This window comes from Panthera leo, chromosome D4, assembly GCF_018350215.1.
Source record: "Panthera leo isolate Ple1 chromosome D4, P.leo_Ple1_pat1.1, whole genome shotgun sequence".
NCBI classification, from domain to species: Eukaryota; Metazoa; Chordata; class Mammalia; order Carnivora; family Felidae; genus Panthera; species Panthera leo.
In genome coordinates this window covers 74,670,735-74,814,913 of record NC_056691.1, presented here as the reverse complement: position 1 = coordinate 74,814,913, position 144,179 = coordinate 74,670,735, and the positions used below count along the sequence as shown (strand labels likewise).

The following is a 144,179-nucleotide window of genomic DNA, read 5'->3' as shown; positions in this document are numbered from 1 at the left end:
AGAAGCAAAGGTGTATATTTATCTCTTTGGTGTCTGAAGAAATTTCAGATTGGAGGCATGGAAAGGGACTGGAGCAGCTGCCATGGGAGTCAGAAGGCTTGGAGCACATGTTCATGCTATTAGCCTCAGCAATTCACTCCCCAAACCATAGACTCCCCACCTATAAATGAAAGAAACTCTTGTGTATAATGCACAACACTATTGAAACACTGTATGACAGCACTGTGTAGTCTGAAAAGCAAACACACGCATGCACACACACGCCAGAATATATGGCTGTGATCAAGGGGGGAAAGCTTTGATGAGATCACATTTGATTTCAGGACTGGCTCATGGACAAGTTTTTAAGTGAGTAAAGTTTTCCACTGTTGCGTTCCTTCTCTCCAGCGTCTCTTCTCCTTTTGGGTCTTACTCATAAAGCTTCTCAGTGCTCTCTGGCTTAGAGACCCCCACTGGGGCACATTTTCCTTCTACTTCCTATTGTTCTCCATCAAGAACTGTCAGTCCTGTGAAAGGTTTTTCTCATGTCTCCTGAGTCCTCTAGGTGATAAACTCATCTGGTAAACTAATTAAAGCTAAAGATGGCTGACGTTGTAGAAAGAAAGATAATTGAACAATTAATCTATAACATGAGTAGGGCCATGATGTGGGAGGCCAAAAGAGGCTTCCCAAAGGAAGATTTATGCTGAGTGCAAAAGGGCAGTCAAGTTATCAAAGTAGAGGAGGAGAAGGAGAAAAGGTCTGTGAGCAAGAGGAAACAGCATAGTCTGAAAAATGAAGATGGGTGTTAACTTTGGCTTATATTTCTACCTGCTAGTTCTGAACCACACTGAAGTCTGTATCTCTGATAACCTGAGATATTGCAGGATGAGGATAAGCAGGGAAATTCCTGAGGCAAGGAGCTCTCTGGCTATGCAGGGAACCTCATCTAGGAAGCATGACAAGGTGGGGGCAATGGTCCCAAGACCCGTGGCTATAGGGGGCAGGAGGAACTCACTATGACGTGGAGCTCTAGGGAAAGCTCAGGACTTGTTCAGTGACACTTTCCTGGGGGATCCAGCATTTGTCACCCCTCTACCAGAAGACTGACTGGGAAATGGCACCCCTAAAGATCACCAGCTGGATCAAGGCAATCTGGCCAGCAAAGCAGACGTTCATTTCTCCCTACAAGTCTGCGGTAATAAGATTCTAGCATTTGCTGTGTGCCAAGCAGTGTGCTATGGAGAGACTCTAGCAAAGAAGAAACTGTTTCCCCAGCAACTGCTCTCAAAGAGCTCACAGCTAGTGAAGCAACAGTCAAGTGAAGTGCCAGTAACAAAGCGGTGTGTGGAAGAAGGATGCAGGAAGCATGGACTTGGGCATTGGAGAAGACCTCCTGGAGAAGGGGCACCTGATCTGACTCCTGGAGGTTTACAGTGGCTCTACATCCCCAAGGATTGGGTGACCACAAACAGCAGCTCTCCTGACTCTCCCAGAATCTCCAACAAGCTCCTCAACTGCTCTTGGAAGATATTTTGACCACATGATAAAGAAATCACTGTTATGGGCAGAATGTGTTCCCCTCAAAGGGGAACTTTGAAGGATTCATAGGTTGAAATCCTAACCTCCAACATGATGATATCAGGAGGTGGGGATTTTGAGGGTGATTATGTCTTGAGTGTGGAGCTCTCGTGAATGAGATTAGTGCCCTTATAAAAAGAGACCCCAGATGGTTCTCTTGCCCCTTCCACCATATCAAGACACAGAGAGAAGACAGCCATCTATGAACCAGGAAATCGGCCCTCACAGATACAGAATCTGTGGCTCTCTGATATTGGACTTCCCAGGCTCCATAGCTACAAGAAATAAAAGTTTATTGTTTAAGTCATGCAGTCTATGGTCTTTTGGTCACAGCTGCCTGAACTAACTAACTGTCTATGATCCTGGGAACACCTAGGGTCGAGAGGCTTATGCAGTGCTCAACACTTGCATCAATCTTCCTGTCTCACATCCTCAAATAAAGAACAAATTATGGCCAAGAATCAAGCCATCTCCTTTTCTTTCCCTAACAACACTTGGTACATACATGCTCTATAAATATTTGTTGATCTGAAATGAATTCATTCCATTTTGGTTAATTGTTATCCTCAGCGTTTGCCAAGGAAAGTGTCATCTGCCCAGTATCTTGTAGTAGGAAGATAATCGATAAACATTGACACCAAAGAGGCGCCAGTTTAAATTCCAGCTCTGATGCTTACCCTCATGTGATTTTGAGTGAGTTACTTGACCTAAGTCGTATTTTTCTCATATTTAACATTAGGATAATATCTCCTTTGCAGTGCTGTTGGATTGAGGATTGAATGTGATAATGTACTCAGACAATACTGAGCATGGTAGGTTCTCAATATAAGTATTTCTAATAACAGCAAAAGTGGGTTGATCCTTAGTATGTACCAGGTAGTTGGCAAAAGAAATTTACATACATGATCTCATTTAATTTTCACATTGGCTCTAGAAGACTGGACCCGTTCTCACACCTATTTAATAGGAGGGAAAACTGAGTCTCAGGAACGCCAAATAATGTGCTCAGTGTCACACACTGGTCTGTGTGACACCCACCACACTCTACGCCTGATTCTTTTCCATGTCAGAGCCTGAGCACTAACCATGACCTTCAGCTGCCTCACATATGGTGTCCATCTCTTCCCTCAGTGGGGAACATCAAGATCACACAAAGTTATATGACTTATGCAAGGTCACACCACAGATCACTGGCTGCTGTGCCATGTTGAGAAATGCATTCTGGTAAAAGGACCTTCTCACCATGGTTAGGCAATAGGATCCAACATCTCCACTCCTTTTTATAGCTGGAAATGATGTGTAATTGTGGAACCCATGGAAAGGCTCAACAATGCCCAGCACCACTAATTTTTGTTGCCAGTGGCTTAGCTTTTTCATTAAGACCCACGAAGGAGGGAGAGCAATGAAATGCCAGCACCCAGCACATAAAGCCCATCCCAGGAAGGTTCAGAGGTGACAGAAAACACATTTGGGCTCTGCAATTGGCTTGAGAATAAAGTGATGAGTGGTCTGGTTCTTGTTTCACCACATTCTGTCAAAGGACCTAATTTACAGGCCATGCCCATGAGGGTATCTGGACTCTGTCAACTGCCCCCAGGATCTATGCCTGTCTAGACCAGCTGTCAGAGTTAAAGAATCTCAAGATTAAAGTTCAGCTTAGCTGTCTAGATTGATGGGATGAAGATTGATAATACAACAGTATCATCACTAAAATTTACTGAGGCTTCCCCATGTGACAGTGCCGTGGTAAAGGACTTGGCATTCATTCTCTGTTAGTAGACACAACAGTCTCAGAAAATGAATGATCAATTTCATATATGAAAACAATAAGCCTTAATAATTTGCCCAATAATCCTAACAGTAATATGAAATTTTTCTTTCGCCACTGGTTCCAACTCTGTATCTTCTCAGCAGATAATATCCATTTATTGTGTTTTAAAATCACCCTTCGTTATTTTTATAGTCTTACCCTGGCAGGGTAGGTGTTGGGTGAAAGACACAGGCAGCCACATGTTTCATTCTTTACCATAGACTGTGTCAGGCACTTATTACACATCTTCCAAATTATTCTTCACAAAACAACATGTTATCATTTTCTTTATGGTTAAGGACAGTGACACTCAATGAGGGTAGATGATTTGCCCAAAGGACATATTGTGTAAGTATGAGCACCATAGCCCCTCTGACTCTAGCTCATGCTTTTTACACTACCCAGGAGAGCAACCTAACAAGAAGACAAGAAAAGTCAAATAATATGCTAGATGAAGGGCCTGGATGATTCACCAGTTACATGATATATCCTAGAAAAATGTGGCATTCTGTTTCCACGGAGATGTCTCCGTATCAGAAAAAGAATAACAATAGGACACAAAGAAATGGTTTAAAAGGTGTAGATATTCCTGAGTCTCTAAATTGTCTTAGATGGGAGGGAAGGCTGGGCTTGTTTGAACTGAACCTTTGATTCATTGATTGCTTCATTCCATCATTCATAGTTATTGCACGCTTGCCTAAAGATGCGAGAATCTCCAGAATGCAGTGCCTGGCCCCAAGTAGGAGCTCATGCACCACCTGAGGAAAGAAAGGAGTGAGAAAAGAAGGAAAAGATGTGAGACCCTGTCCCTGTCCTCAGGAGCCCAAAGTTTAGTGTCAGTCTGGAAAGGAAACAGGCAATGCGTAGTAACCAATACAATTATTAGACGCCAGTTGTGATGAAGGCTATGAAAGAAGAAGGAAAAGATGAATGTCATGCAAGTCTCCCCAGAGAAGTGATATGACTTTCAAGCAGAGATCTAGAAAACACATTTGAGTAGAACCTAAGTCAGAAGTTGTAGGAACAAAGCTGTTCTAGACAGAAGTATGCCAAGGCCCAAGGTGCTGGGACCTCGTCAAGGGTTCATGCATCTCAGAAAGATGGCAATAGAGATTGTGGGTTCATGTGTGGGGAAGCCCAGGGCAGCATTGTTGGGGCTGGAAGAAATGGGTCAGGAGATGAGCTGAAGAGACTGACAGAGTCCAGCTTTTAATGAATGTGGAAAGAGAATATGAAAACATGGGCTTTTTGGAAAAGCAGAAAGCCATGAAGATTTTCAGCAGAAGTGAAATGCCTTTACACTTGTCTGTTACACATAGAGTGGATTGGAATCGTTGAGACTGGGGTCAGAAAGATAAGGTAAAAAACACCTGCCATAATCCAAGTTAGGACTGTTGGCAACCTAAGTTAAGGCAATTTCTGTTTCAGAAGGTTCATGGTCCAAAATGGATAATTGGAGATGTTTCAGAATATTCTGAAAACATAAGCAGAAACTCTAATGCCAGAATTAGTGGTGAATCTTCCATAATTATATACCTTTGTGGACAAACCTCTAATTTTATCAAATATAATAACTACAATAACAAAAATTCCACATACTTGCATAAATATTATAAATGACAATGTGTTCCCACTTAACCTTACACCCAGATAAGTCAGCTATTCAGTAGGTATTCAACAAATAAAGTATTTCACTGGATCCCCCAAATGGTTCTTTGAGGCAAGCCACAGAGCTATGATAAGCATATACATTTTGCAGATAGGAAAAGTGAGACTCAGAGAAGCCCATGAGTGCCTGAGGGTTCAAGGAAATTCCAGACCCAGGAGCAAAACTAAAATTCCACGTGGTCTTAGTCAGTTATTCTAGCCACCTCCACTCTGGAGCCCAAGGGCATAATTCTTGGGACAAATAGAAAGGAATCTGACTTTGTGAGCATCCTAATGACAGTTAATCTTAAAACTTATTTTTAAGACACAGTTTTAAAGGAGGATTTGAGTTCAAGGTACTCAAATACAGCTGGGAAGCAGGAGGAAAGCAAGAGAGCTTGAAACATCTAAGGAGACAAAAAGTGAAGATGATCTCTCCCCCAAGGCTCCAAATATTCAGGTCAAACTGAGTCTTAACCTGGCTTTTTGAGTGCTAAATCCATATTTGTGCACATTTATTCCTACTGACAACAAGTAAAGGTCTGGTCATTGTCCCTGTCCTTGGCTCACTCTCCCTGGCTTCTGCAGCCCCACACATGTCATGAGTCCATCCTTACCGCTGGCACCTGCTGAGCTAGTGCTGGCTGCCAACAAGAATTTCTCAGGGGTCTGGGCCCTGGGCTTCCCTGTCCTGGGAGAGCATTAGGAAAGACACAGCCTGTCCCAACAGCATTAGGAAAGACACAGATGGTAAAATTCACTTTTCTGCCTCCAAAAAAGCCACATCCTGCCAGGATCTTCTTGACTCTGGATATAAGGCTCTTCCCTCAGTCTCCCTTTCTGGGCCAGGTGGAGATGAAGTCAGCCTTTTGGCTCCTCCCCTCCAGCTCGTCTCTGGCCATTCAACTCAGACCACAGCTCTCCCACACAAAGTGAGGCTGATGACTAACCATTAGGAAAAGAAGTTTGGGGAGGTAGACCAGAAGGAACAGAAAGCACAGTTAGATACTGCCCTAGACCCCTATGGTAGACAGTATTATTGTTCATCCACCCTGTGCCTCTTGCATGGAAGATTATTCACTCTCACCCTGTTAATTTTGTGAGAGTCGTGTGACTTGCTTCTGGCCAAGGAAGCATGAACAGAGGTGACCTGTGTCACTTCCAGGAGGAAGCATGTAAGAGTCCACATATGGTTACTGTGTTCTCTGTTTACTCAGTTAACACTCTAGGTAGAGACTGCTCCCTCAGCTTGGGTCCCAGGCTGAGGTTAAAATGGAGCAAAGCCACAGCTAAGCCAAAGGCCACATAGCATGATAGAGAAATAAACTCTGTGGTTGCAGAGTGAAACTTAGGGGTCATTTGTTCCCTAAGCATAATCTAAACTATCCTGAGTTTCTCTGACTTCCTTTCTGCTCTCCTCCAACCCACTAAAGTGAGGCATGTACTTCCCCTCCGGGTTCTCTGAAACAACTCATGCCATGTGTATCTATATCCTAACATGTACCATAGCAATTGGGTTTTTATGTTGAGTAGCTATCCACCAGCCCCCAGGTTCTATGTTGTTTGATCTATATCTACACAGTTCCTAGCATATGGGCCTCACTTACTAAATGCGTATTGAAATGAACTGAATTTATTTATTCCTGAAATTCATGTTTTGTGTTATCCCTTCTTTGAGTATAACACTTTGCTCTATACTTGTATGAATGGTACCTTTATTAAGCTCCGAGGAAAGTAGGGATAATATTGCCTGACTAATTATTGGTTGACTAACTAATTGACTAATTGTTGGTTGACGAACTTACCACACATTCCTGGTGGCATTCTCACTTTCTCATCTCCTCTAAGGAAGCTGGAAAAGCAACCAAGAGTGGTCATGGAATTTGGTTCTAGACAATTAAACATAAGTGGGTATTTGCTAGGTGTTGTAGGAGAACTCTTGCTTTCTGCTAAAAGGTTTGTGTAAATAATGTCACCTATCTCCTTTCTTTTTGATTTGAAGCTGCCTGAGATGCTTGGAACTGTTACCACCAACATGAGATTGTTACACGGTGGGGAAGAAGACACTGGCTCTGACATTGTTAGGGTGAGATGTCCTGATAGGTGAAAAGAGTAAACAGAGTTGTTCTTCCCATTGTTAGTGTTTTTGTCACTGTCAACCAACCACATCCTAACTGGTAAAGGGCATATGTTGTTTATTTTTGAAACATAAACCTTTGCCACTTGCCTTCTTTGTCTAATGCTTACTGATCCTTCAAGACTCAGCTCAGTCACTATATCCCTCCTGAAGACTAGGTTGAAAATCAAAGCATAAACCCTAGATTCATTCTGCCTGGATCAGTAAAACAAGCCCATTTCTTTTTTTCTCTTTTCTTTAATTTGAGAGAAAGAGAGAGAGAGAGCAGGAGAGAGGGGCAGAGGGAGAGGATCTTAAGCATGTCCCACACTCAGTGTGGAGCCCCACATGGGACTCAATTCCACAATCATGAGATCATGACCTGAGCCAAAATCAAGAGTCAGACACTTAACCAACTGCGCCACCCAGGCACCCCAAAACAAGCCCATTTCTAAGTGAATCCTTTTGCCACATTATCAAGAGCTACTTGTATTATCCTTACCACTTCTTAGTGACAAATTGTGCTCAGATCTTTTTTTTTTAGTTTATTTATTTATTTATTTTGAGAGAGACACAGAGAGAGAGAGAGAGAGAGTGCAGGCAGGTTAGAGAGAGAGGGAGAGAGAAAGAATCCCAAGCAGACTCCACACTGTCAGCACATATTCCAGTGCCAGGCTCAATCACACGAACTGTGAGATCATGACCTGAGCTGAAACCAACAGATGGATGCTCAACCAACTGAGCCACCCAGGTTCCCCAGGTTCTGCTCAGATCTTTTTTTTTTTTTTTTTTTTTTTTTTTAATATATGAAATTTACTGTCAAATTGGTTTCCATACAACACCCAGTGCTCATCCCAAAAGGTGCCCTCCTCAATACCCATCACCCACCCTGCCCTCCCTCCCACCCCCCATCAACCCTCAGTTTGTTCTCAGTTTTTAACAGTCTCTTATGCTTTGGCTCTCTCCCACTCTAACCTCTTTTTTTTTTTTTTCCTTCCCCTCCCCCATGGGTTTCTGTTATGTTTCTCAGGATCCACATAAGAGTGAAACCATATGGTATCTGTCTTTCTCTGTATGGCTTATTTCACTTAGCATCACACTCTCCAGTTCCATCCACGTTGCTACAAAAGGCCATATTTCATTTTTTCTCATTGCCACGTAGTATTCCATTGTGTATATAAACCACAATTTCTTTATCCATTCATCAGTTGATGGACATTTAGGCTCTTTCCATAATTTGGCTATTGTTGAGAGTGCTGCTATAAACATTGGGGTACAAGTGCCCCTATGCATCAGTACTCCTGTATCCCTTGGATAAATTCCTAGCAGTGCTATTGCTGGGTCATAGGGTAGGTCTATTTTTAACTTTCTGAGGAACCTCCACACTGCTTTCCAGAGCGGCTGCACCAATTTGCATTCCCACCAACAGTGCAAGAGGGTTCCTGTTTCTCCACATCCTCTCCAGCATCTATAGTCTCCTGATTTCTTCATTTTGGCCACTCTGACTGGCGTGAGGTGGTATCTGAGCGTGGTTTTGATTTGTATTTCCCTGATAAGGAGCGACGTTGAACATCTTTTCATGTGCCTGTTGGCCATCCGGATGTCTTCTTTAGAGAAGTGTCTATTCATGTTTTCTGCCCATTTCTTCACTGGGTTATTTGTTTTTCTGGTGTGGAGTTTGATGAGCTCTTTATAGATTTTGGATACTAGCCCTTTGTCTGATGTGTCATTTACAAATATCTTTTCCCATTCCGTTGGTTGCCTTTTAGTTTTGTTGGTTGTTTCCTTTGCTGTGCAGAAGCTTTTTATCTTCATAAGGTCCCAGTAATTCACTTTTGCTTTTAATTCCCTTGCCTTTGGGGATGTGCCAAGTAAGAGATTGCTACGGCTGAGGTCAGAGAGGTCTTTTCCTGCTTTCTCCTCTAAGGTTTTGATGGTTTCCTGTCTCACATTCAGGTCCTTTATCCATTTTGAGTTTATTTTTGTGAATGGTGTGAGAAAGTGGTCTAGTTTCAACCTTCTGCATGTTGCTGTCCAGTTCTCCCAGCACCATTTGTTAAAGAGACTGTCTTTTTTCCATTGGATGTTCTTTCCTGCTTTGTCAAAGATGAGTTGACCATACGTTTGTGGGTCTAGTTCTGGGGTTTCTATTCTATTCCACTGGTCTATGTGTCTGTTTTTATGCCAATACCATGCTGTCTTGATGATGACAGCTTTGTAGTAGAGGCTAAAGTCTGGGATTGTGATGCCTCCTGCTTTGGTCTTCTTCTTCAAAATTATTTTGGCTATTCGGGGCCTTTTGTGGTTCCATATGAATTTTAGGATTGCTTGTTCTAGTTTCGAGAAGAATGCTGGTGCAATTTTGATTGGGATTGCATTGAATGTGTAGATAGCTTTGGGTAGTATCGACATTTTGACAATATTTATTCTTCCAATCCATGAGCAGGGAATATCTTTCCATTTCTTTATATCTTCTTCAATTACCTGCATAAGCTTTCTATAGTTTTCAGCATACAGATCTTTTACATCTTTGGTTAGATTTACTCCTAGGTATTTTATGCTTCTTGGTGCAATTGTGAATGGGATCAGTTTCTTTATTTGTCTTTCTGTTGCTTCATTGTTAGTGTATAAGAATGCAACTGATTTCTGTACATTGATTTTGTATCCTGCAACTTTGCTGAATTCATGCATCAGTTCTAGCAGACTTTTGGTGGAGTCTATCGGATTTTCCATGTATAATATCATGTCATCTGCAAAAAGCGAAAGCTTGACTTCATCTTTGCCAATTTTGATGCCTTTGAGTTCCTTTTGTTGTCTGATTGCTGATGCTAGAACTTCCAGCACTATATTAAACAACAGCGGTGAGAGTGGGCATCCCTGTCGTGTTCCTGATCTCAGGGAAAAAGCTCTCAGTTTTTCCCCGTTGAGGATGATGTTAGCTGTGGGCTTTTCATAAATGGCTTTTATGATCTTTAAGTATGTTCCTTCTATCCCGACTTTCTCAAGGGTTTTTATTAAGAAAGGGTGCTGGATTTTGTCAAAGGCCTTTTCTGCATCGATTGACAGGATCATATGGTTCTTCTCTTTTTTTTTGTTAGTGTGATGTATCACGTTGATCGATTTGCGAATGTTGAACCAGCCCTGCATCCCAGGAATGAATCCCACTTGATCATGGTGAATAATTCTTTTTATATGCTGTTGAATTCGATTTGCTAGTATCTTATTGAGAATTTTTGCATCCATATTCATCAGAGATATTGGCCTGTAGTTCTCTTTTTTTACTGGGTCTCTGTCTGGTTTAGGAATCAAAGTAATACTGGCTTCATAGAATGAGTCTGGAAGTTTTCCTTCCCTTTCTATTTCTTGGAATAGCTTGAGAAGGATAGGTATTATCTCTGCTTTAAACGTCTGGTAGAACTCCCCTGGGAAGCCATCTGGTCCTGGACTCTTATTTGCTGGGAGATTTTTGATAACCAATTCAATTTCTTCGCTGGTTATGGGTCTGTTGAACAGACCCATATTTCCTCCTGATTGAGTTTTGGAAGAGTGTGGGTGTTTAGGAATTTGTCCATTTCTTCCAGGTTGTCCAATTTGTTGGCATATAATTTTTCATAGTATTCCCTGAAAATTGTTTGTATCTCTGAGGGATTGGTTGTAATAATTCCATTTTCATTCATGATTTTATCTATTTGGGTCATCTCCCTTTTCTTTTTGAGAAGCCTGGCTAGAGGTTTGTCAATTTTGTTTATTTTTTCAAAAAAACAACTCTTGGTTTCGTTGATCTGCTCTACCGATTTTTTAGATTCTATATTGTTTATTTCTGCTCTGATCTTTATTATTTCTCTTCTTCTGCTGGGTGTAGGCTGCCTTTGCTGTTCTGCTTCTATTTCCTTTAGGTGTGCTGTTAGATTTTGTATTTGGGATTTTTCTTGTTTCTTGAGATAGGCCTGGATTGCAATGTATTTTCCTCTCAGGACTGGCTTCGCTGCGTCCCAAAGCGTTTGGATTGTTGTATTTTCATTTTCGTTTGTTTCCATATATTTTTTAATTTCTTCTCTAATTGCCTGGTTGACCCACTCATTCGTTAGTAGGGTGTTCTTTAACCTCCATGCTTTTGGAGGTTTTCCAGACTTTTTCCTGTGGTTGATTTCAAGCTTCATAGCATTGTGGTCTGAAAGTATGCATGGTATAATTTCAATTCTTGTAAACTTATGAAGGGCTGTTTTGTGACCCAGTATATGATCTATCTTGGAGAATGTTCCATGCGCACTCGAGAAGAAAGTATATTCTGTTGCTTTGGGATGCAGAGTTCTAAATATATCTGTCAAGTCCATCTGATCCAATGTATCATTCAGGGCCCTTGTTTCTTTATTGACTGTGTGTCTAGATGATCTATCCATTTCTGTAAGTGGGGTGTTAAAGTCCCCTGCAATGACCACATTCTTATCAATAAGGTTGCTTATGTTTATGAGTAATTGTTTTATATATCTGGGGGCTCCGGTATTCGGCACATAGACATTTATAATAGTTAGCTCTTCCTGATGGATAGACCCTGTGATTATTATATAATGCCCTTCTTCATCTCTTGTTACAGCCTTTAATTTAAAGTCTAGTTTGTCTGATATAAGTATGGCTACTCCAGCTTTCTTTTGGCTTCCAGTAGCATGATAAATAGTTCTCCATCCCCTCACTCTCAATCTAAAGGTGTCCTCAGATCTAAAATGAGTCTCTTGTAGACAGCAAATAGATGGGTCTTGTTTTTTTATCCATTCTGATACCCTATGTCTTTTGGTTGGCGCATTTAATCCATTTACATTCAGTGTTATTATAGAAAGATACGGGTTTAGAGTCATTGTGATGTCTGTATGTTTTATGCTTGTAGCGATGTCTCTGGTACTTTGTCTCACAGGATCCCCCTTAGGATCTCTTGTAGGGCTGGTTTAGTGGTGACAAATTCCTTCAGTTTTTGTTTGTTTGGGAAGACCTTTATCTCTCCTTCTATTCTAAATGACAGACTTGCTGGATAAAGGATTCTCGGCTGCATATTTTTTCTGTTTAGCACACTGTAGATATCGTGCCAAGCCTTTCTGGCCTGCCAAGTTTCAAAGGAGAGATCAGTCACGAGTCTTATAGGTCTCCCTTTATATGTGAGGGCACGTTTATCCCTTGCTGCTTTCAGAATTTTCTCTTTATCCTTGTATTTTGCCAGTTTCACTATGATATGTCGTGCAGAAGATCGATTCAAGTTACGTCTGAAGGGAGTTCTCTGTGCCTCTTGGATTTCAATGCCTTTTTCCTTCCCCAGTTCAGGGAAGTTCTCAGCTATAATTTCTTCAAGTACCCCTTCAGCACCTTTCCCTCTCTCTTCCTCCTCTGGGATACCAATTATGCATATATTATTTCTTTTTAGTGTATCACTTAGTTCTCTAATTTTCCCCTCATACTCCTGGATTTTTTTATCTCTCTTTCTTTCAGCTTCCTCTTTCTCCATAACTTTATCTTCTAGTTCGCCTATTCTCTCCTCTGCCTCTTCAAGCCGAGCTGTCGTGGTTTCCATTTTGTTTTGCATTTCGTTTAAAGCGCTTTTCAGCTCCTCGTGACTGGTCCTTAGTCCCTTGATCTCTGTGGCAAGAGATTCTCTGCTGTCCTGTATACTGTTTTCAAGCCCAGCAATTAATTTTATGACTATTATTCTAAATTCACTTTCTGTTATATTATTTAAATCCTTTTTGATCAGTTCATTAGCTGTTGTTATTTCCTGGAGATTCTTCTGAGGGGAATTCTTCCGTTTGGTCATTTTGGATAGTCCCTGGAGTGGTGAGGACCTGCAGGGCACTTCCCCTGTGCTGTGGTGTATAACTGGAGTTGGTGGGCGGGGCCGCAGTCCGACCTGATGTCTGCCCCCCAGCCCACCGCTGGGGCCACAGTCAGACTGGTGTGTGCCTTCTCTTCCCCTCTCCTAGGGGCGGGATTCACTGTGGGGTGGCGTGGCCCGTCTGGGCTACTTGCACACTGCCAGGCTTGTGTTGCTGGGGATCTGGCGTATTAGCTGGGGTGGGTAGGCAAGGTGCACGGGGGCAGGAGGGACCGGCTTAGCTGGCTTCTCCTTAGGTGATCCACTTCAGGAGGGGCCCTGTGGCAGCGGGAGGGAGTCAGATCCGCTGCCGGAGGTTCAGCTCCGCAGGAGCACAGAGTTGGGTGTTTGCGCGGAGCGAGCAAGTTCCCTGGCAGGAACTGGTTCCCTTTGGGATTTTGGCTGGGGGATGGGCGGGGGAGATGGCGCTGGCGAGCGCCTTTGTTCCCCGCCAAGCTGAGCTCTGCCGTCCGGGGGCTCAGCAGCTCTCCCTCCCTTTGTCCTCCAGCCTTCCCGCTTTCTGAGCAGAGCTGTTAACTTCTGACCTCCCAGACGCTAAGTCGCGCTTGCTGTCGGAACACAGTCCGTCCGGCCCCTCGGCTTTTGCCAGCCAGACTCGGGGGCTCTGCTTGGCCGGCGAGCCGCCCCTCCGCCCCGGCTCCCTCCCGCCAGTCCGTGGAGCGCGCACCGCCTCGCCGCCCTCCCTACCCTTTCCGTGGGCCTCTCGTCTGCGCTTGGCTCCGGAGACTCCGTTCTGCTGATCCTCTGGCGGTTTTCTGGGTTCTTTAGGCAGGTGTAGGTGGGATCTAAGTGATCAGCAGGACGCGCGGTGAGCCCAGCGTCCTCCTACGCCGCCATCTTCCGGACTCCGATCTATATTCTACTGCTCAGATCTTTGATATCTGTTAGGTTTCCCCAATGAAACCATTCTCTCTGGATTGCACATTTTAAGCTTTCCCCCAACAGAACTTTAGTGTCTTTTCTGTAAACTGCAAGGGGTTTGGCTGTAACCTGGGGCCAACCTGGGAAATGCAAAAGGCCAGCAGCAAGATCTTCTGCCTCTATCACATACTTCAGGTTGCTGGTTATGTTCAGACCCCAGAGGTGTCTGTGAGGATGGATCTTACAGAATTCCTGATATTTCCCCAAGAATCCTCTCTCCTCAGTTCTTTTTCTTGGCATGGAACTGGAACTAAATGTGCCCCCTTGTTTGGCTTCTGCAAAGGCTGTCAATTATACTGCCCTCTACCCAGCAGACCCTCCCCCCACTGCATCATCCCAGTAAACCAACACACATCTCATTGTGTCAAATGGTCTGGGACGGGACCTAGGCTCAAACCTTACCACAGTAGATATAGAACAAAGAAAGGAATGGCACATCGAGGAGAGGGTAGGAGTGTAAAGACATCTTCCAGATCCTTGTGCACAGAGATGATGGTATAACCCAGGGCTAATGGGCAATCTATGGACTAAGATAACCAGGGCTTAAATGTTGACTCCACCAAGTAATAGCTGTGACTTTGGGGAAATTAACCTCACTGTGCCTCAGTTTCTTATTTAAAAAGTGGGAATTACAGGGGGAGCCTGGGTGGCTTAATTGGTTAAGTATCTGACTTCGGCTTAGGTCATGATCTCATGGCTCATGAGTTTGAGCCCCTTGTCGGGCTCTGTGCTGACAGCTCAGAGCCTAGAGCCTGCTTCAGGTTCTATGTCTCCCTCTCTCTCTGGCTCTCTCTCTCTCTCTCTCTCTCTCTCTCTCTCTCTTCCCCCCACCAAAATAAATAAACATTAAAAAAAAGAATTATAAAAAGTGGGAATTTAACAGCATCTACCTCATAGGTTGCAGTAAGAGGATCAGTTAAATCAGCACATTCAAAATGCTTAGAACATTATCTGATGCATAGTAATTGCTCAGTAAATTCTAGTTGACATTATTAAACTATAAAAATAGAGGTAAATTGGTTGGCCTCCAGCATCAAGGCTCTGACAGGTGCTGTCAGTGTCAACCTTCTGAATATGAAAAATGTATGCAAATAGACAACCAATAAAAGGAATCAAGGAAGAAGAAAGCATAATGTCAATAAAAATTAGATCAATCAAAAGACAATTTTGAAAGCCAGATTGTTAACTCATAGGAAATGATTCTGGCAGTGGATCAAGTAACTCGATTTGGATAAATAATTAGGCTGGAAACAAAAATGACTAAAAGGAAAGGGGGTGAGCTCAGTGTCGTAGTTGAGAGCACTTCCTCATTTCACAACGTGCTTTCCCTGGGATGAGCTCAGTTTGGGATTAAGAATTCAATTCCCTCCTCAGAGATGCTGAACAGCTGCAATGCATTTTCAATTCTTGTTAAGGAAGTTGGATGCAGGAAGCTGGGGCAGGAATAGAAGGATGTGACACTGATAGAGGCCATATTCACCGGGGGCCATGAAAATGAGGTAGATACAGAGGCATCCATGATTTCCAGACAGAATTGTAAATTAGGAAACCTTCAATGTGGTAAGATGAACTCCTCCAAATATGCATTTCCTCTGTTCCAACTTGGAAATGATTAAGGTGCATCGTAATTCTGTTGGCTAGATGCATGGGTAAATGCATCTAGCTAAAGCCCAGGTCTGGGAGCCTTGTACCACCAGCTAATCTGCTAAGTAGCCTTGAGTAAATGCCTTCCCCTTTCTGGGCTTTCAGTTACCCCAACTGTAAAATGGGTGAGTTGGATCATCCAAATCATCTTCCAACTTTACATGGACGTGGTATGTGGCCATAAAAAAAAGCAATAAATAACTGACTATTGTTGCAGTTCTAAGGACCCTAATACACAACACCCTATGCCTCTGTCCAAATTCGGCACCAACTGTATAATTGAAAATAGAGTCCTATTTAAAAATCAGAATCCAAATGTCAGCTTTATTAGGTAAAAGTTTGGTTGGAGAACTTGGTGTGAAATCATGGGCTTTCTCACACTGCACCTGTAATTAGCATACGGGAACACCCAGTCATAGGCAACTCTGCTTAACCACATATCCTTCCCCAAGACTGTTTTCTTTAAAACCACATGGCAGAAAGCGCACCAGAACATAGCTCTTCTGCAGACAGGCAGAGCCAAAGAGAGAAAGGAGAAATCAGCTAACCTGAGGTCTTCACATTTAAGTGGGCATCACAATCATCTGATGGGCAGTGAGCTTGTTAACAGATGGCTGGGCCCACCCCCGGAGTTTCTGATTTAGGAGTAGTGGGGGGGAGTGCTGAGAATTTGTATTTGTAACATGTTTCCTAATGATATTGATGCTGCTTGTCCTGGGACCACATTGAGAACACTGAGCTAAGTATGCCCAGTAACTTCTCCCAAACTCATCAATATGATTCTCCCTCACTGGGAGTCAGAGGGTAGGAGAGTCTCCAGGAGCTCTAGTAGCTATTTCTACACATGCAGTGAGAGATGAGTGCTCCCCAATACTAACTATTGAGTTTTTAGTGAGATTTATTCATGTAGTACTTATTGATCTACTGAAAAAAATTAAAAAAAACTATGCTATTATAATTGTGCTTTATAATAGTAACTATAAGAATTGACAATTCATTAGAATACTGGTATAATTCCTAAGAATAATTATAATAACTTAAAAATAAAGTTAGATAATATAAAGTAAAAATAAAGTTAAATAATTTTCAGTGGGTTAGCTTCCAATGGAATATAATAATAAGCAGATGGACCAGGAAGAGAATTTCTACAATTCTTATTTTTGAAATTACAGCAGTGTTGAATTAGATATTGCCCTGGACCTTACACTTGTGTTATTGATTTAAGATTGCAATCTTTATTAAAGAAATATCAAGGGGTTGTTACTTTCTGGTATGGTGTGTGCAGGCAAAAGTCATTGTACTTAAAATTACAAAATCAAGATTTAGAATACCACGTTAGCTGTTTTCTTAATTGGGTGACCTTGGGTATGTCACATCCCCTTTCTGACCCTCTTCCTAGTCTGTAAAAATCACAGATGATAAGATCTTTAGACAACTGAAAGGTCTGCACACTCTAAACTCTGTTCAGCCTTGAGTACTTTCTATTTTTATGTGACTTCAGATGTGTAACTTCATTTGCTGCTTGTTGATTAAGAGCACTTAAAATCAAGCAACTCATCTCATTCAGTAAAGCAGGAAAAAAATTACAGATGCTTAGAGACGTAGCATGCTAATAAAATGCTAGCTGTCAAGTTAGCCTTCTTTTCAGTCTAAATTGATTTGATTAAAGAAGATAAGATTTCCTCTCACCCCTAGGTCTAGGGAAGAGCTCTTCATGCTAAATAGGCAGCTGGAAGGAGTTTAAACATTCCCCCAGCTTTGGAATTACTCTCAAAGTTGAAAAAGCTAAATTAAATCAAAATGTGTCATCATCAAACATTCAAGAGGAATAATTTTCATCATGCAATTACTTGGAGAGCATGGTTTCTCTGCCTTCTTAAAGAATGTCTACTATGAGGATTTGGAAACAGGTAAAGAGGAACAAGAAGATGAGTCTACTTTTATCTAATGAGGCTGACATTGGGTTTCTCTTGTTTAACTATGACTCTAATTTCAATACTGCCCTTGGTTCTGAATTTGGGGAGAGGGATGGAGTGTTGTTTACTGGGCCTTGTAAAACCACAGTGGTCATTTATTTGTTTTATGGCCATGTATCATGCCCATCTAAAGCTGGAAGGAAATTTGGAGTAGTTTAATTCACTCACTTTACGGGTGGGGTATCTGAAGCTGAGGAGGGGAAGGCATTGACTCACAGGTCAGTTAGCAAATTAGCTGAAGGGAGGAGCCTCCTGTCCTGGAATTAAAAAAAAAAAAGGGAGGTGCATGATGGTCACTTTTAAATCTCTTAATCAGATGAGAGTGGTTTGGCTGACGCTTAGCATTCCATGCCCACAGATAGGAGCTGGCTATTAAGTCTGGGCAGAGCATAGAGGTGTAGAAGTTGTTAGAGTCAAAGCCCAGGCATGTATGACTGTGTGGTTGCAAACAGGGTTGGAACTAAAGAAAGAAGAGTTGCCAAAGATAAAATCCATGGGAAGATGAAAATTTAAGAGAAAGAGGAGAAATGGACAGTGTGGTTCAAGTAGAAGAATGATGCAAACAGATGCCAAAAGGAGATATAAGCTTCAGGAAGGACCAATTAACATGATCCATTCAATGAAGAGGTCTAGGAAGATGAGAATCAGAAAGATGGGCACCAGGCTTAGTAACATGAAGACAGGATTGACCTCAGTGGGAGCAGACTCAGGGAAGCGAGGGTGGAGGGAGAAGACTGGTTAAAATGAATTGACAAGTGATTATAGGATGAGAAGTGATAGTGGGTACAGACTCCGCAGGAATAAGTTTAACAGAGCCTGGCACAGAGTATGTGATCAGAAACATGGGAACAGAGAAGAAAGAGGATATAGGAAAAACAGGAAAAATAAAGAGGACTATATATCCCAGGATGGGAAGAAAATGCCATGCGGGGCACAGCAGAAGGACAAGGAGGCTAAGGTTTCTATGTAACTCTTTTAGGTAAATTGATAGTTATGTATTATTCAAAGACATATCCATGAGTTAAATTACAAGCCTGAAGAGAACAAAGAGAAGGTCTCTTATCCCTCTGGACAGATTCTTTGCATCTTTGGCACATTTTCTATTCAGTCTAAATATTTATGGACACAGCTTTACTTGGACTTGTACCATCTCCTTTAAGGGATGTTAGCAACATGACAAAGAGCCAGAGAGGGAGAGAGAGAGGGAGAGAGGGAGAGAAGGAGAGAGAGAGAGAGAGAGAGAGAGAGAGAGAGAGAGAGAGAAGAATGTTAAATGTAGGATACATAGTGGATGGGGTGGGTGTGGGTGTGGGGGCCAGGGGTTCTGAGCTCTACATTTTCCAGAGACATGTTTTGATGGAATCTGACCTATGGCAGGAACATGAAGTTATCGTCATAGGATGGGTAATCAGAATGATTCATTTGCTGTTGGCTTTACCTTTCTCTGTGTTGATGTCATGGCATTGCCAGTGATGCCTACCAAGAAGGAAAAGGTTGAAAAGCCCTTCTCCATTTGACTGCCTAATCACTTACCTGTGATCTACACATCCTGTGATCTGGTCCCTTTTTGCATCTCTATCCCCATCTTCTCTAACAGTAACCTTCACTAGGTCCTCTGTCCCCACACTGGCTTTTGCCATGACTCAAATACACCAAACTGGTTCTGACACAAGACATCTGTCCTGTTTTTTCCCTCTGCCTGGGAAGAAGTAATCAAGGATAACTGAGGTACATCTTCATTAGTTCTCTGACCAAAAGACGTCTCTTGAAGGAGGCTTCCCTGGCTCCTTTTTTTTTTTTTTTTTTTTAAATAAATCCCAACCCCATATCATTGTCTAGATCTTTGCCTTGGTATTTTTTTTTCATGACTGCTACTTTGAATATTTTCTTTATTTATATGTCCCATCTCTCCCATTACATAGAAAAATATTTTGACTTTCTTAGTGCTGTATCCCCTAGTATCTTAAAGAGTACCTGACACAGAAGAGGTACCAAAAAATATTTGGTGTATGGGTGAAATAGTTAAATTGATTTAATTCATTGATCCTCCAAGAACACTCCTCTGTTTTCCCAGGCAGGGGAAGGTGCCCCTCATCTCTGCTTCTGTAACCCCTTGATGTATATTCCATGTGATTATATAATGAATTAAAATAAATGTTCTCATGTCTGGCTCTCCCACTTGTTAGTAAGTTCCTAAAGCTGACAGCTGATTTTTTCTTTCCCTCCCCAATGTTACACAGCATTTTGTTCACTGGACTAAAGGAGAAAGGTTTTATACACTACATGCTGATAACTACCAGCCAGAAAAGAAAAGTGGGACAGAAGATGGATTCTTCAGATTTAGCAATGACTTCTCTAGAAGAAGGGGAGATTGTGCTCTCATGAATTAAATTAAAAAAAAAAATCAACCAGCAAAATACATTAAGTATCCATTCAGATTGATGTTCCTGGTCAAAAGGGAACATTTTTTAGCTGAGGGACAGCCAACCTCTATTCTGGCTGTGGACTTTATGTGAGAATGAACAAGGATGATAACCTTCCTTTCAGGCCCATTCCCATCTTTATAGTGAAAAGATTAGACCATGGGGTGTCTAAAGGTGCTTTTTAACCTTGATGTTCCAGAATTCTACATACCTTGGACAGTGAATATTGCAATTGAGTAAGAAAAATATGTAGAATGCATAACCCTGCCCTCAAGAAAGGCAAACTTGGCAAATTTGGAGTCAAATACACTTGAGTTTGAACTCTGGCTCTGAAACTTACAAACCTTGTGAATTTAGGCAATATTAAAATCAGTCTAACCCTCCGTAAAATTAAAACAGTAATTCCTAGCCTACACTCAGTAGACTGTAGGCTTGCTTTGCACTTCTTCATATATCCCACAACTAGTCTTTTAAGTGGAACTGACTGAAGAACCAGAAGGGTTGTTTTGGTTTTTTGTTTTTAAAAAACACCTTCCTAGCATGTTGGGTAACTCAAATGCTGCTGCAGCTTCAGCTGACCCCTGCGTTAGAGTAGACAGCCTCCGTCACACAACTCAAGTTTTCCAAGTCCCCTTTGGGGCCTCTGAGCAGACTCCATTTGTGTACCCAGGAAGTTTTCTGAGCCATTTCTTTTGCTAGAATTCCATGGTAAACATTCTTACAGATGATTTACCGTCTGTCACAACACTCTGCAGCTCCCTTTCCAAAAGGAATTCCTACAGAATGAGGTCAATCACTTACTAATGATAACTTCCTTTTTTTTTTTTTTTTTCCGCTCTTTTTGGTCTTGCTTTTAGGATGCTGAGCAACTCCTTTGGCTACATCGATGGGTCTCTTTCAACAGCTGTGGGAGCAAAATGTTCTGGTACTGTATGACAGGAGCCTGGAGGAACTGAGGAGATGAAGCACAGGCTCTGGGTCCACTGGGGGAAATGCCAAGTGAGTAGATCCAGTAACTGTGAAGTAGAGTTAATGAGAAGTTCTTAGATATGCTGCTAGAGGATTTGGAAATGGGTAACATTTGAAGATATTTGTCTTTCCATAGACGTACTTCATTCATCAATGGTCCCATAATGTCAGGAATGATGTTACTTCTTATTATGCTTCATAAATGTTGGAGACCCTTTGAAGAATTGAGCTAAGCACACTGTGCATGGAACTCCTTACTTGGCACACTTCTAGCAGCTCCCTCTCCCAGGCATGTAGGAGGGCAGGCCAAGGGCCTTCGCGTAAACATCTCCCACTGCTCTCTTCAAGACGAGCATGAGCGTCTCAGGGAACATCAGAATGTGTGCACAGGCATATGCTCATCCTCGTGTGCTCTTGGTGCTGAGTTATGAATAAATTTAATAAATCACTTTATCTTTCATCTCATATAGTTAATGCTTATGTATGATGGGTGCAGAGGTAAGGGTTGAATAGATTGAAATGAAGATTCTTGGCCAACCTAATTTAGGAAACTTCTGTTTTTATCTCTAGCAGATAATAATTTCCCTATGACTTCTGATCAAAATGATGTTTCACAAACAGCAACAGAAGAACTCAGTTTCATTCAGTCAGTCTTCCAGTCAGTCATTCAACAGACTTTTGCAGAGCCCCAAGAGAAACATAGGCTCTGATGCTGTATTACCTGAATGTCAACCCCAGCCTCTTGAGTAAGTTACTTAATGTCTCTGAGCCTCAGTTTTGTAAATTACAAAGTGGAGATAATAACAGAACCTATCTCCTTGTCCAGAATATTGAATCAATGATGTAAAGTAGAGCTTGACATTGAATAGGATCTCAACAGGTATTAGCTATTACTTCTGAGAGTAGCAGTGGTATCCTAAGAATAGTAGTTGTAAAAACACAAAGGCAGCAGAGAACATGATGTATCGGGGGCATTAGCTTTCTCATATGGTTGGAGGAAAGTGGGTCTGCGTGAGTTTGAATGGGTTTGGATGGGTAGAAGGCAAGAGGAGATTCATAGATGAATTTCAAACATCCCTTAAGTCCGGAGGAAAGAATACTGGAGAGGAAGTAAGAGGACTAGAATTCAAGCCCAAACTCTGACAGTTACACTTCATGTGATCATGTGTAGGTCACCTCACTTTTCTTGACCTTAGTGTTCTCACATATATAATGTGGGCTGTGCACTAAATGGAGAATGAGATGAGAACAGTGGTGCCAGGAGGGAAGAGCTGTCAAAGATGGACTCACAAGGTAGGGGTGGCCAGTAGGGAATGCTCTGCAGTACTCGATTGGCTGCTATTTTAGACCATCAGCTCCCAAGAAAGGGACTCTATCTGATTTACTATTATGTCCTTCATACTCAGCACCATGTCTAACATGGAGTAAATACTTAATGAAAAATTGTCAAATGATTGCTTGAATGGACAAACAATTAATAAAGAACACAATGTTTTGGAGAAAGTCCCTTTTATTTTTATTTTTTTAGGGTTTTTTATTATTTCAGACGACCATTTCATCTCCAGATACTTCAAGTGCCTCTTTGGGGCTGGCTTTGTCCAAAACAAAATCTGTAGGGCTTTTTTCTAAGGAGTTTTCCAAAGATTCTCAGTTTCATGGAGCCAGACTGGGGACATATGTTTGGCATTTTATAGATGGAAGGGAGGAAAGGCAAATTCCGGAGTAGCACCAAGCTGAGCCCAAGTGATAAGAGAAATGGCTAGAGAAGGAACATTAAAAGAAACTTTTTGAAAATACTCATGAGTGCATAAATCATCCCATAGCAATGCTGTCCTGATTAGAAACCCAAAATAGAAAAAAAAATCATTTTCTTCTGTGCTAATATTTCATTATAACTGCCAGCTCAAAACCCCTGGGAGCCTGGAGTTTGTGGATCTTTGAGTTGGGAGCTGGAAGGACTGATCTCAGAGCATTACCTTACAGAGAGTTCTCAGGAAAAAAAAAAAAAAACCCACAGCACTGAGTGTGGGCTTCCGGAACCCTTGTGGAGACCTCTCATTCCAGCACAGGGTTTCAAGGAGGAGACGGGGCTCCCCCAGGGGGCTGGCCAACAAAAGAAACAGTTAAAGCATAAAGTCATACCAGGCATGATGCCAATCCCCAAGTAGCCCTGGGGATCACTGGCTGAGGACCAGACTGTTAGGGGTCTGCCAATTGGTCATTTATGCAGCACCCTCTGTGCCTATGACTGTACTTGGTCAACTGAGACCATAGTCCCTGCCCAATACTCAGTGGCACGGTGAGTAGAAAGAGGAGAGGCTCTGTAGATATAAAGCTGTAGATTCAAGTGTTGGTCCTACTGTTAAATATTGCTTACCCAACCTAAATCTCCAAATTCTTGTTGAAAGAAAGAAAGAAAGAAAGAAAGAAAGAAAGAAAGAAAGAAAGAAAGAAAAGGAAAGATGGAGGGAGGGAGGAAGGAAGGAAGGAGAAAGGAAAGGAAGGGGAAGGAAAGGGAAAGAGAAAGGAAAAGAAAGGAAAAGAAAAGAAGAGAGAAATGCTGTTGTAAGAACTAAATGAAATCACATATTTAAAGCATGACTCCTTGCACACAACATAACTTTGTAGAATATTAGTGCCCTTCATTACAGTCTCTCACTGTTAACATAAGGATCTTTTAGAGTGCCCCTGTTACTCAGTGCAGAGGTCCCAAATTTGTGCAAATTCATATAAATTGGCCCTACTGTTGTCCCCAAATGAATATAAATTTAATAAGCACTTAAGGTGTTGGGGATTGCTCACTGTGGTGAGGGTAATGAGGGCTATCTGTTCTTCTTGAGCACATCATGTTCACCTGGCAATGTCTCCAATGACCGTATCCCTTATTGCTTGCAAAAGCCTATAATATTTTTCAGTTTAAACTTTCAAAAGTCAGAATCCCAGTGGCCTAGAAGATAGGTTTTGGGTCAGCCAGGACTAAATGAAAACGTCAGTTCTACCAATTACCAGTTGTGTGGTTCTGGAAGTGTTATTTAATCTCAGAGTCAAATTCCTTAGCCATAAATGAAAATATTTATACCTCATGACATTTAAATATTAAATGGAATTGCATGCACAAAATTATGCAACAAAGGAGGTACTCATTTGCTTTATTCATTCATTCACTCACTCATTCATTCAACAAAGATGTATCAAGCATTTTCAATGGGCCACATGGTACTCTGGGGACTGATGATACAATTGTGAACTAAATGATGCCTTGCTCTCCTGAGGCTTACTCTAGTAAGGGAGGCAATCAATAAAAAGATAAACAAATGATTTCTCTCAGCTGGAGCGCACTGTGGAAAGAAAGCAGAAGGGTAATAGGATGAACAGTGATAAGATGGTGATGCTAGAAATAAACACTAGATCCTTTCCCCTGTTGCTCACATAGTTCTTTTCCTTTTGAATCCCAAAGTCTCCCATCCTCTGACCATGGGCCTCCAGGAAAGATAAACAAGAGGTTATAGTCTGTTGAATGGAGTCATCTGACATCCTTTAGATAAAGTTGTAGACACCAACAGAAGAGTCCGTGGTCAACAGGATGGACAATTTGGGTGTTGCTTTGGAGACCCGTGGAGACTTGTAGCTATTCTGTCTCCGGGCTTGTCATGGTTGACACTACAGAGGCAATTCTTGGGGAATGACACTTCCCCCAAAGGATTCAGTCCTCAATAATGCCATTTTTGTTGCAGCAGAACATCAGTGACCTTGTTCTGAGCCGGGTCCAAGCTGAAGGGAAAGAAAGGAACGGCCAGCTGTGAAAAGATCAATTTGTTTCCAATCCACTCTTTCTTACCGTCAGAGCGGCTGGCTCCCCACATTGGCTGGGTCTGTCAGGGACAGATGCCAAGTAGGGCACAGACTTAAGAAACACCCCCTGTTCCCACTGAAGCAGGAGCATTCAGCCTTTTGAGCAGAGTCTGTGGCATTAGCCGTCACCCATCTGTATTGCTTTGGGGAGACACAGGTGGGGGCAGCCAAGAGGGAGGCTTCAAGTCTAATTCAAAACTGTAACTATTCAAATCCTGTTCTTACCTTTGAAAATACCTAGTGTTGGTTGGATGTGAGGGAGCCAGCACTCCCATATACCATAGTTTGGAGTGTAAATTGATATAACCTCTTGAGAAGAGTAATAGGAGAAACCCATGTGACAAGATCTGTGAGAATTGAAAGCTTTGTTGCAGCCAGTCCACTTCTAGGAATTTATCCTTCAAATAAATTCTCAGAAATGCACCAAGATGAAATCACAGGGATGTTTACTGCAGCATTGTTTACACTGTCAAAAGTCTGGACTCAACTGAATGTGATGTTATAGCTAAAAAGAATGAGGCACATGGAGATTTATGTGGAAAGAGGTCCAAAAGGAGTTGTAAGGCAATACGCAATTCAGTATGTATGGTAAAATCCATTTGTTATATATGAAGTTAATCCCTCCATCAGTGTATAATCCTGTTGTACCTCTGCTTATACTTCTGTCTACTCCCACCCCAGTCCTACAATTTGATAATATTCATGTGGTGAAAGGACTCATCTAGGGCACTGTGAGTGTGCGAGATGCTGGGAATGAGTGGAAACCTTCGGTAGATGTAACAGTAATAGGCCTCGCAAGCCTCTGTTAACTCCACTCCACCTCTGGGCCAGGGTGACGTAGGACCAGTAGCCAGGTGAGTAGAGTGTTGCTTTTATGGTTTTGATTTTTCCTGAGCTCCTTCTGGATGGGCAACTAAGACCACCCAGCATTTTCAGCATCCTCATAATGGCTGACCTATTTCCTTCTCTCAGCAAATAGCCATAGAGAACGAATGTGAAAGGAACCTAAAAGCTCCCTAAAAGAAAGAACAGTTCATATTTGCACAATAAGATTTTCTCCCTTCCAGCTTGAAAATGTCCACTTTCCAGTTGCAAATATGATTAAATTCACAACAAGCACCAAACGATGAAGAAAAAATAATTCTTCCCATCCTGCCACTAATTAGCTGTGGAATTTTGATCGAGTTTCCTGCCCTCACTGGGCTTCAGCTCTCCCTGTGGTCCCTGTGCTATTCCAGGCGTGGCTTATACAGAGCACCTGTGCAACTTCTCTCCCGCTTCCACTGACAGGCGTGACCAATCAGTCATAGCATTCTCTCCTATAGATGATTCCTCTGAATCCTTCTTGATGTAGAACTCCAAGCAGGCACTAAGGATTAATCCAAGCCAGTATAGAAGATAACACTTCATGGGGTGCCTGGGTGGCTCAGTAGGTTAAAAGTCTGACTCTTGATATCAGCTCAGCTCATGATCTCACAGTTCATCAGGCTCTGCGCTGACAGCGTGGAGCCTGCTTGGGATTCTCTCTCCCTCTCTCTCTACCCCCTCCCCTGCCCTCTCTCTCTTTCAAAAATAAAAATAAATAAATAGACATTAAAAAGAAGATAATGCTTCATTGCCTTCTCCAGACTAGATGCTCTCTAAACTTTATTCCAGATTTAGCATTCTGTTTCCATAATTCAAGGATTCATTTGAATCCAAGCTCATTCATGAAGCCAGCCCAGATTGCAGAAACACAAGTTAGTTTGTCCCACTTCTGAATTATAGAATAGGATCCATATAAGTCAATATGAACTTGACTTCTGGCTGCTTTGCACTATTATCTTATTACTACCTGTACAATCATGCTGCCTCTCTGGGAAGTCTTAATTTAATTACAGAAATGATATAATTCACATCACAATGTTCAAACTCCAGTACACTGCACCCACAGAGGTACTCAAGGATTTTCTAAGGGCTCCAATTGGCAGATAGATTTAAGGGAATTTTTAGGTTCTCAACTTTGATTTGTACTCTTTCTCAAGAATCTGAAGATAAGGAGTCTCTTTTCATAAATGTCATTCACTCACTTTACAAAAGGAAGCCATACCTCTCACTCATCTTGAGTTGCCTTGGGGTATAAAAATCTCTAGGAGACCAAACAAAAGTACAATTCAAAGTTCTGTTGAATGACTGATGATCTAGTAGCAAATTATTTTTCAAGTCATATGACTTCCAATGCTTTGTTCACAAAACTAAAGGGGGACCTAATTAAAATGTCAGTTGAAAAATTATTAAAAATGCTTTTTGATGATTATTCCTATGGGATTTTTGGCATACAACCTGGTAGAAGGTTATAACACTGCTATAACAAAAGTTCTTCTTTTCTCATCTATTCATTTCTGTGAATGGGTTTCTCAGTGCTTACAACCAAAAAAAAAAAAAAAAAAAGACAAGAAAACTTGGAATGATATTCATATAATACCATCTCAGGTTAGCAATAATGAATATTCCTTAACAGATATATGATCTAATTGAAGAAAATTCATCTTATTCAGAAAGCATCTCCAATAAAACTTTGTTTCCTGTCATATTTATCAAAATCTTATTTTTTAAAATTTTTTAATTAATTATATTATTGAGAGAAAGAGTGAGAGAGAGAGATGAACAGAGGAGGGGCTGAGAGAGGGAGAGAGATAATCTTAAGCAGGCACCCACCCCACTGCCAGACACAGCCTGATGTGGGGCTCGAACTCACAAACCATGAGACATGACCTGAGTCAAAATCAGGAGTCAGATGCTTAATCAACTGAGCCACTCAGGTGCTCCTATCAAAATTTCATTAAGTGTATAGTGGAGTTGTCAACTTAGTACTTCTAATAATTGTTACAATAATTCACTCCAGAAGAAATTGTCTTGTGCTAGAAACTTACACTTACCGAACATTAAAGAAATTTTAATATCAATTTATGTACATGTTTTGTTTTAGAGGAATAGGATAACATGATCAAGGGAAGACTTTTAAATATAAGATATACCACATTATGATAAACTGTGGAGGAAATTGAATGGAAATACACATTTAAGGAGAAAAGGAAACTATGTAAGTTTTCAGCTATGAAGAAAGATCTTATTCATATATTTCTTAATGGATAAATGATATCAAATCACAACAGAACTTTGGTTTTATCAAATCTATTTAGAAGAGTTTTATTTTTAAATTATATGTATTTAACATACTTGAAATTCTGTCCTTTGCAACTATTTAAACGTACCATAAAAGCATTTGTCAACTTGAAAGGTACATGGTTTTCCAAGATTATTTTAGAGGGTAAAAAGCAAATTATTGAAAACTACTGTATTTTACCACAGTAAATTCTCTTCAACAATTATATTAAGGCAGATCAAATGGTAGGTGTTCAAAAGGACACTATTTACTGATAAACTGATCTGTATAAAAGAGGTAAAGATGACACATTTTCTAAGTATAAATGTTTCCTGCCAAGTTAGGCTGAGATTGGAGTAAATCTGGGCCTCTTTGTCGACCCCAGTCTAGTGTTCCTACCCGTGAACCTATGCTACCCTTTGTAACTGGGTGCCCTATCTTGCCTTAGGAAATGGAAAGATTTTTAAACCCTGGTTTTTTGCTGAGAGGCTAAAAAAAAAATCTCTTTGATTACAGAATATAACGCTGGTGCCTTGGAATCAATGCCTTATCTGGAGAACACAAGCAAAACAATAAATATTTTAAAATCATTTTGTAGGATGCCCTTTCCTTCTTTGGTCAATTCCAGATGTTCTCCTTTCTGGGAAGATTGTTGAACTGGGGTGAAGGCAAGTTAAGGAGATGATAGGAGGGGAAAAAATGCATGTTGTCTATCTACTGTTGCTTCAGTTTTAAGCAGGTTTATTCATCCATTGAATCATTCAGTAAGCCTTACCTAGACACTCACTCTGCACCAACTTCTGGGTTAGGATCTGGAACTTCCAAGGCTAAGAAGATTCAGAAACTCTGAAGAACTCAGAGTTTACTAAAGGAAAGATAAACTCATGGAAAATAAGTAAGATACTCTGTAGTAAGCATTATATTAGAAGAACCATGAAGACTCTAGGGATCAGAGAAGGGTGGATAGAGTGATCCTACAAAAGGTGATGATATTTGATCAAGTTTCAAGTAGGTGAAAAGTTAAGGGCAGTTCCAGCAGGAGGTACAGCACATACTTTGACATGAAAAGAAAGCTTAGCCTAGCACTGGATCTCTCAATTCCATTTTCTCCCTCAAAAAAAAAAAAAAAAAAAAAAAAAAAAGAGAGAAGGGCTCTGAATCCATGGCCTTTAGTGCATCCAGTAAATGTTTTACCCTAATAGGAGGAGGGAATGTACCAAGAAGATAGCTACTCGTTTGTTTTATCAGTGTTTATCAGGTACTTCCACCCTTACAGATGGTTCTACACACTTTTTTTGTTTTACAGTAAATTTGTCAAGCGGGAACTATGATTCTCACCTTATAATGTATACACTGAGTCACAGGTGGGCTAAGTAACTTGCCCAAGGTGACACCACAGTAAGAATTGACTGTTTGCAAACCCAGGCAGCCTGGCTTACATGCACTATGTTACTATTCTGGACTGTGAGAAGAAAGCATATCAAACCAGTGAGGAGAGCCCCTCTAGAGATGATTTTGGCCTACCTTTGGCTCCTTTGCAAGTGAGAGGTTTCTACAAATATGTGCTCACAGGCCATGTCTAGAGATGAATGGAACATGGGCAGTATGTCCTGCTGAGGCCAAGGTGACAAAGGAGTCTTATCATTGCTATTGCCTCTATTCCTGAGCTGAAACTTCCAGGTTCAAATGGTCGTCATCCTCTTCTTCTCCTAGTCTCACTTCGGTAAGCAGCATCAGCATCCACTGGGCACCCCCCTTCAGGATGCTGCTTCTCTCTATTTAATTACCCACATCTTCTCAGTCACCAAACTCTGGCAAGCTTGTCTTTAATGTCACTAAAACCTGCCACTTTACTCCATCCCCACAGCTCCAACCCTGACCCAAACCACCATCATCTCTTGCTTAAATGACTATGACAGCCCCTCAGTGGTCTCCCTGACTCCCATTTTCCTTCTTCCTAACTTCACTTCAAACTTCAACCAGGATGATATTTCTAAGGTATGAATCTATCCTTGTCACTGCCTTATTGATGTCCCAGAATGGCCTTCCATCACCTAGCTGGTGGAGAGATCAAAATCCTTCACATGGCTTTCAAGGCCTGTGTGAGAACCTGCCAACCTTGCTCTTCTCACAAGCCCACCCCCTGTGCTCCCTCTGCCACCCCACCAGCATTTCTAGAATGCAGGATGCTGTTTTTCAGCTGCACATTCTGAACGGGCAGATCCCTCTGTCTCTCTCCAACTCCCTTCCTTCTTCCCTCTCCTCTGTAACTCTAAATCATGTCTGAGACTCTGTTCAGGTGTAAACCTCTCTTGCAAGCTTCCCCCACCTCCACCCATGTAGATCTTCTGCTCACTCTGTCACGGCACTCATCACATTGGATTACAATTGTCACTTTACTTGTCTCCTCCCTGGGCTCTAAGCCTTTTCAGGGCAAGCCCTGTGGTTCATCTAAATTCCTCACTGCCCAGAGCAATGCTAAATATAGAGCAAGTGATAAATATATATGTATTAAATAAATATCCTCATATCATCTTCACCTTGTAATGGACACTATATGTTCTCAGATACTGTGTTTGCAAACCGAGTGATCAAAGAAGTTAAATGAGCTTGAACTTTGTCATTAACTCATTAGGGCCACCCCCAGCCTTCCTCTCCTGGGGATAGTAAAGATGCTTCATCATCTCCGTGAGACCATGTTCCCTTAGCAGGAGAACCAACTCATCCAGTTAATTGAAAACAGAGGCTAACAAATGCTTTCTCTACAATTTTAAAAGTCTGAGCAGACCTTCTGACTGTGGATGAGAACATAATGGATTTTTCACACCTGCTTTTCCAAAAACAGAAAAGCTCTGCAAAAGAAGAGCTCTTGTAACATTTCCTTTTTGGGGGGAAATTTTCCAATTCTGTGGGCCCTAGACTACTGAGTGGAAACCACCTCCTCACTTTTGCCTCCTTCCCAACACACACACACACACACACACACACACACACAGAAGCAAGTTTTTAAAGACTTCCTTTAATCAGGGATTGACCAAAGGAAAGGTTGTGTTTCATAAGCTCTTTCAAGGGAAAGGCACATTGGGGCTTGCCAAAGGTCAAGAAAGAAGTTCTGAAAAAGGGTAGGACACAGGGTGGCCCACGTGCCCTAGCTCTTTCCATGCGGTGACACGTAACTGTTTGGGAGGAGTTTTGAAAATCTGATCCTAAAATATATCACAACATCAGTGAGAATTCTTTGTATCATGATGAAGCACAGAACAATACACATCTTATGGTAAGTGCCTGTGGCAGAAGCCCAGGATGTAGTGCTCGGACTCCCTGGTTATGCTACTGTTGAGCTTTGCTAGTATTTGTTTTCTAATATAACACAAACCTTGGATGGATATTGCATTACTTGGGAAGGGAAAAGAAGAATCCCAAGGATATTTGTTCCTACCACTTTCAGGAACTATCATGCCATAGTGGTGGAGCATGCAGAGTGAGATGAGACCTACGTTTGTTTTTATTTTTATTTTTATTTTTATTTATTTATTTTTTGAGAGAGAGAGAGAAAGAATGTGAGCGGGGAGAGGGGCAAAAGGAGACAGAGAGAGGGAGAGAGAGAGAGAGGGAGGAAGAAAATGAATGAATGAATCTTAAGCAGACTCCATGCTGAGCATGGAGCCTGATGCAGGGCTTGATCCCACAACAGTGAGATCATGACCTGAGCTGTAATCAAGAGTCAGACGCTCAACTGACTGAGTCACCCAGGCGCTCCTATTTTTAAACACTCCAGGGCTTAACATCTAGGAACCCCATGCACTCACTCTTAATATGGAACTGATAGCATCTGCCCACAGTCAATTTGAGAAGATTCCATAAAAAAATGTGTAAAACAATTAACCCAGTGCCTGGCACACGCAGGCTCATAATAAATGTTACCTTATTCTGTAATCTCATGAGACAGACACATATGGAAACAATTATTTAAGATCCTGTTAAAGTGAGTAACCAAGGAACAAGATACAAGTAAAATATAGAGACGCGTTCTGAGCAGAATATCGAGGAATGACTTACAGAGCAGGTGGCATTTGAGCTGAGTGTTGGAAGATGAAATGGCATTTTAGATAAGATGAGAAAGCTGTCTTCCCAGAAGTCTGTGTAACTGAAGCACCTCATTTGAGTGAGCAAAGAAGACATTTCCTGGCTCAGCTAGTTACTATTGTGTCATTTGTTAACATTATCAAATCTTTTCCATGTGTTTCTGCTACCTATCCAGCAATAGATTACAAACGAGAAACTGAAACTCTAGTTCCCAGCGCATCCTCATAATTTGTCTCTTTCATGAATACCGATGGCCACAGGGTGTTAAGACACTGTAGAGTGATGATATAGTGACTCAGTCTTCTTCTCTGGAGACCAGAAACAGTTATCAGTCCTCTGGGGATGAAGGAAGGGAAGACATCATTTTATTAGAGAGTCCTTAGGAAAACCAAGAGTGGTACCCAAGGGGGCAGAGAATCAGTGCCCTCTCTGGCACACGTAATTCCTGTAAGAGGCTAGAATGTGTAGCAGAGGTTGTATGTGGACTACAGCTGCAAGGACACGTGACTAGAGGAAGTCCCTAGCCTAGTGACATGCATTTGGGTGTGTTGGTGGTGCCTAAGTCACTACGGACAAGCAGCAAATTCTCACCAGGACAAGCCATGGGCAGTTCCATTGTGTTCCATGAAACTCCGTATTCCCAAGTGGACATTTTCATTTCCAGAAGGTCAGAAAAGCTTCCTCCTCAGGTGCCCACAGTACTCATCATGATCTAGTGCAGCCATATCTCTCCCTTATGGACCCTGTATTCATCCCTCCTGAACTACTTGCTGCTGCTGAATGTTCTTCCATGCCTCCTTGCCTTTGCACATGTTATGTCTTCTACCAGAACATTATTTCCAAACTGCTTTGCTCTGAAGATGTTTTAAGACTCGGCGTAGAGACAAATCAGCTAATCCTCTGTCCAGCCTTAGATGATCCTCATCTAAGTTGTTCCTACCTCTGCCACTGGACTCATTCTGTTGGATTGTAACAACCCCATTCCTCATCTTTTCCACACTTGAGTATCAGCTCCTCAAGAGCAGGGACTGGATATTTAGGTCCCCACTGCCTAGCATTGTACATAGTATGCTCAAACGAATGTTTGTGGAATGAGTCAATGAATTAATTATAAAGTGTGCATTCCCATGGAACAAAGATAAGAGGGCCCCACTAATCCTTCTTCCGAAAGAGTTCTATTTTCATCCTATAAATTGGTCCAAACCCCAGGGGAGGATTGCTCACTACCTCGTCCCTATTGCCACCCAGGAGGGAGGTCCATACATAGAAAGAATTAGTAATCAACCGAAGGGTGAGATCTGAGGGGTGTGGCCAGATCTGTTACCTACCAAAATTTCTTCTATATCCTGGACCATCTCTTCGAAATTCAAGAACAAGTTCATTGATCCACACTGTGGCAGGGACTGTCTATCTCTTCATAAAATTTGTTTCCCTCACTTTGTCACTTAGCGGCTTTTGTCACTTAGTAGCTCTGTGCCCTTGGGTCACCCAGCTTCACTCACCCTATAACAGCTCTCAAGTGGAGATGGTAATCTACACATCACTGTTTCAGAGTTAACATGAAATAATAGTTGTTAAACACATAACCTAGTATATGGAATATTATAATCACTTAATATTAGCACCCATTTTACTCTTTCCTGTGAAATACAAACTCCTTCAAGATTTCTATAATTTATGTGTTTCTTTTTTAAAAATTACAGACAACTTAGCACCTGGTGTGATAAGCACAAGAAATACACACAGAGAAACACCCAGTCCCTGCCTTCAAAAGAGGATTCCAGCATCCTTTGCCTCTTTTCTATTTCTCACCTTTCTCCCTTTTGATAGATAGACCTGCAGACAGACCCCTCTCCTTGCTCATCTTGGGATGCCTTTGGCTTTGGAAGGTCAAAGGCCGGCCCAGAGAGCACCAGGCAACTGTGGGTCTCTCAGAGCCAAAGCTGCTGTGGATGTAATCCGATCTGACCACAGAGAATGTGACTAAGCGAAACCCCATCTGCTGTGAGGCTTCCCATGTTCCCAGAGGGACCAGAGCAGGATATGAGGCGGTGGTGACTGCGAGGTGAGGGGTCTGTGCGGAAATGGTGAGATCCCCCACGTGTACTGTGTCTCACCGCAGGCCTGTGTGGGTCTCCCCCCCAGCATGACATCATCCTGGAGCTCACTCAGGACTCCGGTCTCTTGCACACTGTTCCCTTCATGGAGGCAAGGATTTGGGATGAGTATGAGTTTGTGTGTGTGTGTGTGTGTGTGTGTGTGTGTGTGCACGCGCTTGAGAGCTAGAGGGTATAAACCAGGGTTCCTCAGTCTCAGCATTCCTGATATATTTGTACTGCCTACATCTTTGGAAGTTGGGGGGACATCTCATGCATAGCAGGATGGTCAACAGCACCCCTGGCCTCTATCCACTAGCTTCCAGTAGCGCTCCCACCCAAGTTGTGACAGTCAAAAATATCTTCAGTCAGGGGCGCCTGGGTGGCTCAGTCGGTTTGGCGTCTGACTTCGCCTCAGGTCATGATCTCATGGTTTGTGGGTTCGAGCCCTGCGTCAGGCTCTGTGCTGACAGCTCGGACCCTGGAGCCTGCTTCTGATTCTGTGTCTCCCTCTCTCTCTGCCCCTCCCCTGTTCACGCTCTGTCTCTGTCTCTCAAAAATAAATAAATGTATAAAAAAAATATCTGCAGTCATTTCCAAATGCCCCCTGGGGAGGAAAATCCCTTCCTACCCAGTTCAGAACCACTGGCACAAACCAAAGAGTGAAACAAATCAGACCCCTTTTTATTAAAGGCAGGGGAAAGAATTCAGGAGGTAACTAAACTACAGTAAGTCCCCAGCTCCTTATCTAGTTTTAGAAATGAAACAAAAGCTGCTAAGGAAGCTTTATTCAATAGTTCAGATGACATTTATTCAATAAAGAGAAAAATCTAGAAGCAATAATAACTACCGACTAACTAGCACTTTCTATGTCCTAAGCATGGTACTAAGTGCTTTATCTCACTGGCTTTTAACGACAGCCCCGAATGTCACTGTTCTTATCCCCATTTCATGAATGAAAACACTGAGGCCCAGGGAGGTGACCAGTCTTGCCCAGGAGAATGAAGCTCAAAAGTCTTAGAGCTGGGATTTGAACCCAGGTCTGCATGACTTAAAGTCCCAACTCAGAGCCATTGGGTAATTTTAGTGCATTATTTTGAAGTCTGTATGCAACATCATAAAAATTTCAAACTCTGTGATTTAAACCAGTGAGTATTTTATGAGAACTTCAACATTCAGCATCAGCCTAGACAGAAGTGGGTGGATTTGAGTGGAAGAATCAGACTTCCTATGCTCTTACTTAAACAAGACTAAACAACCCACATTTAGTTATCAGCACGAGATAGCACATAATTCACCCCTAAGTCAGTGGTACCTGTTAAAGGCACATAAAGCAAATAGTATGCTGAAGAGAAAGAGTACATTTCAATGACTGTCTTTCTAATATTCTGTCCCTGGATGCGGTGGCCCATGTACCACGAGGCTCCTCAGTGGTGATGTGGAGCTGAAAGTTTGTACTTGGCCTTGGACAGTGCTGGGATCTAATTCCAGCTCTGACAGTTACCAGCTGTGTGGATTTGGGCAAAGCACTTTACAATGGGGAGCCTGAGCTAACTCCCCAGCAAAGTAGAGATTAAAATACTCAGCTCTCGTGCCAGTTAGATGGGCACATTTCAGAGTTCGTTTGCCTTGGTAATTCTTCAAGGGCAGGATAGTGGTGATAAGCAGGGACTCTGGGGGCCACATGAACTGGATGGAGTCCTGGTCCTGCCATTTGTCAGCACAGCCTTAGACAAGTTATCTCACCTCTCTGAGTTCCTGAGCGGTTTCCTTAACTGTACAGTGGAAATAATGATAGTAACACCTCTCTGATAGGTTATGAGGATTAAGTGAGTTACCATCTGTAATGCACTCAAGTCCATAGTACAAAATAAATATTATAGAAATATGTTTTCTTTTTTAAAATATTTTTAATGTTTATTTTTGAGAGAGTGTGAGCAGGGGAGAGGCAGATAGAGAGGGAGACACAGAATCCGAAGCAGGCTCCAGGCTCCCAGCTGTCAGCACAGAGCCCGATGCAGGACTCAAACTCAGGGACCAGGAGATCGTGACCTGAGCCAAAGTCAGACGCCCAACCGAGTGAGCCACCCAGGTGCCCCTATAAATACGTTTTAAATGAGTAAAGTGAAAACTCACATCCCCTTTGTGTAAATTGCAAAGAAAGCCCGTGTCATTAATGAAGAAAAGTAGTTTATGTTATTTTTTTCTATAAATAGCAAGGCATTTTTAAATATCTTAGTATTTTCTGGAGAAATTAGTCTTGTGTACAGGATAATTAGATTATTTTTTAAAAATAGAAGTTTTAGGGGCGCCTGGGTGGCGCAGTCGGTTAAGCGTCCGACTTCAGCCAGGTCACGATCTCGCGGTCCGTGAGTTCGAGCCCCGCGTCAGGCTCTGGGCTGATGGCTCGGAGCCTGGAGCCTGTTTCCGATTCTGTGTCTCCCTCTCTCTCTGCCCCTCCCCCGTTCATGCTCTGTCTCTCTCTGTCCCAAAAATAAAATAAAAAATGTTGAAAAAAAAAAAAATTAAAAAAAAAAAAAAAAAAATAGAAGTTTTAAAAAATACCCCTCTAGACTGAACTAAGTCCAGGAAATGAGAACTCATGTAGAGCACCTCACAGCACTGGGTTCTTGTTGTATCACACTCCATCACTGTTTTGTTTGTAATTATATATTTTTTGTGTATTTATGTGTTGAATGGCCATCTTCCCCACGAATCAGAAAGTTCAATGAGAGTGGGAACTGCGCCTTTTATTCTCTGCCTGCCTAGCACCTGACTTAGTGTGTGGCACATAACAGATACTCATTTAAAATATGCCAACTACATAGAGAACGTTAATGCACTCTTTCTCCCTGCATTTTCTTGTAAGGTAATGAATCTCCTGATACTGGGAGCATTCAAGCAATGGAAAAACTTAGGTTCTCTATACCTCTGCATCCCTATCATAGCCTCTCACGGTGACTTTCACAGCAACACTTTTTTTTTTTAATTTTTTTTAACGTTTATTTATTTTTGAGACAGAGAGAGACAGAGCATGAACGGGGGAGGGGCAGAGAGAGAGGGAGACACAGAATCGGAAGCAGGCTCCAGGCTCTGAGCCATCAGCCCAGAGCCCGACGCGGGGCTCGAACTCACAGACCGCAAGATCGTGACCTGAGCTGAAGTCAGATGCTTAACTGACTGAGCCACCCAGGTGCCCCACACAGCAACACATATTACATTGTTCTGCAATTACCTGTTTCTGTGTCTGTCTTTTCCCACAGGGCTATAAACACCTGCAGTACTGGATGGGTCACCTTTTAATCCTTGTGACAAGGTCCCATTACCTGTACCCAAGGTGTGATACATGTCTGAGTCCAATAAATAAAATTTGTAAAAAGCAACATCCAACAGTCAGGAACAAAAGATAGCAGCCCTTATTTTTATTGCTACAGAAAATCGTAGGCAATCAATAATTCTGTATTCAATTGGCTGCTTTTATCAGGAAAAAAATGTGAGCCAGATTTTTCACATCCAAGCTTGTGCTTCAAAGATAATTAGATTCAACCATTCATAAAACAAATATCTATAGAGTGCTTACTATGTGCCAGCCACTGTTCAAGGTGCTGGTTAAATCTTGTTGGGTCATTCGAGACCTAGAGAATGATTTTGCCATTGGGCATTTTTCTCAGCTACCCAAAGGAAACCAGATGTTCCTACTGCATTGTTAGGGTTAGAGAGAGCAAAAGGACTTAGAAGTCTTGGAGACAAACTCTCCATTCTCTAACCTCCACACCTTTGGAGAAGGGAACACTTGATACACAAAGGAAACAGTTAATTAAGCCACAGATACTTCATAGCCAGAGGCTTTAGCCTCCAAAGCAGGTGCCTGGTCATTGGGAAGTCTGGCAGACTTACAGGTCTCATCCCTCCAACCATGATACAACTCCCCTGAAAAGCAACTTCCTTTGTTACTTCTCTTTGATTGTTCTCAATGGGAAAGAAGAAGGAAGTTGGTATTTTCTTTCTTTTTTTTTTAAACATTTATTTATTATTGAGAGACAGAGAGAGACAGAGCATGAGCATGGGAGGGGCAGAGAGAGGAGGAGACAGAATCCAAAGCAGGATCCAGGCTCTGAGCTGTCAGCACAGAGCCCGACGTGGGCTTGAACTCACAAACCACGAGATCATGACCTGAGCCGAAGTCGGATGCTTAACCGACTGAGCCACCCAGGCGCCTCAGAAGTTGGCATTTTCTATGGCTGGGCATAAGCTGGTAGCTTTATGTCTATAGTCCTGTAGTAGATACAATACTCTGCAATATTGGACCATAGGAAACATCTCATTTCCTTATTTCTCCTCATTTCTCTCAACTCTATCTTTCTGCTCTATGTCCTCACTCAAGTAACTGGTAAAATTAAAAATAATAATAATAATAAAATAAAAGTCACAAAGTATCTGGTACAATTTAATCTCAACTCTGGTGGGGAGTTGTTCCTGGTTTCTTCAGCAGTCCAAGGGTCTTACAAGTCCCAGAACATCTGGGAACCACTGCATGCCTCATGCGACTCTGGCCATGGCAGATTTTGTTCAAGCCTGCATTCCTAGAAGCGAGTGGCTCTGCTTGTTGCATATGCAGCTATGGTGCTGGGATCTCAGCAAGACCTAAGTTCACTAGTTGAACTAATATGTAAGTGCCATCTTTGTAGGTCAAATGTAGTCGAATACCAGCAGTTTCCCATAAATCATCTGTTAGATTCTGCAAACAAGATTGCAACTTGCTGAAGAGCCAAAGTACTTCCGCTTCCCTTAAAAGCATCCATTCACTACTGATTTGTGCTCATTAAACCAGGCTCCCAGAAGATCTCTCATTGGCAACACCATACTAGCTTAGACGAGCTACTGGCAAAATATACTTCAAAGTAATCACCCCTCCACTGGTCTTCTACAGTGCAGCTGTCCACTGATTCATTCTGGCTCCCACCCTCTCCTGCCCATGGGGATTATCAAGGCTTCACTATAACTTCCTTATAAAGTATGCTCAAGGAGGAAGTCTTCTATCATCTGTCTCAAACAGTGAGTCATGTATCTATACTTACTGTAGAGCACTCCCTGTGTACCATCCTTCTGCAAGTCAGGTCCAATCCTGGCCTGGGCAGGTGTTCCAAAGAATTTACAAAGCCTTTGAACTTCCCCTACAGAGGCCATTCTCTGAGACAGTGCCTGAAAGATTGGCTTGGCATCTCATTGTGGGACTCCTTCAGTCCCCAGATACGATAGCTCCATCTGATGAGGTCACTGAGTGAAATGGACACCTGAGGGAAGCAAAAGAGAGAGGACTTGCAGATTGTTCATGGGAGCAAGGGGGAAGAGCGGTGCCTGGCGAGTGTCCCCTTACCCTTCTCAGTCACCTTCTTCTATCTTTTCTTTCTAAGTCTACTTAGAAACTCTGCGTGAAGGATTTTCTAAGATATAAACTCTTCCAGTTTCTGTGAGTCTTACAGAAATCTAGACAAGTCGCTTCCTCCATGTGAAACATTGCTCCAGGAATAAGCAGAGTTGGATTTTAGCCTCAGCTGACCACAATTCACAATGTGTGGGCAAAGTAGGCCACTGCTCTGAGCCTCCTTTTCTTATCTCTCCCTTCAGCACAATGATCTCTTAGCTCTTTGGACTTGACAAAGTATGCTGTGGATGGGTTTTCAGAGTTATAGATGAGCAGCTACCCAGATAAGCCTGACACTTATTAGGGTCAGGCTGACTCTGGAATGATAAGGATGTAATGTTTAATTCCAGTTTTACCCCTGTCTCTGGGCTAAATCACTCAACACTGCAAAACTCCCGCATCAAGAGGCCACTTCAAAACTGTCAGCCTCATGGGGGAGGTTGAGCTCCCTCCAATTTCCATTTCTTTCCCTGTCTTCCAGACAGTGCCTAAAAAGTCATATTAAAAGAGGTGCAGTAAGAAGATATTTAAAAAATCCAGTGGGATAGAATTATCATTTTTAAGGTTCTGCTGTGCACAGGCAGAGACATTACCCCATTGAGCCCTTGTATTAGTTACCTGTGGCTGCTGTAACAAATCAGCACCAACATAGTGGCTTAAAAGAACAAAAATTTATTCTCCTACAGTTTTGGAGAGCAGAGTCTTTATTGGGCTAAAATCAAGTCGTCCACAGGGCTGGTTCTTTGTGGAGGCTCCAAGGGAGAATCTTGTTCCTTGCTTCTTCCAACTTCTAGTAGCAGCCAGTATTCCTTGGCATGTGACCACATCACTTCAATCTCTGCTCCCTAATCACACTGCCCTCTCCTCTCCTGCTCTCAAATCTCCTTCTGCATCCCTCTTATAAGGTCACTTGTGATTGTATCCAAGATAATCTCCTTATGGCACAAACCTTAATTTAACCACATCTGTGAAGTCCCTTTTGCCATATAAGGTAACATTTATAGGTTCTGGGGAATTAGGTCATGGCTATCTTGGGGAGCCATTAATCAGCCTACCATAGTCCTCCTGTCAACTCTATGAAGTGTGTATTCTCACCCCCATTTTACAGACAGTGACACAGATGGGGTTCACAGTAGAGAAGGAATTTGAAATGCTTCACACACGAATAAATGACAGAACTGGGATTAAACCCACATCTGTCCAGTTTCAAATGATGGGCTTCTTCTGTTATACCCCTGTACCTCCTAAAACTGATAAAATAATACCCCATATATATGGTTTCCAAAGTGGAAACCAAGGATCCCAGTATTTCACTTGGGGAGACCTTCTGTCAAACCATGTATTGGTTATATGACTTTAAACAAGCCTCTTGACCTCTCCTAACCTCAGTTCCCCAATCTATAATATAGGGGTAACCTAGATGTGAGAACAGAAGTAACATTAATGCTTTGTAATGTTATTAGCAAATATAAATGGGTATATTTCCCACCACCCCTGCTGTCAGAAAGCTGAGGCATAGGGAAGGAATAGAGGTAAGACTGCCCAGTCAGGACAAAGGCCAGCTCGTGGGTGCTCCCCAAGGAGAAGAGTGATTCCACACTTCTGTGATACTAGTCCACCAACCTCTAGGTCCTGCTAAGGGAACTTCCAGCTCTGAGGCAAGTGATACCATCCACCTGACTCCAAATAGGGGAGAATTGTACAGCACCACTGAGGAAACAGAATAATATGCAAAGACTCAGAAAGCAATGACAGAACAGGGGCCTTAATGCCCACTACAGAAGGGATAGGTAAATGTAGTTCCACTTTTCAAAAGAAGCTAACACTATTTCTCTCAGATAAACAATCTCTAAAACCAATATCAAATATCCCTTCAGGAAAATACCCAGTGAGCTTGTGTGTGTGTGTGTGTGTGTGTGCGTGTGTGTGTTGCATGAGCATAACAGGATGGAGGGGAAATCTATGTAGGCTGTTTGAGTAAATAGAGTAACCAGAGCACTCACTTTGGTCAACCTGGAAATCTCAAGGTGTATCTCAATCTCTGTATGTTCTTTCTGTTAAAGAACTGTTTATTCCTGTTTATTTTTGTTAAATACTGTTTATTTCAGTACCTTTCTAGAACATGGCTCTGAGGTGATGATAAAGAGAGAAACTAAAGGCCCAGAGTAGAATAAGTGACTTGTGTATAATAGCCAATGACCACCATTTGGAGATTATTTAGAGTGTAGCAAGATAAACATTTGACTAAGTGTATTTCCTTAAATCCTGAGAACAATTCTGAGAAGTATCAGTGACTATTGTACCTATTTTACAAATGAAAGACCTATAACACACAAGTTAAGTAATATGCCCAAGGTCCTACTTCTTTTCATAGCTAGTTAGTGGTTGAATTAGGATGGGAACCAAACGCATGCCAGATACTTTCACAATTCCAGCATTAGCACAGACGAGTATGCATTTTCCCCTCCACCCTGCTGCTAGATCACCCAGAGACACTTAACCACTTGCCTCATTAGATTTTTATTCACAGACGCCATCGTCGTCACAGTGGTCCACCTGAGTCCAAGCATGCCATCTTTGCCTTTGGGTAATTGTTAACTTAAATACATAAGGAAGCACCCCCAATAATAGGAAGTTGGGGATGGAGTTTACAGGCTGAGTTTGGATCTTTTTCTTGCTGCCATTTATTATTCCTGTGTCTGGCACAATATACCTAACATCTCTGTACCTCCTAATCCTTATCTGCAAAAGGGGAATAATGGCAGTATCTACCCAATAGGTTAATTGTAAACATCACAGAACTAAATACATGCTTAACTACTTACAAAGTGCCTACATAACGGTGACTATTTATTTATTTATTTATTTATTTATTTATTTATTTATGGCAAGCTGGGAGAATGGGAGACAGAGAGAGAGAGTATCCCAAGCAAGCTCTACACTGAGAGCAGAGCCTGATGTGGGGCCTGATCTCACAACCTCAAGATCATGACCTGAGCTGAAATCAACAGTTGTACACTTAACTGACTGAGCCACCCAGGCTCCCCTAATGGGGACTACTCAATAAATGTGAGCTACCATTTTCTATCATTGTCCACAAACAAAATCTAAGAAAAACCAAGGGGATAAAAGGAAAAGGGACAAGTTAAACTTCCTCACAAGTGTCTCACTCAGCTGTGGCAAATCAGTCAAGATATTTGATCTGCATTAACTTCAAAGCTGTGTATTCCCTCTGTGACCTGCATTAAACCCCAAGATGGTTTGACTCACTTGTATCTGTCACTGCAGCCTGAGCTCAGACCAGAAAACATACCCCAAACCACTTCCCCAGCCATCTGTAGGGAATCCACAACTCCAGACTTTCCAAAGGGCCAATGCTAATCTTTTGAATCCTCCCTCTTCCCCTTGTGCCTCCAGCTGAGAAGCTGTTTTTAGAAAGTGTTAGAAGACAAGACTGGGCCAGGTGGCTTCAACTCCTTTCTCTCCTGCTAACTCTGAAAAAATAATTTAGATAGAACCTGGGACTCATGCTTCCATAAGTACAATACAGCCATGCAAAGTGTAAGCTTTTGATGGGATTTTAGGTGGAAAAATCATTCATCATCCCCCAAATCTGCCTAAGTCATCACAGTTTCTCTTCCACTTCCTTAATCTTTAAACCAATACTAGGAGGTACTCAGGGTAGGAATTTTTATCCATCTCACTAATGAGGAATCAGAGTTTCGAAGAATGGACATGATTTCCTTGAGGTAATTCACCTTGTAAATGATCATGTTGATTAAACCCCAAACTACCAGTCTTATGCCTTTTCCATCATCTAGCCAATCAGTTAGTAAGTCATTTCATGGGAACATTAACTGACTTCCCAGTGCTTTGGGAGGGAAAGCACCATTCTTGTCCTGAAGGAGCTCTCACAGTTCCACTGGGGAGATGGATAAGTAAATCACTAATAACAATAAAGGCTCCAATCATCCAGTAAATCATTCCAAGAAAGTTGGTATGTTTTTTTGTTTGTTTATTTACCTTCAAAATCCAGCATTGATCTATGTCATTCTAAACCCCATAGTTTTCAGGAATGATATTCAAAATAATTGACAAGTGGCATGGCATAGGAACCACCCATGAATAGATGCTGGCTATAATAAGCAGAGGAAAAGGATGGTGCCTACCCTCAAAGTGTTTATGGTCTAATGGGGTAAAAGTGTTCAAGAATTAAAAATGAAAGCCTGGATGAGAATAGAAAAGGTCATGTAAATGTTCTTGGATGTACAATGAAGTATATCTTGAAAAATAATATAAGAATTTGCCATGTGGACAAAGTAGGAGGAGGGTTGTTCTAGGGACAGAGAACTGAATGTACAAAATCTCAGAGCCCTCTAAGTTATTTCTTTGATTTTTTTACTTAAAAATTTTAAGTTGCTAAGATCCTTAGGGGTTGCTCATTTGGTAACCAGGGCACTGAGAGCCAAGGAAAGGAAGGGATTTCCCCAAAGTCACACAGTAAGTTGATGTGCATCAAGGACTTGAACCCACTTAAAGCCAAAGCTCCATCCGCTCTGCTATGCTGACCAGAGAATTTACCTAGTGATTGATTATGCAGCTGATTTGCCCTATTCAGTTGAGCAGGAAAGCTCTCCTCTAGGTTACAACTCATTCAATGATGACTTTCAGCTTTTTGTCCTTTGTCATCTAAGGAAAAATCAGAAGAGATAAATAGAGTACTGAACAAAGACTTGCAGACAGCAAGTTGGGGAACCTTGATGCTAAACAAATGCATGTGATTGAATGACCAGCCCATTGTGTTGGATCAGAGCTCAGTCTTTGCTTTGGGAGAGATTTCTGGCAATTGTAGAGTCACATGGGATTTTTGGACGGGAGTTAGCACACTAGATGAATCCCAAGAAGAGGAGGAGGTTGGGAGCAATTGAGTGGCTAAGCAGGTGGGAAGCAAGTGATCCTATAGGAAGTGGGTGCCAGACTTCTCAAGGACATGGATGCTTGACTGTCTCAGCTCTAGTCCTGGCCAACATTCAATTCACTGGCTGATCTGTCTGGAAAAACAAAACAAAACAAAAAAAAGCATTACATTTAACAGACCTTCAAGGAAATGAGAATGATCTCACCTGAGGCAAACCTTTATGCTCCCTCCAAACCACAGCCTCCACCAGCAGCCCGTGAGGGAAGATTACACACAAGCAACAACAATGTCAGTCTTTGGCCAAGAACTCCATGCAGAGGTGTTTACAAGTATTCACTCCACTCTCTCACATGGAAAAAAGCACTTACAGTACCAAGAAGGGAAGACTATAAGAGATTTGATGCCAAGAGGTGTGGCCTCTACCAAACAGGAGGATGAATGGTTATTAATTCTATAAACATCCTCTGTTGTAATGTCTAGGGTGAAAAGCAGCCATGGTAGCCTTGGGCAAGTCATTTCTCCTCTGCGGACCCCCTTTCTTCATCTATGCAATGGATGTATTGGACACAACAATCTAGCTTTCCTCTCATGTTCTGTGAGTGAAAAAGAAAGAACTCAATGGTAAAGCACAGCATGTCAAACATTCAATTGTTCCTCCATTATGTAATTTATTCAATAAACATTTACTGAGTTTTTGCAATACCCAAGGCTCTGTGCTAGGCGTAGAAAAATCAGGTGTGATCCCTGTCCTCTGGAAGCCTAGAGTGTAAGAGGAAAACCTAGACATACAAATACCAAGTACAAATAATGAATATCCTAACAGAGTTCCCAAATGCTATGGTGGATGGAAGCACTTCTTATGGAAGAAATCCAGGAAGTTCCATCATGAAGTTGGATCAAAACTAGATGATAAGCCTATGTGAGGAGGTGGAGGTACGGATTCTAGGTAGAGTACAGCATTGGCCAAGGTTCAAGTATTGGAGAGCATATGCAGACCCATTTGCCTGTAATGGAGGCTGTGAAAGGTCAGGGATGGATGGAAACAATTCCTTGTCTGGGCTCCTCTTACTCAAAAGCCAAGGTGTGGCTCAAGATGCCACATAGGTTTTGGAGAAAATTCCTAAAATTTGTTTCTCTTCTAAATATGCATAAATAAAGCTAGCCATGTCTTGTCTATGTTATCAGAATATACTTCTATTATAGTAGTTTAATGCTAGTAATATTCTTGTTTGTTTGCTCCACTGGCCTATTCTTGCCTTGAGGGCCAGCCTGGTGATATTTGGCTTTGTTTTCCCTCTGATTGGCTAAGCCACCTATAGTAGACCCTGGTCAATGGCTGTGGAATAGTACGAGGGTAGGGGGGGTCAGGTTGGGGACTTTCCCAAAAGTCATATTTATTACCTAGTTTTCTGGCATGCTCTCTTATCTCAATTAAATACACACATAATTGCAAATATATGTTGATTACATATAATATGTGAATATAACCTATATGCCATATGACATGTACTCTCTACTATTCTAATGTTTTAGCCCCTAACCTGAAACATAAACCTGGTAGAATCTGGAACACCAAGAGGCACAGAAGCATTCACTACTCGTTAAAAGACACAGCCTTGTGCTACTGCAACATACTTTGGCTAAAACACAGAATTAAAAGCTTCCAAAACAACCAACATTTGAATCAGCCAAAATGTTCAAAAGTTCACATGGGCTGTTTTATGACATGACTATTTATGGGCTTTCTTGCTGTCGGGAAAAGTCACTTAAGCAGAGAATCCTAGAATGCCAGAGCCATAAGGATCATAGGGATGACCTAACCTTGTTGCACTTTTTCCAGATGGAGAAACTGAGTCCCTCAGCAATAATAACAACAAGGAATTGTATCATTCATTATTAAAAGTAGGCAGATAAATAAAGCCTTCATTATTAGTGATCAATTAAAAAAACAACAAGGGTCTCCTATTTAGCTGTACGGAACAAAGAAATCTATTTTCCATATTTAGATGGTGACTGTTGTACAAGCAGTTTTATATAAGTCAATAGGGTATAAAACATTTAAATATCATCTACAATGTTCCTGGGCAGTGATGTGTAATAGAAAGAACTACGGAGCCCAGTGTTGTCATCAAAACGCTTCCCGGGTGTGTTGCCTAAGTAGAGTTAAGTTACTTCTCCGAACCTCTGTTTCGCCGTCTGTCAAAGGGGACGACACCAGCACCTCTTGGAATATGGTGTCTGTGAGCATGTAACGAAATAATATCCATAAAGTACTTTGCAGAGCATCTAATACAGACTTCATACAGGCGGGCCCAGCGATAGCCACAGGTTACGCAAGGCCTCGTCTCCCTCCACTATCACAAAACCACTGAGTGTTGTGACAAGCTCAAGTGTGGGTGCCGTGCCCTAGCTGCCTCCCCACTGCCTCAAATGCCTGTGTGTGCCCTGCGGATACTCCGTGCATGCTAACACCAAACGAATGGATGACTCAGAGCTTGGAAAGAATCCACAGCAGGCTGGAGAGCAAAGGCACAGTTTATGTCTCAAAGATTAAGTTGTTACCTTCCCCTCCCCCGTGTGCCGGACACCTTTCCACATTGAGAAGAAACTTCAGAGACCTTTCCCCAGGAAGTGCAACGTAGAAGACAGGCCCACTCACGGGCAGTGGGGCCGGACAGTGAAGCCTCTGAACAGCTGGGCACGGCTCCCTCCCACACAAGGGAAGCCGGGCAGATCTGCGCTCCCAGCACTGCCCCACCTGCTAAGCACTAATCCCGAGTTCTCTCTCTCAGCTGGCCCAGAGAAACCCAAACGCCCCATGCTTCTGAAGGGCTTTATCTCCTCTTTCCAGGAACTGAGCTCGGCCCCTTTCCGAGGTGCCGCCCGCGGAGCAGCTGCCGCCCTGAGCCCAGGCGAGCTCTGGGTGGCGGTTTCAGCCTACCCGAGTAGCAGAGCTGGAGCCTCGGATCCTACTCCCTCTCAGTCCCTGGGCTTCTGTCTCACAATTAGAAAATCCGTTTGGGGAGCAGAGCAAAAATCACACCTAGCTAACAGCTGCTCCGGGTCGGGGGTGGGGAAGGGGAGGAGGCGAGGGAAGCTGGAATTCCTACTTTCGCCATAAATTGTATGCAAATGGGTTCTTTTCCTGGCAGGGAGCAGGGAGTGAGTGCGTCTTTCATGAGCTAACCCCGTTCCGCTGGGAGGGCTGTTCCTTTAATTCACCAACTGAAAAAGTAGGAAAGGATGTCTGGAGGCGAGGCGTCCCATTACAGAGGAAGGAGCTGCTATATAAGCCAGCCAAAGCTGGCTGCGCTGGCCACAGCCTGCCTACTGTCACACGCTCTCCCGCGCGCGCAGACACACACCGGCCTCTCCTCTGCACAAAGACTGTGCGCTGGGGGTGACAGTGGGGGCAGCGCACGTGGGAGCCCCGCTGCTCACAGCCAGGTCCTTATTCCATGGAGCTGGTTCATTTAAGGATCTAGGTCTTTCCCAACTCCGGAAAGGTAAGTGTGCTTCACCCCCATCAGCAAAGATCATTATGGTACACTGCATTCCCGGGACCAAAGATGTTGTGGATTCATAATTATAACACTTTTGCTGTATCTTCGCTGCCGGTAAAATGGGGTGTTTGTTGTGATCCGATGCGCCTCGATTGTCTTCTACTTGTGACTTCCAGTCTTGTAGATTTTTGTTGTGTGTCGGTGGGTTTTACTTCTAGGAACAGCCACACGTGGAAGGAACTTTTGGTAAAGTTTTTATCTCTGCGTTCTTCAGAGGAAAAGTAAGAATTTTCTGTTAGCTCCCTGCCTGGCTGATTTCACCTGTGAGTGTTTTTGTTTGAGAGTTAGAGAGGTGGAAGTTGAAGGTGGACATCGTTCATGGCCTCCCTGTGGGATGGGTTAAGGGAAGGTCGATAGAGGGTTGTAGAGAGAACATTAAGATTGTATTTCTAAACGGCGTTCACCTTACAGTTTACAAAAGGTTTTTGTCCATCCATCATTCCACAGCATCCTCCCTGTGGTTAGGCATGGAAAGGGATGAGGCCAGAGGGCAGAGGGAGGGGGCGACTCCTAGGGCCACATGAACAACTATGGACTTCAAGGTGGGAGCGGTAGACACCAGCTTTTATCCTGAAGGGCAGGGGGCCTCCCCGTCGTCGATACCTCCTGAGTCACTGATCCTTGGGCTGGGTATATGTGTGTTTCCAGGGTGCTTAGGGCCAGGAGTATCCTGAATCTTTCTAGGATCACCTCTCCCTCCTCACCTCTCCCTCCTCACCTGTCATCACAGAAAGCCCTGAGAAACACCTTGCCCCAGGGTTGGGAAGCTCTACCTGGAGGGTTGTGAGAAAAGCACAGGGGTTCCTCTCTTTCACCAGTGTAATAAGGGGATTAAGAGCTCAGGTTTTGAAGCCAGAGGTCCGTCACTTTGGTATCCCCACCACCCACCATCAAAGGTGTTACACCAATGACAATATGTAATCTCTATGAGCCTTAGTGTCCACTTATCAAAAATGGGAACAATAACTTCTGTTGTCATTATGAGGAGGAATGAGGCATAAAGCATTTGGGAAAGTGAGTGTTCAGTAACTGGAGGTTTGGATAATCATTGTCATTATCAGAAATAGCCATCACCTCGGAAGTTAAAAGAGGCATTTAGGCAATCTTGGATTGTTTTTCATGTGTTCCTCACTCCCTTACCCCCAACCCCCATTTTTTTAATCTCACAAGTCTGAGGGTGTCTCACTAGGCTGGCAGGTCAGAGACTTGGCTGTATTTTATAAGCAGGACATTGTTCTGGCGCAGGTCGGGGAAAGGGAGCAGCCCGAGGGCTGGAGGTAAATGTCGAGTTCTGACTCCAGATGCACAAGGTTTTGAGTTTGGGCGTTTGCAGATTCTAAAGCTGTCAGCTATAAAGTACGATGTTGCCCGGGGACTCTTTGGAAATGCTTTCCATCCAGAGTGAGAGCGGGACAGGGGAGCTCCACTTGAAGAATGAATGCCTCTTTTTCATGTTTTGTGGACCTTTCCCCCTTTTTTATGAAGGTTTCCCATATGTGCTTTAGAAATAAAACCTGCTGCCCACCCCAGCCAGCTTCCCGCCTTGCCCTTCAATATGGTAAGCCCAATTGAGGACTGGAGGAGGTTTGTTCAGTGCTAAAGAAGCCTGTGGAAAGTTTGCTGGCATTGTATGCATCTCAGCCCATTTCAGTTGATGTAATTGTGCTTTGACCATGTGTTTCAGGCAGGTGACGGCATCTGGGGGAAGAAAAGGGTGGCAATATGAATGTTCTCTGGTTTGCTCAGAACAGTGTGAATCAGATAAGGATTGAAAAGGGGGTATTATCAGCTTTACAATCTTTAAAGTATTTTTTTTCTATGCTTTGTTTGAAAAAAACCCAGCTTCCCTCTCTCATCTTCCACTGTACTGCCTGTATCCTCCTCCCAAAGAAGTTACTGATCTTCCAGCTTTCAGTGATGTTGTCATATAAAGAGGGTGATGATCTGTATCTCTCAGGGCTCTTGTGACATCCAAATGAAATAATAGATGGCAGACTCAGTATCTGACACATAGTAAGGGCTCAATAAATAGAGGGCTTTTGTTGTTGTTTTTTGGTTTTCTTGCTTATCAACTTATAAGGACTTATCTGAAATTAATGTCCTAAGACGGTGGTTTTCAAACTTTTATTTAGCCGTGGAAATATTCATTAAAGGACACTGATGGCAGAACTCCAATATGAGAGGTAAATGTGGGGCTGCTTTGGTTGAAGTGAGGGTGGAGGTTCCAAAACTCGCCCCTTTGTTCTCAGCCTCTGGTACGTTTCCACAGAACCTTGAATGACACAAAACACGGTATAAAATAATGGACCCAGGCAGTGTGCATTCAAGCTGCGATTCTGCACTTCAACAGGGTCGTTTGCCCCTTCGGGTCCTCACCTGTAACAGAAGCCAATGCAATTCCCCAAGTAGTACAGTAGATAAGAATATAAGAAGTTTAAAATGCTTAATGAAGGAGGATTCTTTTAATTAATCTTGAGGATAACAACAGCCAAAATGTATGGCGAGCCTACTCTATCCTTAAGATCCCTTGTGTACATCATCTCACTAAATATCCACAGTCTGTCTCTGAGGAATGGACTGTGCCTACTGGAAAAAGACATAGCTTGAAGGGGGGAGTGAGCAAATAATTTTTCCAGAGTCCTAGAACACAGAGTGATGGAGCTGGTTTTCAGACCCATGGTCCCCAAATCAGAAGCACATCCCACCGTGTCCCTTCTGAATACTGCTGCTTTCTTGCACTACCTTTAGAAGGAAAAAAAAAAAAAAAAAAAAAAAAAACTTCCTTTCTGACTAAATCCACCCCTCCAGCCAGACTGTGGCCACCCTTAAATACAGCAGTAGCCTGATCATATAACCAGAATGGAATTTGGAAAGGGAATTCAAGCTGACAGAATGAAAAACATGTCCCCTTTAATCCTGCCCTTTCTAATGCTCGCAATGAACCAAGTACACCTAGTCCCTCCTCCCCCTGGATTTCTATGGACAGATAGCCATGTTTTCTTACAGGAAAATAATACCTAAGCTGGTGTAAAACACAAGTCCTTCCAGACTGAAGTCATTTTAGTTTGAAAAGTAGGAAGGAGATAACAAACCTTTAGTTCACTCCAAATACCCAACCCCTTTGTGATGATAAAACACACACAGTAATTAATACTGAGGGCTAACTGTGTATCACTTATGTGAGAGGAGGGTTTGTCTATGGTTTTTCATCTAATTCTCACCCTAACACTGCAAGTTGTAAATCATTTGCTCCAGTTTTATGGACAGAGGACCAAAGCCCAAAGAAGTTAAGTGGCTGACATGAGGGTTTTCCATAAGTGAGGAGCACTGTTGGCTTTGAAGCCAAACCTTCTGACTAAAACTCTACTATTCTTTCCACTATGCTGCACTGCTTCTGGTAGGCAGGGCTGACCTCACAGAACCTTGAATGATGTCTTTCAGTGATTGGCCAGATGGTAGAGAAGCCCCCAACTGGCATTGGTGTCTATTGACTTTACAGAACAGCCCTGCCTGTATCATTTTTCATGGTGCTCAGAAAAGGTCAGCTCATGGTGGTGCACTTCTCTGCCTGGAAACAGAAAAGTTCAAATTTCAGCCGAGAGAGAGACAGACAGAGAGAGAGAGAGAGAGAGAGAGAGAGAGAGAGAATGACACTAAAAGTAGCAATCTGGTTATTCCTGTTAGTTTTCATCCCAGGAAAGTAGGCATATACTTTGCTGTGCTCTGCAAGCTGGAGCTCATGGGGAGGGCAAGGCTGTACCTGTCCCTGCACCCTCTTTGAGAGTCAGGTGAACAGAGCACCTGGTATAAAAGGGCCGACTGGTGGGCCAGAGTGCAATCAGTGTGCCCAGTCTTGGGGCAGTGAATCTCAGGATGATCAGGAAATGGTTGTAGGCTCCAAGCCACAAATTTCCCTGAAGTCTCAGAGATGAGGGTTATGGTTCAATCGCTTCTCACTTTGAGAAGATCAACGGGAATTCCCATGAATCTAAACCCCGCCAGTTCGAATACCTTCAACATGTTGGGAAACGTGAGATGAAGGCTTCCTTCCAAGGGGGACAACTCCCTCAGAATCCTGCAATCTCCAGGCAATAATTCCATCCGTGCAAAAGATAGCAGTGGCCTTGCCTACCATAAAAGGGCTGTACATACCTTATAAGTTCTTGGTAGAGGAGAAAAGTCTGTGTACCTACCTGATTCTAACCTGGGAGACCAGACTTTTATTTCAGTAATTCCCTTATGCCTAGAATTTTTTTTTCTGTTTCCTTTTGCCTTGTCTCATATTTCTGGCCTCTATTAAGCAGCAATCTAATTCAATACTATCATTGCATCCTTTGACCCTCCATCATGGAATAAAAGCAAAATGCCCACCCTGAAAGCAGATTGTGAGAGTAAAATCCCTCCCATATGCATTTCTAGTCTATTTGCACATGGAAGTGAAAAAAATGTCAAGTTGTCTCAGATTTTTGAAATTTCCAGAAATCCACAAGTTCTTAATTATACAGCCATGGTAACTCAAATAGTTTTGGTTGACCCTCTAACACCTACCCACCCCTCAACACCCTGTGTCAAGAACCAGAGAGCTTTTTGTAAGCTCTGAAAGTAGACAGCTTTGCTTCAGAACTAACTGGTTAACTCTTACCCTGGAGGAGATGAGTTGGCTGCTACTAACTTCTGCATGAATGGGTCCAGAAAGTTCTTTTAGCAGGGGTGGAGGAGGTGATTGTAATAGCTAAAATTTCCTGACAGTCATTATGCCATTTCATCATCAACCGTCCAGCAAGTGTAACTGTCCCGCATTCAAACACAGGGAACCTGAGGCTGAAAAAGTTTAAGTAGCCTCCCCAACACCACACAGATAGTAAATGTCTGAGCCAGAACTCAGACCCAGCTCCCAGTCCTGCACATGTGGCTATAACCATTAGGATATGCAAGCCATACTCAGCACCTTAATTCTATCCATCTCTTGACAACACAGAGGGCTGGACACCACAAAGCTGAGAAAAAATCAAAAGCTCATCTTTCAGACCACCATGTTCTGTTCAGCTGGGCGGCCACTGTTACTATCTTCAACTTGCTCCTTCTGGTTTCACTTCCTGTGGAAACTGTAATCAAATAATTAGCCTATAATTCCTAATGTAATGTGTTTCCTCTACTGGGCTCTAAGCTGCCTGAGGGTGAAGCCTGACTCACTCCCCGCACCCTCTGCCAGTCTGAGACCTGAAGCATGAACACTCATAAGCAAGTGCTGCCTGATGCAACCAGGCTTGCCCTGCAGGCTGCCTGAAATACCCCTCTTCTGGGTTCCCACAGAGCTCTCTGCTTCCCCCACTGACATCTGTGTATCATGTATACTTCGATAATCACCTCCCCCCACCCCACCTGCCTGCACACCCCCAAGGTCAAGATCATCGGTGAAGCAGGAACTGTGTCTTGCTGGTGCTTGTGTTCCCCAAAGCCTAGCTACCTGCTGACAGGTACCAGGCCCTTAGTAAGTTGTTCTTGAAGAAACTCTGCTGTCCCAAAGCAAATGGAACAATAGCGCAACACTGCCTTGCTTCTGAACTGAGTTCTATGGTTTATGCTGGATAAATTTTCAAGAAAGTAGGATACACATGAATTTATAAGCGTATAAAATAACTTTTCCATGCCTCACTTTTGGATGGTCCCAGAAACTGTAAATAACCTGACAGATAGGTAAACTGAGGCCTAGAAAGGTTGTCATCAACACAGAGTAGGAAGTGGTGGCACTGTTGTTCCTTCCCATGCCAACTCCCGTGACTATGCTTCTTCCACCATGCCACTTAGCACTCAGGTGTTATTCCCATTTTTCAGATAAGAAAGAGGTTAGAGACAGCAGGCTACTTTCTAGAGGGATATTTACACTTTTATTTTTTTTATTTTTTTTTAACGTTTATTTATTTTTGAGACAGAGAGAGACAGAGCATGAACAGGGGAGGGGCAGAGAGAGAGGGAGACACAGAATCAGAAGCAGGCTCCAGGCTCTGAGCCGTCAGCACAGAGCCTGACGCGGGGCTCGAATTCACGGACCGTGAGATCATGACCTGAGCCAAAGTCGGACGCTTAACCGACCAAGCCACCCAGGCGCCCCTATTTACACTTTTAAAGGGTAGTTCAGTAGAGAGGGCAATGCTTAACAAATAAGAGAATTACTAGTGATGGACTTCAGGCAAGGGGATGCTTTGAAGGATTAGGAAAACCCAACTTTTATCACCCAGGGCCCAGGGATGTGTTCAGGGGTAAAACCATACTTAGTAGATAGAAGAAAGATGGCAGAGACTCAATATTGAGTGCAAGTCAGTATATTTTTGTTCAGAACTCGAAGCCTACAAATGCAGCATAGGGAAGTCCTGGGTTGTAGCACTGCACTGGGGATCTCAGCGACACTGGACACTGTGCCACCCAGAGACTAGCAGGAACACTGCATCCAGTAGGCACCAAAATACGAAATAACAACAGTAACAATAATAGTAAAGCATGTGAGTGCATCCAGACAAAAAAGCCATGACTTTCCACTTATGGAAGAAACAGTCTGGGAGAGGCAAATACCTAGGGAGCCTCAATGCAAAGGAGGGAACCCACCTGTTGGGAAGCTCAGGGAAGAGAAACTCAGCTCATGCTGGGCATAGGCAACTTTAGTTCTACCCCCAAGGGAAGTCATCTGCTCCTTGGGAAACTTATGCCCTGGGTCCTGGGATGGTCTCACAGAGGTAGCTTGTTGCAGAGATGTCACAGTAGAGTGTTTCAACTCATAGGTAGGTTGTTAAAAAATGTTTTCCTTAGAACCCACAGAATTTTGAAGTTAAAAGGGCTCATTGGCAGCCTCTAAACCAGGGGCTTGGAGACTGGATTTAAAAGACTCCTCCAAGGTGATTTGGAGGCTCCCACAGAGAGATGGAGAGGCCAAGCAGGGGCTCCATTCAATCTTATTTTAACTTAAGCCCCTCCACTTTTACCTGTTTTGTACATGGAGCTTCCTCATGAAATGTTGTTTGGTGAAGGAGTTTTGTGGCAAAATAACAATAATAACAATAATAATAATAATAATAATAATAATAATAATGTTTTTGTAAATTGCTGGCCTAGTTAAACTCCCCTCATTTGGAAGATGGAGAAACAGATTCAAAGGAGAGAAAAGTCCTCCTAAGATCTCACGCCAGTTGGCAACAGGCTCAGGACTCAGTCCGAGGTCTTCTGACTCTTGCTCTTGGAAGCCAGGGACAATATAAAAAATGTCAGAGTTAATATATTATTTAAAAAGGAAAAATTAGCAGAGTCTTACTCTCTGAACAGCTTTAGTGCATACGGGTTGAGGCAAGAGTCCACTGTATTTGTTATCTCTCACTGCATAACAAATTGCTGTGAAACTTGGTGGTTTAAAACAACACCCATTTGTTGTCTTATAATGCCTAAGGTCAGGAATTTGAGCATACCTTAGCAGGACGTTCTACTTTCATGGTTTCTCACAAGACTCAGTCACAGTGTTGGCCAGGATTGGGGTCTCATCTTAAGGTTCAACTGAGGAATTATTAGCTTCCAAGCTCACTTACGTGGTTGTTGGCTGCATTCAGTTTCTTGAGGTCTCTTGGCCCAAGGCCACTCTCAGTTCCCTGCCACATGGAACTCTCCAGCATGCCCATTTGTTTCATCAAAGCCAACAAGAGAGAGAGAGAGCCTGCAAGCAAACAGACATCACAATCATGTGCAGCTTAATAGTGGAACTGATATGCAACACCTTGGCCATATTTTGTTTTGGTTAGAAATAAGCCACAAGGCTGTCCCACACTGAAGGGAAGGGAATTGCACAAAGATGTGAACAGCAGAGGCAGTATCATTGGGGCCCATCTTAGAGCTTCTCTGCCCCTCCAACAGTCCAACGTTACCTATTTCTGACAACTTCTTACCAACAACAAGTTCACCCAATCCACCTGCACTTCTGTTAATGAGCAATCAGGAATTATGGCAGCCACTAGAGGGGACTGGGTCTTAATTAAGCTTTCTATCCATTTATAAGGGAGAGCCAGATGTTTTGCATTAGATGTCCTAGTTCACTGTGGAGCCATAATTCATCTTGAATATCCCAGGACAGGATCTTTCAAGGCAATGACTTCAAATACATTTCATTCAGTGACAAGACATTGAAACTGAAACTGAAACTCATCCATTGTCTCCCCTCCCCAATCTATTCTTCTGTTAGCAGATGTGAGGAAGACTAAAATTTGGGACTAATTCTTTCTCCCTTTCCACTTTTTCCTTACTATGCCACCATACTCCAACTCTTGTGGACTCTATTGCCTTAACAAGTAAATCAGATCATTGCCTCCCCACCCACTCCCTCATCCTCCTACTTCAGGTCGTGCATCTCACAGATAGACCACAGCAATGATTTCCCCATTGGACCCCATCCCTCCAGACTTTCCTTTCAATGTGTCCCTCAACCTGGGTTGTAGGTCAACATTCCCAGGCTTAAAGGTTTCCAAATGGTTCTCTTCTGGCCACAGGAAAAATTCAGATCTCCAACCTGGCATTCAGTTTCTTTCATGGTCTGGTTTCCGGCCTCCAAACAGACCTTTTACTTCAGCTATAATCCATGCTTTCAACACCAACTATTTCATGCTTTTTATGCCCTGGCAAATATCACTTCCTCTTTCCTAGAATATCTTTCCCTATGTTTTTCACCTACTCCTAATCTCCTTTTAAAATTCAATTCAGGAACCACCTCTCTCCTCTGGGTCGATGAGATGTCCCTTTATTGTCATCCCCTTCCACCCCATATTTTTTTCTGTCATCACCGTTATCATGCTGGAATTGCCTGTCTGCTCATAGATCAACTCTTCCTGTCAACTCTTGAAAGGAGAATTTGTATCTGGTTCATATGAAATTGAGCACAACTGAAATAAAATTAATCTTCAACCACAGACAGGAGTCCTTGCTGTGTCCCAGATTTGGACCTCCGCTGCCTCATCTGAGTTTATTCAGAAAGCCCAGACCTTGAAGTTGTTTTCATGCCTTGCCCTCTAGGCTCTCAACTGTGCAGAGTGATGTCATAACATGTGACAGGAGGAAGCCAGCCTAGTTCTGGGACAGGAAACCGTCTCAGGACACAGACTTCAAGGAATGTCCTTGCTTTCGGAGGAGGCCTCTGGGATCAAAGCATGCCCTGCCTGGGATTTGGAAAAACCAGTACCAAGGACAGAGGAGACCTGTCTGGGGATTTGAAGCTGAGTGACAAGAGATCCAAGTATCTGGAGGTTATAACAAGGATCAGTCTACAACCGGTGGGAGTAATGAAAGGACACCAGGGAGGGATGGAGACAAAGAGCTCTGTATCTTAGGACATGAAGAAATTCATAGCCCGGTGGCCAGGGGAGGATTGGCTAATGGTTAAGAGTCTGGCATTGGCATTAGTTCTGGGTTCAAGAGCTTGATATTTTCTTGTTAACGTAATCTTGACCAAGTCTTAACTTCTCTAACCCTCGTTTTCAACCATATTAAAGGCAAAATAGTAGCACCTACTTCATAAGGTTATTGTGATGGTTAAAATACATAAGTGAGCATGAATTGCTTAACACAGCACTGGCACTTGGGCATAAATGTTTTATTGTCATTGTTACCTGTTGTCACAATTGTTGCTGGTTATGAGGCTCCATTAGACAAGCAGTTCCCCAGACTGTGGCCTGCGGCGCACTGTACTCATGAGATGCACCTGTAAAAGTGTTCTGTGGACAAAGGGGTTTAGAGGACACTTGGCACTGTGTCATGTTCTTGGGAATTCTTACTCAGTACATGGTTCTAAGGGTGGAGATATAGTAGATAAAGGAACATTCAAGATCCTTATAAGCTCTTCATAGCGTTTCCATTATAGTGGAAGGAGGTAGATGATAACAAGGAATCAAACTTAGAAGTACAATTTCAGGCAGGTATTTGCTAAGAATAATCAGAAAACACAGTAAAGGAACAGGCAATGACTGGTGGTGAGTGGGATACTCTTAAGTAGGGTGAGACATGGAGATGACATTTAAGCAGAGATCTGAATGAACTAGGGAAGTGAGCTCTGTAGATAGTGGCTAGGAGTTTAGATTTTATTCTGAGTGCGATTAGAAGAGTACATGCTCTGAGAAACCTATAGCAGTTAACCAATTCAGCTTTGTTGAACCCAATACCCCCCAAGTTACTTGACCACAAATGCCATTTTCCACAGGACATGTACCTCAAAACATCTTGGAATATAATCTGGTAAATTCTGTACTAGAGCACAAGGCTTCATAGATTTTTTTAAAGGACTATAAATTTGCTCTCACTCATCTGGACCTACAGTAAAAAGTCCAACAAACCACTTGGGCTGACACGGGCATGTCCAGAGCAAGAAAACCTAGCTCTAGAGGTAAATACTTGCAGGGTGTCACCCTAATTAGCAACTCTTTTTGGCCAAGATGATCGATGAGCACATCCAGGCTTCAGTAGACTCTGGAATCCCATCTCAGGCCAAAGGAAACTTGCCAACATCTGCCTAAAAGCTAATAAGTGTTTGCAAACAGTACACCTTGGCTTAAGCATTCTCCAAAGGGGAAGTGTACAAAACATGATGTCTCCCAGCCAGAGGCTCTGGGAGAAAGAGCCTGTCTCTCTTACAAAGAGACAGCCACCAGATTGCTACTAAAGATCTAGGAAATGGAAGGTGAAGGTGTCTGCTTGGGCTCTGATCTCTCTATTGAGCAGTGCTAATGTAAATTTCCACCTGATATGAACGGCAGGAAGTTGCTTGGTGAATCAGCCCAGCGTAGTAGTTGAGAACAAGCATTTTAGAGTCACAAATTAGGGTCCAAATGCTGACTGTCCCTCTAAACCAGTCATTGAATCTAGCTAAGTCTTGATTCATTTAACTTCCAGATATGCATAATAATACCTGTCTCACCAGGTTGTCATGATGAATGAAAAGATATATGATAACATGTATAAAAATCATCTAGCATAAGGCATGGCACAAAACAGGTATATAGCAGGCTCTCAACAAAATGTTAGTTTCCTTCCTGTCAGGTTCAATCTGTATTTGGTTTTATAATAATAGCTATCATTTTCTAACAAACTACTATCTTCCAGCAAGGGTCAGGAAACCACCAGGTGGTGGCGTATTTTTGTAAATAAAGTTTTATTGGAACACAGCTATGCTCTGGCTACTTTCTCTGCAGTAGTAGAGTCTTTGTGACGTAGAACATCTAGCTGCAAAGCCTAAAATATTTGCTATCTGGTCACTTAGAAATAAATTTACTGACTCCTGCCAGTATGCTAATTTACATATATAATTTCCAATCACCAGAGCCTACCAAGGTTTATATTATTATACTTCTACGTATAAAGGGATTGAAGCAGAAACAAAAGCTCACCTAGTAAGTCCCAATCCAAAACCATAATGCTGAAGGAAGCTTCAAAGAATGACAGAAGAGTGATTCATTTGTGTGAAATATCCTCGATTTCCCCCCTGACCACCTCTGTCTTTTATCTCTCTCAGGCTAAATTTCTTGATTTTCCTGCTGAATTAAATGCTGAATTAAATGTTGCTGTCCAGAAGGGATCCCCCTCCTCTTTTCCTTATTTGTTTATTTCTTTCAAAATGAAAGTTGTAATTCCTAAACCCTCTGGAAGACCCTCATGCCTTGACTGATTTCTTAGAAACAATAACTCTGTTTTTAGTTGTACATAGCATGAGGGCCAGTTTTCCAAAAAGGAGAGATTTGTTAAGCTCCTCTGTCTGCTACTTCTCACTTTATCTTCCTCTCACTTACTCACTTTCTCTCCAGGCCAGACTCAAAGAGAGTAGGCTGTTTCCAGGGGCTTTAAAGATTTGCCTGAGACAAAATTATTATAGAGCATTTGGCTCTGTGCCCCGCTCAAGTTCAAAACTGTACATTAAATGGCTATGTGCACTCCAGAACCCCAGACCCACCCTCCCAAAGGGCCCCATTTTAGGGATCCAACAACTCTACTTGCATCAGTGATATTGGATGTCATCTGTGATATTTATTGCATAAATATTAATTCTTTAAACTGAAAAAAAAATGAATCTTGCTTAAAAAGATAAGTTGGTGTAGCAGAAAGAGTATAGGATTTGGAATTCTACGACTGAGTTATTAATTCTGAATCAAATAATTACTGCCTGGGCAAGTTATTTCATGTTCTGAAGCCCTCAGCTTTAATAACAGTAAAATACGAACAGTGCTTCCTAACTCACAAGGTTGCCATCATAATTAACTGGCATCTGTTAAGTTCCAGGCACAGGATACATGTGAAACTATCTGTGTCACTCATGGTTTACATTGGTAGAAAGTCTCCATCCAGGAGCTTTATACTCAGAGACTGGCCATAGTTAATCATCACTCCCATCTAATGTGTAAAGAAATGGAAGGAGAGGGTCTAGATTTGTTCCAAATCTGCACTTTCCCTATTGTGTGTCATCAAACCAAATCCTGTGATGTATTTCAAACACAAAATAATCAAATAGCTTTGGAAAACACTATAAACTCTCCTCCTCTTGGAGATTTCCAATGAACACAAACACATTAAAGACTCTGGAAACCCTGAAGTAAACAAAGCTGTGTAATTTGTTTGGTTTAAAATAGCATTTGGTTTAAAATAGCATTTTCCAAACATGTTTTTCCCTTGCATTAATATTTGCCAACATGTTGTAGATTCCACTTTAGAAAATGCTGCCTATAGTTATAGAGCTAATTAAATCCAAGTCAGGGGTTCGAAATATCTCTATTTCTCAGGCTTGTGTACAGCTTCCCAGACATTATCCGGAAGTCATAAAGTTCCTTCATTGTTACTGTGGACCCTGACAACTGGGTTTTTTGGAAGTTTGCCTTTTTACTTTGGTTGTGCAAACCACACTTTTACATCAATCAAGGATGGCTGCAAAGGTGAGGGTTAGGAATGGGGTCTCTGACATGTGAGCCAGTCCATCTGAATTAAACCCCTGCTCCCCTCTGTCTACCTGTGTGAGCTTGAGCTGTTTCCGTTTCCTCATCCCTAAGCTGAAAAAATAAAGGTAGCTACCTCATAGGTCTTGGAGAGAATTCAACGAAATACCCACACAAGATACACATGAAGCAATTCTTGGCACAGATATCTTCAATCAATGTTAGCTGTTATTGAAGCATTTAAACAGCCTCGTTTGAGAAAGAGAAAGTAGACAATGAAAGTATGTTTCCTTGCATGATATCACACAAATTAATTGCTGGAGCAGTGTTAGTTTTTTCTGAGAGTCCAGTTTCTTGCTTCCAATCTTAGAAGCATAGTATCAAACTTTATTGCACTTGACTCATACAGGCTTTTACAATTGTCAGAGAATCCATCTGGCTCCCTCTGACTCAGGCCTCAAACAGCATTCCATGCATTTGAATATCAGCACATTGGCTTGGAAAAGATTGCCAAAACTACCTAGTCTTGCTATGCCAAATATTTGACACACATATCAACACTCCTTCACTTTGGTACCCATGGCATTCATTGCTAAGCCATCACAGCACTTTTTCCCCTTGAGTGCAAAGGAGGCCATGGAGTCTTTCTCAACACAGTGCTGGATAGCCATGTCAGCTCACTGAGGTTGACACGTAAACTGAAACTTAACTGCTTTCCCAAACCAATTCAACCTCTCAATCAATGCTTGAACCACCTCTACAGTATTACTGTCTATTTTTTCATCTGTCCAATGTTGTGAAGCTCCCCTATTAAGAGAAGCCACAGAGGAAGAGAGAAAAAGAGAATAGATACTAACAGTTGGATAGCATTTACAATCCTATTATTCCATTCACTGTCTCCAACAACCTTGGAAAGATCCTTATTTTACAGCTCAAGAAGCCACAATTCAGAAAAGTTATGGGACTTTGTCTAACGCTTCCCAGAAGGTAAGCAGAATTTGATCTCCTGTATTTCTGCTCATCACAATGCCTCCTTAAGAATTTTCAAAGTCTTTCAAGGCTACATCTCTGGCATTGGGTAGTAACAACAGCTTCACAGAAGTCACCATGTCACAGAGCCCTTGTCAGAAGGTCTCTTATTTAACGTTGAGGTATGAGCCAGTCTGTAAACCTTCCTAGATAAATCTCTGATCTCTTCACCTTGGCTCAAGAGCTCAAGAACCAACTTCTAGTACTTTTGAAAGAGTCAACTAGATTTCCTAAAATTCTGGATGAAAGCCAGAGGAGGTCATTGTTCCATTAGGAAATGAACTGAAATTTATGCTTGAAACAATTTTTCCAGAATTTTACAGGAACCTATATTGTTGCCACTTGGTCGGACCCACTTTTTATTTTCCTTTATGTCTAGGTAAGGAATAGGAGAGAGAAAGCAAGTGCTCTGCAGAATTTTTATTTCAAAAATTGAAACCAGACCACACCAGGGCAGTCTGTGGTCTGAATGTATCAATGGATCTAGTCATATTTCATCTGAGCTTTTCTTAGGTATACTAAACCACAAACATGAATCTCATTATTGTGTCTGGATGGAAATATTTTATGGATTAAGATTTGTGAGCTTAATTTGGTTGGTAATGAAACTTCTGTTTGGGGGATGGGAAGACAGAAGCCACAAAGCACCACCAGTGTTTTAGCCAAACAACTAAAGAAAGACACAGTATTGGGGGGTGGGGGGAGGGAGTGCTGAACATAATATTGGCTACTTGACATGGGTCTGAAATGAAATCCAAATTTAAGTTCAGCAGAAATATTGCCAAATTAGCGGTAGACCACAGGTCCCTAGAACCAAAGAGTCAGGGGCTAGGGGCACACAATCTTGCTTATTTGACGAGAGAGTGGATGTGACCTGCTCAAGGTCTCACAGCAAGAGGCTGGCAGGACTGTGCTGCGGAGCTCATCTCCTAGCCCTTTAATCCACTGTACTCCCCACCACACGGTCCCAGGAGAGCCTCAAATCTCTGGGAGCTGAAAAATAAAAGTCAGAATTCAAAAGGAGAGAGTGATCTAAATTTAACCAACAATGAATACTGCAAGAAAATTGGGAGAATGGATAATAACCCAGGATGCTTCATTCACATTGAAACCAGAATTTTACACTGAGTATATCACAGGCCTGGTCGAGTTCATCTCCTGCCAAATGTCTAGTTGAGTTGACCTTTATCATAGAGAAGGTTTATCTCAAAGCAGATAGTACTGGGCTCTCAAGAACCCTTGAGGTATTGACTGGAACCTCATGGGAAGGAGCCCACAGCGTCTTGGTCAATTTTGTAACTCCTGTGCTTAGTGTGGTATCTGGCACACAGTACATACTCACTGAATAACTGAGCAAATAAAAATGAACTAATTCTGGGAGTGCAGCTATGATGAATTCCTTGATACATCTTGTCTTAGAAGAGATCATAGGAGAACTAATTCCGTTAGGGCTATCAGGAAAACAAGAGTATTTGTTCTTTCATTAATTCCATGAATATGTCTGCTATGTGTAAGTTCAAATCAAGAAATATATTTAGCGTTATTTTATGTAAATATAAACATATTGTGCCTTCACTATGCTGTAGACACTGAGCTTGGTGTTGGGTACTAGAAGATGAATGACTCAGATATAGTTCCTGCCTTCATGGAGCTTAAAGATTACATACAATCTAAATCCTTACGGTCTGACATAAATACAAGATAGAATTGGTTTATGTTCTAAAAGAGGAAGATACACATACATAATAAAGTCACCCAAAGTCAATTTTAGAATGACACATGATGGAAATAATATCAAATTAAGAACTCAGAGAATTCAGAAAGAAAAAAAAAAACAAGAAAATTTCTAATAACAGATGATTTTTTGAGCTCTATCTTGAAGGACAAATAGATTTGTTCACTCAGAGATGGCAAAGGGGCTCTTGAGCAGCCTTCAACAGATCTGGTACCCTCTCCCATTGATAACTGAGATATGATCATGTCTCCAAAGATTTTCTCTTTTGAGCCGGGTGTTTGAAAGTAATGGAAGCAATGCTTGGGACTGGTCTTGAGCCATAACTTTTTCCCTTGGCCCTCAGCACAAAATGCTGTATAAAATCGTAGTTCAGAGCACTTACTTTGGACTCAGATGGACTTGTGTTCAAATCCTGACTCTACTTAATGAATATCTGAACTTACATAAGCCACTTAACTATTCTCTGCCTCATTTTCCTCACCTTCAAACTGAGAATAAAGATAGTGCCTCATATTATTTTTCTGAGAATTTAAAGTTGGAAATATAAAATGCTTACTGGCAAAATAAGCCATGCAGTGAATGGTAGTTGATGATATTTTTATTACTTTTGTTATCACTGTTATGATTTCAGCCTCTTCCTTATCTTCTCAATCAATATTTGGTGATTTTAATCATTTCCTCCCCCAGGAAGTCCTCTGGGAACTTCCAAGCTCAGAGTGATACTTCTTTCTTCAATTCCTTCATTCAGACCAGCACTGCCACTGAACCCTGCATTGTATTTTCTAGTTTCTGAGATTTCTGGAAACAGAGAGTAAATCCTTAGTCTGCCTCATCTCCCTAACAATCAGCACACTGTGCAGCCCATAAGCTTGAGAGTATGTGCCATGTTCCCAATCTGCAGTGACACTTAAGAATAGCACAAATATTAAATCCAGAGTACATGGATTTTAAAATCAACTGCATTTGTGAGCTTTTAGGAGGAAATTATAAGCTTTATAATTAGAACATGCTGATCTTCTTCATTGTAGTATCCTTCATGGTTAACTCAAGGCTTGGCAGATGGTAGGTATTTAACAAATATGTACTGAAAAGATGTATAGTTGGATGGATGAATGGGTGGATGGATGGAAGGAAGGATGGATTGACGGATGGATGGATGGATGGATGGATGGATGGATGGATGGATGGAAAATTGAAGAAACCTTACAGGGCCAAGAAACCTGGAAATCTCTTAACACAGGGTCTCTCCAAGATCCTATTGGTGATATTTTGCTCTGGGAACCTTTACAATGACCTTTACTAGAAGCTTTCCATATGCATCTATTTTTTTTTAATTTTTTAACATTTATTTATTATTGAGAGACAGAGAGACACAGAGTGTGAGCAGGGAAGGGGCAGAGAGAGGGGAAGACACAGAATCTGAAGTAGGCTCCAGACTCTGAGCTGTCAGCACAGAGCCCGACGTGGGGCTTGAACCCACGAACTGTGAGATCATGACCTGAGCTGAAGTCGGTTGCCCAACCAACTGAGCCACCCAGGCACCCCCATATGCATCTATTTTTGAAGGGCTCTCAGTAGCCTGGGAAAACCAATAAACCTCAATCAAATTCATTGACCAAGAGGGAGGATCTCTGGGTTTTAATATAAACTTTACCACTAATTAACTGCTGACCTTCTCTGGTGTTTCTGTTTAGTTATTCCCTTTCACGGCATGTACTACCTCTAATTATTCGCATGTGGCGGCCTGGAGTGATGTATTCATAACATTTCTGAAGTAGGGCTCTGCAGAAATGTATAGGTGTTGATCAGCAATGCCTGCCATGTGTACTAGAAGGATGTGTCGGTGCCACAGATTTGCCACCCCAGGACTCAGTGATCCTCCCAAGTTGCTTCTAAGCCTTGCTCCACTCTGATTTTGACTCTATAATCTGATGTCTGTCTGTGTCTATGGAAAATGCTGAGAACCTGAGCCAACCATTTCCCGTCAGGAGTGATGTCTTAAAAGACTAAACCACAAGCAGCCTGTTCTGGAGAAATCCCTGGCGGAGCATCACGGACAACCATCCCAGTAGCAGCACTGCCTCTTGGCCAGAGTACTGACCTCCCAGAAAAAGAGCTCCACCCTAGGCTCACAGAATTGTTTTTCTTGCTACTGAATGGGAATAGATCAGGAGGAAAACCCGAGCTATCTCCTAGGCCTCCTCACTCCCCTGAGGATTTCAGAATATCCCTGTCACTTGACAAACTGAAGTACTGACAGTGATACAATTTCAAGGAAAAAGCAATCGTGGGCAAAAGGGGGCTCCTCCACATTCCTTTACGAATCTTTCATCCTTCAGAGACTAACCTTTCACTAACTGCCTTCTCTAAACAAAGGACACAAATCACCACACAAAACAACATACATTAGTTACTGAAATCTCTCTCCTGTTAGGCATTATCCTAAGTATTTTCATAGATTATCTCATTTAGTCCCATTGTCTCCCAGATAGAGTTGAAAGAACTTTATTGTAGGGTTGGTATTCTTGTTACCATTTTACAAACAAAAAAGTTGGGGCTCAGAGAGGCAGTGTTACATATCCAAGGTCATAGTCACTAGATGGAGCCATGTGAAGTTGCCTCTGTCCAACCATTTGTGACCTACAAAAATGCGGCAATGCCTTACGGGCCAAATTGATAGCAAGTGGCAGAACCAGGGTTCAATAGTATCTGACTGATTCTAGAACAGATATTCTCAAACATAGCACAGACCCTCCTTGGATAGTTGTCAATTTTAGTGTTTATTTTCCTCTGTAACTGTTTACATGTCTGTTTCCTTTATTGAACCATGAACTCAATGAGAGCAAGAATTACTGTCATGGGTCTCTGAAACACCTCACTCTCCTTTGGAATATCTTAGCACTCATTCAGTTCATCTCTGTTGAATGCAGGAATGAGTAAGTTTTTAAATGAATTAATTCTCAGGCCTCTAGGATGATTGCTGGCTCCAGTAGCATCCGAATTGGGCACTAGGTAAGCCACCATGCTATCTGAGTGGATAAATGCTTTTCAGTGCTGGAATTCAAACACCTAGGGCTTGGAGGTGCTTTGGTTTGGCAGTCAGAGCTCTCTTAATTCTTTGAAGACAGGTTGTGCTGGCCTCACTCAACTGTAAGGATCAGATGTCCTCGGAAAAAATCCACACTTAAGGCTGTTTCCTGGCTCCTCTCTCTTCCTGACACATTCCAAGAAGGAATTTATGGATGTTGGGAAGGACAAGGGGTGAAGAATTTCTAGAACCTTTAAGAACGCCCATGTAAGCAGCTCCATGCTTAACTGACTGTGCACAATAAAATTCTCTTGCCTGTAAGCAAGAAGAAAAATTTGGTGCAAGCTGCCTCATATGTTGCCAAAATGATGTGGAAAGAGATTCATCTGCATTTCTAAACAGTAGGAATCCTCGTTGCCCCCAGCCTAGGTATTTCATGTACATGCCTAAGTCAACAAGATAGATATATTCTGTGAGCCACTAAAAATTAAGTCATAAGTAATGAATTCTGAAATGTGATTCTAGCCAGTTGGAAGTTTAATCTTTATCTAAAAATGAAATTGTTTATTCTCCAGCTGTGACCAGGAAAGAATTCAAAGATTGTTGATTCCTTCATCTAACAACGGTCTTTGTCCTGTGGTGAGGTGCCTAAAAATAACTGATAGTTTATGTCATGCTGCTTCCAAAAGGTTAGCTACCAAACAGCTCTACTTGGGGATGGGGTAGGGACAGATCTGATAAACAGACAAGAGGCACTTTAAAGCATAAAATTATTGTCCAAAACGTCCTTGGGATATGGCTCCCATGATACCAACCGTGGTTTCCCCATCTATTAAATGAAGTGTTACATCAGAGTAAAGTTCTGAATAAAAATATGTAATTCCAAGCTCTGGAAAATGATCTACACTGGCAACATCTAATACCAAAGAAGTTGAAATAAGAACTAATTTTTATATTTTAACAGTAATGAAGTCCTAATGGTTTAACACCCTCCCCCACTTAAAAGAAAAAAAAAAAAGGCTTCAGGACCATTATTTTTATCTTTTTAAATTTTGAGAGGGAGGAGGCAGGTACCATAAATATGCCAGGTATTTGGAGACCAAGGGACTGAAGACAGAAGCCTGTGTTCTACCTAGTCCCCTTAGCAGAGGACACTGAGCTATTAGACATCTATTCTTAGAGAGATGCAACACTGCTTCCTGGGCTTAGTGCCAACTCTTCACATTGACCTTTCATGTACTCCTTACTATCATTCTACCAACTCCATGTGCTTGCTCCTTTCTGCTCCCCCTAATGTTGTTGACATGCCCAGGAGAACTAACCTTCAGTATTCCATACCCTTTACCCTACCTTTGCCTCTATCAGGGAGCCACAAAGGGAAGCATCTGTTATTACTGTCATCTTTTTTTAGTTAAATGCTTCTTTCTTTATTTATTTAAAACATTTTTAGTGTTTATTTCTTTTGGGAGAGAGCGAGCAAGCAAGTAGGGGAAGAACAGAGAGAGAGGAAGAGAGAGAATCCCAAGCAGGCTCTGGGACGCCAGCACAGAGCCCAACGTGGAGCTCAATCCCGCAAACATGAAATCATGACCTGGGACAAAATCAAGAGTCAGACGCTTAACTGACTGAGCCACCCAGGCGCTCCTATTTATTTATTTTTAAAAAGAGAGAGAGAGAGAGACTGAGAGAGGGGCAGAGACAGAGGAAGTATCCCAAGCAGGCTCCAGGCTGTCAGTGCAGAGCCTGATGTGGGGCTCAATCCCAGAAACCTTGAGATCATACCCTGAGCCAAAATCAAGAGTCAGATGCTTAACCAACCCAGCCACCCAGGCACCTCTACTGTCAACTTCTTTATTCTCCTTATCAGCCATGCATCCCAACTTTTTTTGCCTTTTCTCTGTTCCCTTTCTAAACTTCCACAGGCTTCAGATTCTACCCACCTACTACAGTGATATCCATCCACTTTTCAAAGTGCCACCCATCCTTCAGATCCATCTCAGATGGCATTTCTTTCAAACTGTTTTACTTAAGACCCTCACAAAAGTGCAGCCTCCCTCCACTTTAAACATGAATAGAGTTAAGCCAGCCAATCTCTGTTGTTACCTATTATATTATTATAATCATGATGTATCTCTCTGATTCTCTCATCCTTTCTAGATGCAAAATTTTCTTTCTGATCCATTCCCTATTTGACCAGTGTTATTACTGCTTCTATTATTATTAGCCACTATATGTAAAGTACCTACTGTGTGCCAGACACTATGCTAGTGGCTTAACATACATCTAACTTCATCCCAAAACATGATGAAATAGATATATGTATAAGAATGTAGGGGATGAGGCAAGTGAGGCTCAGGAGAAAGTGAATGTCCACAGTAGCAGCTACTAAGTGGAAGAGCTAGATTCTAATGTAGGTCTATTTCCAAAGACCAGGCTCTTTCTCTCACACCCAGCTGCTTCATTGACGGAATAGTTTATATTACTGAAGTAAATGGACTGAGTCCCCTCAAAAACTTTGGGACAGAGTAGTGTAGGGTCAATAGAAGAAGAGCCATAAATTATCTTTGTTTGACAAGTTCTAGCATCTTCCAAGAAAAGGGTGAGGCAGAGTAGGACAAGATGTTAGGCATGGCCAAAATGGTCCCTAGAGTAGCTAGTCTTTGGTTTCACTTGAAGAGAAGAAACTCATAGAGAACTTGGGGCTCTAAGGGATGCAGAAAGAGGAAGAAGAAAAAACTTCCTATCCCAAGGTAGAATGGAGGGTGGGAGGGAAGGATGCTGACCTGAGGCAAGATGGATGTCCCTTCAGATTTGAGGAGGACAGTAGACATTAAGACCACATGTACCTGGATATGTGTGAACATGTAAGGTCCAAAAATGTAATGGAAATTATAATCACATATTTGCTTGTGTTTAGAAGATGCCATCTTCTCTCACTAGTCTCCTTCCTCAGGTACTACCTGACGTACTCACCCATCTTCATTAAACAGGACACGTATCAACATCATATAGTGCCTCTTTGACCTCTCTGAGCTTCAGTTTTCTCATTTGTACCATGGACTTACTATCACTAAGCACCCCTCTAAACCAATACTGCTCAGTAGAACTTCCCTGAAACAATGGAGGTGTTCTTTATCTGCACCGATGTTATGGTCACTGGCCACATGCCATTGTAAAACACTTGAAATGTGAGCATTATAACTGAGGATGGAAATTTTAATTGTATTTCATTTTAATTCATTTTATTTTTAACATCCACTGGTGACTAGTGGCTACCATATTGGACACCACAGCTCTAGACCAATGAATTCAAAATTTTCTACTTCTTCTTGAACCTTCTATCTTATGGGGAAATGTTTATGGTAGTTTTTTTTCCCCTCCAGATTAATTATGTTTTGAGAAATTAACAGGAATGGAGGGGCCTAAGGGGTCTCATAAAAAAATAGTGTGCAGGAGTTCATTTGGCTCCAAAAATTGCTTTTGATAAAGACACACAGTGAAGTTTGATCTGTGTGTACTTTTCTGCCCCCGGAATATCTGCTGAGACAGAATAAAGACCTGGGCAACATGCAACGCTTGGAAATAGCCCATTTGTCCTAAATGTGTGACTATAACAATCTATGATTGAGCCAGTGCAAAAGCTGTGTCTCTTCCTGTTGCTCTCATTTGAAAATATCGATGCTAATCAGATCCTTTAATCTTAAAAGATTGATAGACCCATACGTATATTTATACCCATATGTCCCAAAGCATATTTGTCTGGGATCTCTGAGAAATCTCCACTTCCCTGCAGAATTTTTATCCCTGTTTGAAAAAACAGATTTGTATATGCCAGGGTAGGGATTTCAAGAGTTGAGAGAAAGCAAATTCTAGGCAAATTATTCATTGAAGTCCATACTTTTCACTACAGAAGCTTCGCTTTGATGAGCTCCTGCTGCTGACAAAGATTGTGCCATCCCCACTACCTGCATTATCTCATGCACTTTTCACAACAATCCTTTGAGGAACCTGTATCACATTTTAACGACGAAGTGACTCTGGCTTCAGATAGTAGATAACACTTTGCCCAAGAAAGAGAAAGGCGAACGGTGACTCAAACCCAAGACAGTTTGTCTACAAAACCTGTGTTCTTCAACACGAGTCTACATTCCAATGCCTTGGAGCGTGCTATATTCTCAAAGAAGCCCTTTCTGTTGGAGAGTTCCAAGTAGAAAAATATTTCTCCTGTTGTGCTGAAATTTGCCTTCTTGTAACCAGCCCTCCTCCCCACCCCCAACATAAACACACATTGACTCTTGTTCTGTCACTGAGGGCACAAGGGACTAGCCAGTTCCTGCTTCCTTAGGATTTATACATGGTCATCCTGTCTTTCTCAACCCCGGCTTTTTCAACTACAAGATAAACACACACAGGTCCACACTCATTCCTCCTACAAGATCCTTTCCAGACTTTCCGTTGCCTGATCACTTCCTATAAAGATAATAATCTGCTTGTGCTTTTTAAAGAGTCTCTATAGAGTGAGTCGTTCATTCTGAAAATTTAAAAGCCCTACTCTCAGAGCATGATCCTTCATACCTAACCTAAATGTCACCAACTGGAATCTAAAGTAATTATCCCTAGGTCTATCCTCAAAGGAGACATTAACCAGCCAGTTGTCTGCAGGAGAATATTTTACATTTTTAAAGGTTATTCTTTGCTCCCTATTTTCCTCTCTGGTGTAAATATTTCCAGTTCTAGAAAATTTATCTTCATAAGGTTTATCTCCTCCCCCCTCAGCAATTTCTGCAGTTCCTCTTTCATCTAGATCCAGGTGGCTGCAGAGTTTAAGACAGGATTCAATGTGGAGGTCAAGCTTAAGTTTAAGCAAAGGGAATCTAGTGCCCTGAACTCATGCTAGGTTTTGTTCCTAGGAATGCAAGAAATAGGGGCTACTTTTTAAAGTGTGCCTACTATGGGCCTGACGCCATGCCGGGTACTTTCTGTACAGATTTCTAATCCATACTTCCCTCTGGAAAGACTCCGACTCCCATTTTACCAATAAGATCATGGTTTAGGGCGGATAAATAGGTTGGCAAAGTTACAGAGCTAGTGAGCGACACTGAACCCAGGTGTGTCTAATTCCAAAGCCTGGGTGTTTTCCTCCACACTGGAGATGTAATGGGTCTTTTCTAAAGTATAAAAAAAATCCACCTGCCCTCAGACCACCATGAGCCAGTGGGAAATACACAACCCCCAAGAATCACATTTCCTTCCTCCAAACAATGTGGTGTTGGCTGTGCCAATACACGGCTCTTACATACACGGTGAAAAATCCTCACTCAACCCATACTCTGGTCATTATTACCCTAGACTCATTGCCTCAGAGTCTCAACCCACAATTCTAATGGCCTTTTAGATGGAAATTTAAGTCATTTAGCAACACACAAAAAAAGCATTGGATAAAAGTCCAAAAGCATTTCAAGCTTGGCCCATGGCCCTTCCTCATAAAAAAAAAAAAAAAAAAAAAAAAAAAGAAGAGGCTAAGAATTGATGGGAAGGGGGTGGAAGGAAGGACTTTGTGGAAGGCAAAGAGAGTTAAAGCGATTGCAATAGAGTGTGCAATTAATGAATATTTGTCCAGTAAACAAATAAAATGGGCTATGCTGGTTTAAAAGAAAAGAACTTGCCAAGTTTCTCTTCTTCATAATAATTTTTATTCAGTGAGCTGGCCTACACCACAGATCCACAAATTCTTATTTAGGAAACTAATTTGAATAAGAAAGCATACTCAAAAGAAGTGTTTGCTTCCTTTTTTTGTTGCTGTTGTTTTTGTTTTTTGTTTGGTTTTGCCTAACCAGGGGGTAGATGCCCTAAGTAGATGTTACATGGATAGTTGGTAAAATATCAAGCATGAATATAATTAGGCTGTGGTGGGGATGTGTGGATAGGAAGTTCTTGATTAAATGCATAGCCAATGAGGTGCCTGGGTGGCTTAGTCAGTTGGGCATCTGACGCTTGATTTCAGCTCAGGTTACGATCTCACCAAAGGTGAGATCATCCTTCCTGACAGGGCAAAGCCCACTTGGGATTCTTTCTCCTTCCCTCTCTCTCTGCCCCTCCCCTGCTCACACTCTCTCCCAAAATAAATAAATAAACTTTAAAAATAAATACATAAATAAATAAATAAAGTGCATAGCCAGTGTTTTCTAGCTCCCCAGACCCCTGCTCAGTCCTACAGAATGCTTCTTAGTTCCATTTTCCCTGCCATAATCCCTCTCCAGATTTTTGCAAAGACTTTCTGTTGTCATGCAGGAGGCAATCACGTGGTATCATGTTGATGCGTCCTATCACGGGGGATAAGACCTTTCTGGAAAAAAAAGTTAGAAAACCTCCATAGGATAAGCATTCTAAATACTACATCTAATTGACATAAATAGCTAACTCTGAATGAGCGAGTAAAAGAGTAGCATGGGTGATTGAAAAATGCCAATTTGTGAAATGACTGATTAAAAGCCAAATAGCCCTCAACTATTTTCTTGAACTACATTTAGGTGTATTTCCTAATTAAAGAGGAGTATGAATGACTTCATGCCCTGTATATATTGTTCCCATATGCATCCATAGCATGTTTAGGCCAATATTATAACCACCTAAGGTTTAGCCATGTCTCCCTATCCATTCAATAATTTCTCAGGGTGCCTGGATAGCTCAACTGGTTAAGCGTCCAACTCTTGGATCTCGGCTCTGGTCATGATCTCACAGTTTGTGAGTTCGAGCCTCACATCAGGCTCTGCACTGACAGCACGGAGCCTGCTTGTGATTCTCTCTCTCCCTCTCTCTCTCTCTATCTCAAAATAAATAAACTTAAAAAATTATTTAAAAAATAATTTCTCAAAGACCTTTGACAACAACCCTTTCCTCCACTATGTTGATTAGCTGTACTGGTAAATAGTCATAAGACAGATGAATAAGACAATTTAGCAAGGTAAGAACTGCCTCACAATAGCATACTCTCCTCCAAACTCTGTTGGTACCTAATGCTTTTCACTCTCTAAGGCTCAGTTTAAATTCTATCCTTTCCAATTACCACTCTTTTGACAATTATTTTTATTTTTTTCAAATTTCATAAGCAGTTATACTCTATATCACAGTATCAGTAATTTGCTTTCCTTCTTGCTTTGTTCCTTAAGTACTAAATGTGTGATTCCATTTTATTTATAATCTATTGTTAAGGCCTCTAAGGGTAGGCAGTTGGTCTTATGTTTATTTCTACCTCTACAGAACTCTGATTATTGTAGAAAACTCAGTATGTTAATCTGCTTGGGCTATTATAACAACATACCATAGATTGTTATTTTGGCTTAACAACAAAAATTTATTTTCTTTTTTTCTTTTTTTTAATCAATGTTTATTTATTTTTGAAGGAGAGAGAGACAGAGCATGAGCAGGGGAGGAGCAGAGAGGGAAACATAGAATTTGAAGCAGGGTCCAGGCTCTAAGCTGCCAGCACAGAGCCCGATGTGGAGCTGAAACTCACAAACTGTGAGATCATGACTTGGGCTAAGTCGGATGCTTAACCAACGGAGCCACCCAGGCGCCCCCAAAAATTTATTTTCTTACATGTTCTAGAGAATAGATGTCCCAGTTCAAGGTGCTGGAAGATTCAGTTCTGGGGAAGCCTCTCTTCTTGGCTTGCAGATGGCTGCCTTCTCACTGTGTCCTCACATGACCTTTCCTCTGTGCACAAGCAGAGAGAAAGAGAGAGAGGGAGACAAGAGGGAGAGATCTGTCATCTGGTGTCTCTTCCTTTTCTTATAAGGACAAGAGCACCAGCAGAGTAGGGACCCTCCCTGATGACCTCATTTAAACTTAATTACCTCGCTAAAGCCCCATCACCAAATATAGTCTTATGGGTGGTTAGGGCTTCAATATATGAATTTGAGGGGAGATGAGGACAAGATTTAGTCTATAACACTCAGTAAGACTAGTACAAGTACTTGTAGACTGGATAAAACATCAGAGGCTGGTGGGCATTCTTTCTGAGCCATCTCTTGCCCTTGATCATGGTTTGAACAACTGGTTTAGAAACATTGTGTCAGATTCTTCACACAAAAAAACTGACTTTTTAAGCCTTTAGAAATAAATCAAGGAAAAGAGAAACAGAGGCTCAAAAGAGGTAGAGTATACTATTCCTACAGCCGCATAACTAGTAAGAAGCTAGGCTGTAATTGAAACTCACCTTGCCTTCTGGCATTCATCGTTTGAACTTCTGCCTCCCAGAGCAGAGAGAACCAGTGGATGCTGCTCAATGCAGATTGGAGGATCAAAAATAAGAGACAGGAATTACTGGACATCTACTGGGATGATGACCTTCATATCAATACAAGGACTCAGTGGGCTCCTCTAGTAAATATTGAAGGGATCCGTAAATCCATGAAATATTTCTACTTAGTATTTTTACTGATATCATTACTTTAACCCTCACTTTAGCCATTTACTGTATAGAAAGTAACATAGGACAAAGAAAAGTTACATGACTTACCCAGAGGCACAGAGCTAGAGCTGAGATCAAAACCCAGGTCTGGTCTATAATATTCCAAATTTTTGTCCTACTGTCTATTCTCAGCTGTCTCCCTATATTTCCAGAAGCTGAAAAGTGAGTGAATCATGCCTTCAAGATTGTAATATTCTTTTATTTTTTATAAAAAAAATTTAACGTTTGTTTTTGAGAGAGAGAGAGAGAGTGCAAGCAGGGAGGGGCAGAGAGAGAGAGGGAGACACAGAATCCCTCTCAGGCCCAGAGCTGTCAGCACAGAGCCCCATGTGGGGCTTGAACTCACAAACCATGAGATCACGACCTGAGCCAAAGTTGGATGTTTAAGTGACTGAGCCATCCAGACACCCCTGCAATATTCTGTTAGAGACCAGTTTGTATCAGCACTACGGTGAATACTGAAAGAATATCAGGAGAACTTCAAACACAGGAGACAGAAAATCAAAATTCACTTGGAATGATGATATTCAATAGATTCAATCAATAATGGAACTAACACACTTGTTGTTTTCCCTTATTGTAGAAGAGAATTCCTTCAAGAAGATCAGGAACAAACTGATCTGGATTCTACTCTGTGCTTCCACATCCCCACTTCTGCCTAAGAGTGAGACACCCTAAGATCCAAGAACATAGAAACACCCAGCCAAACCCACCTCCACCATGGGGGCCATGGTGATGTTGGCGGGCATCTTCTTAGCTTTGCTTACCCTCACTACTGAAGGTGGGGTCCTCAAGAAGGTCATCCGGCACAAGCGACAGAGTGGGGTGAATGTCACTCTGCCCGAGGAACACCAGCCAGTGGTGTTTAACCATGTCTACAACATCAAGCTGCCAGTAGGTTCCCAGTGCTCAGTGGATCTGGAATCCGCTAGTGGGGAGAAAGACCTGGCCCCACCACCATCAGAGCCCAGTGAAAGCTTCCAGGAGCACACAGTAGACGGGGAAAATCAGATCGTCTTCACACACCGCATCAATATCCCCCGGCGGGCCTGTGGCTGTGCCGCGGCTCCTGATGTCAAGGAGCTTCTGAGCAGACTGGAGGAGCTGGAGAATATGGTGTCTTCCCTGCGGGAGCAGTGCACCACAGGAGCAGGCTGCTGTCTCCAGCCTGCTGAAGGTACGCCCAGCGCCTCACTGTCCAGATGGGAGAAATGATGGGCGTGGCCAGATCCATCAGTTGTTTCCAAAGGGGTTCCCTGTGGAAACTAGCCTCACAAAGTGTTCATTGAAAAGAGATTTTATGGTCAAATAAATGTGGAGAATGTAACCATCTCTGTTCTGCTCTTGGAGAGTCTTGATGACAAATGTTTCTCAGAGGAGTTTCTAGGCTTCTGAGAAGTCTTGCTTGGAAAAATCTTGTTCCATTTTAATGGCTAGTCTCTAACACTTATTTGACCACAGGATCTACACACTCTCTACCTCAAAACCTGTGAGCATATTTATGAAGTTTCTGGCCCAAGATCACTCCCTGAAAGGTGCTGATATGGCCCCATCACCTCCTTGTACAGGCTTGGAAACTAAGGTCCAGAAGGAGGATGGGATTCTTCAAGGTCCTGCCACCAGTGGCTGAGGTAGGACTTGAGCCACGATATCCCACACCCTGGTGTTTTTACAAAGACACAGTTCTGTTTATGGTGGTACTAAATCTGGGAATTGGAAAATAATCTTCCAGTATAATGGCAACTCCAATGACGATCACAATATGCATTGAGCCCCTTTATGTATCAGGCACTGTAACTCATTATCTCATTGAACCCTCCCAACAACCCTCTGGAGTATGGTTTAATACTCCCATTCTACAGATCTGACAACTGAGATTCAAAAAGGGCACCAAGAGTAATAAGAGAGAGGAGCTCTGAGTGTGCCTGTGGTCTCCAGAACTCACACTCCCCCCATGATACTCTGTCTCCAGGGCATCCTCTTTGTCGGGAATTTTGCCACTCCAAATTGTGTTCATCTCTACTCCCTAGAGCTGACAGAGCACAGAGCACCGGGACTTTAAGTAGCTTCAAATCAGAGATGAACCTCTTTATTACTGCCACTCAGAAAAAATTACCAGAAAGCACTTTGATAAGGTATTTCAAGAGTAGTCCTAATTGAGGTGCCTGGGTGGCTCAATCAGTTAAGTGTCTGACTCTTGATTTTGGCTCGGGTCATGATCTCACAGTTCATGGGTTTGAGCCCTGTGTTGGGCTCTGCGCTGACAACGTGAATCCTGCTTGGGATTTTCTTTCTCTCTGCCCCTCTACCTCTCTCTCTCTCTCTCTCTCACTCAAATTAAGTAAATAAAACTTTTTATTTATTTATTTATTTATTTATTTATTTATTTATTTATTTTACAATGCATATGTATTTATTAAAATTTGGAAGGAAAGTAATATAAGGATTAAATCGTACTTCGTTATTTTAATTTCTATTTATTTGACAATTAGCAACCTTAGACATATTTCAATATGTATGTTTAACAGTTATATTTTTTTAATGAATAAAACATTTTTTTAAAAGAGTAGGCCTAATCACCGTAAATGGAGAGTACTATAGGGCAGGCTCTAGGTTTCCAAGGCAAAAAAAAAAAAAAGTTTTCTTTATACACAAATTACTTTATATTCAATACCTATCAAGTCCCTGGAAAATGCAAATGGGAGTTACACAACAGGGTTAATGCTAAAGACTGGGTTGAAATAATTATTCAGTGTGGTGCTGTCCAGTAGAAATATAACATGAGCCAGATATGTATTCTTTTAAATTTTTTTTTTTTTCAACGTTTTTTATTTATTTTTGGGACAGAGAGAGACACAGCATGAGCGGGGGAGGGGCAGAGAGAGAGGGAGACACAGAATCGGAAACAGGCTCCAGGCTCCGAGCCATCAGCCCAGAGCCTGACGCGGGGCTCGAACTCACGGACTCACGGACCGCAAGATCGTGACCTGGCTGAAGTCGGACGCTTAACCGACTGCGCCACCCAGGCGCCCCGAGCCAGATATGTATTCTTAAATCTTCAGTAGTCACACTAATGATATGAAAAAGGAACAGGTAAAAATAATTTCAATCAACTGTTTTATTTAACTCAGTGTAGCCAAATTATCCACTTTTCAGCCTGGAATCAATACAAAATTATTAATACAAAAAAAGGATATTTTATATTCCCTTCATTAAGCTTAGTCTTTGCAATCCTATATGTATTTAACTTCCTTAGCAACTCTCAATTCAGACTAGCCACAATGCAATTAATACCCACATGTGTCTAGTGGCTACCATACATGAAAACATATATTTAATTCTTACCTTTCCAACCATTTTATTAATTGCCTTGCTCCCTGCTGTAGAGCGTAAACCCACATACCAACTTGAGTCAACCCCAAAATCTCTGCAGGAGAAAATCACAATGAGAACAAGAGTAGGTTCATAATGTCCTCACTTAACCCTGATAAACCCAAGGGAAGTGGGCTCTTGGTACCACTTGACCGATGAAGAAACTGATCTTCAGAGCATCTAAGTGTCTTTCCAAATGCGGCACAGCTATTGAGCCAGAATCAGAATTCAGAGTTCAGTTCAACAAATATTTCTTGCGTGAAACAATTGTTCTCTTATGTGCTTGACCTTGGCTAGGTGCGGGAAAAATAACATGGCCCAGCATAACCTGTTCCACAAGGCAGTGGTTTGTAATCACTGGGGTCCTGGGAATACGTAAAAATTTGATAAAAACTATAGATCCTCCCCCAGGGAGGTGGGGGGAACACACACACACACAAACACACACACACACACACACACCACACACACAGATACACACATTAACACACAATCTTGCACATGAATGTACAATTTCAGAAAGTACAGGTTACGAATTCGTGCCTACTCTAATTGGATGCCAGTCCCCTCTGATTTCACACACTAAGCAACTAGTTTTTAAGCCAGTTGGAGCCAGAGGGTGCCACCCTCTTCTGGCTGAGTTTGAAGCTGGGTTTGACAGGTGGTGACCTGGAAACCAGCTGCTTACAATCAGCGGCCTGCCTCTTCTCTCTTGTAGGCCGCCTGGACACCAGGCCCTTCTGCAGTGGCCACGGGAACTTCAGCACGGAAGGATGCGGCTGTGTTTGTGAACCCGGCTGGAAAGGCCCCAACTGCTCTGAGCCTGAATGCCCAGGCAACTGTCACCTGCGGGGCCAGTGCCTTGACGGGCAGTGCGTCTGCGATGAGGGCTTCACTGGGGAGGACTGCAGCCAGCTGGCCTGTCCCAGTGACTGCAACGACCAGGGCAAGTGCGTGAGTGGAGTCTGCGTGTGTTTCGAAGGCTACACGGGGGCCGACTGCAGCCAGGAGGTGTGCCCGGTGCCGTGCAGCGAGGAGCACGGCAGGTGCGTGGACGGCCAGTGCGTGTGCCGGGACGGCTTTGCGGGCCACGACTGCAACGAGCCCCTGTGCCTCAACAACTGCTACGACCACGGCAGGTGCGTGGAAAACGAGTGTGTCTGCGACGAGGGCTTTACGGGTGAGGACTGCAGCGAGCTCATCTGCCCCAACGACTGCTTCGACCGGGGCCGCTGTGTCAACGGGACCTGCTACTGCGAGCAGGGCTTCGCGGGCGAGGACTGCGGCCAGCTCAGCTGCCCCAACGCCTGCTCGGGCCGGGGCCGGTGCGAGCAGGGCCAGTGCGTGTGCGAGCCGGGCTTCGCCGGGGCCGACTGCAGCGAGAAGAGGTGTCCCGCCGACTGTCACAACCGCGGCCGCTGCGTCGACGGGAGGTGTGAGTGTGACGACGGTTTCACAGGTGCGGACTGCAGCGAGCTCAGGTGTCCCAATGGCTGTAGCGGCCACGGCCGCTGCGTCAACGGGCAGTGCGTATGTGACGAGGGCCACACAGGGGAGGACTGCGGCCAGCTGCGGTGCCCCAACGACTGTCACAGCCGGGGCCGCTGCGTGCAGGGCAAGTGCGTGTGCGAGCAGGGCTTCCAGGGCTATGACTGCAGTGAGATGAGCTGCCCCAACGACTGCCACCGGCACGGCCGCTGCGTGAACGGCATGTGCGTCTGTGATGACGGCTACACGGGCGAAGACTGCCGCGACCTGCGGTGCCCCGGGGACTGCAGCAACCGGGGCCACTGTGTGGACGGGCGGTGCGAGTGCGAGCACGGCTTCACGGGCCCCGACTGCGCGGAGCTCGCATGCCCAGGCGACTGCCATGGCCAAGGCCGCTGCGTGAACGGGCAGTGCATTTGCCGTGAAGGCTTCATGGGCACAGCCTGCAAGGAGCGGAGGTGTCCCGGAGACTGTCACGGCCGGGGCCGCTGCGAGGACGGTCAGTGCGTCTGCCAGGAGGGCTTCCAGGGCCCGGACTGTGGGCGTCGCTCCTGCCCCAACGACTGCAGTGGCTGGGGGCAGTGCGTGGAGGGCCACTGCATCTGCAGCCAGGGCCATGCCGGGGAGGACTGCTCGGAGGGTGAGTCCGTACTGAACCAGCGCAGCCTTGGCTGTGAGGGAGCCTGTGGTGGGTGCGCTTTGGAGAGCCACCTGTGTGCACGCGCACACACGCGCACACACGCACACCTTTACAGAGGCCCTGGTTATTCACCTGTCACGGGGCTATCTATTTGAAGGCTCAGAAGCTCAGGGAGGTCATAGAATTGTCCCAAGGACACCTAGCTCATACACGGTAGAGCTGTTTGGTTTACCTGACTCGTCTACCCCAAGTTTAACGCCCAGTGCCCATGGTGAGGTAGACAAAATGATTTTAACAGCCTCTTTGCTAAATATGAGCCTTCTCTCTTACTCCCCACTGACACCAAACCAGAAATAAACTAAAGCCCTCTATTTGGATGGAAGCAAAGACTCAGCTCAATTGAATGGACAGTGAGATTACATTAAACAAACTGTTTTAACTGCACACTCAGCTAGAGAGTGAGTGCTAATCACTTATGAGGCAGGCCCATCTCTTAAATCATTTTTTTTTTTCATAATAGTCTTTAATCCCAAGGATTATGAGCTCCTTAAAGGAACACTATCCTGACAGCACAAGGCACAGTATACAGTAAGTGCTCAATAAACAGTGAGTGAAAATACAACCAAGAATGATAATGCTCATGTTCAGTGAGGGGGGGGGGGGTCTTTGTACCCCTCTCACGCACCCATACCGTACGTGTTGTAATAGAGAATTTCTGCTCTGATTAAAGGTATTATTGATAGGAATAAATAAATGTGTTTAATGTGCCCAAGGCAGGGAAGCCTGGTTGAAAAGAACAGCAGGCTGGCAAGGAGGAGGTGTAAGCCTCAAATGTGATGAGATACACAAAGCTGGGCCAGTTCTTCTGCCTCACTCACATCTAGAAAATGGAAGAATTGGACCAAATGAGTCCCAGATAGCCTTCCAGCACTAACAGCGTGTGACCTCAAGTTCAGAGCCGGGAGCTAAGCTCAGGCTGCACGTTCCCAGGCAGATGGCCTGAATCTGAACTAATATCCAGAGAACAGAGAATTCAGAGGGGCCGGGTCCCAAAGAAACCAGAAGGCCATGTTGCAGGCCCAGAACTTTAGCCTGAAGGCCACCAAAGGTTTTAAGGTTGGATCACAGCAGGGGGTCCTTGATGACCTTTTTCATTTTAGAAAACGGAAGCTGGATTTTAGGCCTCTGTGACTGGCCATGGAAGGGACAAGTCAAGGGAAACAAACCTAGAGAGAATTCACAGAGCACCTTACTGACAAAACCCGACCCAAGCTGTCCTTTCTTATTCCTGCCAGTGTCCCCTCCCAAAGACCTCGTTGTGACAGAAGTGACAGAAGAGACCGTGAACCTGGCTTGGGACAATGAGATGCGGGTCACCGAGTACCTCGTCGTGTACACACCCACCCACGAGGATGGCCTGGAAATGCAGTTCCGCGTGCCCGGGGACCAGACATCCGCCACCATCCGGGAGTTGGAGCCTGGTGTGGAGTACTTTATCCGCGTGTTCGCCATCCTGGAAAACAAGAAGAGCATTCCCGTCAGTGCCAGGGTGGCCACTTGTGAGTGAGCAGAACCCACCCCCAACCCCCTGACAGCCTCTACCGCCCTCTGTTTTCCCAGTGCATAACCACCACCCCCATGAGTCCCTGCTCCGCCTTTGCCCCAATAGCTGTATAGCTGTCCTGTCACAATTACACCAATTAAGACCTTGGGATCCAGCTAAACCCATTGAATCTTTTTTTTTTTAAAGAAACCCCTCATATACTAATTCACTTGACTCATAATAACTCTATAAGATAGGGGCAAGTATTAACCCATTTTACAAACGAGGAGACTGAGACTGAATGGTTAAGCATCTCATCCCAAATCATAAATGGTGAGGATTTAAACCCTGGAAGTCTGGTTGCAGGTTGATACTCTTAACCATTCTGTTCTACTACAGCCTTTCTATGGAGCTCACCGTCCCTATATGTTTTCACAAAGTGGAAACTTTACAGAGTTCAAGTTATTCCTTTAAGAATCCAATATCAGTATAATTACCTTCATACCTTAAAAGCAAGTTGTGTCTAGAAATTGATCTTTTTCTTTGCTTAGCAATAATAACATTGGCTGCCACGTATTAAATGTGGGCCATGTGCCAGGAGGCATGCCCAGCAGTCTACGTGATGCAGTATATCACTCAGTCCTCACTTAGTTCCCCAAAAGAAACAGGCATACTTACCTCCCCCTCCTGAGTGGAGAAGCTAAGGCTCTTGGTACAACTTGCTTACGCACACAAAGCTGGTAATGGTGGAGCTTAGATTTGAGTCCATTCTGTCTGATTCCAAACCCTTCTACGTAACAGGTTTAACCATACAAAATTGCCAGTGTTTAATCATATGGTGGGTCCCGATGTTAATTTTCACACTGCCTCATCAGTAGACAGTATCCCTGAAGCAGTCAGAAATACACTCCAGCCCTAACGGAGTGAGGCATCCACCAGTGGGGTTTAGGGGAATCACTGCTCTGTCACTCTCCACACACACATGCAGAATCCTTCTCTCTGGTCTTCCTGACAGACTTGCCTGCACCTGAAGGCCTCAAGTTCAAGTCCATCAAGGAGACATCTGTGGAGGTGGAGTGGGATCCTCTGGACATCGCTTTTGAGACGTGGGAGATCATCTTCCGGAATATGGTAAGGCACCCAGAGGGGTGGGCATATGTGACCTCAGGGATCTGAAAGATGGTCCGAGGGCTCTACACACTTTTATATCAACTTTATTTCCTTAGCTGCTGGTGGGGGTCAGGGCTGTGCTTAGCCCCTGCATGTTTGCATATATATTTTCAGTTATTTTAAGAAGTCAGTAAACATAGCTCTTAGGGCTGTGAGCTCAGGTAGATGCTAAGCCATCTTTAGGTTCCCTTTGTGCCTCATGGTCTGGCAAATCTCTACTCGGAGGCAAAGAAGAGAAGAAATGACCTCTGTCTCCAAATGTCCCCAGGCATATCTGAGATTGAGTATCCCTTCTCTCTGGGCCTAAAAGCACGTATGAGGCAGGAAAGTGGGTTCCTGAGTCCAAGCCCAGGCTCTGCTACTAACTAACTGCATGACTATGGGACAGCCACCCAACTTCTGTGATGCTGGCTTCCCGGTCTATCAAAGGAAGGATTGAGTTTGTGGCTCTAGAACTGCTTTGGCTCTCACATTCTGTCACTTGACTTGAGTGTCAGAGGAGTGAGCAGATTGGTTTACAAGAGGGAGAAGCAAACTTGAGAAATGTCCTTATCATGTCTGTGTCCTCAGCACCTGCCAAGGTGATCTGATGCCTAGTGAGTGCTTAGTGAAGGAAGGGATTCAGAGGAGTAAATCACATGAAAGAAGAGGCTGGCACCTTCTTTAGTTCTTTTTTTTTTTTTAATGTGTATTTATTTTTGAAAGAGAGAAACAGAGTGCAAGCAGGGGAGAGGCAGAGATAGAGGGAGTCACAGAATCCAAAGCAGGCTCCAGGCTCTGAGCTCTGAGCTGAGCTGTCAGCCCAGAGCCCAACACGGGGCTTGAACACATGAACTGTGAGATCATGACCTGAGCCGAAGTCAGCTGCTTAACCGACTGAGCCACCCAGGCATCCCCTTCCTTTAGTTCTTACCAAGGTGTTCCTATCTTTCAGAATAAAGAAGATGAGGGAGAGATCACCAAAAGCTTGAGGAGACCAGAGACCACATACAGGCAAACTGGCCTAGCTCCTGGGCAAGAGTATGAGATCTCTCTGCACATCGTGAAAAATAATACCCGGGGCCCAGGCCTGAAGAGGGTGACCACTACCCGTGAGTATCACCTTTAATAGCACTGACACCGTGGCAAAGCTGATTGTACCCCATAGCGCCTCTGGTTGATAACATTTCCCCTTACACAACATCTGCATGAGCTAGATTTTGCTCTATAAAAAACAAACCCCAAACTTAGTGGTTTAAAACAATGGTTCTGCACGGGGATGATTTGGGGTTGGTCTCAGCTGAGCAATTCTGTCCTTGAGCGGGCTCGCTTACACATCTGTGCGGGCTGGGGGCTGCTTGGCCTTCGGTGGTCTTAACCAGGATGGTGCCTTTCTGCTTCACCTGGTGTCTCAGCCTCAGTCTGCCAGCCTGGGCCTGCTCCCCCGGCAGCTGGACTGGCCGAAAAGTGGCACCATATCACTCTGTCACGGCAAATCTCAAGGCCAGTCCAGATTTCAGGGGTGAGGAAATAGATGCGTTTCTTGATGAGAGGAGGCTCACAGTGACATTTCAAAGGGGGCACAGGTACAAGATAGGTAAGACCATACCACATCACCTAATCTATATACCAGTCTTGTGAGAGAGGTAGGGCAAATATTATTGTTATTAGTAGAAACTGAGGCTTAGGGAATCTAAATCAATTTAACAAACACCACATGGTTAACAATATCAGGGGCAGAGCTGTAAGCAGGGTCTAGTTTTGTAACTTCAATCCCCTTACCACTAGCACTGACTAGCCTCTGGTTTATGTAGAATGCTGACCCCTTGTCTCCAATAGGAACATAAATTAAATGTCACTCAGTAATAAACATGTCAGAGCTTCTTGGGGATAGAATAGAATTTGGCACTAGTAGATCCTTTGGTGAGGGGAAAATCAATCTGAATTTGGAGCTGTTTTACCGAGAAGCAAATTTGTTAAACATCAATAAATAAACAAATAAAATGATGTTGCATTGCCAGTTGAGAAAATCTTTTTATCTTCAAGATACCATATGTGCCAACTGTTTCAGGAATTGATTCTTTTTGGCAAGAGATTGTTGGAAAAGTTAAATCTGTTGACTAATGACAAGAAAGAACATCTTGCATTTAAATATTTGCACATTCTGCCTAGCTCTGAGCCAACTCCTAGACTGTCTCCTCTGTAAGCAAGTGTTTTCCATCATGCTGACACCATCCCTCTGTGGTAGGTAGAAAGCAGGTATCAACAGGAAAAAAATCATTAGATCACCACCAAGGCATAGAAGAAATCGAGCAAATGCTTACTTGCTTTTGTAGGGAAACTACAAAAAAATTTTTCTTTTGTCTGTCCCTTTCTTTTCAATTTAATTCTGGGGATCGGCTGCTTTATTCTTCTAAGCAGGGCAAACATCCCAATGCCTGAAGTTCCTTAATCACATAAATATCAACACTGAGAGGCAGACGTGTATTGCTAATACCCGAACTTTATCCAGGCTTAAAGGACCTTAAAGTTTGGGTGACAAAGCATTTTTGGCTCCTTCCCTCTGGTATCTGTATAAGGCTGTAGGACAACCATTTCTGGCATCTGGATGCTTTTGAGAGGCGTTCACATTTAAAGGAGAAAGAGCACGGGCTTTGGACCCACACACACCCGAGTGTGAATTCCAGCTCCACGGCTTACTGTCACCTTGTGCAAGTCTGCTTCTTTAATGACTCTACCATCGGGAAAATGGGTTTACAGTGTCCTTACGGGGTTGTCATGAGAGTGAGGACATACATGATAGGCACTGTGCTTGGCATTGTAGTAAGAGCTAGTGTCCTCTGTTCAAGGGTCCCAGATTTGGGGGGTGATCGGTGAGCTTGACTTGATCCAGCCTTCTTATGAAAGGGCTGCTAAGGACCGTAGCAGGTGTGGTGTGGGTGCTTGCTGGCACCTGTAAGCACACGGGACAGGCAGCTTCACGGTGGAATTGCAGCTTCATTTTCATTGTGCGTTCTATGGGTTCATCGTCTGTAAGCTGAGACTGATGGATCAACACTTTGAATTCAAACAATGGACCGTGTAGGTTTCTCACAATCAGCTATGACTTATTCCTCCTTCTCATTCCTATATAAAACTAAAGTTCCTTTCATTTGATATTGTTTCCTCAACCAATGCTGAAAACACAAACTTAGCTATTTTTAAATTGAAGAAATAAACACTAACTAAATGCCCTAATATCTTAATTTTAGGCATTTACCGAATGCTTGGTCTGTCTTAACGTGTGCATTAAAATTGTTTATATCGTGAGAAAAAAAAAAAAAGAATGAAGACATAAATGACAAAGTCTGCTGCTATGCTGGGTACTAAAAGGGTTCAAGGACCCACTCTCTAAATGAATGAATTTAGGCCCTATCTAAATTGAATAACACAGTTTGAATAAACCGTAGAGAAATGTGGTACACAACAGTGAAAAAAGTGCATTAAGGCACTCGTATTTTTAATCGTGGCAAGAGCACTTAGAATGCGGTCTACCTTCTCCATGAGTTGTGAAGTGTACGATGCTGTGTTGTCACCTGTAGGCACTGTGTTGTCCAGCACATCTCTAGGACTTATCCATCTTATGTAACTAAAACTTTATACGCGTTGGGAAGGGTAAATGTGTTTACCTGATTACAACAGGGTCAAACAGGGCCCTCGTTAGGAAGGGACATATCAGTGAGGTTTTGAAGGCTGAATGGGAGATTTTTTTGGAGGGGGTAGGGCAATCTCAGGAAGAAGATACAAAGGAAAAGCAAGGGCAGAGGCCAGGAGGTAAGAAATAGCATGTCACACCTGCTGTCACCACACAACAACACAACACACACAGCACAACACGATAACACCAGAGTGGGTGGGGTGGGAGGAGAGCTGAGACAAAGGCACAAAGATGGTGAGGCTTGGGATGGCTGTGACTTTCTGTGTGGAGTGTTTCATCACAACTGACTCTCCATACCTGGCCAAGCTAGGGGTGGCCTCACTTTTTGGCTCCATAATTCTAATGGAGAAGTCATCAACCATCCAGGCAGTTTTGCCTAATTAAAAAGCCAGAGAAACTAAATCAATGTTTGTCTGTTTGTTTGTTTTCTAATGAAATAGGCCCTAAGCATGTTTCTTCAACTTAAGAGAACCGTACTGATAATAACAACAGGGCTACGACCATTTATCATGTAACTGCCATGCTCCAGGCTCTGTGCTAGATGCTTTGTGAGCATTATCTCCTTTAATGTGCGAAAAAAAAAAAACCCAATAAATCCTTCAAGGTAGTGGCATCATCCCTATTTATAGCATGTCAAATAAGAAATTGAGACTAGAAAGACAAAAAAGGTCAGATGGTCAGTATACACCTACCTATTCAGGAGTGGATCTGGATGGCTGCAAGCCCCTCTCTGCTCAGCCCCTAGCCCTGGCCCCAGTCTCTGAAACCACTCCGTTGTCTGCCTGTAACAGGCTTGGATGCCCCCGGCCAGATAGAGGTGAAAGATGTCACAGACACCACTGCTCTGATCACTTGGTTCAAGCCCTTGGCCGAAATTGACGGCATCGAGCTCTCCTACGGAATCAAAGACGTGCCCGGCGACCGCACCACCATTGATCTCACACATGATGAGAACCAGTATTCCATCGGGAACCTGAAGCCGGACACCGAGTATGAGGTATCCCTCATCTCCCGCAGGGGCGACATGTCCAGCAACCCTGCCAAAGAGACCTTCACAACAGGTAACGGGCCCTCACCTGTAAACAGCCAGGAAGGGATTGTGACTCCTCTCTCACTCCATGCTAGGGTGCCTTCCAGGCTCCTTTTACAGTAGGACAATGGAAAGGGAAACTTCATTCCTTTAAGTGTTTATTCTAAAATATTGTAGAGAGTAATATATATTTTTTAATGTTTTTTTTTTTGAGAGAGCGAGAGAGACAGAGCACAAGTGGGGGAAGGGCAGAGAGAGAGGGAGACACAGAATCTAAAGCAGGCTCCAGGCTCTGAGCTGTCAGCACAGAGCCCAACATGGGACTTGAACTCACAGACTGCGAGATCATGACCTGAGCTGAAGTCAGACACTTAACTGACTGAGCCACCCAGGTGCCCCTAGAGAGTAGTATTTGAAAGAAAAAAAAAAAACTATACCCAAATAACCTTCCAAAAATAAAAATAAAAAGCATACATAGGGGCGCCTGGGTGGCTCAGTCGGTTAAGCGTCCAACTTCGGCTCAGGTCATGATCTCATGGCCCGTGAGTTCGAGCCCCGTGTCGGACTCTGTGCTGACAGCTCAGAGCCTGGAGCCTGCTTCAGATTCTGTGTCTCCCTCTCTCTCTGACCCTCCCCCATTCATGCTCTGTCTCTCTCTGTCTCAAAAATAAATAAACATTAAAAATAAAATTTAAAAAATAAAAATAAAAATAAAAAATAAATTAAAAAATAAAATAAAATAAAAAGAAAAGCATACACAGAAGGTGCTGCTGGTCTGACAGTCTCAGACAAAAGCTGATTAAAATAAAATTGAAATAAATATTTTCATAATAAAGTACAGTTTATGGAAAGCATGAATGGCAAAGAGGCCTGTAACCTCTTAGCCTGTGGCAGCCTTTTAAAAGTTCCAAGATGTCAATCAATCACTGATTCAATAAATATTTTCTTCGGAGCTCAGTGAGCTCCATGTGATTTATTAGAAATGCAGCGATGGGCACAACAGACCAGTTCTTACTTATACTCACAGGCCTTATTTGTAAGTTTCTGTTTATACATATATTTTTAAGCACAAAATCTGGGGAGTGCGTGCATGACTAGAGTATCACACACATCAGTAAAGGGGAGAGGTGCCCTACATGCAGTATTTGTTTCCATCTGTGCATCAGCAGTACAGGTGGGTGTGGGGGAGATACTGTCGTTTTTCTCCAAGGGTAGGTGCCTTTCATGTTTCCGCTTGAACTGTCAGACTCCCACTCTCCCGGTGCCTGGTGTTTGTGATATAAATGTCCCTTCCTGTTCCACACAGGCCTGGATGCTCCCAGGAATCTCCGTCGCGTCTCCCAGACAGACAATAGCATCACCCTGGAGTGGAGGAATGGCAAGGCAGCCATTGACAGTTACAGAATTAAGTATGCGCCCATCTCCGGAGGTGACCATGCTGAGGTGGAAGTGCCAAGGAGCCAGCAAACCACAACCAAAACCACGCTCACAGGTGAGCTGCGCACCCCAGGCCCAGCGGGCCCCATTTTGCAGCCCTCCACAAGGAGAAACCGCTGTGGTTCCCAGCTACCTCTCTCACTCGGAATTCAGTGACTCAGTCTGTAGAACATACCAGACACTGAGAAATCACGGCCTCCGGCGACAGGCAGCTCAGGGCCATTCTTCTGATCCTCTGAAAGTCTTTCCAGTTTGGGGCTGAATAATATCGACCTGCACATTCTTTCTCACTTAGGTCTGAGGCCGGGAACTGAATATGGGATCGGAGTGTCTGCCGTGAAGGCCGACAAGGAGAGCGATCCGGCCACCATCAATGCGGCCACAGGTGAGATGCCCCTGGATCCCCACCACCACTGGGCTCCTGCATACAGACACGCTAGGGCCCAGGCGACAGAAAACCTACTTTGAAAGAAACAGTAGACACACAGAGGAGAAAGAGGCCCCTAGGATCATCCAGCCCAGATGTCTAATTCCAAAGTAACATAAGCACGCCACATCTCAATGATACTGAGGGGAACAAGAATTTTTTAGGAGAAATTGGAACCAGAGTTTATAAGAAACCTGCAAACTTTTTTAAGTTGGTAATCATTTCCATTTTTTTGGTAAACCATGAACCAATCCAAACATATCTGGGGGGTTTTCTCTTAGGAAACACCTGACTTTTATTATGTACCCTCGTCCCACAGATGAGAAGTGGCAGGAACATGGTTTCAGACAGACTTTGCTCTTATCCATTCCATCCTGAAGCTCCAGCCTCTGGATGAGGGTGGTAAGGAGCGGTATGATGTGAAGCCATTGGTTCTTTCCTCAAGTTTCTTTCTTTTTTTTCCTGGAAAATTTATTTTTAAAAAAAAAGCAAGAAAGGAAAGGAAACTCTTCCCTCTACTTCTCCATCAGCCTCCTCCTTACTTCCCCCAGGCACCATGAAGAAAAAGGGTCTGGTGTACAGAGAGAACATAGATCGTGCCTCGTGGAGCTTCCTCTTTATGCAGGAGCCAATGCTAAGCACTTGCACACATACTCTTTTTTATCTTTTCATTTCGAGCTAATTGTCAATTCACATGCTATTGCGAGAAATATCACAGAGAGATCCCCAATGGATAAATCTGCGTAATCCTAGAATAGTATCACAACCAGGAAACTGACATCGATGCAAGCTATCAACTTTATGCACACTTCACTAGTTTTACATGCACTCACTTTTGTATGTGTGTGTAGTTAGTTGTACATAATTTTATCAGCAGCAGCTTTTTTAATCCACCGGTGTCTTTAAGACACAGAATAGCCCATCAGTAGGATCGCTTTTGTCCCCTCTTTTGTAGCCACAGGCACCTCCCTCTCTCTCCCTCTCCCTAACCCTTGGCAAATCCCTGTTCTTTCCTTCATCCCTGTAATGTTATTTCAAGAATGCTACATATAAAGATTCACCCAGTATGCAGCCTCCAGAGATTGGCTTTTTCCCTCAGCGTCATTCTCTCAAGGTCCATTCAAGTTATTTAAAAGTTCTTTTTAGATGCTTTTAATGGAGTAGTACTTCATGGTATGGATGTACCACTATATTCTTCTTAATCTTCCAAAATGCCAAGGCAATGTTCAGCGGCAGTTGACAAAAGTGAAAACCCAGGCTCAGAGGGGAAAGTCGCCCACAGCCAGCCAGCCCCTGTATGCAGAGCTGGGATTGGAGCCCAGAGCTGCCCTCCAGCCCCAGAAGCAGCCCAGCCTCCCAGCCTGAGGAATGTTCATCTCTCTCTGCTTTCCTCCCAGACATGGATGCACCCAAGGACCTCCGGGTTTCTGAAACCACGGAGACCAACCTGACCCTGCTCTGGAGGAAGCCTTCGGCCAAGTTTGACCACTACCGCCTCAACTACAGCCTTCCCTCAGGGCAGCCGGTGGAGGTGCAGCTTCCGAGAGATGCCACCTCCCACGTGCTGAGAGGCCTGGAACCCGGGCAGGAATATACCATCCTCCTCACAGCCGAGAAGGGCAGGCACAAGAGCAAGCCGGCGCGAGTGAAGGCGTCCACAGGTGAGGTCGGCCTCTGAGCTCCCTCCACACCCTCTGTTGATTCCGAGGTTTGCAGGCCCCTAAGTCGGCCTGTCTCCATAAGGGAAAGCAAGTGAGAAAACGCGCCACTGTCTCTCCTCGTGCCTCCTCGACATAAGTAACACTGTGAAGGAACCACTTCCCCACCTTTCCCCTGTCAGCTGATTCGGCAAAGTCTTCCTGCTGGGAAATCACTTAGTGCTTGCTAAATATTTCTTCCTGGGAGAACTTAAAGCATCAGGGTTGGTGTTTGTCTTTGGTTCTTTTTTTTAAATTAATTTGGTACATTTTACAGACTCTTTCAAATTGTTTCTGGGGTTTTTTCTGTCCCCCCTCTCTTTAGCCTAACGATAACTTACTTTGCACTTCATTATTTTTTCAAGACGGCCATGACGTTGGTAATAATTCTTTGGTTATTTCTCACTAAATGTTTTTTAAATGTATTTATTATTATTATTGTTTTTAGTAATCTCTACACCCAATGTGGGGCTTGAACTCACGACCCTGAGATCAAGAGTTGCAGGCTCCACTGACTGAGCCAGCCTGGCACCCCTCCCACTAATGTTTTTATTCCAGGTCTTTTGCTTCCCTCTAAGGTTACCTGAAAATTTGCATATGGTCCTTTGAGCAGCCTTTCACAGCGCGCTTCCCATTTTCTCTTTTTCCCTAGTCGTCAAGAGGCCAACTTGGTTTGCTAAATCCTGATCTCCAGTGTCCCTTCCACCCCAGTTGTCCTGTTCTTTGTACCTGCTGCCACCCTTCCTCAGTGGCTAAGTTGAAAAAACGATCAGAAAAACCATCCATTCTTCCTACATGAAAAATATGTGCATATAATTTTGGCCCCAAACTTTTCAAAGAGGTATAGGCAGAAATGTTAATTCTATAAGGCTTGAAAGTAATATTCTTTAGTCTTGATTTAATTAGTATTTATCTAAAACCCACTGAATACACAGTATTGTGCTGATATTTGAGGGACAAGTGGGTCACATACTTAGCATTGTTATTTTCACTTATGGGCTCCTGCTCCCTGTCTGTGAGGGAGACTAACTAGAATGTTAGATGGATGGAAGGCAGTCAAGGAAAGGGGGTGAATGGGAGAATCAGGGGCAGCCAGAGAAAGTTTTAGGGAAGAGATATTACTCCAACTCAATCTCGAAAATCAGAAAAGGGGTTGTAATGATGGGCAAATTTGGATATGCCTTGAAGAGTCTTTGTCATTTGTGAATGAATACCTTCACCTACATGTAACAGAGAACTCAAATAGCAGTCACTTAAGCAAAACAGAAGTTGATATCTTCTCTTAGAAGATAAATCTGAGCCTAGGTGGTTCAGGTATGGCATAGCAGGTCCAAGTTAGCAGGGACTTGGGTTTTTCTCTGTTTCTGTTCCACCATTCTTAGTCCTTGGCTCTAGCAGTACAGCCTTCACATCTGTGTTCTGGGCAGGATGGAGGAGGAAGAACGAAAAACAAAAGGGAGTAGTACCTCCTAGATGAGTCTCTCTGGAAACCTTACCGTTCATTTCTCATAGTTCATAGGCTGCTCCTAGCTATAAGCAAGTCTAGGAAAGGTAGTCTTCTGTCTCAGCATGTCACTGCCCACATAAAACTGTTGGAGAAAGAAAGGCTATTTGGTAGAAAAAGATCAGCCTCCTCAGAGAGTCTAAAGTGAGCTCAGGTGGTCAATTCTATGGACTCTGTGCATGTACTGCTTCCCACCCAGCTATGTAATGATCCTTAAGGATGCTCTGGAGGGACAATTTAATCCTAGAGAAGGGAAGAGCAAAATAGAATCCAAAAGAAATAATTCTATGGTAGAGATTTGAATGTTTCAGATTGTAAACATGAACTTGTCATGAGGTGTCAAGAGACAGCAAAACAAGAGAGAATCAGAAAAACAAGAGAGAAAGCATTTCTTTCTCTTTTTTCTTCTTCCTCTCTTTCTCCTCTTTTCTTCTTTTTCTCCTCCTCCTCCTCCTCCTCCTCCTCCTCCTCCTCCTCCTCCTTCTCCTCTCTCTCTGTCTCTTTCTCTCTCCTGTCTCTCTTTTTGCCTTTCCTTGGGTTTGACAAATGCTATATCAAAGAGTTTCCTATCTCCCCTCAATCATTTTACCCCCTGGCTGGAGCTAGGTTATCTCCTGTCTCCCGGGGGGAAGCCCCAGGCCTCAGCCGCTCAAGATGAAAGCTTTTAAGTGAACCACAGGCTTGAATTACTTTGTCTCTGACTAAGAGCCCAGTTTTGGCATCCCAAAGTCTCAGTGGTTTCATTTCCGCAGCCATGCATTCTTAATACAGTTTCCAAAAAATCATGTTGTCTATTTAAAGATGTCCTTCATTTCAGTAAAATGGGCAAAGTTCCTTTTATTGGCTCTTCCTCCACAATCTCCATAATATTTTTCCCTATGGCTTTCTCCATAGAACAATTTAATTTTCTTAAAAGTTAGGTGGGCGTTTCTTTCCTCTCCTGAATTCTATGTTTTCAAGTCTCCTACATTTCCTCGCTCAATAATGTACTGCTACTGAGCTCCATGAGTTAAGTTCTGTGGCTACTGGATCAGTTAGGACATATGTGTGCTTCCAAGGAACTTGCTGATAAACAGATTGACAGACAACAACACAACACTCCACTTTCTAGAGTTGGGGGTACAGAGGGTGCAGCAGAAGCACACAGTGACTCCTGAGCATCATGAAAGGCTTAAAATGGGGGGAAGCTCTTGCACAGACCCATAAAGACCAACAGGTCTTGGTTGTGGAGTATGTGTAAGTACAAGGCACTTGGCCTTGTCCATATGGAAGAACATACATATGGAAAGAAAAAAGAAACAGATACAGTGGGCGCTCTTGGGCAAGTGTTCCCTGTGGCTGTGAGTCCCAAAATGTCAAAGGACTTCAGGTTCAAACCTCAGAAGAAAGGAACTCCCAGTTCTGCATCACAGACTTCTGAAGAGCAGCAGTCTGAAGTGCTATTCATTATCTGTGGGTTTTATGGAGATGTGGAATTGGCTGCCCCTAAAGCATTTTTCCCCCAGAGAATTTCGGAGCTCTAGCTGTGGAATTGATGCAGCACCAAATTAAAAGTATGCATAAGCTAACTGCCCATCACACCTGAAATACAATCCAAGGACCCTACCACAGCCCACATGGCCCTACGGAATTTGGCCCTTCCAATCTCTCTGACCCTCCCACCACTTGTCCCCTTATGCATTTCACCGTGGTCACCCTGGCCTTCTCGCTGTTCCTTGAGTATACCAAGCCTGCTCCTACCTTAGGGCATTTGTACATGCTATACCAGCTGCCTAAATGCCACTCCTCTCCCAGTTATTCATCGGCATCTCCCTCATTTTATTCAACTCAAGTGTCATCTCAGTAGACTTCTCTGGCCACCAGTGTGAAATCATGTTCCCATCCTGATTTAGCCCTTCATGCTGCTCCAGAGTTCCTCATGACACTGACCTGGCCTGATACTATTCAATAATTCATTTATTTGCCTATGACCTGCCTCCTACTACCAACCAGAATGTAAAGACTCTGTTTCCTTTTATCCAGTGCTGCATTCCCATTGCCTTAGGCACAGCCAAGCACACTGTGTGTGCTTCATGAGCATTCGGGGACCCCAGCTACTCCAGAGGGGTAGTGTTTCCATTGAACTTCTTGGTCTTTTCCTTCCACGTTTGCATTAACAGCCCAAATGCTATACCTTTAGGATTAAGGGAAGGGAAGCTATTCTGTTGTCTTCAATTAAGCTTACTCTGGATACAAAAGGAAGGAAAGAAAGGAGGGAGAAAGGGAAGGGAGGGAGGGGGAGAAAGAGAAAGAAAGAAAAAAACAGAGAGGGAGGAAGGAAGGATGGAAGGAAGGAAGAGAGAGAGAGAGGGAGAGAGAGGGAGAGAGGAAGGAAGGAAGGGAGGAGGAGAAAGATACTATCCCTGTTAGTGTTGAAGAAAATTAGTGTGTTCAAGGCCTCTCCCCCATGCCTAACCCCACCTTTATGTTCTGATAAACTCAGAATATACTCTGCTTAATCTCAGAATAAGAGTCCTGCTTAAAGTGGAGGCCATGAATTTGCCATAAGCAGTAAAGGACAAAGCAGACAGAATATGTAAAACACAAGGCCTATAGAGCATCTTTCCATACCAGCGTAAGACTCAACAATGATACTCCAGTAATTCTCCAGGGTTTGGGAAGCAGAAAGGTGGAATTTTGCTTATAGTCACAGCTGCAAGTAACAGAGAACATTCTGCTGCGATGCCATTTTTATTTTTTCATGGAGCAAACCAAATTTATTCAAATATTTAACCATCCAACAAATATTTATTACTTGACTGCTATGGGCCAGGCAATGCTGGTATATAGAACAGGAAGACACAACCCCTCTCCTCAAGAAACAATGCATGTTGCAATGAGAAAGAGAGAACCCAAACCCAAATTATAAGAATATAGCTAGTCTGTTTGAGAGGGAAGTGTGGGAAGCAATGGGAGCAGAAGCAACTACCCGTTCCAGACCCAAGCAAAGGGGAGGAAGGGTATCAGAGAAGGCTCTTCGGAAGATGTGATACTTGGCTGAGTCCTCAAAAAGGAAAAGGAGAAGGAAGTGCAGAAGGGGGTAATGACATTTCCAGCAGGAGGAACAGCATGTGAGAAACTCAAAGGCATGAGCAACTTCACATTAGTGAAACATAAGCTATCCAGTCCTGCTGTATGATGGAGGGGAGAACAGCTAGGTATGGGGTTGGAGACATCATCAGAGACTGTCTACAAGGGGCAGTGAATATTGTGTTGAGGGGCTCTGGCTTCATTCTTGACAGTGATAAAGAGTCACTGAAAAGTTTTCAGGCAGGCAAGGCTTTTAATTTTAATTATCTTGACTTTTCAAGATGAGATCAAAGCAATTAAATCTACCCTTTGGGGTCCTTGGGCTTGAATTTGGCCATCCCCCCGCTGTGGGAGAATCACGGTCTCCCATTAATGAACACTAAAAGTGAATTCCTAATCAGCCAGCACTTGGTAATTACTTGGTCTTCAAGATGGTGGAAGATTTAAAGTTGGCACATCTAAAGGTTTAAAGTTAGCACAGCCAGAAATTCCTTCAGGCCAGCTGGTCAACCCACCATGAGCATAGAATTGGGATTTCGAAATTCTGATTTCCCAGGCCCACTGACATTGTTCAGAGGGTAGATGCCAGTGCACAGCTGTAAGAAGAAGACAACAGCCTTTTCATAAAGAAATGCCAAGAAATCCAGCGTGCAACTCCACAGCGGAAACACCGGGCTTCTGGGGCAATGAGCCCACCAGTGTGTCGTTTGTTGCTGAAATGTAGAGTCTGCATTTATGTGAAGCCTTTTGGTCCCCACCTCAACTATTGTCTGCTGTATTTTTATTCGTGTTCTTCCCTCCAATTTCATAATTATTATCTCTCTCCCTTTAATTTCTCAGTCAAGTTTATTCAGCGAAAGTTACAGCTTTTACTTATCTGACTAGCATTGATTTAATGAGAGATTGCGGGCGCACGGATATCACCCATTATGGAAACACTCACAGAGTGCTCACTAAAGATAAACTGATACTCTTTCTTGATTTGCTTAGCAAAAAAAAAAAAAAAAAAAAGTGGAAGAATAGTCAAACATTTTGGTGGAAGTATTATCCGCGTGATTATTACTATTTACTGAGCAACATGACATTATGTGAAAATTACTCTGTCAACTGTATGAAAAGATGAAGCAGGATGCGAGGGGCATTGTATAATAGTATCAGTGGCATATAAAAAAGCCGATCCAAAGAAGATGGTTCCCCTCAGGAAAAGACACTCCCCACTGTGGATCCCCTCCTGTGCTCTCTTCATCCGTCTTTACTGCAAAAGCTTTCGCAGACAAACCATCATCACCTCCTGCCTGCCTCAGTTAGGGAACTCCCCTCACCTGCCCCCCACCCCCCACAACCTGATTCCTAACAGTGTCTTCATGGGAAAAAAAAAAAGTTTTATGTCAGAATTAGAGAGACTACTTAAAAAGCAGTTACCTGAGAAGGAAAGACAGTGATTTAATTCACATAAAGGGGAAAATCATCAATGTCAGCGAAGTTCCTGACAAGCAGTTTTGACAGAAGGAGGAGAAAAAAGAAGGAAGTAGGGTAAGAGGGGACATTTATGGGCTATAGGATTGATTTCTTCAACCTTAATGTGTTGCTTAGATTGTTTTTTTGCATGAAGACTGCTAGAATATTTGGAAAGGATGCACTTCTGATTTTAGCTGTGCTTAAATCCCAAGGCCATGGAGACGACTGTTTTATCTCTGTAGCATTGCTCCTGGCCTCCCAAGGGCCAGTGGGTTTAAGGATGAGTGACTCTCCCTTTCTTTCTCCAAAACCAGACAGATCACTTTGAGTTATAGGTCCTCTCTTTCTCATCAAGATCACATTTTTGTGGTTAAGAACTGCTACGAGGTTCTGGGTGAGCTTCAGGGCATGAATTTGGGTTAAATGAGGAGCCTGTATGATGTAGTTCAACATCAGGTATGGTGCACATTTCCTGTAAGGCCCAGATAGTAAATATTTTAGACTTTTCAGGCCATAAGGTTTCTGTCACAACTATTCAAGAGTGCCTTTGTAGCACAAAGCAGCCATCAACAATACATGAATGAACAAGCATGGCTGTGTTCCAACAAAACTTTATTTATGACACCAAAATTTGAATTTCATTTGTATTTCCATAGGTCATGAAATATTCTTTTTGGGTTTTTCCCCCAATCATTAAAAAATATAAAAACCATTGTTAGCAGTTCATTACCAAAATAGACAGCAGGCAAGATCTGACCCTCAGATCATAGTTTACAGGCCCCTGTTCTGGATCAAACAAGATTTGAAGGAGGATAAGCTTTGTCAATATAAAACATTAGGAAGAACCTTTCCCCAGGACTTGGAAAAGTCTGAATTAAATAGATTCTTGAAAAGAAATCCCTCAGAAAGGATATCTTCAATTTTTTTTTTTTAATTTTACTGTTTATTTTATTTTTGAGAGAGAGAGACAGAGCACAGGCAGGGGAGGGGCAGAGAGAGAGGGAGACACAGAATCCGAAGCAGGCCCCAGGCTGCGAGCTGTCAGCACAGAGCCTGACGCAGGGCTCAAACCCACAGACAATGAGATCATGACCTCAGCCGAAGTCGGACACTTAACCCGAGCCACCTAGGCACCCCTTCAATCAGATTTCAAGCTGGGATTTTCAGGTTAGAAGTGTGCTTTAATGGACATAGGGTCCATTTGAAACTAGCAGCCAATGTGAGGCATAAACACAGAAACAATTTGTTCTTTTAAATGAGCTCAAGGCAGTTCTTGCTCGGTTGTTTACAAGATCCATTTCCAGAGGAAATCCTTTCTTCCTAGGTCATGCAAAGCCCATTTAAGCTCAGCCCTGGGCAAATTATCACCTTGAAGGCATATTCAGACAGGTGCATTGTTATTGTACTTTTTGTGTTCAGGAGATGAATGAAGATAATATCACCTTTGATTTTAATTGAGCTTTAATAAGCTCTGTTCCTCCCAGGCCTTAGTCTTTCCATCCAGTAAGGGACGATCTTGCAAAGACTCCTCGCCTTCCTCAGTATGCCTTCCTTGAATTGTGGTTAATTTATCTCTGATCTTTCTGAAGTAGTTTATGTGAACTGATTTGAGCCTCAGAAACGGTCAAAAATTCCAACATAGAGACTGTAAAACAGACCTTCCGGAGGAGATTGAGGAAGCCTGAGAAGGAAGGGAATCTAAGAGGAGCCCATTTTCTCAAAATACAGAAGGCTGAGCAGCTCAGACCAAGAATCCTGAGAATAGCAGAAGGCTGTTCCTTATGATCTCATCCTTAGAATGAGAGACACTTTCCAAAATGGAAACTGAAGCCTAGAGCACTCCTAATGTGGATATGTAGAGTTTTCTATATTCACAGGACACTGGTCAGTAGGAATATGCCATTTCCACAAGACACACCCAAATATGCCACAAGGCAAAATAAGTATTACATTGATTTTTCTGGTGATGTTTTGATGGCAACAGCAGCACTCGGGGATGCAGAAACGCGGGACTCGGCCCTGCCCCGGCTCCCACCGCAGGACTTTCAGCATTGGCAATGGGTTTGCCATTTCTGGGTTCCCAGAAGGAGAGGGATTTGAGGAATGGTTTAACTGACCCATCTCTGTCATTATTCAGACCATGCCCCTGAACTGGAAAACCTCACGGTGACCAAGGTTGGCTGGGATGGCCTCAGACTCAACTGGACCGCAGCTGACCGGGCCTATGAGCACTTTGTCATTCAGGTGCAGGAGGGCAACAGGACGGAGGCAGCTCAGAACCTCACGGTGCCCGGCAGCCTGCGGGCTGTGGACGTCCCGGGCCTCAAGGCCAACACCCCTTATAGAGTCACCATCTATGGGGTGATCTGGGGCTATAGAACACCAGTGCTCTCTGCTGAGGCCTCCACAGGTACCTCTTATCCTTCTGTCTCTAGCTTCTGTTTTTCCTAACAGGAAACTACCCACAGAAAATCAGACACAACAGATAACCAGACACAGTTCACTTTAAAAAAATTCTTTTTAAGTTTATCTATTTTAAAAAAGAGTGCAAGTGGGGGAGGAGCAGAGAGAGAGAGAGAGAGAAAGAGAGAGAGAATCCCAAGCAGGCTGTGCAGTGTCAGCGCAGAGCCTGATGTGGGGCTTGAACTCACAAACTGTACGGTCATGACCTGAGCCAAAATCGAGTTGGACACTTAACCGACTGAACCACCCAGGCACCCCAGACACAACTGCTTTTGAATGGACTCATTCTGCCCCAAGTTATGGCACCATGGTGTCTAATGGAGGGAAGCCATCAGGCTACATAACTCCAGGGGTACGTTTGACACCACAACCCACGTGAACAACACCCTTTGAAGTTGTGCACAGCCCTGCCTGGGGACCATACACACAGCCCCAAAGGCAAGGATCTTTATCTTCACAAACAGGCTCCCTCTTGGCAAGGGATGTTAAGACGTTATACTTAAAAGGAAAAAAAAATCACAAAATTAATCTCCTTGTCCACTGAAGGTTAGGACAGTTCTTTAGTAAAGTAAGATGACAAATATTTTTCTATACCTCATGCTCTTTGTTCTATTCCTCAAATTCAGGAGGAATAGCTGCATGCTGCATGTTTATTAAAGACAGTCATATATTTTTAAGTAATATAAAGCCTATTCTTGTGTTCAAGACTCCTGGATCTTGCTGTGTGATTTGATCATTAAACTAGTTCTTTGTCCTTCTCCAGGGGAAACTCCCCATTTGGGAGAGATCATGGTGTCCGAGGTGGGCTGGGATGCCCTCAAACTCAGCTGGACTGCTCCGGAAGGAGCCTATGAACAGTTTTTCATTCAGGTGCAGGAGACTGATACAGTAGAGGCAGCCCGGAACTTCACAGTCCCCGGAGGACTGAGGTCCGTGGACCTGCCTGGGCTCAAAGCAGCCACTCATTATAACATCACCATCCGTGGGGTCACGCAGGAATTCAGCACGACTCCTCTCTCTGTTGAAGTCTTGACAGGTATTCTAGACTGGTTCATTAATTTACTTCCTCCCCTTGTCTCTGCTCGGGAGGGATCAAAGCTCTTCCTGCTGTAAGCTGGGCTCAGCCCCTGCCACATTGGGGAACACCGGTGAATCATCCCCGCTCCCATCCGAATGTCATATCCCTTATTTGGCCAAGTCCGAGTGTAGCATGTTAGCCAATCCCATGGAAAATTCCACCTAGTCTTCCCTTACAAAAGTGAGAGGTGACTTTTCTTTCAAAGCAAGTTTTCAGTCATAACAGCTAAGAAGTTGGAAAGCACAGTTTGCAAGTGGGAAAAAAAAATTGGTCTGAGCTCATTTTAAGAACACACTAAAAGATTCCCCCAAAGCCCCATTTATATGTTAAGAATGGAAGTTATGAACAATTCCTAGAACTATCTTTCATTCCCGGAGACTGAACAGAAAACCCCTGGCTTTAGTGCCAACAGAGTGTGCTCTACACCTGCTGTAAATCATGCATCTGTAATCAACACTAACCAGACAACTCATCCCAACCTCGGCCAAAATGTCATCTCACCTGAATCCTAGCACGCAATTACCTTTTTTAGTAACTCAGCAACTCTTTGTCCTTATGCAGAGGAGGTTCCAGATCTGGGAAACCTCACAGTGACCGAGGTTCGCTGGGATGGCCTCAGCCTGGACTGGACGGCCCCCGAGGGGCTCTATGAGCAGTTTGTCATTGCAGTCCGGGAGGCTGACCAGGCCGAGGAAGCTCACAGTCTCACGGTTCCTGGCAGCCTACGCTCCGTGGAAGTCCCAGGCCTCCGGGCCAGTACCCCTTACACGGTCACCCTGCGTGGCAAGGTCAGGGGCCGCAGCACTCGACCTGTTGTTGTGGAGGCCATCACAGGTATAGGACCCTCCTCCCACACCAGGGACATGATTGAGCCAACCTCTCTTTGGAAGAGAAAGAACATTCCCCACGTGTCAGAGTGTGGTTTCAGTGTTCCGACAGGCAGCGCGAAGGGAGGCTCTAACTCAGGAAGGGCTGGGTTGGAATTGCACCTTGCTGGATTTTCTTGGCTCTAGCATTTTACATTTCTGAGCCTTCTTTTCTCACCTTCAAATCAAAGATAATACTCTACCTCAGAACATGGTCCTGAGCAGTAGATGAAATAATGACCAAAAATGCTTAGCAAAGCTCCATTCCTGTAGTAAATATTGAACGGCACATAGCTAAATATATAAGATAACCATGTATCTACTAAAAATAGCATAAACAGTAGGGCCATGGTGGCACAAGAATAGGGTCAGAACTTTCTAGAGAAATCTTACCATTAGAGGCCTCAGAGGCCCTAACGTTGTCCAACTTGTAGTCACATCTCTATGGAATAACCTTTGAAATGATCTTCTGCTGAAATTGTTCAAGTCTGTCTCTCCTTAAGAGACACTCAGGGAAGGCATATTTCCAAGAAAAAAACAGCCACATTTGACTTCAATGTTTTTCATTCAGTTTAGGGAGGAAAAACAATTTATCTCAATTTGTCCCCTGGAAATATGCTGTTCCATCTGTCATTGGAAACTCTGTGCTGTTCATGAGTTTTTAGAAACCACTTTAAAGGGGGCAAATGGGCCAAATTTTTGGTAATCGGGTTCTTATGCTGGGCCCTAAGTCCATACCCTTCTCTATCTATCTATCCTGTGTTTTCATAATACTATCCAAATAACCTAGTTCAAATAAATTGTTCTCCTTGCTCACATACACCGAATAAAGTTGGTGCTTGTGAGAAACGACACACAATTCCAAAAATGAGAAAGGTGATGTTACGATCCAGCTGTGCTGGCCGAGTCAGTGTTGTCCTGTGCTGCCTGGAATGTCTTCAAACCCAGTGAGCCAGAGGGGCTATTGAGACACCTGTGATCCGGATGCAGGATGCTAACAGTCTGTATCTAACAACAGAATTCCTTTTGCACGTGAAACCTTACCAGGAACCCCACTACGTGCCAGATAAGTGAACAGCTCTTCTTGATGAGCTAGGAGGGCAGGGAGGACTGCCTTCACTGATACCCCCACAAGAGCACCAAGGCTACATGGTCATTTGAATACAGCCCCTCAAAAAGGCTGAGTTTGCTCAGACTCACAGGCACCGAGAACAAGTGCCTCGGGTGCACCTTTCTTGGCTGGAATCTTTACAGATATTTTCTTTTCTAACTTCAAGTGCATGGCCACAGCAGCCTTTAAAAAGTCTGAGCGGTTGCATATAATCCTGAGAGGTATCCCACCAAGCAGTGGGTTTTCCCGTATTCAGAATCCAGACTTTCTAAAATCGGCAATAAGAAACACGTTAAATCTCCTTGCTACATGGTGGGAAGATCAATAGTGGGCCCTGCTCTGCACCATTGACTGAGCAAAATTTACCACTTTTAATTAAAAGTGGGCACTCATTTCGCACAAATGGCTTTGCTTCATGATGCAGCCACTCTTTGTTCTGGCACAAAGTACTAGCAGAAGGTAGGAGGGAAAGAACCAAGCCAAGAATCTAGTGCAGAACATTTGATCCCTAAAGGCCGAGTAGAGTCCAGAGAAAAAACATCACACATGTCCACACTGAGACAACATACACTTTATAAAGCCTGCCTGATAGCAGGTGGCCAGCAATAAGACAACCTCTTCAACGCGAAGCCCTGAAATGAGGCCGATAATTCTCTCCAGTATGGTTGCAAAGTTCCAAGGGGAAACATCTAAACGGTGATGTATTTGTTGGGCAGCCACTTACTGGGCACTCACGATGGCTTAGGCATGATACTCAGGGGTTTATAAATGGTATTTAGCCATCACACAGTCCAGTGATATGTCAGCCCCCTTTATAGGTGAGCAGAGTAAGACTCAGAGATGAGCTGGGTGATGGGCCCAAGATGACCTGGCTAATAAAGATCATTGTGGGAATTCCAACAATGGAAGGCCCAGCGGCCTCCAAAGCCTCCACTTTTAACATCCCTACCCCCCTTACCCTGACCCACAATCCCACTTTTCCAACTGCCCTTTCATTTCTGGCCATGCATGTGCAGAGACCCCCTGTGGGTTGTGCAGTGGTCCAGACAGTATTGCCATCTCAAGGATGAACAGCACAGATCTTCCCCTTTCTGACTGTTTTCAACTCCTGAAGAAGGGCTGTGGCCAGATTACCACAATTCAAGTCAGAAGTAAATGCCCAGAGACCAAGAATGACCACACTTGCACACAAAAATTCTCTCGCCTCTTTCTCTCTTCCCTAGAGCTGGGCTGTGGGATGTTTGGTTTCCTCCTTTTTTTGGTTTGCAGAACTGACAAATAACGTCTCTGTCCTTCTTCAGAGGAGCTCCCCCAGCTGGCGGACATAGCCGTGACTGAGGCTGGCTGGGATGGCCTCAGACTCAACTGGACCACAACTGATCAGGCCTATGAGCACTTTGTCATTCAGGTGCAGGAGGCCAACTGGGTGGAGACAGCTCAGAACCTCACGGTGCCCGGCAGCCTGCGGGCTGTGGACGTCCCGGGCCTCAAGGCCAACACCCCTTATAGAGTCACCATCTATGGGGTGATCCGGGGCTATAGAACACCAGTGCTCTCTGCTGAGACCTCCACAGGTACCTTCCTCCCCACTGTTGATGCCCCTCCCCAAGCCACCCTGCTTTCTCTCCATGAAACTTTGCGGAAAGTCAGCTTCTCTCCATGTCTGAGTCCTTCCCTTATGCCCCTTAGTGGCTGGTCATGCATGTCCAGAGACCACACCATAAGCTGTGCCTTGGTCTGTATGCCTCTGCCATTTTGAGGATGAATGATAAAGATGTTGCCTTTTCTGACCTCCAGCCTCCAGCCTCTCCCAGACTTCCTACCACTAACTCTCTTTTGAATGATGGCTTTCGGTTTCAAGAGACAGCCTGATGGTTTTAATTCTCTTTTCCAGTGCTAGGATATAACTAAAAGCCGTCCCTTACCATGTGTGAGTTCTGGTAGAGCATAGATTATTTACTTTAGAGGGTCTTTTTGCTAGTTGGAAAAGGCGCCTTTCTATCCCAAATCCCTCAAGGGTATGGGCACTGTGGTTCTTGCATTTAAAAGAAATGTTTTAATTTAAATGTTTCTTTAAAATACACAGAGTATAATAAGAGAACTGAATTACCCTCCTCCGGGCAGTTCTCTCAGATACTGAGTCATTGTTAGAACACCAAATTAGCAAATAGCTAGACCAAAAAGAAAAAAAAAAAAATCACACAATTATGACTGGAGACAGTACCAAAGAAAAAGCCATTCATTCAGAGAAGTACACACAGCAGCATTTGAAGCAAGGAATGTCCCAGGCTATGAATGTCAAAGATCCGATGCCCTTATTGCTCTTTTAAATAAGAGTTGCTCCCTGGAGTGTTGGCCTTTGCATATGGCGCACTCCCAGCACTGACCCAGGAGGGCGTGCTGTGCCTTCCTAGTCACTCCGCTCCAGTGACAAGGCAGTCAGTGTTTCCCCAGGGGCCTGCCTCAGCAAGCAGCCTTCCCCAGCACCATTCTCCATTGCGCATCTTCCTATATGCCTCCCTTGGTTGGAAGCTCAGTAGAGGTTGTCTTGCTTGGGTTTGCGTATGCCTGCCCCATTTTCAGGTAATTATGGCAACCAAACCTTCATGCAAACCTGTACAACCTCACTGATTCCAGCAAAAGCATAGACCTGCATTTTAGCCTCAATCATTTCAATAACCCTCACTGAGATCAACAGAATACAGACAGCCACTGTATGAGTGGTGACCTTGAAATGCCTAGAAATTGCAACTGGCAACCATATCGGACATTCATAAATCATCCCTTCCCAGAAGGCAAGAGAAATCACCTGCCGCTTCTGATCTTTCCTGCAGACCTTGTGGTTGGGTGCCCTTCATATTTTTATGTGTTTTTTTTTTTCCTTCTTAATGATAGCGACATTCCTGTTTCTGATGAAATGGTATGAGAGGAGGAAGGTCCATGACCCCATCTGATCTGTGTATCACTAAATGTGATGGGATGGGAAGGCCTTCCCCTTCCCTGCTGGAGAGGCACTACTTGCTCCTCACACCTTGCTTCTGCTTGCCTTCTGCATATTTTATTCCAATTGCACGGAAAAGCACTGGTAGGACCATCTCCAAGACAAAATGTTATTTCTTGGCCGAACAGGGGTTGTCTGACTGCCTTGCCTCGGCTCAGCTCTCTTGGTTGGCAATGTAAGTAGCAGCTTTCTTGGCTCCCGTAGAGGCAGTTAAGAGAGGACGAGCTATTCTAACAGAATATGAAAGCAGCTGGCCCTTGTCAGAAGTATGATGAAAATACCAAGAATCACACTGACAAGTTGCCAGTTCCCTTTAAGTCACAAAATCAGAAGCCTCAGGGTACCACCTTTGGGAGGGTGATGGCATCAGAATTATTTAGCCTTTATTTAAATAGATGGGAGCTCCCTCAAAGCAAAGGATGCCTGCAGGAGGGAGCCAAGTAACTGTGGTCTCCTGAGTGCAATTCTGGCAACTAAAGACTGCCAGCACTCATATCTCTTGACCGATGGCCAGCATCCCTGCGGCGGGGCTCCCAGAAGCATCTGAGCTTAGGCACCACGGTTCCAGCTGACATCATTCAGATGTCCTCTCACACATGGGATCTCAGCCAGCTTGATCATGTATGGCTGCTCCAGAGCAGGGGAATCCAATTTGCCAGACCTTCCTCTTTTCTTCTTTTAACAAATCCCCTTTTTCTCTCCCGCTGGCACTGACTGGTAACACTGCTTGGTTTCCCCCTAACCCTGAACTAGCAGGTCTTTCTACCCAGCCACGTTTCTCTTAACAACCTCAATCTTAAAACACAGGCCAAATAATCAACCCAAATTCATTTATTTTTTCTTCTTCCCTACCCTTCCTTTTTCAGCTGCAGAACCTGAAATTGGAAACCTAACTGTTTCTGACATAACTCCTGAGAGCTTCAATCTCTCCTGGACAGCCACCGATGGGGCCTTCGAGACCTTTACCATTGAAATTGTTGATTCCAATAGGTTTTTGGAGACGATGGAATATAATATCTCTGGTGCTGAACGAACTGCCCACATCTCAGGGCTACACCCTAATAATCATTTTATTGTCTACCTCTCGGGACTTGCTCCCAGCATCCGGACCCAAACCATCAGTGCCACGGCCACCACAGGTACATCTGCCTTCTCCCATTCTGACTGCCTCTCTCTAGAGTCTTCTTTGCAGGGTGAAGCTGCTCATTCACTCCTTCTTTGCAGGGTGAAGCCACAGTGCATTAACTGCTCCACAATGCTAGGCTAGAACACTACTTAACATAACTCTCTCCAACAGCAGCCCAAATGGTGGATTTCTGTTAAGCCCTTTGCCTGATCTATTACTGACCAGGACATTTACAGCATAAAATGTAGTCTGGCCCAGATTGCCATATGGAATCTGGAGAAAAGAATTCTACCCTTCTATACCTAAGAAGCAAGAGTTGTCCTTGATTTGGAAAGATGTCTGCATCAAAAAAGTCTTAAAAATTATATTTTGTGTTATCCTAATATCTTTGGCCTCCTAATACCCAAATATCCCAATGATCTAATGAAATCGTGTTGGTACTGTTATTTTTTTTCAACTTGGAAAATGATAAAAAAAAAAAAAAAAAAAAGCAGATTACTAATCAGATGGATGCACAAGGAAGTCATGCCATCCAGACCATCCCAAATCCAATGCAATCTCTAGGAGAAAATACATGAACAGGCTGTCTTGCTCCCAGAAGAGTAAATGGTTGATTGCAAAAATAGAAGTCGTCATGTTTATACAAGGAACTTGGCCAGCCAGAGTATAAGCTGCTCTCACTTAAATTTGTAGTGTCTGTGGTACACATCCTATGTGAGGCCCTCTCTGGCACGCAGCAAAAGAGAATTCTCTATCTGAATTTGAAAGGAGAAGCTTAGCCATTCAAAATAGCATTCTTAGCACATTTTGGATAATGAATCCAAGAAAAAGGTTGACATTGTAGCATCAAAATCATCTAACACTTAAGTCACCCATGGCTGAGGGAAGGTCTGTCCTCATTCTGCGTGAGACTACAGATTGTCAGCAGGGTGGTCTGTCATCTTCGCCATATTAAAGTACACAAAAACCTGGAGGAGAAAATTATTCAGCCCCTTATATTTGTTTCTCATGGCTCAAACTGGATTTCAACAAGGACAAGTCTTTTACCAAAGGGTGAAGTCTAAAACTTTATGGATTTAGTCTTATGTGTTTTAGTTTTTGACTCTATCATAATAGTGTTTTAAATTGACACGCTTTCATATTTTTTTCTGCTTGCTTTAGTGGCCGAAGCTCTCCTTAGCCACCTCACTATCTCAAATGTGACCTGGGCCAGTATGGCCCTCTCGTGGAAAGCCCAAGAGGCTGCCTTTGATAGCTTTCTTATCGAAGTTAGGAATTCTGACCACGGCCAGGAGACGGTAGTACGTTCTGTACCTGCGGCGTCTCGCAGCTCAGTCATCACCAACCTCACGGCTTCTTCTAATTACACTGCACACCTTCATGGGCTGATGGGCGGGCACCGCGCTCACACTCTAATGGCCCAAGCAACCACAGGTATTTCCCACGATGGCTTCTTCACTCTCCATTGAAATTCCTCTGGGGAGCAGTCCCCCAAAAAGCCCTCGCTACACATTTTTCATCCTCCTGGTTCCTCTAGATCTTTCCCAAATTTGACAGGGCCACCTAAATCAGAGCTTTAAAACTTAAAAAGAAAAACAATCACCCAGAAGTCAACCTCTTTTTTTCTAAATGTGCACTCACATCTGGAGTTGCTCTGTTTGTTTATATAGAGTTAACCTGACTTGCTTTGGTTGAATTTCTACATCATCCTTCTCATCTGATCTTGAATAATCATTTCCAGTTCTACCCATTATCATCTGCCTGTGGTCTAATCAGAGTTTGCCTATGACATTGCCAAAGAGGTGTGTGCATGCCAGTTTGGGTTCCCTGGTCAGAGTGATATTCATCCTTTTTCTCTCTTCCAAGATTCTAAAACACAGTGCCAGAAGCATGCGAAGAAAAGACCCTAACACACACTTCCAGAGCCAGAGGACCCAGTGGTCTCATCTTGTTCTTGAGACTTTTATTTGCTTGCATTCCCTACAAATAGACTGTTCTCTTTTGACATTTACCCCACCAAGCATGCTTTGTCATCTTCTGATACCTGTCACAAAATGTCCACCTTCTTTCATCTGTCATCTTGTCCAAATCTTGGTGCATGTGGTGAACATTCGGAGTATTACATTTTTGAAAATATCTATGTTTCCTGGAAGCATATGGCATGTCCAAGAATTATTTCGAAGGGTTAGAAGTGGTGAGAGAAAGATATCCCAGCTTGCATGGAACACTGGCCATACCTTCTCTCTCACTCACTCTTCGAGGTTTTTCTTACATCTCACTCCTGAGCTTGGTTGCACCCTTTGGGAGACAGCTGGAGGCCAAGCTGGCCATGAGAAGCTAAGTCTTACTCTGCATGGTGAATGTGTTCACATTGCCAGTCTCTTTTTGGTGGCATGAGAAGAATCCTAACATGCATCCTTAATTTGAGAAATTGCTGCCACAGCAAAACACAGGGAAAGAGCAAACAGAGGCCCACTTGGAGGGTTCTACCTTTAGTGCGGTTGAGGTAATTTATGCCAATGTTATGGCTAAAAATTATAGCGTCATTATCTTCTCAAACTAATTGCTAAGTTGGAGATTCCATGCCGTTACTTATGGCTATCTTCTGCTTTGGGGCCAGATTCTTTTTGCCCTTAGGGACTTTGTGGCATCAAATTATGCTGTGCAACTGTCCAGTTTAAGTTTATCCAGATGAGTCCCTTCTTTCCTCCTATTACTGGAGCTGCAGCAAAACAACTCCCAAGTCCTTGGAAGAAATAGTCTGCTTCTTCCCAACCTTCAGTGCCAACCCTGGTACCTCAACCCTCCAGGACTGTTGCCTCTTTCTAAAATAAAGTTTCAGTCGAACTTACTTTAAAGTTAGTATTCTTGATAAATGTGCATTGAGGAGGCCAGATCATATACATCCTAGTAGAAACTAGCAGTACAGGCCCCCTACATTACAAAATGAGTTGCCTTGATCACTGATCTCCTAGTCTTTAAGGGACAAGAGAATATCGACCTCCAGGGGAACCACTTATCTTTCCAAATTATCCAGTAAGTGAATTTTCTAGTTAGAAAATGTAACACCTAACTTTAAATTTTCTTTTAACTTTTGCATACACCAAGAATTTTTTAATGAAAGCCATTTTTACCTTTACGGTATTCAGGGTAAAATGCAGATTTTCTTATGGTGTATAGGAAACCTTTGGATTTCTAAAAACTATGGAGAATTTCTCTTGTATGGATATTAGCCTTTAATTTGTACAATCGAAATAGATCAAAAGAAAACTAAATAAGGAAACTTCAAAGTAGCATTTCCTAAGACATGCTCTGTGAACCACAAGCTACTTGAGATGTTCAAAGAATATCCTTTGAAAGAGTATCCACTGATCAATGAGTTTATGAAATTCTGGGCTGCACAAAATTAAGTAGGTTTCTTTACAGAACCAGCATTTCAGAGGCTATAAAATACTCTCAAGCTTTGGGAGTGAGATAGAATACCCATACATACTTTACTAAAAGCTACTTTTCTTAGGACATCTTACAGAGCTAGTGTCCCACTGCAAACCTTTAGAAATGCACCCTAAATATTCTCTGTTGCTCCTATCTGCCATTCTAATGCCTGTTCACCTTTCTTCCTATGGCCAGCAAGTAGTCGTGTCTATACTTACAAAGAATGCACATCCATACCTGCAGAGAAAGTATATTCTCTAGCATTAGTCAATGCAGGTGTAGCCACAGCCTAATATACTACCTTTCTGCAAATATTTGGAGGGATTGGCACTTTTATGTCGTATGGCTATATTCTGGAAAAATCAACTGCTTCCTCTAATAATGCATCTCCTTTCTCTTCTGCCCATGTTCCTCTCCCTTCAGAGCCAGAGCCACAGCCACAGTTGGGCATTCTAATCCTTAGCAATATTACTCCTGACAGCTTCAATGTGTCCTGGAGCATTCGAGCCAGGTTTTTTGCAAAGATTGTTGTCAATGTTAGCGATTCTCACTCGCTGTATGAGCCCCAGCAATTCACGGTCTCAGGAGACACACAGCATGCTCACATCACGGGCTTGCTGGAGAACACTGGCTATGACATTAGTGTGGCAGGGACCACCTGGGCTGGGGACCCCACGAGACCCCTCACTGCTTTTGTCATGACAGGTACTCATTCAAAGGTTCTCACTTGTCCATTTAGAATTTTGAGATGGGGGACAGCAGAGTGGAAAGGTGATAGGCATTCTAAAGGGAACGTCAACCCCCAGTAGAGTCTTCACTCCAGATGTAAACATCTAAGTGAAGAGAGATCAGATCCTCTGGTATTTCGCAAAGAGGGATATTTTGCAGCTTTTCGTGGGACATGGAGACCATGTACTCAACAGCTGCATAAAGCTTCCAAGGATTTTCCTGTCTAGCTTTATAGGCTGATACATATTTTAACAATTCTGGCTGAAAAGTGAGTTCTAAGTTACCCACAGCCTGGAGCAGGAATTTTTGCCATAAATCATGCTAAGTAAGGCAGTTTATAAACCACTTGCCCCAGAAATATAATAATATCTCTTTTTCTTTAAATAAAAAAAAAAAAAACACTTTGTCTTAAGTCAGCATCCACAGCAAATTACCGAAGGTTTGACCTCGGGTAGCAGATAAATCCAAACTTAATTGAAGCTTACCCATTTATTGAACTTGACCTCCAACCTCTCTTTGAATTACTGAAGAATTACATAAAGAAATGGCTTTCCGTTTTCTTTCCTGAGATCATCCCAAATCAATGGCAAAGGCTACATACCTCAGAAAATATTTAGAAGTCTCTTGCCTTCCACTACTGATAATTTTCAGGAGACTGACTTTGCCTGCTGATTCACATTAAACCAGGCCTCTCCCAGCATCTAAATCGCTACCGATAAAATATGTTAATGAGATCAATTAAATATTTAATTGGAAGCAGCCATGATGACCTAGAAGTGTGTGGGTTTTGATATCAGACCTGAGTGGTTTCTGAACTTCCCCCACATATTCTTAGCTGCATAACCTTGGCTGGTTCTTAACTGTTCTGAATTCCAGTTTCCTTATATTTGACAAAGGGACTCCCACAGCCATTTCTGTCAGCTTTGTCTCAGGATCTAAATGGATATGATAAAGTTTAATGGCTTGGCATCCAGTAGGCATCTTACGATGCTGGGTTCTTTCTGCTGTTTCCTAGGAAGTAGCATTCTTAAAAATAAGCAACAATTCTAGATAGAAACTCAGCAGCTATTGTTATGAAATCATGATTTTCTTACTATTTTCAAGAGAACGCTGGACGTGTTTTAATGTAAGATCAAAAAGTGGTTTTGTTTTCTGTCCCGTTGCCTACTGTGAATTCAGTCATTCAAAAAAGTCTTCAAATGCAGAACATGGTCATTTCTTAGTGGGGCAGGGGAGAGAGTGGTGGGGGCTCCCAGTCTCTTGCCTCCCGATGCACAGGAGGGCAGGAATGGCCAGCCACAGACCCCATCAGGCCATCTCTTGTAGCCTCCCGCAGGACCTCCCGCAGAACGGAGAGAAGAAAGGCAGTCTGGGAGGGCTGGTCTTGGGAATCCTAGATCTGGTTACAGCATTGTCTCAGCTAATCCTTGAAGTGAAAAGACCCTGAGTTTTAAAAGAAGCATATTTTTAAAAAGAAAAAAAAAAAGCTGAACATGAATGACTATAAATAACAAGACTTTGATTGACTAATTAGCCTGAATGCCCTTCTTTTCACGAGAATCCGCTGCTTTGATGGTGTGGAGGTACACAGAGGCTAGCTATCCAAAGAGGCGCCACTTACCTAAATAAACTCAGCAAAAGAACTTGAGACCATTGTCTTGCAGACAAAGAAGTCTGTTTGCACAGGATAAGTGATTTCATCTTCGCCTTAAATAGAATTATGATCTTTGGAAGATCCTTACCTGGAAAAAAAAAAAGCCTCAAAACAAATACCAAATATGCTAAATCAGTACAGGAAGTCCAGCCCACAACAAAATTTAAATCTTTGCTTTGGGGATGAGGATATTCATTTACTTGTTCATTCAATCACCAATGACTTCTTTGTAAAACATTTTTCTTTACATTGCATGGATTAGACTCTGGGCATTAGTGTAAGGTCATTTATCTCTTTGAAAGTTTCCATTTAGAAGCAGCAGAAAAGAAGGCTGTAAATGAGGTGTAGCTAAAGCAGCCTTGGTCATGGAGTTCCCAGCCCCATGTCCCCTCCAATAAAAAATACATTCACTATTACTGTGTTTCGTTTTGCTAGAGCGGGGGGCTCCGAACCTTCTCCACCAATCCTACTTAAGCCTCCAGACTTGCCAGCCCTGATGGGGTTGACTAATTAGACACTGGCTTAGAGTGTGGAAAGAGCATTGAGCTTGGAATCAGATGGCCTGGGTGGGAGCCCAGCTTAGCCACCCAGTAGATTTGGAATCCTGTATATAAGTCATTGATCTCTGTTTCCTTAGACATCACGGGGGAGAGGGGGAAGGCAGCAGTAGCTATTTCACAGTGTCATTATGAGGATTAAATAGGAGAATAAACATGAAGCCTTGTCAATTGGTACTTAGAACTTAGCACTTAGAAACTTAGCTGATATAACCTCACTATTTTGGGAATCCCAGAGTGTGAAAAGACCCCTTGATGCCTAAGAAATAAGGGTGCCTGGGACACAGATGTTTGGTGAATGAATGAACAGATGACACCAGAACTTATTAAAGATCCCGACATGTCCTTACCTCCTACTTTATCCAGGAAAACAAACAGCAAAAGAATCAGTGAATCATAGTATTGCTTACTGGACCATAACCCTAATTTGTTAATTCTGCCACATGAAAAAAATCTTACCCCCTCCCCCTATTTCAGCTAATGAAGATGTATGTCACTAAGGGGCCTCATTAACTTGATTCAAAATGTGAACTAGAAGTGAAATGGAAACATATGAAGTGTACCCAAAAGGAAGTATATCAGTATATTGGGTGGGGGGTGGGGGGAAGAGCTGATTTCCTTCAAGACCAGAAGACAGTTGGAAATAGAGAAAGAGGTACAAACCCAACACAAGATATCCAATTATACAGGGAGCAATTCATGGCCTTTGGAATGAGATCCACCTAAAAACCTTGCTCTATCACATACTAGCTCTGTGACTTTGGCCAAGCCAATCAACCTCTTTGAAACTCAGGCTTTTTTTGCCTGTATAATGGGAATATTATCTATCTCATAGGCCTGTTGAGAGATTTACACAAGATAACATCATCTGGCAGCCAATAAGCTCTTACTAAATATTCGTTTTCTGAGAAATTAACACATTTAGTGTTTGATTGGGTATATCTCAGTATCCGTGGACAGTTGTGCTATCCCTGCAGGGTCAGTGCTGCTAACCTGAGTTATTTTCACTCCTCCCTTCTTTCAGAGGCCCTGCCCCTTCTGGAAAACCTAACCATTTCCGACATTAATCCCTACGGGTTCACAGTTTCCTGGATGGCATCGGAGAATGCCTTTGACAGCTTCCTAGTAGCGGTGGTGGATTCTGGGAAGCTGCTGGACCCCCAGGAATTCACACTTTCAGGAACCCAGAGGAAGTTGGAGCTCAGAGGCCTCATAACTGGAATTGGTTATGAGGTCATGGTCTCTGGCTTCACCCAAGGGCACCAAACCACGCCCTTGAGGGCTGAGATTGTTACAGGTATTTGGATTCAAGTGAGCCATTTTCTCCTCTCCTTGGTTCCCTTCCATGTAATCCATCTACCATATTACCATGGTTTTAACATTCTTGTCCATTTTCTCTGCTGAATCCATAGATGTGGCCTGTTCTTTTGTGTTTCCCCCCACCACACTCTCCCTTGTCTTATGTCTCTACCGAACACTCCTCTTCTCCCTCTCCAGAAATGAGAAGGTCAAAATGTTTGCCACTTGGCATCCCAAGTCCTTTTAGACCATGTCTTGTCTGTAGTTCTTGTGTGCTTATTCCACATCATCCTCTCCTGTGTACATCCTGGCTGGTCCCCAGCTATGTTTCAGCCTTCTCAAAAGAAATATACCAATGAGTATATTTCAAAGATATACTTATTTACAGCATTTTGTCATCTTAAAATGTCAACTGTGATCTTGATAAATCTACAAGGTGGGCTTGTTATTGAAAACTCAACTGCAGACCTATTATATTGGTAAACACTAATGTCATAGAGATTCTTTGATACAGACTAAATCCATAATTTTCTCAAGACTAATAATTCCTAGAGACACATACATTAACAACATTAACAGTAAAAACTCTGTGTTTCCCAAAGTCTTTCTAGATTTTACTAGTTCCATAGAATATTCAAAGGTCCTACTTGGTGAAGAAGTTCCATGATCAAATAAGTTTTGGAACTACTGAGTTAAACATAGTTTAACAGGATCCTTGACAACAAGGCTTCACAGAAGATCTCAATGTGCCTGTGTCTCTCCAAAAGGGACTTATCCAGGCAGTATTTGACACTGGGTGCCTTTTAAAGAAGAAGAACAAACAGGAATAGTTTGCTCTGAGTACACTTTGGGAAACTCGGCTCTAAATTTACCTTGACATTGAGTTTTGTCTGGTTAAGGCAATCCAAGATAATACCTTGGGTCCAAAGTATGGAGCACAAGAGGTTTCAAGCCTCAGTTTTACCTTCTGAACATTTACCTAATAGTCAAAAAGGCAAGCAAAAAAGTCGAGAGTAGGAGCCTTCTTTAGTACAACAGTACTAACAAGAAAAAAGCAAAAAGACCATAACATAACATTTTAAAGGCCATTTTGCTCAGGATCAAGGGAAATATAATCAGCAGTATCATCATAGGCAACTCTACAGATCATTAATACTGGTTTATTTATCTTTTTAAAAGAAAAGAAAAAGGTCTTACAGAGGATGGGCACTCAGCCATTGGGAGATCAGAGCACAAATGTAAACAAGTTATTGGCTTTGAACTTGTTTAATAATGCATGGGAGGGGCCAAAGCTGAGTCCAGATGTGGATTTATAGAATTGCTTTTAGACAAAACTCACATATGCAAGCAGCCACTTGGCTTGTAGTGAATGTGTGAATTCCATCTTTCCCTTCCCCTAGATCTACTTGTTTGTGTTGGATAATTTTATTTTTGGTATTCAGGACACTTCTATCTCTGAGAGCCGCAGGGCCACTGAATATTGATACGCCCACTGGAAAAGAAGATTGCACTGGCTGGTAAATAATGTTCTCTCTCCTCCTCCCACCATTTTCTCCCATCTAGAAGCCGAGCCAGAAGTTGACCACCTTCTGGTTTCAGATGCCACCCCAGACGGTTTCCGTCTGTCCTGGACAGCTGATGAAGGGGTCTTCGACAGTTTTGTTCTCAAAATCAGAGATACCAAAAAGCAGTCTGAGCCAATGGAAATAACCCTACTTGCCCCCGAACGAACCAGGGACATAACTGGCCTCAGAGAGGCCACTGAGTACGAAATTGAACTCTATGGAATAAGCAGTGGAAGGCGATCCCAACCAGTCAGTGCTATAGCAACAACAGGTACCGTACATAAACAGGATATAACCAAGAAAAGTCATGACTTGGGGATTTTCTTTCACAGGGCTGGGAAATTACAAGATCTTTGAATGCAGCCAAGGTCTTTCAATTATAGACAGTGTGAGTGTGGACAGTTTGGCTAAGCCTTAATTCAAGAAGAGTATGATGCCATTTATTGAATGGGGCTGGGAGGATTGAATGAGATAATCCATGGAAAGCCCATAGCAGAGGATTTGGTACATAGCAAAAACTCAGTAAATTAAAGCTATTTGGATTTTCATTGTTTTCATTAATACATCATCATCATTACAATTATTGCATTTTTTATATTCCAAAGACCCTTCTTTAAGACAATTATCCCATCTTTTTTTTTTTTTTTATGCAGAAGTATAATTCCTTGTTCTTTGGTCAAATGTTTGACCTTAGAGCAGGCAGGGGATAATGGAGAAGTGGTACCTCCACCTATAAAGATGAATATTTATCAGTTGCTGTGTGTGAATAATCAGTACCGTGATCAGGAAGGATCAAAGGAGGGAGCTGGCAAGGTCAACAAGCTGCTCTTCATGAAGCTCACTGATTTTATGTGATATTCATAACAACTTTAAAAGGCATTAGAGGGCGAAATGCAGACCCTTTTCCATGTGAGTTGTTTCAAGGAGAAAAAAGTTGATTGGTAACAGTCTCTTTAGAGGGAAAGATCTATGAAAGGTAGGGTGAATTCCTTCCTGAAATTGAGGGAGAAGGAGAGACATAGCACTCCCTAGAGAGAGACTGCTTCAAAGAGGGATCAGAAGAAAGAATCACAAAAGCACAAGGAGGGGTAAAAGGGACCAGAGGAATGGTATATCCCAGCCTCTTCTGTTTGTGCATGAAGAATCTGTGGCCCAGAAAGCCGATGTGATTTGCCTAATGTCACAAGGCCAGGTTTGGGGTAGAACCCAAACACCATCTTATTTTTTTTTTTTTCAACGTTTTTTTTTTTTTTTATTTTATTTTTGGGACAGAGAGAGACAGAGCATGAACGGGGGAGGGGCAGAGAGAGAGGGAGACACAGAATCGGAAACAGGCTCCAGGCTCCGAGCCATCAGCCCAGAGCCTGACGCGGGGCTCGAACTCACGGACCGCGAGATCGTGACCTGGCTGAAGTCGGACGCTTAACCGACTGCGCCACCCAGGTGCCCCAACACCATCTTATTTTAATTACTACTAAATAAATGTAAGCAGGCTGGATGACAGCTAACTGACAAGGGTACATACTTGCTGTCTCTGACAGGCATTGAGTGCAACATTAGCCAAAACCTTCTCTTGGTCCAGAGATGGGTATTTTATTACATCAAGTTTCAGGACCTACTGAGCTAGGAGACGCCACCTACAGAAACCATAATCAGTATTTGTAGGCGTGGAGGAAATGCTGAAATGCAGACAGCAGTTCAGTCCGAGGAAAAATCCTGTTTCTTATTAACTTGGACACCCTATCCCTGGGATGCGGGTCCTTGTCTCCTCCCTCACTGTGGCTGCCCATAAAACAACTTGAGATCAGAGACGGAGCCTGATTTTTGACCTTGGTTTATAAACACTGCCTTTCAAAGTTTACTTCTGATCACTGATTTTGTTTTGCTGATCTTTTTTTCTAGAGGCCCTACAGTGCTAAAGCAAAAAAAAAAAAAAAAAAAAAAAAGAGAGAGAATGAATAATCAAGAGCTTTTTCTTTTTCTTCTTCTTTTTTTAAGAACAAAAGAAAAGAAAGGCAGACCCCATGCTTTGGAAAGCCATTCTTTGATTTCTTTCTTTGGGGTTTTGTATTTCACAGCCAAAGCGTGTGTGTGTGTGTGTGTGCGTGTGTGTGTGCGTGCGTGTGTGTGTGTGTGCGTGTGTGTGCCCGAATCCCCTCCGTACTTGGAGAGGACAGGGGAGGTGACTCCATTAGACAACACACATCTGATTCCACCATCACCTCATCAGCTTTAGAAAGTTTCCCTTCCATTTTTCTATCCTTCCTCCTCTTTCCTCTCCTGCACAGTAGTAAACCCTTCTCTGAGATATTCTGTTCCTCCTTATCCTCATAAAAGCTGCTGCAGGTTCTCCTCTGGCTTCCTGAGCACAAGCTGCTAGCAGCAAGTGCCCAGCGGCAGGGAAGGCTGTTGGGGGCAGTGTACCAAGTGGTGTGGCCTGGAGCCTCTGGGCAGACTCCCTGGAGTCTCATCCTTTCTCTCTACCAGCTGCGTGGTCTTGGGCAAGTCCTTTCTTCTCTGAACCTCAGTCCCCTCATCTGGCAAGTAGACTTGAACTCAGAATTCAGCTATGAGGTTTAAATAAGCCCATGACTGTTGAGTATTTTGTTGCCTTGCCCATTGTAGCAATATTAGCTATTCTTATGTTTGGGTGATTTCAAGTAAATGTTATTTTTTCATGGATCACTTGGTTCAAAATTCAAAAATTAAAAAAAAAGAATATCTAGCAAAGTCCCTATTCAGCTATGTCCCTGCTACCCAGTTGTTCTATGTAGAGGCAGCCAATTTTACCACTTTCTTGTCTATGCAGATAGACAAAATTGACACAAATCTAAGCTCTCTTTTTTAAATTTTGTTGGGGCAACACTCTTGCACACTGTAGTGTATGTGTGTTTCTGGCTTATTAGATCTGAGAAACAATCCCATGAGCCTTATTTACTTACTTAATTATTCCCCTACTGGTGGATACTTAGGTCATAAGTTTTTGTTCCGTCTGGTGATCCGTGTATTTGCAATGGCTCCTCTTCCCCTCCGTTGTTTGAGCCACATCTTCACGGCAGTGGTGGCCTTCTTTGGAAAGCCCAGAGTTACCAGAAACATCTTTTGCCATTGGGGATTTAGACACCGGTGTGTGTGCCCAAATAGAGGGTCCCCAGAATAGACAGAAAATAGTTAAAAATCCAACAACAGAGTATGATGGCTTTATTCTTCTTCTCTGGAGTTTCTCTTGCTCAGTGAGGAGCCTGAAATGCTTCCTTAGCCTGTCCCCATCACTGCCTCCAGACACACACACATCCCTGGTACTCCCTTCCTCCCTGGAGGCCAATGGGGGAGTCAGTGTCCCTTCTCCCAACTCCCAGAATGTGCTGCCCATTCCCCCCTAACATTCCTTTCCCAGCAAGTCCTCTGCTCAATTCCAGTTCAGATGCACTTGAAACCACACACCGGAGTTGCAACAGCATTGTGCCCCCGGGGCCTGACTCAGCAGGTCTGCAGAGACCCTTGCTTGGCAATCCTTCCTTCTATATGAACCAGGCTCTTTATGCTCGGTGCCTCTGGCTCTGACTCCCATGAAGCATAAAGATAGTAACCACCAATTATAAAGCGTGAGCTCCATGCCACATGAAGCCGGGCAACGGACACACTTTCGTCTCACTGAATCACCATGACCCAGCCAGGCCAGGGAGTGCCACAGTCAGTTCCACTTCACGGAAGGGAAACTGAGACCTTAGGGGGTAAGGTGTTTTTAGCAGGTAAGGCCAGAATGGAATTCAAACCCAGGTCAGTCTAACTTGAAAATCCTTGCTCTTAAACCATACTGGCTACAGTAGCTGTCCCCTTAGCTTAATATAGGACCTCGGACATATGAAGTGTACAAAAAAAAAGTATGTTGAAGGGAGAATAAATTTTTAAAGCTGATTATCAAGGGCCAGGTGATTAAAGCAATGGACATTTGCTCCAGATTTGGGGAGGCAAATTTTTATGCAAATTACGGATAAAAGCCCTCATCAACCTCCTTGTGAGTTTTTTTTTTTTTTTTTAACAATTCCAGATGTTTCCATAATGGAGTTTTTATTGAAAATCATGCATCCACTTGGGAAGAGAGACAGAGGCATTGCCTTGCTTAGGTCTTCCCAGCTTTTAAGTAGTATGGTTTAGTTGCTGTGTGAAGCTCTGTCTTTAGGTTCCCGTTGACCATCTCCTCTGCTGTGGTCCTGGAGACTTAGGGCATTATTTATGACAGAAGGAGATATACTAAAATAACAAATAGTCTTCCACACCTAGGAAGGCCTATTGTCCAAAACTATCACCCCAATGAACCTAGAATTCCATCGCTACTGTCCCATTCCTTCATGTTATTATACATGGCTGTTTTCCTGCCACTCTAATCAGGCACATCCCTCAGGCGGGCACGATGTATGAGGCTGCTAATTCTTATAGTTTCTACAGCATGGCAGATAATATTGCCATTTTGTAGATGAGAAAACCTAGGATCTAGAGAAACAAAAGCCGTGGCCACAAAGATACATCTAAAATGTGCTAGGACTTGCACCAGTGAGGTTTGCAGTCAGAGTGAAAGGCGGTGTGGACCCCGGCGAGCTGCAGGAGAGCCACAGTGCCTTCATCTGCACACCTCACTGGGGTTTGTTGGTTTGTCTTCAGCCGGCCTCATCTAGATCTTTCTTGGAAGTTACTTCAAAATCCAGGGTAGCCCATGGGAAAAATAGTTACATGGGAACGAAAGAGAGAGCAATCATGTTTACTGAATTCTTACTTCATGCCAGATTCTGTTAGGGGTTTTACGTCCATCAGCTCTGCTAATCCTAAAAATATTCCTGTAGGTGGGCATCATTTTTTCCACTGGACAGATGGAGCAACCGGGGCCCACAGAAGTGAAGGGACCTGCCCCCAGGTTGCCCAGGCCCTCCATGGTGTTTGGACAATCAAGATCTTCGGGGCTCCAGAGCCCTTGTGGTTTCCAGAGCTTTCCAAGGAGAGGGCAAAACCCCAGTCAACCCCTTCAGAGTCTGGAGGTGCTACCAGGTCACAGGAGAAAGCCAAAAGAGGAGGGAAAAAGAAATGGAGAGGGAAGAAAAACATCTCCCCACAGTGAGCTGTGGGTTTTAAAACTTAATGATCAACGTGGGTTGGAGAAGGGAAAGATGAGAAACAAGTTCCCTGGAGGCCTGAAAATTGTTTCCTGAACTCTCTGCTTAAACATGGTCAGCTGAAGAGGGCAAGGAGCTAAGCCAAGAAATACAGAACAAAGCCAATGGAAACTGGGTTTGGGGGGAGGTATGGCTGTAGCAGAAACATGGCTTTCCCCCCAGGTGGGCCCAGTGTGTGTGAGGTGTTTGTTTGGTCTCCTGGTTCTGGACCTCCATCCAGTTCTAGGAATGGGTTTGTCGAGGTCAGTTTCCATGTGAACATTATTTCCAGGATCCCCAGATTCCAGCCGGCTCTGCTGCCCAGTCCTGGGACCCAGAAAGGTCACACCACAACAATGTGCATTGGAGAACCAAGCTTCAGTTTGCTCCTCTGTAAAATGGCTACAACCACACCTTCTCAGGGGTTTCTAAATGAGGGTTAATTCCAATCAATTGCAAAGAACCATACCATTGTCAAGTCTTAGTATCATTTAATAAAAAGGAGCTACAATGCAAAGTTTGAAAAAAAAATGCTAAAAATGAAAAATGATAGGATGGCATATTCCAAGCTGAGAAACCAGCCAGCCTCACTTCCTTAGATGTCAGCTGTGGTGTTAACATTGTACTGAAATGAAACCGAATGGCTGCTTTACAGCCCTGGGCTGTAGAATTGTAGAAACAATTGTTTCTATCGAGTCACAACTTGACCCTAGACCACCACATTCTCTATCCTAAAGGCATGGCTCAGCCACAAACTCTAGGGGCTGTGTTTTCCTGGATAAGGAATCCAGGAAGAATCATTGATGAGCAATATAGTTGACTGTTTCTGGGTTTCTCCTGTGCTTTTTCCTTGACAGCCATGGGCTCTCCTAAGGAAATCAGTTTCTCAGACATCACTGAAAACTCAGCCACTGTCAGCTGGATGGCGCCCTCTGCCCAGGTGGAGAGCTTCCGGATCACCTATGTCCCTGTTGGAGGAGGTAGGGCACTCGAAAAGGGGAGGGGAGGAGTGGCCTGGAGGGTGTGAGTGGGATAGTGAAGAAGCCCTGATACTTGCCATCCTCCCCAAATATGACCAAAGAAAATTATTTCCTTCTATTTGAGACCACCTCTGTAGATTTCATTTGTAAAGTGCTCTAAGATCCTTGGAAGAATTACCTTGTGTAGGGTCATTTTATGAAGACCCTCTCCAGCCTTGAAGTTCTCAACTTCTGTGAGAAATGGACCCTGGGGCACCTGGGTGGCTCAGTTGGTTAAGTGTCCAACTTCAGCTTAGGTCATGATCTCACAGTTTGTGAATTTGAGCCCTGCCTCAGGCTCTATGCTGACAGCGTGGAGCCTGGAACCTGCTTTGGATTCTGTGTCCCTCTCTCTGTCTGTCCCTCCCCCACTTGTGCTCAGTTTCTCTCTGTCTCTCTCAAAAACAAATAAACATTAAAAAATAAAAGAAAAAAAGAAATGGACCCCAATGTTGTTTTCTCATAATGGTAGAGACTCTAAATACACTGGCCTTTTTCTCTTTGAGCACACTGATCTGAAAAGTTGATCTTGAGCTGGATGTATGTGAAGTTTTACCCTTTGATTTCCAATTCGGCCTGTCTCGGTACAGATGGGGAGTTGTGACTTAGTAGAGCTGAGAGTTCTAGTCCAGCGCACAGGGGCCACAACAAAGACCATGCTTGGCTGGGGGCGGCGGGGGCGGGGATACACAGTCAAATCTGCCTAAAGACATTCTGGAAAGCAGAAGGATATACAGAAAGGATGGTTAATACCTCTTCAAAGGGATGATGTAGCAGCCCAGTGGAAGTTTGGCCAGCTGATACACAAGCTCCTCACCAGCCCTGAAATTCTAAGAAGTATAAATTCAGGCCTTTTAAATAAATATAAGTACGGACTTGACTATGACCATCTTCTTTTCTTAAAGAGTAGGATCTCTGCTAGTAAGGGAGTCTGTATATTCCAAAGCTAAGACAATGGGTTAAATATACCAGATATACGTTAAGAGTGAGCTTTTCATAGTCTTTGTGGGAAAAATAAATAAATAAAATGTGCATGACATGCCAACTCTCTACTGAACGGAAACTTGCCATTTTTAGCACGTTGTGATTTCATGTTTTTTTCCGCTCCTGGCTTGCTTTTTGGCATCTGCATGGATGGAAAAAAAGCATTATACAAAAAGTAAGGCCTCTTCTCTTACGCCAGAGGGTAGGAGCAAATGAGAGGAAGTCAAGAAAATGGTACTGGATAAAGGCATAGTTTCATTTCCAAATTGGATACACCATTCTTGGGGCGATGGTATGTTTCAGGGAGGTTCACCATTCCCGATCTTGCTTTTGCCGGGTTCCAGGGACACCCTCAGTGGTAACTGTGGACGGAACCAAGACTCAGACCAGACTGGCGAAGCTCTTGCCTGGAGCAGAATACCTCGTCAGCGTCATCGCCATGAAGGGCTTTGAGGAAAGTGAGCCCGTCTCAGGATCGTTCAGCACAGGTGTTTTTCTCACCTTCCGTATTATTGCTCATGACTCAGCAGCTGGAAAATTTTCCTTTATTTGGGAAACCCTAGTGGAAAATGGACTGAATTTGGAGCACAAGAGACCTCATTTCTGGCCCATCCCCAGCCTTTTATGGGCAGGGTAAACTTGCCTTCATCCTTACCCTCCCTGGGCCTCCATTTCTTGGGTTAGTGTGGAAGAAAGAGTACAAGTTTGGGAGTCACACTGACCTGGATTGAAATCCCAAGTCTACCACTTCTAGATACATGAGCTATCAGTTAATATCTCCAGGATCTGGTTTCCTTCTCTGTAAGATGGGTATAATTCTGCTTCCCTTGCAGGGTGCTGTAAGGATCACATGAAATGATATCTGTAAAGCTTCCGTAAATGTAAATGACTGTGCACATTAATCCACGTCCTTCCCTCCCTGCCTATTGAGGCAGTCCTTCCAAACAGGTGCTTCACACTGACATGTAATGGGGACAGCCATAAAGTACTCTTGATTGGGCAGTCACTGTATTCCAGGCACTGTTACTAAACCCTTTGCCGTTAAATCATGAAAATGGCTGTTATCATTCCCATTTTGCAGAGGACACAACTAAGATCCAGGGAAATTAAATACCTTGGCCAAGGCCACAGAACTAGTGATTGCTGAAACAAATTTGAACTTGGGTCAGCCTCACTCCAAGCCCTGTGCTCTTCTAAATAGAGGATTATTGTCCTATTATAACCTGATTTGTACAGCATGCTGTAAGGAGGGGGAAATAATGAATTGCACTGAAGGAGAATGAAGTGGAAAATTTCTTTTCAGGCAGCCATGTCTCTGAACAATTTATCCTTTGATAGACGAGCAATTATCCAGTCTAATCCATTAAGGGATCCAAAGAATGGGCCTCATAGGAAATTTTAAAAATATCCTAATAGTCTAAAAAAGTTGATAATATGCAATTAAAACATCCCATCTGAACCCAGAGTCCTGTCCGCCCTGCCACACAGGCCCTATTTCCCCCATAGAAATCTTTCATTCATGACTCTCCACAGCAACAGATTGCAAAAGCTGGATGCACTTCCTCCTGAGGCCCATTGTCCTCGGCATTTAAAGGAGATCCTGTACAGGCAGGCTGAAACAGGAAGGAACTCAGAGCAGACCGTGTGGGCTTCCAAAATTATTCTGCCTCCTCCTGCTTCTCAGGCGGGTCATCACATCTCTTGGAGCTCAGGAGCCTCATCTTTGAAATAAACTAATGACTACTGCCCTCCACCCTCCCAGGGCCATTGTCCTAGAATAACTGAGTAATAAATGCAGATGCTAGGGGGCAACAGTCGTATTTAGGTTAGTTTCTGAGAAAGGGATATTGGGTAGTATGGGCTCAGTTGGTTAAGCGTCCAACACTTGATTTTGGCTCAGGTCATGATCTCATGGGGCATGAGATGCAATCCCGCGTCAGGCTCTGCACTGGGTGTGGAGCCTACTTAGGGTTCTCTCTCCCTCTCCCTCTGCCCCTTTTCCCCACTCAAAAAAAAAAAAGTAACAATAGCAGCTGCAGTGAGCTAGCGCTATCCCAGACATTTCACACACATCGTCTAATTCATCCTTAGAGCAGCCGCCCTCTGATACCTGAAGAAAGTGAGGTTTGGAGAAGGGCACACAGACACTAGGCAGAGAAGCTGTGGTAGAACCCAGGGTCGCAGCCTCTGGGGAGCCTCTGGCTCCATGTTGCCTGTGAGCCACCTAACTGGAGCTATCCTTTAAAGCCCAGAAGAGCCTCTGGCCGCCTATGCCCCCTGTTTTTGTAACAAGTGATATGAACTATAGTGATAACCCTCATCATGTGCCCAGCCCTTTACAGTTTATATAGCTCCTTTTCACCTCCGATATCATGTGAGCATCAAAATAACACTGAGGATGAAGCCAGACAGAAGCAGTATTCCCATTTTACAAGTAGGGAAACAGAGACCCAAGATTACCTAACCAGCAAGGGAAGGAATCATGACTCCAACCAAGGTGGTCCTGGCTCCAGACTCAGGACTCAGAACTGTCCACACAACAGACACTGTGTCCCAACCCCAACACCAGGAGTCTAGGACCAGGGAGACTGCAGAGCAGCTGTGTCTGATGTCCTACCCCATGACTGCCTATCTCTCCAACATATAGTCACCTCTCTTTGCAGCCCTGGATGGCCCATCTGGCCTGGTGACAGCCAACATCACTGACTCAGAAGCCTTGGCCATGTGGCAACCAGCCATTGCCCCTGTGGACAGTTATGTCATCTCCTACACAGGGGAGAGAGGTAAGGTCATGTCTGAGACCCTCCCCACCAGGAGGAGTGTCTGTCCTATTCTACCTCTTCCCCATCACCTTTGGTCCAGGATGGCAAAACTACACGGGTAAGCTGGAAGGCCAGAGACATCCTTGTGTCTATCAACCTCGGAATAGACTCATGGGCCGAAGGCTGGGGCTGGATGGGTGGGTGTGGAGGGCCCGGCCAGGGTGGGGGCAAAGGAGGCCTTACCCATCCTCATGTGCTTGCTGACGAGTAGAGAGCATCACTGTTGTGGTTACACCAAGGAAGGCCAGGAGGTAATTTCAAGGAAAACAAAGAGCACATCTCCAGCCTGCATGTGTCTCCCCAGCCTGTCCCTCCTCCCCTGCTAGTGTCCCTGCCTGTCACTGTGAGACTTCCTCTCTAAGCAGCAGTTGTCATCTCTTACAAAGAATGAGTTCAAAATCTTGAGTCTTAAACAGGCCATTTCAGGGGCACCTGGGTGGCTCAGTCAGTTAAGCGTCTGACTTTGGCTCATGTCATGATCTCACAGCTCGTGGGTTTGAGCCCCCTGTCGGGCTCTGTGCTGACAGCTCAGAGCCTGGAGCCTGCTTTGGATTCTGTGTCTCCTTCTCTCTCTGTGCCCCGCCCCTGCTCATGCTCTGTCTCTCTCTCTCAAAATTAAATGAAAAATTTTTAAAAATTTAAAATAAACAGGCCATTTCAGGAGGTGCTGGGGAACCTGGGATTCTTAGAGGCCACAGAGGGAGCCAGTTGTAACAGGCGTGATTGAGAAATCAGAAGTGATTTCTCCTTGTCTTTGCAGATATCTGTGCTAATTCATTTACTCAGTTATAAGACTAAACACTTGTTCAGGGCACCAGCATGCCATGACCACCAAAACATAAGATCAAATACAAATAAGAGAGAGGAGAAAGAGATTTCTTTTCGGTGAATGAATTCATGTTTTTGTAATGAGCTACCCTAGAAAAAAATTTTCCTATCTTAATCTCAAAGCATATGGAAGTTTTCATATTTTATGGTTCAGTATTGTTTTACTTGCAGTGACAATGTGAAAGGCACCATAACCCATGTCTGGGGCCTCTGAAAATCTTAATTCTCCCTTGGACACTAGCTAAGAGAGTTCTTTGTAAGCATAGAGCAAGTTGGGGGTTGAGGGAAGAGAGATTCTTGGGTTTATTCTTTTTACACTTCTTTTTCTTCACTCATTCATTCATTCATTCATCTCTTCAATTCTTAAATATTCCTTAAGAGCAAACTCCTCTGAGTCAGGGAATCTGGGGTTATCACACCTATATATAGTAAATTAGACTATAGTTCACAGCGATTATGGAACGAGTCGAGGCAGGTCTAGAAAAGGGGGTTTCAGGGATGACAGACAGGATGACCAGTTCATCCCAGTTTACCCAGGGCTTTCCCAGTTTCAGCACTAAAAGCCCCACACCCTGAGAAACCTCTCAGTCCCGGGCATGCCAAGGTGGTCAGTCACATGTGACTCAGAAATAAACACACATGCCTGGCACCATAGTTCAGTATCTGTCACTGGACTTGACCCAAAGAGGTCTGGGAAGCAGTAACCAGGCTCTGGGGTGTCTGCAGTTGCCCAATTTGTGTGGCTCCCCAGCCTCATGATTTGACATCTGTCAAATTATAAAAGGACATGACAGTAAGCCAAAAGGGGGTGAGAGCAAGCAATGGGACACATTAAATCTGGGCAGCCCTAGGCTTGGGGACATTAGCTACAACTCTCCTCTAGCTGGTTCCCACACCTCAGCTGCAAAGCTGCCCCAGCCAGCACCATGTGGAAAGCCCTGACCCCCCCGTCCCCTTTCTTTTTGGTGGTGCCCAGAAAAATCCAGTCCCCGTGTGATAAATCCTTTGTATATGAGGTGAGCACTCCTCATATACAGAGCGAGGATGGTGTGTCATTTCAGAAATCAAAACCTGCCTTTCTGCAGGGTCACTGAAAATTGTTGCTAGAAGTAGATGTGTGTGCCATGTGCCAAGTGTGCTGACGGCTCACACAGGGAGAGGTAACTGCCTCGGTGTGTGTATTTTATGTCTAGTGCCAGAAATTACACGCACGGTATCCGGGAACACAGTGGAGTATGCTCTGACCGACCTCGAGCCTGCCACGGAATATGTGCTGAGAATCTTTGCAGAGAAAGGGCCTCAGAAGAGTTCAGTCATCACTACCAAGTTCACAACAGGTACAAAGACGCTGGGAGCGGGAAGACGCCCACCCACAGCCTTCATCTTCAGTGCTCATGCTCTCTAACCCTTCTTTCTTAAGTCAGATCCTTGCAATGTGATGATGTCAGCATCAGCTAAACTCACCAGTGCCCACTCAGTCAGGACCTTAAGAAACACACCATTTCCTTTTGAACTGAAATGACCTGTTCTCCCCATGGACTAGGAAATGGTTTTAAAAGGAGGGCTTTTTAAGTGGAAAACCAGGCCCCACTGGCCCCAAACCCACTGTTTAATGATCCATGTTCTAGGCAGGGAAATATTTTTAAGAGAAAGATGTTTCAGGCACGTTTTCCTAGACGTCCATTGGGTTTTTATACATTGAGATCTTCTTACAAACTGTGGCAAGTAGGGAAATAGAGGAAGCATCCTCTCAGTAGAGGTGAATGCCAATATCAGCATTCATCTGTCCTATTACTGAAGAGCAAGAGAGGTTGGTAATTACGTTCACAGCTGTGTCTTTCTCCCTAAATCCACCCAAGGCCAATCAAGAGTATATAGAGCTCAGGAAAATCTGGCCCTTAGGATGAGATGAACCACAGAGAATTATGTCTTTAGAGATCACATGACTCAACCTCCTCATTTACTGATGGGGAAGGTTCTGCCCAAGGTCATACAGGTCAACGGTAGGGCAAGGACTTGAACCCAGGCTTCCTGATAACCCAGCCAGGGATTTCTGTCCTATAGTTGCTGACGTATTTGATAATAAATGACTTATCTTCTGCAGACCTTGATTCTCCAAGAGACCTGACTGCTACTGACGTTCAGTCGGAAACTGCTCTCCTCACCTGGAGACCCCCCAGGGCATCTGTCACCGGTTACCTATTGGTGTATGAATCTGTGGATGGTACAGTCAAGGTAGCTTGAAGTATATAAACTCTCTACTGCTGTTTGAAACATGTACATGATCCTCAAAAGAGAAAAGAATTACCCTAGGGTTGTTTCTCCCCAATACAGCTAGGGAGCTGAGAAGAAAAAAAAAAAAAACAAATTAATAGGGACTGGATGTCATGCCAGACCTTCTGAATCATATTCTCCAGCCTCCCTGTCTCATTTTAACCAGACTCCAGTTTTGATAGCCCGCCAAGATCAAAAACCACTGCTCACAAGACTTGAGGACATTTTAGGAGCTGGGTTCATGGTGCTTTAATGTTTTATTAAGCAAAAGCCAAAGGCTTCTTCGGAATATTTGCCATATATACAATGTCACAGATGGTATCATTCCATTAGATATTGAAACATACATCACCATGTTCTTATGCCATCAACCATTAATACTGTTTACAGCAGTTATTTATATTCTCTCCTCTTTTTCCCGTACTTTCCAATTTGAAATAACTTTAGCTGTTCCTTTCACATAAGTGAACTTTATCTCTAAACTTTATTTTCTAAACTTGTTACTGAATTTTTAATTTTGGTCATCACATTTTACATTTCCAAGATCTTTTACTTATTCCCTGTTCATTCATCTTCTTTTAGCATATTGTTTATATTCCATGCATCATTTTCTTGTTATCTCTAAGAATATATGTTACTGGTATTTTATTCTACAACCTGAATAGTGTCTCTTCCAAGTTTTTTCTTTCTTTCTTTCGGTTCCACTGCTGTTGTTCGGTTGGGTCTTCTTTCATGTTGGAGACTCCCACCCAATGCCCGATGGCCCTTTTGTCCTTGAGCCAAGAATGAAACAGTTTATTGGGAGTCCCAAATGCATACACAGGTCTCGTCAACTATGGGGCTCAACATAGAGTGAGTAAGCAAGTACCCAGTCATTTTGTTGGGGGACTCACAAATAGTGGTACTATAAGCCTTTGCTCTTGAGCTAATCCATCTTTCTAGAGGTTCCTCCAACCCTTTCAAACCAAGCTGCTAGGAGCATAGGTGGAAGAAGAGCCTGGGCTCCTATGTGAACAAACCTTCATTTCTGTTTCCACTGTAGCACCACTGAGCCTGGTGGATTTCAATCCAGAATCTTCTCTCTGGCTCAGTCTCTCCAGAGAGTAACCTCAGCCTTTCATCTAGACTGGGAAGGACAGTCCTCTAGACTGTTGAAGAGAGCTTGGAGAGCTTGGAGTCCTCTAGACTGTTGGAAAGCTTGGCATCTATTCCTTATTTAAGCTTTTAAACACACCTTTGTTCAGCCATGCCCCACACTAGTCTTCAAAGGCATCTTTGCTTTTGTACACATTCCATTCCTGAACTTGCTGGACTCTGTGGTGTTCATCAACCCGCTTCTGACTGGCCCCACCCCCTTAGTCAGTTATGCCCCAGCTTTCTCAGCTCTGCCCCCTCACTTGTCACTCCATGGCACCCCTTCCCATCTGTCACGATCCTGTTGACATTGCAAGCCTGTATCTGTCCCGTCTATCATCCACCTCATCCTTGTGGGCTTATACTTTATATCCCTTTACCCTCATTGTAGTGGGTTTCAGAAGGAGATAGAACTAAACTGGCATATCCAATCTCCCATGTTTAACTAGAAGTGAACACACATTTCTAGTCTCTACCATGGCCCTTCTTTGAGTTGAAATAACAACAAACTAACTCCCTGTGTTCATAGAGGAGGCAGTCCTTTACATAAGCACGTTGTGTCAGCGTTCACATAATGTGAAATGAATGCATTGGACTCACCAATCTTGAAAGTCCCTTCCCAGTCAGGCCTTCTAGGACTTTGTTTACCTGAAGTCCTGAGCCTCATTTCGATCAACCCTGACTGCATAGAAAGCCACTTTTCACAGCAGCCGGGAGAGCTGAGGGGTAATTGTATCGCCAAAGTAATTCAATGAACCCAGCTTTGCACCTGATCCTTCCCCGGGGACCACACAAAGGTCACTAGTGTCCACTTACTGACTTACTTTGCTACATGTCCAATCCCTGAGTTTGTATGTTTCACCCAAGAAAATCAACCTGGTAAAGGAGGAAAGAGTCCTGGGCAGGATGTTGGCAGACAGAATGCAAGACCGTCTTCTGCCACCAATAAACCGTGGGGTGAGAGCAAGTCTTGCAGCTCCTTTGAAATTCAGCCCCCACCCTCCATCTGGAAGAATCAGGATAACCTCACCTTCCCGGTGCGACGGTGCGAGAGAACCTTCCAGGCACCTCCACACTGCCTCATTATTGCCTACACCTTGTTGGCTGTGTTTGCAGGTTGTAGACAGCACTGATGAGTTTGGTTTGCCAGAAGCGTAGGTTGAATTTCAATTCCAGACACCAAAGTCATCTGCTAAAAGGTGAATTCTCAGGCATTGGAAGCTAGAAAGAGGATTTGAAAAGGAAGATCTCTTGAAAGCTGAAATCAATGTCCTCTGGACAGCAGCCCAGTGAGCAAAATCACAACCTACAGGGGTAGTTAGGAGACGTCTGACAGCAGAGGCACATGTACACCTCTCCTGAACAGTTCCGTCCTGGGAAAGAGACATGCCAGCTCAGCTCAGACTTTCATTGTGCCGTGCCTACTGAACTACTGCAGTCACCCCCCGACTCAAGAGATCCCCAGACTGACTGCATGAGAATCATCTGAGGAGCTTCTTAAATATGCACCCGGCAGAGCCCCACTTCTGGCTCTTATGACGTAGTCAGTCTGGGATGGAGCCCAGGTGTTATATTATTTTAAAGTTTCCCAGAGGAGGATGAAAAAGTGCCATATTAGGGGCCACTGGTATAACTGGTCTCTAAACCTTTTGCCCTCTGCGTGATTTACCTTGCTACCAAATTAAGCTGGGTTCACATCATTCATTTGTTCAAAAGCCCTTTTGGGAATCTGCAGCTTATCCTGATAAACTTCAATTTCCACAGCTTGGCATTTAAGGCCCTTTGGCATCTGGTCTTTTCCCACTTCTTCCACCACTCCACCACCCAAAATCAAGTGTGTTTGAGATAAATCATTACCTTCTCATATTATTTTCATTTGCTCACCCCCTCTGGCTTCAGCACCTTTTCTCGTGCCTCAGTCTCCCCATTTCTGATGTCCCAGAAGTAAGCATGGAGCCTGACACAGAGTGAGACTCAGTGGATTCTTCTGAATGAAGAAATGAATGGATGGGTGAATGAATGAATGTATCATCTGTACACTGATGATGTATGTGGACAAAAACTATTATATTCTCTCTTCTGCCCTTAGGAAGTCATTGTGGGTCCAGAAACCACCTCCTATAGCCTGGCAGAGCTGAGCCCATCCACCCACTACACAGCCAAGATCCAGGCATTGAATGGGCCCCTGAGGAGCAAGCTGGTCCAGACCATCTTTACCACAAGTAAGAGTCTCAGAGTATATCTGAGTCTTGAGGTCAAACTTTGTGAGACTAGACCAACCCTCCTCTTCTCCTCTGATTCTGAGAAGATTTTTCCATCAAACCCCTTAAAAGGATCAATGCCTTGCTACTACCGGAAAGTCTGATGGATGTGGGTACAGGAAGTTAAGGACCTCATTATGAAAAGGAAGGAGGGCCAGTAGGGAGACATCTATATTCAATCCCTATCTCCACCACTTGCTCGTGTGTGATTTAGGAAAGTTGCTGTCATTTTATAAGCCTCAGTTTCTTCATCTATACAATGGGATCAATAAGCATCCCTTCCCCATAAGGACCTTGATCTCCTAGCCCAGGGTGTGGTCCATGGTCTAAGCTCATTGTAAGCTGTGTCCCTTTTTCTCTCCTTCAGCATGTCAGCATTTACAAAGCCTGTCCACATTCAAAATCAAAAGCAGTCCTCCCACCAAGACGGTAGGATTATCATGCCCAGTTTTCTGTTGGGGTAGCAGAGGCTCCCAGACACAAAATGACCTGCTCAAGACTATAGCATGACTTAGAGTCTGATCTGGGCTCAGATGTTCCAGGCCCAGAGAACCACCCCTACACAGCAGACACTGGCTATCTTCGGCAGACAGAGAACATGCAAGGCATTTCATTGGTGAATTAAGAGGAAGCATGCCTTCCTGAGGGAGGGGGGAGTCAGCCTTTGGAAAGGCCTGGATGTGGGGTACACAGAGTGCATTCCGGTGCTGCCTCTGGCCCTTCACACTCCCCACAAGTCAATCTGCACACATCTACTGAGGGAGGTGCAAAATTGAAAGTTATCTCTTTGCCAGATCTCATGCCGGGTACTGGGAGCACAGAAATTTGAATGTGCTTTAGAGATGCTCCCAGACCAGAGCCGGGAAAGAAACAAGGAAACAGCTAATGATACAACCTCCAGTGAAGGTGCAGTACAGGGAGGAGGTCAGATCAGAAAAAAAGAACTGCTGTGACCGTCAGTTCTCCATCCCACCTGCTAAGCACACCTCCAAAATTGTCCATGTCTATCAAGTTTTATTCTTTTTGCATCACATCACTTGGAAATTCCCCAGACATTCTTGTTTGGTCCCTCTAAGACTCCCGGGCTCAGGGCAGTTAAACGACTTCTCCAGTGTCCCAAGACAAGGAAGTGTAAGTTCAGGACTAGAATCCTTGTTTTTGGCTTCCAAATCCTCTGAAGAGATTGGGATGCATCATTATTAGATGCCCAATAGAGTGTCCTGATCCACAGTGAGCCACCTGTGGGTGCCTAAGACCCAGCCATCTGGCCAGGACCTGGGTCTTCATCAGGTGTTGCCTGGCTGCTCGAGGTAGATCAAGGTCAGCCCGATACACACTCCTCACAGGGGCTCAGTTCTCCTCCCACTGATATCATTGGTGGTTTCCATGAATATAAGAGACTGAGATGGGTCCCTTATATCCGTAATCTCTAAAGCCTCATTGCACCCCCACCAAATGGGTTTTATCCTTATCTTGAACATGAGAGAACAGAGCCGCAGAGAGGTTAAGTTGCTTACTCATAGACATCTAGCTAATACACAGTAGAGGTGCAGTTTGAAATCCCCTAACCCAATCCTCCTTCTCTAAGAGGGCCATTCTTCCTATTTATCCTGCAGCTGGACTCCTGTACCCATTCCCCAGGGACTGCTCCCAAGCAATGCTGAATGGAGACACGACCTCTGGCCTCTACACCATTTATCTGAATGGTGATAAGGCCCAGGCTCTGGAAGTCTTCTGTGACATGACCTCTGATGGGGGTGGATGGATTGTGAGTATCACCAAAACAGGCTCCAGAGTCCTCCTCACGGAGCTTGGGGGCAGAGGGCTCAGCAGGGGTGGGAGGGGGGAGGGGGAGGTCCTCCCCATGCACTCAGACACCAACTGTGCATGAGGTTTTGCAAGACAGTGCCTGTCACACAGAGACACTCAGGAACTATCTCTTAAACAAAGGAATGGGAAAGAAACTGAGGATTAAAAAAAAAAAAAACGAGAAAATAATTTTCTTGTAATTTATCTCATCTGACCCTCAAACAGCTCTGTGATGCATAAGAATGACAGTGGTCATGGAGCCTATCATGTGGATTAATTAGCATTTGCTAACCACCAGGCACTGTGCTAAGAGTTTCACATGAATTATTTGCGATCCCATTACTGTTCGAGCTGGGTAGTATTTTTTTTAATTCATAAACTTTGTTTTTCAGAGCGGTTTTAGGTTCACAGCCAAAGTGAGCATAGAGTGAAGAGAGTGCCCATATACCCCTGTCCCCACGTGCATGGCCTCCCCCACCAGCAACATCCTACACCAGAGGGTGCATTTAGAACCTCTGCCTTGACACATCGTTATCACCCAAAGCTAGGTGGTATTTTTAATCCCTGTTTTTCAGGTGGAGGTGGCCTGCCCAGTTACACAGCAAATTAGTTTCAAACAGAGCTGGGGATGGATGCTTTTCCCAGTCTGATGTTCTTCCTCTCAGAAAGATTCCTTCCCTTTCTTTCAATAGCTAAAGCGCACCCTGATTCCTTGGTTATGTTATAGGTGTTCCTGAGACGCAAGAATGGACGTGAGGATTTCTATCGCAACTGGAAAGCCTACGCTGCTGGGTTTGGGGACCGCAGAGAAGAATTCTGGCTTGGTAATGCAGCCCTGCATGTTGGTGTCCCAACTTCCCATTTCTGCCCTCCTTGTCATTTGTCCTAACAGCAACCCATGGGAGAGAAGGAAACTAGGAGGAAACAGTGGCTGTGGTAGTAGATGCAGAATTGCAAATCTTCAATGGAAAAGACGTTAAATTCTCTAGGTCATTAAAAATAAAACTGGTTGAGGCACCTGGGTGGATCAGTCAGGTGAGTGTCTGACTCTTGATTTTGGCTCAGGTCATGATCTCAGGATCGGTCATAAGATCAAGCCCTTCATCAGGCTCAGCTCGGAATGTGGAGCCTGCATGGGATTTTCTCTCTCCCTTTCTCTCCGCCCCTCCCCCACTCGTGCTCTCTCACACACACTCTCTCTCTCTCTCTCAAAATAAATAAATAAACTTAAACAAAATAAAACTCTGGTCTAACCTTGAGCCTCGTGGCACTCATGCAAGGTTCAAAATCCCCACTTTGTGCATGGGAGAGAGAGATGAAGCTGTGTGCCTGCGGGAATCTAGCCAATAAGCAGTTGAGCGGCCTCTTGAAATTCCCCCAGACCAACACCACAATGCCATCATCCATCCACCCGTCCATCCATCCATCCGTCCATCCATCCGCACATGCAGCTCACACTTGCAGATAATCTCCCCGTAGAGGACACTGTTCCGCACTCTGGTGCCCAGGGCCCCAGCATGTCTCTCCGGCTGGCAACCATTGCCTCTCTCTTGCAAGAAGCTTGGGAGTTGAAAAGGTGCTTTCTCCACCTTATCTCCTTTGATCCTTTTTTTAAATGTTTATTTATTTTGAGAGAGGAAGAAGGGGAGAAGGGGCAGAGAGAGAGGGAGAGATAGAATCCCAAGCAGGCTTCGCGCTGTCCGCTCAGAGCGGGATGCAGGACTTGATCTCACAAACCATGAGCCGAGATCAAGAGTCCTACTCTTCATCCACGGAGCCACCCAGGCACCTCCGCTCTGATCTTCACAATGCCCTAGGAAGTTGGCAGGGCAAAGATGTCAACCCAATTTTACCCAAGGCTCAGAAACATCCTGTGTTTTGCCTGGTGTTGTGCCAGTGAGGAGTGGACCGAACCACAAACCCGGGTTTATGTGACACCAGCCTCTTCCGAGAGCCTAACTTGCTGCTCCTATGGGGTGGATGGAGTAGAAACAATGGCCTCGGTCACTCGTGCTGCCTCTGTAACCCTTGCCTGTCCTCCACAGGGCTGGACAATCTACACAAAATCACAGCCCAAGGGCAGTACGAGCTCCGGGTGGACCTGCGCGACCACGGGAAGACCGCCTACGCCGTCTACGACAGGTTCAGCGTGGGAGATGCCAAGACTCGCTACAAGCTGAAAGTGGAGGGGTACAGCGGGACCGCGGGTAGGTATGGGGTAGCCACACTTCCGATCTCTGGAACCATAAAAAGCCTTCCTTGTGTTTTTAGCTAATTTCCTCATCACTCCTTGCTTCATTAATCTGTCCACTTATCAGATCAACAAAATACCTGAATCCTTATTAGGTACTAATCCAGAACGGCAGCTGAACAGAGCTGGCTAGATATTTTAGTCACCAGAACAGAGTAGGTTGGGAATCAGAAAATATGTCTTTTTCATACCCATTTCTAGATAGCAGTTTTAGTTGGACAGAAAAAACAGTCTCCCGGAGGCCTAAATACTCATCTAATCCAGTGCATCTAAATTTATTGTGCACATATGACCCCAGGGGATCCTGTTAATGTGCAGGGGCTGACATCCCCAAGATTCTGCATTTCATACAGATCCCTGGTGATGCCACTGTTTGGGGATGCTGCTGGTCTGCGGACCACACTCTGAGTAGCAGACAATCCTCTCCATCACTAACTGCTTGAATCTTTTCTAAGACATCCTTGCCACGTGGTCATCCAGCCTCAGCCTGCACACCTTCATGACCAAAAGCTCACTGCCTTTTTTTTTTTTAATGTTTATTTATTTTGAGAGAGAGAGAGACAGAGAACGCAAGTAGGGGAGGGGCAGAGAGAGAGGGAGAGAGAATTCCAAGCAGGCTCTGCACTGTCAGCACAGAGCCCGACATGGCACTTGATCCTACGAACCTCGAAATCATGACCTGAGCCGAAATCAAGAGTTTGTCACCCAACCAACTGAGCTACCCAGGCGCCCCAGCTCACTGCCTTTCAAGTGGCCCTTTCATTCCCTTTCTGATACAAAACCTAGCTCAGATCTTGAAGATTTCATGGACTTGAAATGGCCTTGGTGTGGTTTTTCTGGCTCTATGGTAGAGGAGAAATTAAAGAAGCAACACGCATCCAGGCCACTAGGTAGCATCTTCTACAGATATTCCACATGCATCACCCCTCCTCAGTTCTCACAGAAACTCCTCCAGGAAGATGTTGCTGTTACACAGATGAAGAAACTGAGGCCCAGAAAAGTTGGGCGATTTGACCTGGGGTGAAGCAGCTTGTAGAAGGTGGACCCAGGGGGGCAGGCTTGGCTGCGGACGAGTGTGCTTGGTAACGAGGAGGGATGGGGTCTGCTGGCAGGACCCCCCGGTAGCACCCTTACCTGCTTTGGGGTGGCATCCAGTTACATCTATGAAAACAAAAAAGACAGAGCTATGCTATGTTTCCAACCTCTCTGAGCCCCGAGGGGAAACATCCATAATGGGAAGTGTCTCCAGGTAAAGATTTGCTGAGAGCCAGGTTGGATCTAAGGAGAGAGCAAACTCTTCTGAGATCAGTCTGGTGGTAGTGAAGGGAGAGAGGCCCACGGGCCAAAATTGTTTTCCTTCCTGTGTCCCTTAAAGAATCCTGGCCTTTTATTACCTGGCAATAAATGTCTCTCTGAGTGAAGTGGCTTCAGGCAAGAAGGATATTGTCACTGGGCAAAGCAAAGCCACTAAGCAGCAGGAATGCGACCTCCACCCATCTCTCCCTGCATTTCCAGAACCCCTTCACTAAGGTGACCCTGGTAAAGCCACCTCCTCTCGTGGCAGCCGGCCCTCCACAGGAGGTCGTCTTGTTTCTACCATACCCACCTGTTCCTGGTAGCTTCCTCATTAAAAAGGCCTCCGAGACCCTTTGTACTTTGCTTCAAGATATCAGGGTAAAATGTTTCACTGTCTTGATATGTTTGTGCTCTGTGTTGGCCAGAGCTGGGAGTGCAGGGACACAGAAAGAAATGGCACTTAAATGTCCCTAAAATGCAATATATTAAATGACAAACTGGATCCCTAGATAGTGCTACGTACAAATGGGCATCTTGTCTAAGGATCAGGGAACACTGGCCCCATAAATAGTGAAAAATAACTGTACGATACACACACTATTTGGTGGCCTCTAATATGTAAAGGGTTTGATTACCAGGGTGGCAATAAATACTTGTATTTGCTGGGGGGAGTGCACCATTATTAAACATGGGTTTCTCACCTTACTCTCTGAGCTCCATTATATAAAGGAATACAAAACAGTGACAGAAGTCACAACAGTCACAGCCATTATACATACTACTCTACCCATTCAGCATATACCTTCATATCCATTGTCCAAACAGCACCCTGAGGTGGATAGAATCAATGTGCTAGCTCCATTTTATAGAAGAGAACACTGAGGCTTAGTAAGAGGCTTGATGTGTGCATGATCACACTAGGGAAGGAAAGGGACAGGACTTGAAGCTGGACCCTCCAAAGCCACCCACAACCTTCTTTCTACCACCTTATGCTGCTTCTAGGAGAAGCGAGCCCTCAGAGTGAGCCCTCATGTCCCCTCCAGCCCCATGTTTGACCCTAATCCCAGGTCCAGTGTTTTAAGGCCAGGCCACCCCAGGCCCTTTGAGTGGCCACCCTGGTTCTGCCCTTCAGAGCCCACAGGGACACTCCAGCTGGGATTCCTCAGATCCATTGTTTTCTCTCTGCAGGTGACTCCATGGCTTACCACAACGGCAGATCCTTCTCCACCTACGACAAGGACACGGACTCAGCCATTACCAACTGTGCCCTGTCCTACAAGGGGGCTTTCTGGTACAAGAACTGTCACCGTGTCAACCTGATGGGGAGATACGGGGACAACAACCACAGTCAGGTGAGTAAACTGCGAGTGCCTGGGGCAGGGCTTGGGAAGCCAGTTGGGGGTGACAGGCAGGCACCCCAGCCCCTCAGTTCTGGCTGAGACTGGGAGGGGGCAGCAACCTCCGGGAAATGGTGGCACCTCTGTCCCCAGCAGGGAGAAACCTCAGGGACACTGCGGGTCAGGTGAAATCCTAGAAGCAGTCCACATTAACCCATGAAGATCCTAGGACAACCACCAGTCATGTGGATTCCAAACACAGAACGTTCTCCTCGGACAAAACCTTTGTCTGTGGCCCAGAAGGAAAGCAGATAAAATGCAGGCTGTCTAGGTGAAGCAGGGGTGAAAGCAGGGTGCTCTTTCCACCTTCTCATGTTGCCTCAAGGATGCTTCCATAGGAGCCTTTTTCCACTATCTTTATTTCTTTGTCCCCTACCACCAGGACAATACAAAATCCTTCTGGGGGGAAAAACAACCCAAAAGCTGCCTGCCCAAAAGGAAACCTTTCTTTCCCATCTACTGTTGGAAGAAGAACGAGCTGATAGAAAAGGGCCACGAAGGAGTTACGCGAGTCCTGCCCCAGCTCTGGCAGCTGTGTGGACTCTGTGATGTCACTCTCCCTCTCTGGCTTCAGTCTCCAGGATAGAATGAGGAGGGCTCATTTCCAGCTCTGCGCCTCCGTCAGAGGGAAGCAGGAGGGCAGAGGAAGGGCAGCGCAAAGCCCAAGCTATCAGGCGGCAGTGCTTTACCATGACTGGGTAGTCACAGACGCATTCGTCCATGGGGAGAGCCAGCCTTTCCCAAATGTCACCTCCCTGTCAGATTCAGACACTGCCTGATATCAGTGAATGCCAAACACTTAGAATCACGTAGTGTCTCAATTTTTTTTTTTTTTTGCTTCATTGTACCAGCCATGAACTTTTCCATGTCCCCTCACAGCCCTATGTAGCTTAAAGAAAAGAGGGGTCATCTGTTAAGTTTCTAAAATTCCACATATGAGTGAAATCAGATGTTATCTGTCTTTCCCTGAGTGACCTAAGGGAAGGAAAAATAAGATAAAAACAGAGAGGGAGGCAAACCATAAGAGACTCTTAAATACAGAGAACAAACTTGAGGGTTGATGGGGTGGAGGGGGTGTTAAATGGGGGATGGGCATTAAGGAGGGCACCCTTCGGATGAGCACTGGGTGTCACACGTAAGAGATGAATCACTGGGTTTTACTCCTGAAGCCAAGACTACTCTGTGTGTTAACTAACTTGAGAATAAAAAAACAAAAGTAAATTTAAAAAAAATTTTTTTAAAAAAAGAGAAGAGGAGTCAGAGAATGCGGTGGTGGCCTCACAGGAGCACTCCCGGAAGCAGACATCCCTCCCCTAGTGGGAAGAGGGCAGACTCTACCATCTGTAGACTGTATGGAAGAGTCAAACATGGAATTAGGAGGCCCAGACACAAATATAATCTTTTCTTGAGAAAGAAAAATCTTTGGCCAAATTTCCAAGGATATTTCTCCCTATTGGAGATTAGGGAGGTAATATTTACTTCGCACCTGCAATGTGCCCGGTACTATAATCACTCCTTTACAAGTTCATTTAATTTTCATAGCACCCTTTCAAGGTTGGCACTATCAGACCCTAAGAGGAAAAAAAAAAGATAGTGAAACTGAGTCCCAGAAAGTTTTGATGATTTGTTTAAGACCACTTATGCCTCAAGTAAGAGCACTGAGCTTGAACTCTGTATGTAAGTAAGAGCGTTGAGGTTGAACTCTCTATGTCAGGTTGTACAATTTGTGTTCCACCTGTGCTCTTTCTGCCATTCCATACAAACCCTTATTAAAATACTCCGTGAGAATCCCGTGAATTAGAGACTCCCCTGCATATAGCTACTCAATTCTGTAACTTCCAGTCACGACCTGAATTCCTTCACCATCTATTCCTACCCATGGGAAGTCTCATCAGCCACCATTTTGTTTCACAATGGCAGCTCAAAGCTCAATGCCAATGCCGGTGACTTCTGACTAAAGTTTTAAAAACTGAGTCAGATTCAGCCAACTCCTTTGAAGTTTTCACTACACAGACCAATAGACAGATAGGCAAGAGACAGCTATGAACTACCACATGGTCAGGTTGAAACAGAACTCCTTTTGTTCCGTCAACTAAGCAGCAATGATCAATGAACACCTTGCCTGTTGGAAACCCATCTGGAGGTCTCCTCTCTTTTACAGGGTGTCAACTGGTTCCACTGGAAGGGCCACGAATATTCAATCCAGTTTGCTGAGATGAAGTTGAGACCCAGCAATTTCCGAAACCTTGAAGGCAGGCGCAAACGGGCGTAAGTTCCAGGGACAACTGGGTGAGAGAGGAGTAGGGCCCAGAGAAAGAAGCAAATTTTACCAAAGTATCAACACAACCAGTCCAACCATCAAGCCACACCCGGGTATTTGTCAGGAGTTAAAGTTGACCATGGATCATCGGGGCCAATGGCGGAAGCACCCGCCTCACCTACCCTGCGAGTATTTCCTTCGCACCAAAGACAATGATCTCCACAGGTTTCTGTTTTGTTGTTTGAATCAGCAAAAAATTTTCCAGTGACAGCATCACAGTGGTTGTCCTTCTCTTGGGTGGCTCTGGGAATGGGAGAGGGGTAGGGTGTACAGTGGTAGTCGGTGTTAGAACCAGCTGTATTTTACACAAAGCTGTATAATTAATTATCATTATTTTTGTCCGCAACGATTCAGTGTGTGTCATTGGAGGCCGTCCCCAATTTTTTTTTACATTTCATACAGCAAAAACCAGAAAAGCAATACTGTTTCGATTTTAAGGATATGATTAATATGATTAATATAATAATGATGATGATGAAAACTAAGGATTTTTAAAGAGATCTTCCTTTCCAAAACACATCTGGACAGTACCTGATTGTATTTTTTTTTTTTAATAAAAGCACAAGTACTTTTAAATTTGGCTGTTGTTTTGCCCTTCGTTGTTGAGCCTGAATTCCACCAAAGCCATATTTGAACAGACAGAGGAAAGGTGAAGAGGGATGGTGGTCAAGTCAGAGAGGAAGAAGGAAAGGTGGGAGGCTACAGGCTGGGGGAGAGGAAAGCACCTTTTTGAACAAAGTTGAGCAAGGTTGGGAAAAGGTTACCACTTAAGATTCAGTCTCTTACTCAACATTTTCAAGACTAATGGTTTGTGCTCTCACAGAGGCTCTCTTATACCCACCTTCTAAGGTAGCCTGCTAAAACTTCCATGATATAGATGAGGTGACAACTGTTATCTAGCAAGGATCAAGATGCCCAAAGGCAGACAGCCTGCATTCACACCTTGGCTGCACCATCCCCTAGTTCCCTTACCTCTTTGTGTCTCAGTTTCTTAATGAGTAAAGTACGGTTGCTCACACTTCTCCATAGCATTTCTACGAAAAAATAAATGATATCATCCAGATGAGGCCCCTACCATGGTGCCTGGTGTATATTAAATGCCACTAAGTGTTAGCTGTCTCTGCTATCACTTTTTTATGACAGGGTGCACAGAAGTGTAACGACTTGCCCATGGCTACCTACCCACTTAATCATAGAACTAGGATTTCAACTCAGGTCTCAAAGTTCTTGCCCTCAGGACCCCGGTGAACATCCCTCCTTCCCTGAGGAAATGCGTGCTATGGGTACACATTACAGAATGATTGAGGGTGGGGAAGTTCAGGTGGATCCTTCCTACAACCCTGAGGTCTTAGAACTAGAAAGAATGTCTTTTAGGAATACCTCCTTCTCCCCCAGTCAGAGTCCGGTGTCCCCCAGCCTCAGCCTGAATGCATCTCGTGGTGGAGGGAACTCACTGCCCAGCACAGCAGATCTGTTTGTACTTGGCAAATATCAAGTCAGAACCACACATTACACATTTGTCTTTTAAAACATGGTGAGTTGGGGGGGGGGGGGGAGCAACTCCCAGTTGATTCTCTCAGAGATTTTCAGTAAATGGACTTATTTAATGAAAACCTTTGGGCTGATAGGCCTCATTCAAATGGAATGTGATGGCTCAGATGCGAGGATGAGAAGAATTCATGGCTCAGGCCAGATCCTTTGCTGCTGAGTTTATCTTGCTTTAATAAATCCCATCGTGTTATATACACAACTGGAAGTTCCCGATCATAAGACTTGTTGCCTGCAATTCTGCCATAGCAACGCTTGCCTTGCTGTGTAAACCCCAACAAACGGGCTCCCTATAACAATCAAGCCTTAAGAGGGAGGCTTAACCCTCTGTTGACTGCTCCCTTGGGAGGCTCTGAGCCCCAGTCCTAGCCCCTCCCCCAAATACAGATGTAACTAAGCTGATAAGGTACTTCCCAGAAGCCACATCAGAATCAAATTCCGGTTGGTGAAGAATCCCCATCACAT

At 43.7% G+C, this 144,179-nt stretch overlaps 1 protein-coding gene across 1 annotated transcript; it reads left to right on the top strand.

The window, feature by feature from the left end:
- Window positions 1-75,928: 75,928 nt before the first annotated feature.
- Window positions 75,929-142,696, top strand: TNC (tenascin C). Its single transcript, XM_042914112.1, has 27 exons — window positions 75,929-76,406; window positions 79,320-80,729; window positions 82,025-82,288; window positions 83,288-83,403; window positions 84,377-84,533; window positions 87,910-88,179; window positions 89,455-89,640; window positions 89,881-89,970; window positions 91,410-91,673; window positions 99,878-100,150; window positions 100,967-101,239; window positions 101,843-102,115; window positions 104,560-104,832; window positions 107,126-107,398; window positions 114,785-115,057; window positions 116,623-116,895; window positions 122,629-122,751; window positions 124,119-124,262; window positions 126,438-126,557; window positions 128,618-128,761; window positions 129,529-129,659; window positions 132,922-133,054; window positions 134,710-134,861; window positions 135,630-135,726; window positions 136,948-137,109; window positions 139,638-139,801; window positions 142,008-142,696. The coding sequence occupies exons 1-27, from the start codon at window positions 75,950-75,952 to the stop codon at window positions 142,116-142,118; spliced, it is 6,606 nt and encodes a 2,201-aa protein (XP_042770046.1). The 5' UTR covers window positions 75,929-75,949; the 3' UTR covers window positions 142,119-142,696.
- Window positions 142,697-144,179: the final 1,483 nt, after the last annotated feature.

Excerpts from the sequence above, each read along its gene's own strand:
- TNC (XM_042914112.1), top strand. The coding sequence starts at position 75,950 with ATGGGGGCCATGGTGATGTTGGCGGGCATCTTCTTAGCTTTGCTTACC. Across the intron at positions 89,971-91,409 it reads CACCATCAATGCGGCCACAG|ACATGGATGCACCCAAGGAC; the intron begins GTGAGATGCCCC and ends CTTTCCTCCCAG. Across the intron at positions 91,674-99,877 it reads GCGAGTGAAGGCGTCCACAG|ACCATGCCCCTGAACTGGAA; the intron begins GTGAGGTCGGCC and ends GTCATTATTCAG.